At 46.2% G+C, this 121,896-nt stretch overlaps 2 protein-coding genes across 3 annotated transcripts in view; both read right to left on the reverse strand.

Moving 5' to 3' along the window:
* LOC132834829 (annexin A2-like) overlaps positions 1 to 8,457 on the reverse strand; it is a 51,738-nt gene extending 43,281 nt beyond the window's left edge. The window contains exons 1-2 of the mRNA XM_060853894.1: positions 8,350 to 8,457; positions 3,607 to 3,672 (exon numbers count right to left, since the gene is read on the reverse strand). Of these exons, the coding sequence (XP_060709877.1) occupies positions 3,607 to 3,654 (48 nt within the window). The 5' untranslated portion in view covers positions 3,655 to 3,672; positions 8,350 to 8,457. The remainder of the gene's footprint in view (positions 1 to 3,606; positions 3,673 to 8,349) is intronic.
* Positions 8,458 to 24,506: 16,049 nt separating this feature from the next.
* On the reverse strand, positions 24,507 to 119,560 carry ice2 (interactor of little elongator complex ELL subunit 2). Of its 2 annotated transcripts, XM_060853905.1 has the most exons (15): positions 119,523 to 119,560; positions 118,020 to 118,124; positions 112,212 to 112,488; positions 110,112 to 110,231; positions 103,005 to 103,139; positions 98,331 to 98,447; positions 95,504 to 95,663; positions 90,210 to 90,394; positions 81,536 to 82,445; positions 79,429 to 79,604; positions 69,974 to 70,103; positions 49,150 to 49,234; positions 39,648 to 39,698; positions 35,408 to 35,669; positions 24,507 to 25,398 (listed from the first exon to the last, which is right to left on the reverse strand). In XM_060853905.1, exons 1-15 carry the CDS (start codon positions 119,534 to 119,536, stop codon positions 25,267 to 25,269), a joined length of 2,859 nt encoding a protein of 952 aa, XP_060709888.1. In that variant the 5' UTR covers positions 119,537 to 119,560; the 3' UTR covers positions 24,507 to 25,266. The 2 variants fall into 2 exon arrangements, with proteins under 2 accessions (XP_060709888.1, XP_060709889.1); XM_060853906.1 differs by lacking the exon at positions 35,408 to 35,669.
* Between the last annotated feature and the right edge of the window lie 2,336 nt (positions 119,561 to 121,896).

The following is a 121,896-nucleotide window of genomic DNA, read 5'->3' on the forward strand; positions in this document are numbered from 1 at the left end:
GAGACCTAAGGGGCAACATTTTCACGCAGAGGGTGGTGCGCGAATGGAATGAACTGCCAGAGGAAGTGGTGGAGGCTGGTACAATTGCAACATTAAAGAGGCATTTGGATAGGTATATGAATAGGAAGGGTTTGGAGGGATATGGGCCGGGTACTGGCAGGTGGGACTAGATTGGGTTGTGATATCTGGTTGGCATGGATGGGTTGGACCAAAGGGTCTGTTTCCATGCTGTACATCTCAATGACTCTGTGAGATGGTGGTTTAAGAGGTTTTAGATGACCTCATGTATTGTGGAGTGCGCAACCAATCAAGATTGACCAACTGAGTCCAGAGGAATTCAAAATATTGGAATGAGAATGTCAGCAGATAATTGGAGACTGAAATAACTGCATAGAGGGCAATATCCCAAGACATGGCAGTATATATGGGCTCTGAGCAGACAGCTCACAGCCAGTCCCTAGACTGAGGAGACTCTCTGAACCTTCTGGTTTTTTTTTTGTTTTCTTTCTTTTTCTTTTTTCCTTTTGAAATGACTCCATTGAGGCTGGTCACCCAGTCACCCTTTATCTGCACATGGGAGGTCTTTCACACTGACCGGGCTCCCTCAGAGAATCTTCCGGTTATATCGGTCAGCCTGTGTTCCCTGGTCCTCATTCTAATCACTACAGAATCAGAAATCACACGACACCAAAAATGTCCACCAGGTTTATTTGAAATCGGTTTGCTTTCGGAGCGCTGCTCCTTCATCAGGTACACAGTGAGGTGAAGGAGCTGACCAAGAGCGGTCTAAGAGCTTGCGATTTCAAATGAACCTGCTGGACTATAACCTGGTGTTGTGTGATCTCTGACTTTGTCCCCATCCCAATCCAGCACTTACACCTCCACATCATCATCGCAGAGACCGAGGTGGGTGGTGACATGGAGATGGAAAGGCGAGTGAGTGTGTGTATGTGGGATTTGAGGCTCAAGTTGCGTCAAGCACGAAAACGAGGTCACAAATAATCGTTCCGTCTCAGGGAGCAGTCACGGACACTAATGAAGTTGGGTGTCTATGGGACGGAAGTCAATGGCTTCAGTTCACCTAGTACTGAGTTGGAGCACATTGCTGTTCATGCAGCACTGAAAGACAAACAGTTACAGAGGAACCTCGATTATCCGAAGGACATGGGCGCGGAGTATTTCACTCGGTTATTCGTATTCCGGATATTCGAATGATGGATAACATCATTTAGCCAAGCATCGGGATCTTGCCGGATAATCCGATGTTCAGATAATCGAATGCCAGTTAATCAAGGTTCCTCTGTAGTTTGGGAAATTTAGCAATGGGAGGAGTGACAAGAGTCAAGAGTGTGGTGCTGGAAAAGCACAGCAGGTCAGGCAGCATCCGAGGGGCAGGAGAGTCAACATTACAGGCATAAGCCCTTCATCAGGAGTGAGGCTGAACTGGGTGCCCAAGCCAGAACCAAAGTTGTGTTTTCGGGTGATGGGAAGGAAGGGCAAGCAGGTAGGTGAGAGATAAGACAGTGCAGATGGACAAAGTTCGATGTTAGAAGAGGGAAGAGTGAGGAATCAAAAGGAGAGGACATCGACGGTGTTTCTCCGCCTCTGATTAATGAGTTGGGAATGGAAGCCAGTGGGAGCAATCGGAGTCGGTCAAAGCTGGACCACAGTGAAGAGGTGCGAGAGAAAATGGTGGGCTCACCAGGTCAAAGGCTGAGGCAGGTGAGAGGAGAAAGTTTACCGTTCACCACCACCACCAGGATATCACCTGTGACTTCGATAAGGTACAGTAGCAGGCTGGGAAACATTGTTGGCACCCAGAGGTGGCACACGAGGAAGTGGAGGATGGAGATGGAGGGCTGGTTTGCAAGAATGAAGGAATCAAGAGTTGGACACAGTTAGGGATGCTAAGATGCTGGAAGTCAGAGTCAATCGATGTGAGGCTGGAAGAGCACAGCAGGTTAGACAGCATCCGAGGAGCTGCAAAGTCAACGTTTCAGGCCAAAACCCTTCATTAGGATGAATGAAACATTGACTTTCCTGCTCCTTGAATCAAGGGTTGGTGTTTTGTTTTGAGGAGAAGGGTGATGGAGCAGGTTTTCCAGATAAGTCTATTGTGATCCTTTCCTCTCCTGAGAAAGAGCAGCTAAAGTCATCCACTCCAAAAGGAATACTACTACAAGAATCGCACAGTGGCAGGAGGAACTGGGATAGATTTTGCTTCCGGGGTTTGAACCTGGGAATGGGGAATAGGGGCAAGGATCATGTAGACTGATGGAAGGCAATGCCATCACCACTCCTGGATCTCCTGGCCAGCTCTGGGGAAGCAGGTGCCAATGCTGTTCAAATTCCAGTGCCCAGGAGGCTCTGTGGACAACTGTAGGTGAGAAACGGGAGTCCAGAGAATTCCGTGTCAATGCATTGTTGCGTTTGAAGAGATTGAAGTCCCCATTGTCAGTCAGCTCAAGCCCTGTGAATGACTGAAATCATCGAATCCCTCCAATGTGGGAACATGCCCTTCCGCCCAACATGTCCGTACCGACACCTCCAAAGAGTAACCCACCCAGACCCATTCCCCTATATTTACCCCCAGATTAATGCTCCTAACCCATACATCTCTGCACACTATGGGCAATTCAGCACGGCCAATCCACCTAACCTGCCCATCACAATCACCTGATGAAGGAGCGTCGCTCCGAAAGCTAGTGCTTCCAATTAAACCTGTTGGACTATAACCTGGTGTTGTGTGATTTTTAACTTTGTACACCCCAGTCCAACACCGGCATCTCCAAATCACCTTTGGGACTGTGGGAAGAAACCAGAGCACCCAGAGGAAACCCGCACAGACACAGGGAGAATGTGCAAACTCTACACAGACAGTCACCCGAGGCTGGAATCGAACTGGGGTTGCTGGAGCTGTGAGGCAGCAGTGCTAACCACTGAGCCACCGTGCCACCCTGCCCCTGGGTGAATAACCTGGTCTTGTGTGATCCACCCCAGTCCAACCTCCACATTGTTTGGACAAGGCTCTGCTCACAGGCCATCAGTGGAAAGTGGTTTTCATGTAGATAGGTCAGGGCAGACTCAATGGACAGAAGGGCCACTTCTGTGCTGTATGGCCCGAAAGAAACTTTATTGTCGTGAAGCAACAGAAGTGTTTGCTACAGTCAGAGAAAGGCCATCAGCAGGATTTCAAATCCTATGTTCTGGGTGGCGGCATGGTGGCTCAGTGGTTAGCACTGCTGCCTCACAGCACCAAGGACCTGGGTTCAATTCCCATACACGTTCTCCCCGTGTCTGCGCGGGTTTCCTCCGGGTGCTCCAGTTTCCTCCCACAGTCCAAAGATGTGCAGGTTAGGGTGAATTGGCCATGCTAAACTGCCCATAGTGCTAGGTACATTAATCGGGGCAAATGTAGGGGAATGAGTCTGGGTAGGTTGCTCTTTGGAGGGTCAGTGTGGACTTGTTGGGCTGACGGGCCTGGTTCCACACTAATCTAATCCCAAAGTGCTGCCCCCTACAGACAGCTCCACTGTCCCAAAACCCTGACACTCACCCAGTAACCGGACCCACTCACACAGTTTGGGGATGCATTCAGCTACTCACCTCATCAGTGCCCAGGCACACTTGGGATAAGATTTCATGAATTTCCATTTTTGTCTTCGGAACAGTCTAGGATGGAGAAAGGATCAAAAGGTTAAGAGTTTTCAACATGGTTTCTCCTGCGATGAGGTGAATGCAACAGCATTGTGCACAAGGTCTGCAGCTTTATCTATTCCCCAGTCATCGGTGAATCACTGGCTTCCTCTCCCTCTCCACAGCTGGTAGGGCAGGATGAGAAATAGCTCACTCATTGCCAAACCTCTGCCTCATTCTGGAAAGAGTGAGTCACACTTGCAAACAGCGAGCCAGACTGGGAGATTTCCACCTCTTTGTGAAATGCCCAATAAACATTGTGTAGAGTGCGATGGCCTTTTAGAATCTGCAGGCTAAGGAAAGCTCTGAAACAATGGAAGTCACATTGCTCCAAAGTGAGTGACTCAAACCATTGCTGTGTGAACAGGCAGAGGAACAGATTAAGACTTGTGCTAGCACAAGCAATCTGCAAGCACTCCTTCATTACACAGACAGAGTGGAATGTGTCTGTGGGTGTGATTCTTCTAAAACCATAGCAACGTTAAAACTGAAAAGTTCAACTGTTACTGGCAAAGAGACTGCTGCCAGAACACACATGTCTTGGAACCAAACAGGAGACCGCAGGATGGGCCAAACTACATTTGAAGCCAAATCATAATCCTCCCACTAAAATCTAATCAAATATCTAAGGAATCGATGAATGGAGTGGGGCTAAGACCCCTCGATCTGAAATTGAGAACCAAATCAAACACAATTACGCTACTAATTCTGAGCTTTGAAGTGTCTGGAACTTGTACAAAATAATAAAAGAAGCTGGCTTTTGCTCTGAACGGCTTAGCCATCTCATTTACAATTTCCATTCTCTCCGAAATCCTGCCGCTATTAGTGGCCACGTTTGCACTTTCTTCAGGACCAGAACTAATCTTTCATCTGTCCGAACCCAGTTCTCACTCCAAAAACCTAACATTTCGCTGTAACCAAATGAAAATCAGGAGGGGCCTGGGTGGGGTGAATAGCCAAGGTCTTTTTTTCCAGGGTAGGGGAATCCAAAAATAAAAAGGGCATAGGTATAAAGTGAGAGGGGAAAAGACTTAAGAGGGACCTCAGGGGCAACGTTTTCACACAGAGGGTGGTACGTGTATGGAATGAGCTGCCAGAGGAAGTGGTGGAGGCTGGTACAATTGCAACATTTAAAAGGCATCTGGATGGGTATATGAATAGGAAGGGTTTGGAGGGATATGGGCCAGGTGCAGGCAAATGGGTTCAGGTCAGATTGGGATAACTGGTCAGCATGGACGAGTTGGACTGAAAGGTCTGTTTCTGTGCAGTGCAGCTCTGTGACTGAATGAAAGGTACAGACAGCTGAAACAGCAGCATTGTAGCCAGACGACATTCTCATTTTCTTTGTCACTTTTAACTGAGTGTTTGCCAAATACCAACCATTGCCAGCTCAAATCTGTTAAGTTTTACATTATGCAAGGGTCAGGCATGCTATTTAGAACTGGAATGTTTCTTGTAGACCAATCCAGAACACAGAGACAGAGGGACGAGACAGATTCCGGACTGTTCCGGAGAAGCCATTGAACTTTCTCTCTCCACACAAGGCCTGCTGAGTTTCTCCAGCACCTTCGGCTGGTTTTAGGTTCAAGGGGGGAAACAGGGAGCAAGTGGTTGTGAGTCTATGTTAGACACTGCTGGATCGGGAGACTGGAGCAGAGATCAAGGTGACCGTGGAGATCAAGTCGATGGGAAGGAAAAAAGACAATAATTGGTTAAACAATGGAAGCCGTGCAATCACACTGGGATCGCAGAATGTTCCAAAATGTGTAAGATGGAGGAACAGGGAGGGGGGAAACAAACACACACACACATACAGACACACACACACAGACAGAGACACACACACACACAGACACACATACACAGAGACACGCACACAGAGACAGAGACACACACACAGAGACAGACACACACACACACAGATACGCACATACACAGAGACACATACACACACACAGACACAGAGACACAGAGACACACACACACAGATACGCACACAGAGACACACACACACAGACAGACAGACAGACACACACACACACACAGAGACAGAGACACAGAGACACACACAGAAACAGAAACACACACAGAGACATACACACACACACACACACACACAGAGACAGAGACACACACACACGGAGCAGACACCTCCAGCTGGCCACTCTGATGGGAAGATTGGAATTAGGGTGGGGACAATCGTGTACATTAACCCGCCCAATCCCCAATATCTGTAGCACGGTCCCACCCAATCTCCTTCCTGACATTCCCGTTCCTAGCACCGCAAGTGTTTAATGCCAAGGTTTTACACTCAAACCCCATGGGGAGTCACAAAGGGTACAGATGTGGTCTGTGTTTTGAGTCCAGGCTGAACTGCGCAGAGGTCAAGGGTCAGCTTGGGAGCAGGACAGGCAAAGAAACAGGAGGGTGGGGGCACGGGGAACAGAACAGTGCCCCCAGTCTTCAGGATTTGGCCCCTCACTCCCCAAGATCAAAATGGCGTTTGCCAGCAGTTCTTATTTTTGGGATGAGGTGTAAACAGCTTGTTTTAAAAGTGTGAGACTATCATTCATCATTAAACATTCCCCTGTCTCAGCAGAGAATCCATTTCTTGCTGTAACATCCTCAGTCCCCACCCTTGCCTTAGCCACGCCGTTTCTGATATCCTCAGGCGTGACTCCTGACTCAGAAATTCCAGCACTCTCGTGAACTCTGGCTGTCTTCCTTAAACTCATGCAGAGCTCTCCCGCCCAATGTCTCTCTCGCTCTGATTCACCCGTCCCTTCCAGTCTCCAGAACTACAAATGGCTCCTGCAACTGTTTAAATTTAAAATCCCCACCCTCTGTAATGTCCTCCAAACTGACAGGCTACTCCACCCTGAAGTTAACGCTTCAGGGTGGAGTTTCCCTACATAGAAGGTGCTATTCAAATGCAAGTTGAGATTTCTTAGGCTGCCTCAAGATTCTCAGATTGACATTGTCTCTGAGGCAATGGTGTAGTTTTTCTGGCACTTTTACTCCAGCTCAGGGACACTGTAACCCTACTCCTGCCCCCACTCAGGGACATTGTAACCCCACTCAGGGACACTGTAACCCTACTCCTGCCCCCCACTCAGGGACACTGTAACCCCACTCCCCACATCCCCCACTCAGGAACATTGTAACCGCACTCAGGGACACTAACCCCACTCCCCCCATTCCCCCCCCCCCACTCAGAGACACTGTAATCTCACTCTCCCCTCTCCCCCACTCAGGGACATTGTAACCCCACTCCCCCCTGCTCAGGGGCACTGTAACCCCACTCTCCCCTCTCCCCCACTCAGGGACACTGTAACCCCACTCCCCCCACCACTCAGGGACACTGTAACCCCACTCTCCCCTCTCCCCCATTCAGGGACATTGTAACCCCACTCCCCCCTGCTCAGGGGCACTGTAACCCCACTCTCCCCTCTCCCCCACTCAGGGACACTGTAACCCCACTCCCCCCACCACTCAGGGACACTGTAACCCCACTCTCCCCTCTCCCCCATTCAGGGACATTGTAACCCCACTCCCCCCTGCTCAGGGGCACTGTAACCCCACTCTCCCCTCTCCCCCACTCAGGGACACTGTAACCCCACTCCCCCCACCACTCAGGGACACTGTAACCCCACTCTCCCCTCTCCCCCATTCAGGGACATTGTAACCCCACTCCCCCTCTCCCCTCCCCTCCCCCCCACACTAAGGGACACTGTAACCCCACTGCACCTCCCCCCCAACTCGGGGACACTGTAACCCCACTCAGGGACATTGTAACCCCACTCCCCCCACCCACACCCACTCGGGGACACTGTAACCCCACTTTCCCCACTCAGGGGCACTGTAACCCCACTCCCCCCACCCCCACCCACTCGGGGACACTGTAACCCCACTCCCCCCCCCCACCCCATTCGGGGACACTGTAACCCCACTCCCCCCACCCCCAGCCACTCGGGGACACTGTAACCCCACTCCCCACCCCCCCCCCCCCCACCCACTCGGGGACACTGTAACCCCACTCTCCCCACTCAGGGACACTGTAACCCCACTCTCCCCACTCAGAGACACTGTCACCCCACTCCCCCCCACCCCCCCCACTCAGGGACACTGTTACCCCACTCCACCCCCCACTCAGGGACTCTGTTACCCCACTCCCCCCCACCAACAGCTCACTGAGTGTTCTCAGTCAACCAATGCCCTTAGACCAACTGAGGAGCCTAGATGATAGTTGCCGTAATACAGTGAGCCACAGGCACGTCTCTGCTACAGCCCAGAAGCTCTTGATTAATTGAAGGTGTGGGACAATCTTACAGTCACTAACGCCCCAGATTTCTCACTTAGGTTCTGCAGTAGGGAACATTGTTAATCACTGGCACCAGGCCAGAGGGTGCAGCCTTCACAACATAACGTTAATCACATATTTTACATTTCAAGATCAAGCAGATAGTTTGCACATTTTTCACAACTTCTCAAACTGATCGGTAAAGTACAACTCTGAAAGTTTGATTTGTTTGCACACTTGACAATGGTCCCGACAAATCAATAAATGCTGCTTTTTCACCCCCACGTTTCATTGCATTGCTGCATAATTTGTCCTGGATTCTACTGTAACAAGAGAGAGAATGACAGACTTACCTGCCCGCTCAGTCACTGTACGGGGACTAACTTCACTGCAGCTCCAGGGTGTGGTTTTTAAACAGCAGCTGACTACAGCCACATCAACGCTCTGTTTCCCCACCCCTCCAACACCCAGCCTTACCCACAGCACCAAAACAGTTCCTTTTCCATCGAACTAATGATCCTGAAGAGGGCCTATACCCCAAACTCACACAATCCCTCCAGTAAAAGCTGCTTCAAAAGGTCCTTCCCAAAAACGACACAGAATCCCACTGATGTGCAGTAAAAAAGGATCAACTTGCAGCACCTCCAGATGGCAAATGATTCACATTCATCTTCTCCTGTCCCTCCCCCATTCTCTTAGATTTGTTGCTGAGCCCCTCACTGTTTCAATAGGTTTGACAGCGAGTTGCTCTGACTGATCCTGAGTTATTCTACATACCCACTGTTCAGTTATAAAACCACAAAAGTGTTGCTCATAGCTTGAACTTCAGGCAGGCTCAGGAAATGACAGTGAGGGTTCCCACTGTTCAACTGTGCAAAACAGCACTTCCATTTTCAGGATACGTTCAGTGACATCTGTTTAGCTAAAAAAAAGGAATTCATCCCATCACTCTGCAGCAGTCAGGAGAGCAACCTGGCGTCCTTAGCTCCACCGCAACTAAACGCCAACTAGTAACAGTTTTCAATCTATAAACTCGCTTTAACTGAGATTCAGAGGTTTATTGTGGGGCCTTGTTACAGGGATAAGTTAGTGTTTGAGGGGAGAGGCTACAGATGTTTAAACACAGCACAGGAGACAGTAATATGTCAAATTCTAAGAAATGTGATATTCATGAAATATTCCTTCAGACTTCCCTCAGTGATTTTTTTTTAAAATTTGTTTTTCTCAGTGTGTGCTGTGAGAATTACAGTTCTCCGGCACCAAAAGCAACTAATTACAGGGATACTGAGAATTCGCAACTCAGGCAGGAACACATCCCAGTGAGCGAGGCGAGTGGGAATACACTGTCAATGAGCGAGGGGAGTGGGATACACTGTCAGTGAGCGAGGGGAGTGGGATACAGTGTGTGTCAGCTGGGGGAGTGGGGATACACTGTGTCAGCTGGGGAGTGGGGATATACTGTGTGTGAGCTGGGGGAGTGGGGATACACTGTTGGTGAGCTGGGGGAGTGGGGATACACTGTGTGTGAGCTGGGGAAGTGGGGATACACTGTTGGTGAGCTGGGGGAGTAGGGATACACTGTCTGTGAGCGAGGGGGGTGGGATACACTGTGTGTGAGCTGGGGAGGGGGGATACACTGTGTGTGGCTGGGGGAGTGGGGATACACTGTGTGTGAGCGAGGCGAGTGGGATACACTGTTGGTGAGCTGGGGGAGTGGGGATACACTGTGTGTGAGCTGGGGGAGTGGGATTACACTGTGTGTCAGCTGGGGGAGCGGAATACACTGTGTGTGAGCTGGGGCAGTGGGGATACACTGTCCCTGAGCTGGAGGAGTGGGGATACACTCTGTGAGTGAGGGGACGGGGGGGACACTGTGAGCGAGGGGAGTGGGGAGACAGTGTCTGTGAGCGAGGGGAGTGGGGAGGCAGTGTCTGTGAGCGAGGGGAGTGGGGAGTCAGTGTCTGTGAGCTGGGGGAGTGGGGAGACAGTGTCTGTGAGCTGGGGGAGTGGGGGGACACTGTGAGTGAGGGGAGTGGGGAGACAGTGTCTGTGAGCTGGGGGAGTGGGGGGACACTGTGAGTGAGGGGAATGGGGGTACACTGTCTGTGAGCGAGGGGAGTGTGGAGACAGTGTCTGTGAGCGAGGGGAGTGGGGGGACACTGTGAGTGAGGGGTGTGCGGAGACAGTGTCTGTGAGCTGGGGGAGTGGGGGGACACTGTGAGTGAGGGGAGTGCGGAGACAGTGTCTGTGAGCTGGGGGAGTGGGGGGACACTGTGAGTGAGGGGAATGGGGGTACACTGTCTGTGAGCGAGGGGAGTGTGGAGACAGTGTCTGTGAGCGAGGGAAGTGGGGGGACACTGTGAGTGAGGGGAGTGCGGAGACAGTGTCTGTGAGCTGGGGGAGTGGGGGGACACTGTGAGTGAGGGGAGTGGGGGTACACTGTCTGTGAGCGAGGGGAGTGCATAGACAGTGTCTGTGAGCTGGGGGAGTGGGGGGACACTGTCTGTGAGCGAGGGGAGTGCGGAGACAGTGTCTGTGAGCCGGGGGAGTGGGGGGACACTATCTGTGAGCGAGGGGAGTGCGGAGACAGTGTCTGTGAGCTGGGGGAGTGGGGGGACACTGTGAGTGAGGGTACACTGTCTGTGAGCGAGGGGAGTGCAGAGACAGCGTCTGTGAGTGAGGGGAGTGGGGGGACACTGTCTGTGAGCGAGGGGAGTGGGGAGACACTGAGTGAGGGGAGTGGGGGGACACTGTCTGTGAGCGAGGGGAGTGGGGAGACACTGTGAGTGAGGGGAGTGGGGGGACACTGTAAAATGCCTGAATGGCTGTGTGACTGTGACAGGGTTCTCTGGGTGTGACTGAGATGAGCTGGCAATCTGTGCTGAACCGCAGAGCAAGACCAGAGCACTGAGAGCCTCAAATCTCTGGTTGGGTGCAAGAAAAAGGCAGTGCAAGTCTGGGTCGCTATGGCAATGCAGGTAGGCCCAGAGTGAGTGAGCATTATAAAAGCAGATGAACAGCCCAACGATACAGCCTGGTGCAGTCCCTGAACTGGGTGTGTGTCCCAGAGCACTCAGTCTCCTTGCTACAGCATTACAGTGAGAGTTTCCCATACAGCCTGAGGTGAGGCATTGAAGGGCAGAAACCGAACTGTGAATGGGTCAGGGATATGCCAAGAGGGTTGGTAAAAGCTGGCACACATCAGATTGCAATAGCGGTGGACGTGCCCGTGGAATGGGGCCCGAGACGTTGATGCCCAGTGTCCAACTTGGAGACCCTTCAGATCACAAGGCAAGGCCAGTAGCCGCTCTGACATGTGTGTGGAGAATTCTCACCATCTCACTTGCTCAGGATGGGGAGCTGCATGTATCTGAAGTGAGATGCGCGGTTAATAAAATTTTCAACAAGCCATAGTCTCCCTGATTATTCATTTAGCTTCAATGGATCAGTCTCCCACACTACAAACCCATACTCAAAACCTTCCACAGATCTCTCGGCCTTTCCTGGAAAGAATTAATCCTGACTCCCCCCCCCCCAAAAAGAACCATCAAACTGCATTGATATGAAACAGCAAAGTGACGTGGGGGCAGAAACCTCAAGCAGGAGAGAGATATCAGGGAGACGATTAAAGGTTTAGGAGAAATGTTGAATGTTTGGCCTAATATTCAAACCAAATTCCAGTGAACGTAGCACAACTGAAATATACCACTCAGGGAGTGAAGGGAAGTTAAGAAACCTGGTCAGCCAAATTTGGAAACGGAAGATTGGTCTTATCACTGCACTGCCCATCTATACACCCAGGTAATGTCCCGGGACACAGTTTCAAATCCTGCAACAGCAGATAGGGGAATTTGAATTCAATTAAAAACAAACTCTGGAATTAAGTGTGTATTAATGACCATGAATTGTTGGGGAAAAATCCATTTGGTTCACTAGCGTCCTTTCTGGAAGGAAACTTCCATTCTTAGCCTGGTCTGGCCAACAGTCTAGATTAGAGTGGTGCTGGAAAAGACACAGCAGGTCAGGCAGCATCCGAGGAGCAGGAGAATCAACGTTTCGGGCAAAAGCCCTTCATCGAGTGCAGCCTCCATGTGACTCCAGACTCACAGCAATGTGCTGAGTCTTCACTGCCCTTTGAGCAATAAATCCTGGCCTAGACAACGACACCAACATCCCATGAATGAGTAAAAACAAATGTTTAGGTCAATCTCGAAGGATCAATAGGAGGAGAGTTGCAACCTCATTAGGAAACTGGAAGCTAAGGGTAAAGTTTTGGAGGAGGTCAGTAAGGATAAGTGAGACTCTGAACGATACAATACAGGATGCCGTGTTGTGGACACGTTGCAATTTTCCCAATAAGGAGGTACTGGAATTATCATTACTGGGGGTGATAGGGTACAACAAAATGATTCATTTAGTTCAGTCACTAACTTCCCAGTGGTCAAATAAATCAACAACATAATTACTGACTAATCACAGCAATCAATCTTTATCGATGAGTCTACAACAGACCCAGATATGAGAGGTGGGAGACTTTCTGTAATGGACAATGTTAGTAACTAAAACCCCGATCAACCTGTCCTTCCCATGTATGTTAGGGAGCCAGTTTAATCTGCAGGAACAGTGTCACAGAGAGTCATAGAGATGTACAGCACGGAAACAGACCCTTCGGTCCAACTCGTCCATGATGACCAGATATCCTAACCTAACTTAGTCCCATTTGCCAGCACTTGGTCCCTCTAAACCCTTCCTATTCATATACCCATCCGGATATCTTTTAAATGTTGTAACTGTACTAGCCTCCACCACTTCCTCTGGCAGCTCATTCCATACATATACCACCCTCTATGTGAAAAAGTTGCACCTTAGGTCTCTTTTAAATTTTTCCCCTCTCAGCTGAAACCTGTGCCTCTAGTTCTGGACTCTCCCCACCCCTGGGAAAAGACCTTGTCTATTTACCCCATCCATGCCCCTCATGATTTTATAAACCACTAGAAGGTCACCCCTCAACCTCCGACAGTCCTCCAGGGAAAACAGCAGCACGGTGGCACAGTGACCCAGGGACCCGGGTTCAATTCCCACCTCAGGCGACTGACTGTGTGGAGTTTGCACATTCTCCCCGTGTCTGCGTGGGTTTCCTCCGGGTGCTCCGGTTTCCTCCCACAGTCCAAAGATGTGCAGGTTAGGTGAATTGGCCATGCTAAATTGCCTGTAGTGTTAGGTGAAGGGGTAAGTGTAGGGGAATGGGTCTGGGTGGGTGCTGTTCGGAGGGTCGGTGTGGACTTGTTGTGCCGAAGGGCCTGTTTCCACAGTGTTAAAAAAGACCAGCCTCTCCCTACAGCTCAAATCCTCCAACCCTGGCAACATCCTTTAATTTTTTTCTGAACCCTTTCAAGTTTCACAACATCGTTCCAATAGGAAGGAGACCAGAATTACACGCAATATTCCAAGAGTGGCCTAACCAATGTCCTGTCCAGCTGGAACATGACCTCCCAACCCCTATACTCAATACTCTGACCAATAGAAGAAAGCTTACCAAACACCTTCTGCATGAGGAATCATGTTGAACGCCTTACTGAAGTCCATATCGATTGCATCCACTGCTCTGCCCTCATCAATCCTCTTTGTTACTTCTTCAAAAAACTCAATCAAGTTTGTGAGACATGATTTCCCACGCACAAAGCCATGTTGACTATCCCTAATCAGTCCTTGCCTTTCCAAACACTTGTACATCCTGACTCTCAGGATTCCTTCAAAAACTTGCCTACCACTGACGTCAGGCTCACTGGTCTATAGTTCCCTGGCTTGTCCATACCACCCTTTTTAAACAGTGGCACCACGTTTGCCAACCTCCAGTCTTCCAGCACCTCACCTGTGACTATCGATGATACAAATATCTCAGCAAGAGGTCCTGCAATCACTTCCCTGGCTTCCTATAGAGTTCTAGGGTATACCTGATCAGGTCCTGGGGATTTATCCACCTTTATGCATTTTAAGAAATCCAGCACCACCTCACCTATAATATAGACATTTTCCAAGATGTCACCATCAAATTCCCCACATCCTATATCTTCCATGTCCTTCTCCACAGTAAACACTGATGCAAAATACTCGTTTATTGTCTCCCCCACCTCCTGCGGCTCCACACATAGGTCGCCTTGTTGATCTATTCCCTAGTTACTCTTTTGTCCTTAATGTATTTATAGAATTCCTTTGGACTCTCCTCAACCTCATTTGCCAAAGCTATCTCATGTTCCAAAGCTATCTCTGCCCTCCTGAGTTGTCTCTTAAGTATACTCCTACTGCCTTTATACTCGTCTAAGGATTCACTCGATCTCTCCTGTCTACACTGATAAATGCTTCCTTCCTTTTCTTAACTAAACCCTCAATTCCTACAGTCATCCAGCATTTCCTACAACTACCAGCCTTCCCTTTCACCCTGACAGGAATATACTGTCTCTGGACTTTCGTTATCTCATTTCTGAAGGCTTCCCATTTTCCAGCCGTCCCTTTACCTGCGAACATCTGCCCCCAATCAGCTTTCAAAAGTTCTTGCCTAATACCATCAAAATCAGCTTTCCTCTAATTTAGAAATTCAACTTTTAGATCTGGTCTATCCTTTTCCATCACTATTTAAAACTAGTAGAATTATGGGCACTGGCCCCAAAGTGCTCCCCCACTGACACCTTAGCCACTTGCCCTGCCTTATTTCCCAAGGGTAGGTCAAGTTTTGCACCTTTTCTAGTAGATACATCCACATCCACATTAACAAATATCTCTCCATCTAAACCCTTAACACTATGGCAGTCCCAATCAACGTTTGGAAAGTTAAAATCCCCTACCATAACTATCCTATTATTCTTACAGATAGCTGAGATCTCCTTACAAGTTTGTTTCTCAATTTCCCTCTTACTATTAGGGGGTCTATAATACAATCCCAACACGGTGATCATCCCTTTCTTATTTCTCAGTTCCACCCAAATAATGTCTCTGGATGTATTCCAAGAAATATCCTCCCTCAGCACAGCTGTAATGCTGTCCCTTATCAAAAACGTCACTCCCCCTCCTCTCTTGCCTCCCTTTCAATCCTTCCTAGAGCATTTGTATCCTGGAACATTAAGCTGCCAGTCCTGCCCATTCCTGAGCCACGTTTCAGTAATTACTACAATATCCCAGTCCCATGTTCCTAACCATGCCCTGAGTTCATCAGCCTTTCCTGTTAGGCCTCTTGCATTGAAGTAAATGCAGTTTAATTTATCAGTCCTACCTTGTTCTCTGCTTTGTCCCTGCCTGTCCTGACTGTTTGACTCATTTCTTTTCTCAACTGTATCAGTCTCAGATTGATGTCTTTCCTCACTATTTTCCTGGATCCCCCCTCCCCACCACCTTATTGGTTTAAATCCTCCCGAGCAGCTCTAGCAAATCTCCCTGCCAGTATATGAGTCCCCTTCCAATTTAGGTACAATCCGTCCTTCTTGTACAGATCACTTCCACCCCAGAAGCGATTCCATTGATCCAAAAATGTGAATCCTTCTCCCATACACCAGCTCCTCAGCCAAGCATTCATCTGCTCTATCCTCGTATTCCTGCCCTTACTAGCTCATAGCACTTGGAGCAATTCAGATATTACTATCCACGAGGACCTCCTTTTTAAAATTCCTGCGTATTTCTCTGTATTCTCCCTTCAGAGTCTCATCCTATTCCCTTCCTATGCTGTTGGTTCCAATGTGTAAAATGACCTCCTGCCCTCTCCCCTTTGAGAACGCTCTGCACCCTCTGAGATATCCTTGATCCTGGCAAAAGGGAGGCAACACACCATTCTGATTTCTCGCTGTCAGCCACAGAAGCGTCTGTTTGTGCGTCTGACTGGAGAATCCCCAATCACAATCGACCGATTGGAACGTGATGTACCCCTCGAAATGTTAGGGCCAGTCTAGGTAACAGAAATTTGGTTGTTTGTGCTATATTCCCCTTAAAGTCCATCACCCTCTACATTTTCCAAAACAGCATACTTGTTTGAGATGAGGATAGCCACAGGAGACTCAATAGACAATAGACAATTGGTGCAGGAGTAGGCCATTCAGCCCTTCGAGCCTGCACCGCCATTCAATATGATCATGGCTGATCATTCCTAATTAGTATCCTCTTCCTGCCTTATCTCCATAACCCTTGATTCCACTATCCTTGAGAGCTCTATCCAACTCTTTCTTAAATGAATCCAGAGACTGGGCCTCCACTGCCTTCTGGGGCAGAGCATTCCACACAGCCACCACTCTCTCCGGGTGAAGAAGTTTCTCCTCATTTCTGTCCTAAATGGTCTACACCGTATTTTTAAGCTGTGTCCTCTGGTTCGGCACTCACCCATCAGTGGAAACATGTTTCCTGCTGCCAGAGTGTCCAATCCTTTCATAATCTTATATGTCTCAATCAGATCCCCTCTCAGTCTTCTAAACTTAAGGGTATACAAGCCCAGTCGCTTCAGTCTTTCAGTGTAAGGTAATCCCGCCATTCCAGGAATTGACCTCGTGAACCTACGCTGCACTCCCTCAATAGCCAGAATGTCTTTCCTCAAATTTGGAGACAAGAACTGCACACAGTACTCCAAGTGTGGTCTCACCAGGGCCCTGTACAGCTGCAGAAGCACCTCTTTGCTTCTATACTCAATCCCTCTTGTTATGAAGATCAGCATGCTATTAGCCTTCTTCACTACCTGCTGTACCTGCATGCTTGCCTTCATTGACTGGTGTACAAGAACACCCAGATCTCTCTGTACTGCCCCTTTACCTAAATTGATTCCATTGAGGTAGTAATCCATTGAAGTAGACTCCTGCACTACCTGCCTCCCTTTCTTAGTTTTCCTGGTTATAACCCAGCAACCTGACTGTATCTGCGGCTTTTCTCCCTTCCTGTAACTGTCATCCATCACACCTCCTAGCTCCTGTAAATTCCTTCTTGCCTCTAACTGCTGCTCCAACCCATCCACGCAATCTGATAGGATTCACAACCAAAGACACTTCCTGCAGCCAAAATCATCAGTAACATGGAAACACTACCTAATCTCCCAGATCCAACAGGAGCACATCACTCGACTAAAGTATCGCAAGGTTAATCACACAGTGAATCACCTGAAAATATATTTTCAGAAAGAGAGATCAAATTTATACTTTGACCCTTAGGGAGGCTATTCAATCACAGAAATAGCGTTGCTGTGGATTGGTTTTGAATTTACCCACATGAAACATAAGCTATCTGCTCTGGTTCAACAATCTCTCAGCATGGTCAACATTATCCAGTCCTTCTAGAATAAATAGAAATGTCATATCACATCCAACATCGTATATTGCAGTAAAAACATGTTGAACATACCCCATTACTTCACCATCAGTGGCTCAGTGGTTAGCACTGCTGCCTCACAGTACCAGGGAGCTAGGTTCAATTCTACTCTTGGGCGACTGTCTGTGAGTTTGCAAATTCTCCCCGTGTCTGCATGGGCATCTGCCAGATGCTCTAGTTTCTTCCCACAGTCCAAAGATTAGATTCCCTACAGCATGAAAATAGGCCATTCAGCCCAACGAATCCACATTGGAGAGTAAACCACCCAGACCCATTCCCCTACCTTATATTTACTCCTCACTAATGCACCTAACACTACAGGCAACTTAGCGTGGCCAATTCACCTAACCGGCACAACTTTGGACTGTGGGAGGAAACCGGAGCACCCAGAGGAAACCCACACAGACACGGGGAGAATGTGCAAACTCCACACAGTCAGTCACCCGAGGCAGGAATTGAACCCAGGTCCCTGGCGCTGTGAGACAGCAGGGCTAACCACTGAGCCACCGTGCCACCCGGTTAGGTGCAGGTTAAGTGGATTGGCCATGGGAAATGCAGGACTACAGGGATAGGGTAGGGGGTGGGTCGCTCTTCAGAAGGGTGGTGTGGGCTCAATGGGTCAAATGGTCTGCATCCACACTGTAGGGCTTCTATGATTTAATCATCTGGTTGCTCTAATTTGTATTTGTATTCTTCCATTAACTCCACTATCCTCTCCGTAATGTGTTGACCTTAACTTTATTCAGTAGTTGAAGTTTGGTCACACCATTAATTTGCAGCAGATCATTGTGATTGTGACTCAGTATTGCCGTGTAATGTAGCCCAGAAACTCAGTTACTTCACTCACATTCACTGAACATACAAATTCGGAGGAGGCCATTCAACCCTTCTGGCTTGATCTTACCAGTTAATATATTCATGACTGATTTGATTACGGCTCCAATCTCACCCCTGACAGATTTTCGGTTGAGAGTGGAGGTTAAAAGTTAGTCAATGGCCTAAAAATATTTCTAAAATATATTCAATGGCCCGATCTCCAACACTCCCTCTGGGCAGAAATCCAAAGATTCGTGACTCTCAAAGAAAACAAATTCTTATCTCTGTCTTAAATAGGCAACCCCTTTAAATTTAAAGTCACCCTTGTTCCAGCCTTTTCCACACCGAGAAACATCATTTCAACATCCAGCCAATCAGTGTCCTCAGGATCAGCTGTTTCAGTAAGATCATTATTCCAACTGGTATCCACCTATCCAATCTTTCCTCACAAAATAATCCCCGTTCCCATCCCAGGAATCAGACAAGTGAAACTTTTTCAAACTGTTTGCGACATATTTATATCCTTCCTTAAACAGGGACACCAAAACGGTACAGAATACTCCACAGAGTTCGCTCAATTCACTCGCAGGATGTGAGTGTAGCTGGCTGTGCTATCATTTATTGCCCGTCCCTAATTGGCCCTTGAGAAGGTGGTGGTGAGCTGCTGCAGTCCCATTTAATGCAGCTAGAGACACAATGCCCTTAGGGATGGAATTCCAGGGATTTTTACCCAGCGACACTGAAGGAACGGTGACATATCCCCGGAGGGTGGCCCAGTGGCTCAGTGGCTAGCACTGCTGCCTCACAGCACCAGGGTCCCAGGTTCAATTCCAGCCTCGGGCAACTGTCTGTGTGGAGTTTGCACATTCTCCCTGTGTCTGCATGGGTTTCCTCCAGGTGCTCCGATTTCCTCCCACAGTCACAAAAATGTGCAGGTCAGTTGAATTGGCTATGCTAAATTGTCCATAGTGTTAGGCAAAGGGGTAAATGTAGGCGATCGGGTCTGGGTGGGTTGCTCTTCGGAGGGTCGGTGTGGACTAGTTGGGCCGAAGGGCCTGTTTCCACATTGTAAGTAATCTATCTACCTAAAAAAAAAGTCACAATGGGGCGAGTCTTGAAGGCGAACTTGCAGGTAGCAGTGTTCCCATGTATCTGCAGCCATTGTCTTTATAGATGGAAGTGGTTGTGGGCTCGGACGGTGCTGTCGAAGGACATTTGGTGAATTCCTGCAGTGCGTATTGTAGATGTGCCTGCTGGGGTTCACTTGGGGAGGGAGTGGATGGGGTGCCAATCAAGCAGGCTGCTTCGCCAAAGCTTTTTGAGTGTTGTTGGAGCTGCACTCATCCAGATAAGCGGGGCACGTTCCATCACACTCCTGACTTGTACCTTGTAGACCGTGGATAGGCTCCAAAGATGCAGGAGGCTATATCATCAACCTGCACAGCTTGAACAAAACACTCCGGCTTCTATGTTCCATTTGCCTAGCAATGAACACTCCAGCAGACACCTAAATGCCCTGTGCTGATAAGGGACTGATCCTTATTCTGAATGTTTGCCTCAAATACCTTAAGGAATGTCCCTAACTTCCAGGGCATCCTGTGGCAGACCAAACAGAATCTCCCCCACCCTCTTCCATTGAGCAAAAGATACAAGTGTTTAAAAACACGTATCAACAGATTCAAGAACAGCTTCTTTCCAAGTTATCAGATTTATGAACAGTCCCACTAATAAAATCTAAATTATGGTTCGGTCGATGCGAATACACGTAGTAGTATTGGCGAGTTCCTATATATATTGCCCTGTGGAAATGTGATGACATAACTTCAACAGAGACTTGACTCACGGGCAGGACAGGATGTCACATGTTCCACATATAAGGTGTTCAGTAAAGGTAAGAAGGTATTTGAGGCAAACATTCAGAATAAGTATCAGTCCCTTATCAGTAAAGGGGGAGAGACAGATGTATTGATTAAGGAGACCATTGCAACATTGCATGCTGCAGCTGTACAAGAGTCTGGTGCAGCCGCATTTGGAATATTATGTACAGTTCTGGTCACCGCATTATAGGAAGGATGTGGAAGCATTGGAAAGGGTTCAGAGGAGATTTACTCGGATATTGCCTGGTATGGAGAGAAGGTCTTACAAGGAAAGGCTGAGGGAACTGAGGCTGTTTTCATTAGAGAGAAGGTTGACTTAATTGAGACCTTTAAGATAATCAGAGGGTTAGATAGGATGGACAATGAGATCCTTTTCTCCTTCGTTGGCGATGGCTAGCATGAAGGGGACATAGCTTTAAACTGAGGGGTGATAGACATAGGATAGATATCAGAGGCAATTTCTTTACTCAGAGAGTAATAGGGGTGTGGAATGGCCTGCCTGCAACAGTAATGGACTCGCCAAGTTTAAGGGCATTTAAATGGTCATTGGATAAACATATGGACGGGAATGGAATAGTGTAAGATAGATGGGCTTCAGATTGGTTCCACAGGTCGGCCTAACATCGAGGGCCGAAGGGCCTGTACTGCGCTGTAATGTTATATGTCCTATTTCCTCTCCCATATTGATCTTTCTTTGTATCTTCTCTGTAGCTGTAACGCTATATTCTGCATTCTGTTCTATTACCCTGTGAAAGGAATGAATTGTCTGGACAGCAAGCAAAACAATGCTTGTCACTGCATCTCGATATGTGACAATAATAAATCAAATCTTGCCTTTTCCTCTGGTGTTTCTGTGAGTACGTTCACTGTGGTCACTCGTCATCATCACAATGCCCTCCACTTCGTGGTCACCAGCTCACCATACTTTCCCTGCACAGTCTCACAATAAACGTCTCCCTCATCTTATTTGGGTCATCCCGAGAAGAGACGCAATACAGGAAACAGTGTACACTTGTTCTCTCTCACACACTCTCTATAGAGAGGTGAACCAGCAGACAATGCAATATAGAATCATAGAGCTGGGGATCTTACAAATGCTGTAATTGTACCAGCCTCCACCACTTCCTCTGGCAGCGCATCCCATACACACGCACCACCCTTTGCATGAAAAAATTGTCCCTTTGGTCCCTCTTAAATCTTTCCCCTCTCCCCTTAAACCTATGCCTCTAGTTCTGGACTCCCCTGTAGCAGGGAGACCAGAATTGCACGCAGTATTCTAAAAGTGGCCTAATCAACGTCCTGTCCAGCCACAACATGACGTCCCAACTGCTATACTCAATGCACTGACCAATAAACGCAAGCACATGTTTAGCATGACTATATCATATTCCAACTATTCAATCTATTTTCAATCTAGACCTGATTTACATTGTTGTCTCACTATGGAAACAAGCTCATTTCAACACTTTCATTCTCAGGGGAAACAATCAGCACATTTATACATTTATCTGTCACCTGTTTACGCATTTCCCAAAGAAACTCAAAGTGAACTTTCTTGTATTCAAATTTGAAACTCAGCACCTTCGTGAACATTGTATCCTTTCTAAGTTCAGTCATTGTCCCTCTGATTGAGCTTCAGACCAGATGAAGATATTTAACAGTGGAGATCCCAAACAGAAACCTCCCACAAATCCCCAAGAGATCTGACATGAACCACTTTCCTCAGGCTGGCAATGTGCCAGTATTCTCTAGACTACGTTCTCTGTTGAACTGAACTTTCACGATAACATAGATATTTAAACACTGGAGAGGCTAAACGAAGACTGGCAAAAGGGGAATGGGGCTGTTTATGATGGGTTTGAATGGAGGGGAATGGGGGAGACTGTGTATGGGGGATGGAAGGAGTGTGTGGGTTCAGGAGGGTTGGGGTAAGGACATGGGATCAGAGTCTGTTTCAGGGTGTGGGATGGAGGGAGTGTGTAGGGGTATGGAATGGAGGGAATATGTCAGGGTGTGCGATGGGGAGGGAGTTTGTAAGGGTGTGCAATGGGGAGGAGTGTGTAAGGGTGTGAGATGGGGAGGAGTGTGTAAAGATGTGGGATTGGGGAAGTTGTGGCGGGGGTGGGGAGGGGAGGGGGAGAGAGGGAACCAATTTTGTGTGGGTGATCGGGGTGCTGGCTTAGTGAGGGCTGATCCAGAAGAGAGGAATGGGTTCTGGGTTAGTGTCAAGGATGAGGGAGGCTGGGTTAGTGCAGGAGAAATGGGAGGACTGCATTGGGACTGTACAGTGCTGGGTGTGATCAGAAAGGCCAGGGTTACAGGGAATGAGAGGAAAGGTCAGAATTAGGATAGAGGGGGCTAGGGGCTCAGCTGGGTTTCGGAGCACTGGGTCGAGGGAGGGCTGAGTCAGGGTGGGGATATGGAGCTCAGAGTGGAACAGTGAGGGGACCTGGGCTGGTGTGCTGGTTAGCACCGACCTGCTTACCCTCACCTTTCACCAAGACAGTCTTGGCCATCTCTCTGGTCCAGGAGTTAATTGATGTGTGAGCTTATTTACTTTCCAAAATGGTGATTTGCTCACCCGTGGCACCATCCTCAATTAAAGCATGACTGTTCTCGTCACAGTCACTCTTACCATCTGTTTTTATACATGGGATTTAGTCTTGAAATAACAATATTGTACAGCAACACTGATTCAAATGTTTTTGAAATTAAGTAAAACAAAAACACAACAACAGCATCAGGGATGGAATAGATATAGGTGTTTAAAACTCAGCTCCGAGTCAAGTAAAAACTCTAAGCCTTATAAGATCATGAGGGGTCTATACAAGGTGGATGGCAGATGTCCTTTCTGTGGGATGGGGGATTTCAAGTCCAGGGGATGTATTTTTAAGGCAAGATGAGAAAGATTTACAAAAGACAGGAGAGGCACTTTTTCTTTTTAAAAACAGTGTGGAATGAACCTGCACAGGCAATGGTGGGTGAGCGTACGGTTACATTTAAAAGACACTTGGATAAGTCCATGAATAGGAAATGGTTTGGAGGGATATGGGCCAAGCGCAGGTAGGTGGGACTAGTCGAGTTTAAGATTATGGCCAGTGTGGACTGTTTGGACGAAGGGTCTGTTTTTGTGCTGTATGATTTGAATGACTAAGAATCATAAAGCAGTAAGGGGAATTAGGACCATAAACCATACAGCCTGCTGTGCCATTTGATCAATTATACATTTTCACACCAATCTCACTAAAGCCAATGACACCATCTCACTGAAAGCCATGCCCTCACGTCTCTGGATACACTCCTCCATCATTTGTTATTATGGCCAAAACAGAGATTGCTGGAAAATTTCAGCAGGTCGGTCGGCATCTGCGAAGAGAAATCAGAGTTAATTTTTCAAAACTGTTCCGAGGAAGGGTCACTGGACCCGAAATTTTAACGCTGCTTTCGCTCACAGATGCTGAGTTTCTCCAGCAATTTCTGCTTTGTTTCAGATTCAGATTCAAATTCAGTGAGTTTGCAGATGTCACCAAAACTGATGGTGGACAGTGAAGGTTCTCTCAGAGTACAACGGGACCTTGATCAAATGGGCTGAAGAGTGACAGATAGAGTTTAATTTAAATAAATGCTGCATTTTGGAAAGGCAAATCAGGGCAGGACTTACACCCTTAACGGTAAGGTCGTGGGGAGTGTTGCTGAACAAAGAGACCTTGGAGTGCACGTTCACAGCTGAAAGTGGAGTGCCGGGTAGACAGGGTGATGATATGCTTTTCTTTACTGGTCAGAGCATTGAGTATAGTGATTGGGAGGTCATGTTGAGGCTGGACAGGACATTGGTTAGGCTACTTCTAGAATATTGCCTCCTATCGAAAGGATGTTGTTAAACTTGAAAGGGTGCAGAAAAAGATGTATAAGGATGTTGCCAGGGTTGGAAGGTTTGAGCTATAGGGAGAGGCTGAAAAGGCTGGGGTTACTTTCCCCGCAGCATCGAAGGCTGAGGGGTGACCTTATAGATGTTAATAAAAACATGAGGGGGACGGAGAGGGTGATTAGTCAAGGTATTTTCCCTAGGGGAGGAGAGTCCAAAACTAGAGGGCATGGGTTTACAGTGAGGGGAGGAAAGGTATAAAAGAGACCTAAGGGGGCAGCTTTTTCACACAGAGGGTGGTACGTGTATGGAATGAGCTACAGAGGAAGTGATGGAGGCTGGTACAATTACTGCATTTAAAAGGCATCTGGATGGGTATATGAATAGGAAGGAATTAGAGGGAAATGGGCCAGATGCTGGTAAATGGCACTAGATTAGTTTAGGATATCTGGTTAGCATGGACATGTTGGACCGACGGGCCTGTTTCCACACTGGACAACACTGATTTCAAGCATTCGCAGTCCTTTTGTGACTGAGGCCGTTTATTTGCATGTTGGGAGGTTTCACAAGTGCAGAAAAGCATTGGGTAACAGGGAATACAAAACCACAACACACTACGTTTTCCTGTACTGATGGATTTTATTAAAAAAAAAGTATATTAATACAAATGTAGAAGTATAACAAATGTGTTGAGAAGCCTTTGATTTGGAGAGTTGACATACTATGTACAGCTTACATGTCAGGCTGTGTAGTGACTTGAATGAGGCTTTTTGTTTCTGAAATGAGTCCAGAGGCTGCACCCTTAACGGCCAGCCAGTCAATGAGTCACTCTCCAAACTCTGTTCACTGTAACCACATTGCCAAAGAAAATCATCTTTCAGCTGAGCTGCATCTCGGGACAGTGAAGATTGAGTCTCATTTAAAACAGAAATAGCTGAACTTGCCGGGTGACCTCATTTTTAACTCGAGAAAACAGAATTGAATCTGTGCCCGTCCTTTCTAACCAGCCGGTCAGATTCACAGCGCTCGCTCCTGGCGATCGGTTAACCAGAGCAAGGCTACACTCTCGAGTCAATGCCTGGTCCTTGCAAGGATGGGGAGGAGAGGGGGGCTGTGGGCAAGGTGTTGGCTGCTGAAAGATTGGCCCTCTGACAATTCCTGCAGACCTGACCAGGCCCAGGAGAAGGCTGACCAGGCCTGGCAGTTGTGTCATGCTTTGAGAAACAGGAAGGGCTAAGGGCTGTCATCCCTCAGTGAGTTAGTGCCAACCCCAGCCCTGGCACCACCTTATGCCCCCTGCCAGGCCTCACTGGCACTTTACGCCCTGTGCCTTCATCTTCTTTTCTTTCCACCACTGTTTTCGGTTCGCTCTCCTCCCTTTATTCTTCTTTCTCTTTGGCGCCACCCCCCTCGGTTCCAGCGGGTTGAGCCGGTGGGGGATGGCTCCTCGTTTCCACGGCAACTGGCTTACTCTGAGCAGGAGCGTTTCTGTTTGCTTTGGCCACACCCATCTGGAAGTGAGAAACCGGATGGATTTTGATGTAAGTCATCGTCACAATGCCCGGTCCCCACAGATTATTACATTGTTTTAAAACAATCTGAGCCCAGTCTAACATCGGGAGAGTTGTTAATATTTATTCCAAGACAAATTTAACCACTTTCGAGCACCTGGAGATCAGAAATATATATTCAGGCCACGCATGAAAGTTCCCCGATGCAGCACCTGGGAAGGCCCTACATTTGCAGTCTGAGTTTAGGCAAGAACATCGTCTGAGACAAGACAGGGCAATATCAAAGGCTGTCTATTGCAGCCAAATCTTGTCAATGATGGAACTGCTGAAAGACAAGGGTTGAAGAGATGAGGGAGATAAATTTCACAACTAACTCGTTCTGTCAGTGCAATGTTATGGCAGCTAATAAACTCTTCTACCATTAGACTACAGGAGCAGGAGTAGGCCATTCAGCCCATCGGGTCTGCACTGCCACTCAATGAGATCCTGGCTAACCCTAGACTCCACTGCCCTGCTTTTTTACATGTAATCCTTGATTCCCTTCCAGATTAGAAATCTGTCACAGCCTCGAATATACAATCATGGATTCCCTACCATTGAGTCTGCACAATCATTCGAAACACAACAGCCCTCCAACTGATCTCCTTAACCCACAGTTCCCCTGGTTATCTCACCTAGCCTACACATCCCTGGACACTATGGGTAATTTAGCCAATCCACCCTAACCTGCACATCTTTGCACTGTGGGAGGAATCGAGAGCACCCAACAGACTGTTCTCCCTGGAGTGTTGGAGGCTGAAGGATGATCTTATGGAGGTTTATAAAATCATGAGGGGCATGGAGAGGGTGAATGGACAAGGTCTTTTCCCTAGGGTAGGGGAGTTCAGAACTAGAGGGCATTAGTTTAAGGTGAGAGGGGAAAGATTTAAAAGGGACCTAAGGGGCAACTTTTTTCACACAGAGGGTAATGTGTGAATGGCATGAGCTGCCAGAGAAGTGGTGGAGGCTGGTACAATTACAACACTTAAAAGGCATCTGGATGGGTATATGAATAGGTTTAGAGGGATATGGGCCAAATGCTGGCAAGTGGGACTAGATTAATTTAGGATATCTGGTCAGCATGGATGAGTTGCACTGAAAGGTCTGTTTCCGTACTGTATGTCTTTATAACTCTATTTGGCAGCCAACTCTGATCTCCCTACAGTTTCAGAGTTTACAATTCCAGTTAATAGCCAACTCAGCAGCTTTAATATCGTACAGCTTCCCAAGACGTTTCATTGAGGCATTACCTCAGAAAACTGACAGCAGATCACCTCAGGAAATATTTGAACAGGTGTCAGAAAGCTTGGTCAAAGAAGCAACTTCAAGACTGCAAAGTACAATAGGGGGGGGTGAGAGAGAATTTTGAATTGATGAACGCGACAAATATCTTGGATTTTAGTTGCTCCAACTCAATGTGGGATAGCCCTGAGTTGTCAGGGCAGAGCAACATGAACTGACTGAGAATGACACACCTGTGTCAAAGCATATAGCTGAAATAGAGCCCATATATTCATTGGAAAGGACAGTACAGAGTACTTTGAAACAGGAATCTTAAACGTGCAGGGAACACATTTAGAATGGCCGATGTTCACAGAAAAATGAGATAGTGGATGCACTGGTAGTCAGATTTTGAGATGTGGGAGAAATCCTGAGACAATTGGAATTTTTAAAAGATTTATTTATTTGAGATAAGTGTGTGGTGGTGGCTCGGCCCAGCATTTATTGCCTGTCCCTAGTTGCCCTTGAGAAGGTGAGGGTGAGCTGCCTTCTTGAATCACTGCACTTAAAGTACTGTGGGTTGACCCACAATGCCCTTAAGGTGGGAATTCCAGGATTTTGACCCAGTGACAGTAAAGGAATGGTGATATATTTCCCAGTCAGGATGGCGAGTGGCTCGGAGGGGAACCGGCAGGGGGTGGTGCTCCCATATACCTGCTGCCCTTGTCCTTCTAGATGGAAGTAATCATGGGTTTGAAAGGTGCTGTCTGAGGACCTTTGGTGTATGTCTGCAGTGCATCTTATAGATATTTGGGGGCGGCACAGTGGCTCAGTGGTTAACACTGCTGCCTCACAGCAAAAGGGACCTGGGTTCGATTCCAATCTTGGGCAGACTGTCTGTGTGGAGTTTGCAAATTCTCCCCGTGTCTGCGTGGGTTTCCTCCGGGTGCTCCGGTTTCCTCCCACAGTCCTAAGATGTGCAGGTTAGGGTGGATTGGCCATGCTAAATTGCCCATTGCGTTCAGGGATGTGTAGGTTAGGTGCATTAGTTAGGGGAAATGTAGGGTAATAGGGTAGGGTAATGGGTCTGAGCGGGTAACGCTTCGGAGGGTCGGTGTGGACTTGTTGGGCCGAAGGGCCTGTTTCCACACTGTAGGGATTCTCTGATTCTATTCTATTAGGCCACTATTGGAATATTGCCTGCAATTCTGGTCGCCTTCCTATTGGAAAGATGGTGTGAAACTTGAAAGTGCTCAGGAGAGATTTACAGGGATGTTGCCAGGGTTGGAGGGTTTGAGCTACAGGGAGAGGCTGAATAGGCTGGGGCTGTTTTCCCTGGAGCAACGGAGGGGTGACTTTATAGTGGTTTATAAAATCATGAGGGGCATGGATAAGCTAAATAGTCAAAATCTTTTACCTGGGGCTGGGGAATCCAGAACTAGAGGACATAGGTTTAGAGTGAGAGGGGAAAGATATAAAAGAGACCTATAGGGCCACTTTTTCACGCAGAGGGTGTTACGTGTATGGAATGAGCTGCCAGAGGATGTGGTGGAGGCTGGTACAATTGCAACATTTAAAAGGCATCTGGATGGGTATATGAATAGGAAGGGTTTGGAGGGAGGTAAAAACAATGATTGAAGATGCTGGAAACCAGATTCTGGATTAGTGGTGCTGGAAGAGCACAGCAGTTCAGGCAGCATCCAAAGTGCAGCGAAATCGACGTTTCGGGCAAAAGCCCTTCATCAGGAATCAGGTTTGGAGGGATACAGGTCAGGTGCTGACAGGTGGGAGTGGATTGAGTTGGGATATCTGGTCGGCATGGACATGTTGGACCGAAGGGCCTGCTTCTGAGCTGTACATCTCTATGCCTCTGACTCTATGATTCTAGCCCTTCTAGATGGAAGTGGTCATGGGTTTGGAAGGTGCTGTCTGAGGATCTTTGGTGGAAGAAACTGATCGAAAAAGGGAAGGAAACAGAAAAAACAGCTAATGACAGGTCAATTAGCTTAAAATCTGAAATTAGGCAAATGTTCAAAACTATTACAAAGAATGGAATCACAGAGCATTTCCAAATATATAGTATAATCAGGCTTTTGGCTTCAAGTTGGGTCTGAAAAATTAATTGGAAGGTAACTAGCAATATCGATAAGTGGCAAGTCAGTGGATGCAATATGTGAATTTTCAAAAGGTGTTTGATAAGGTACTTGTATAAAGGTACTTCATGAGATGGGAACCCACAATGTTGAGACAGTAAAATAGCAAGGAGAGGGGACTGGGCTAACAAATAGAAAAGAGAGTTGGGATAGGTGGAGTATTTACAGAATGGCAACCCATGATTAATGGAGTGCTACAGGATCTTGCTGAGACTACAATTATTTATGTCAATGATTGTGATGAAGGAAATGATTGTTCTGTTGCCAAGTTTGAAGATGACACCAAAATAGCTGAGAAGGCCAGTTCTGTGGATGACACAAAGAGATTACAAATGGACACCGATATATTAAGTCAGAGGGCAAAATCTCAGCAGGTGAAATATCACGTGGGAAAATGCGATGTTGTTAAGTTTGGCGGAGAGAGTAGAAAAGGCCATAAGAAACTGGAACAGAAGGAAGCTGTGTGGTGCCTCAAACCTACTTCACCATTCAATCGGATCATGGTTAATCCGATATTCCTCATGCCCATTTTCCCGCCCTTTGCCTGTAATCCTTCACTCCGCAACTAATCAAGAATCCATCTCAACCTCCAATGTAAATAAGGACTGTGCTCTGACAGCTCTCTGTGGGAAGGAGTTCCAAAGACCCCAATTGGAAGGAATTCCTCCTCACCTCAGTCTTAATTGGTGCCCCTTTATTCTGAGACTATGCCCTCTGCTCCTAGATTCACCCAAAAGGGGAAACCACCTCTTTACCCCATCAATCCCCTTAAGAATCCTATAGGTTTTGGATATAGGTTTGCTCGCTGAGCTGGAAGGTTCATTTCCAGATGTTTCGTCACTCTACTCGGTAACATCTTCAGTGGGTCTCAGGTGAAGCACTACTGCTGATTCTTGCTTTCTATTTGTACGTTTGGGTTTCTTTGGGCTGGTGATATCATTTCCTGTTCTTTTTCTCAGGGGATGGTACATATAAATAGAAAACAGGAATCAGCAGCAGTGCTTCACCTGGAGGCCCACTGAGGATGTTACCGAGTTGGGTGACGAAACGTCCGGAAATGAACCTTCCAGCTCAGCAAGCACACCTACATCCAGAACCTCAACCTGAGCTACAACGCTTCTCAAAACTTGCTAATCATATAGGTATTAATGAGATCACCTCTCATTTTCCTAAACTTCTTGAGTAGAGTCGCAACCTATTCAGCCTTTGCTTATCAGACAATCCCCCCATCCCCGGCATCATCCTCGTGAACCTTGTCCTGTCTCTAATGAAATAACATCTTGCCTTTAGATAACGGGAGCAGAACTGCTCATAGTAATCCAGATGTGGTCTCACCAGTAATTTATACAGTTCCCTACTCTTATACTCCAACCCCCTTGAAATAAGGGTCAACATTCCACTAGCCTTCCTGATTACCTGCTGTCCCTGTATGCTCGCTTTCTGCATCTCATGCACAAGTACCACAAGTCCTTTTATGTTATAGCTTTCTGTTTCACTCCATTCAAATAATATTTTGCTCTTACGCTCTCCCTTCTGAAAGGGACAACTTTGCATTTTCCCACATTATACTCCATTTGCCAATGTTTTACCTACCTACTTAATCATGAAGTTAAGCAATATATTATTTAAAAAATTGCAGAAAGCTACAGCACAGACGGGGTCTATATGCACAAATCATGAAAGCTGACATTCAATTCACCAGGTAAAAGGAAAAGCAAATGGCATGTTGGCCTTCGTTTCAAACAGAACTGCGTTTAGAAGCGGGGAGGTTTTGTTAAAACCATTCAAGGCACTAATCGGACCACACCTTGAATAAAGAGAATCTCACAGCGTGGAAGCAGGCCATTCAGCCCATCGAGTCTCAAGACTCTCTGAAAAGCATCTCACCCAGCCACACACAATCCTGGTAATTCTGCATTTCCCATGGCCAATCCACCTAACCTACATTTCCTGCATACTGTGGACAATTTAGCATGGCCAATCCACCTGACCCGCACATCTTTGGACTGTGGGAGGAAACTTGAGCACCTGGAGGACAGACACAGGAGAACATGCAAACTCCACACAGATAGTCACGCAAGGGTGGAAACTGTGAACAGTTTAGGGCCTCTTAACTATGCCAAGATCTCCTGGTATTGGAGGCAATCCAGAAAAGGCTGATCTTGGATACAAAGGTATTTTTCTTATGAGGGAGTAGGTTGGGCCTGTACTCAATGGAGCTTAGAAGAATGAGAGGTGACCTTATTGAAACATGCAAAATTGTTAGGGACTTTGATAGGGTAGACGCTGAGATTGTTTCCCCTGTGGGACAGTCTAGAGCCAGAGGGCATTATCCAGAGTAAAGGCTCACATATCTAAGACAGAGAAGAGAAGGATTTTATTTCTCTCTCTGAGGGTTCTGACACTCCGGAATTCTTTACCATAGACAGCTGTAGAGACCGAGTGTTGGGAGTGTATATTCAAGGTTGAGATAGAGAGATATTTAATCAGTAAAAGGGCTATGGGGAAAAGGCAGAAAAGTGGAGTTGAGGATCATCCACAATCTCACTGAATGGTAGACCACACTGGATGGGCCAAATGGCCTAGATCTGACTTATTTTAGATTGGGTATTAAGACCAGAAACCATGCTGAAAAAAAAATCAGACCCCATCCACAGGCATATTATATCCAGGTTCCAGTTGTCAATGGGGTTCGGTGACTGTAAAGACTGTAGAGATTTTTAAAGGCTCTGCAGATAATCAGAACATCCACTTTAATGGAACAACTGACTTCCACAATGCATTGTTGTGTGCGAATACTGGAATATGGCTGGATGGTAATGTGCAGTTAAGGGGATAGGATGGGAGATAGCAAGACGGATTATCCCAGTGTTGACTGCTTGTATTGAAAGGAACATGCCTGTGCTGGACCAGTAGACTCTACATGCTCCGAATGTGAAAGAGTTACCTCCAGTCCAGTCTATGTCACAGAGATTGATTAAGCAGTCTGTGCACACCAGAACAACAAATGATCTAATTAATCCCAAAGGCTTTGAAAATAATGAGAAATCAAGTCGCTGCAAACAGTTGGAACTACAATTATTTTGGCTCTCTTCATGGTATCAACTCTGACTCATAAAACTATCATCATGTGACTTTGAGAATGAATAATGCTATAACTAATGTTCTACCACAATGTAAAGTTTCTTTAGTTTACTAACTGGGTATCCAAAACAAAGACAGATAACAATGGGCAGTCAGAAAGGAGATAAAGGCAGGAGTTAGATACTTTGAACACCACAGTGTCTCATGCCTCGTACATACTTGAATAAATGAATTAGAGGTTGACACAGATATTTTGGCTCCTCATACCTGCCCTGTTATTTTGATCATGGTTAATATTATTGTGCTCTCAACCTTTGGCCTGTCTATTCCTCACATTGTTGACTGACAAAGAAGTCAAAGAGTCCATCCACCTCAGCCTTCACAGTCATCAATCGGCCTGCCTCTACTGCTCTCTGGGGGAAGAGAGTTCCACATACTGACAACAATCTGAAAGGAAAATGTTTTCTCATCAAGGTCTTGAATGGGAGACAATTTAACTTCAAGCTGACCCCACTAACTCCTGGACTCTTCCAAAATGTTGCATCTGCTCAGCATGCAGCCCGAGAAGCCCCATCACTATCTTTCCTATTCCAGTGAGATCACTTTTCGTTCTTTTTAAACTCCGAGTGATCCACAGGCCCAGCCTGCCCAACCTTTCCTCATGAGATACCATCAGGAATCAGTGCAGTCAACCTGCAGTCCTGTTCTCTTCAGCAACCTACACATCTTCATTCCTGATGAAGGGCTTTTGCCTGCATTGTTGACTCTCCCGCCCCTTGGATGCTGCCTGACCTGCTGTGCTTTTCCAGCACCAATCTAATCTCCAGCATCTGCGGTCCTCACTCTCGCCAAATATAGAAAAACTGTGTCACATATCACTCTCTTTGTAAAAACAAAAATCAGCATTCCAACTCTGTGACAGTGGAAGCCCTATATGGTTCATGGACTGACCTTGAGATAACGCTTTCACATTCGAAAGGCATAGAGTCTACTAGTCCAGTGCAGGCACGTTCCTTTCAATACAAGCAGTCCTACTCATTTGTTGACCTTCACATTAATTCTTTTTTGTGATTCATGTACTAGGACAGTATGGAGTTTGCACATTCGCCCTGTGTCTGTATGAGTTTCCTCCAGATGCTTTGGTTTCCTCCCACAGTCGAAAGATGTGCAGGTTAGGGTGGATTGGCCATGGGAAATTACCCATAGTGTCCATGGATGTGTAGGCTAGTTGAATTAGCCTTGGGTCTAGATTAGAGTGGTGCTGGAGAAGCACAGCAGGCCAGGCAGCATCTGAGGAGCAGGAAAATCGACGTTTCGGGCAAAAGCCCTTCATCAATATTAGCCATGGGGAATGCAGGGTTACTTGGATGGTGGGGTCTGGGTGGGATGCTCTTCAGAGGTGTGGGCTTGATGGGTCAAATGGCCCTTTTCCTCATTGCAGGGATTCTATGATAAGACAGTCACTCTGAACATGGTATCTTCCCTGATCTGCCTCCAATGCCAGTAGATCCTTAGGTAAAGGGACCCAAACTATTCAGGTCTAGCCTGGCGTAGTTTTACCAAAACATGTGCACTCTTTTTCCTTCGAACAAAGCTCTAGGGGGTCTGTCAGGCACCCCCTCAGAGCCCCCGGCACTACCGATACTTGGTGGTTCTGTGCATCATCAAATCAAACCTCTACACACCCAATGCCAACAGTCTTTTCATTTCCTGATTGGTCCACGATTGCCAACTTGCTCTCATGCCCTGAGCATCCTCCCTCAACCTGTCCACGTGCTCAACTCTGAACACTTCAGAAACCTGAGAGTCTCAGGATTCACTACATTTGCACGTGTTGTTCCCATGCCACAGATTTTGAAAGAGCTCAGACACTTCTCCACATAATGGTGGATAAGGGATTAGGATGGGTGGATGGGGTCAGGGTTTGCGATAGAGGAGACCCTGCAGCTACCAAACAAGGCATCAGTGACAGTACAATGCCAGGGCTGACTCACTGGACGACACACCAACTCATTGTCTGTCTGTGCTGAGTGGGAGCTAATGGCAGCCAGGTCTGTGACAGAGACAAAACTCAGCCAGAGTACTCAGTGTTGATCAGCTTTCAGGGAGGATTGCCAGAGCAGTGAGCCAGCAGCATTCTGTACCTCAGCTTCACTGTAATGGAGGGGGATTATCTCCATTCACCACAGTGAGGGGCGTCTCACCCAGTACCTGGGAGGCAGGGGGCCCTCTCACAGTCAGTGCGGCAAAGGGTTTTCTGTCTCAGCTTGGGGAGGGATGTGTCCAGATCGTAGTATCGGGCCAGAGGTGGAGGGACAGAGACCACCAGATTGCAGTCTCAAAGAAGACGTGTGTGCACTGTGCGCATATGTCGGGGGTATGCGCTGCATTTGCGGGTAGTGTGTGTGGGGGTAGTGTGTGTGTGTGGGGGTGGGGGTGGGGGTGGTGTTGCATGTGGGGTAGTGTGTGTGGGGGTGGTGGCGCGTGTGGGGGTGCGTGTATGGGGGTGGTGGTGCTTGTTGGGGTAGTGTGTGTGGGGGGGGTGGTGGTGCGTGTGGGGGTAGTGTGTGTGGGGGTGGGGGTGCGTGTGGGGGTAGTGCGTCTGGGGTGGGGGTGCATGTGGTGGTAGTGTGTGTGGAGGTGGTGCATGTGTGAGGTGGTGGGTGTGACAGGTTGTGAGTGCGGCCAGAGCAAAGGACAAGGGGGTTGTGCATGATGCTGAAAGGAGGACTGAGATGTAAAGAGGGGGGAAATGAAGATGTGTAAAGGAGAACATGGGTCCAGTCAGCTAAAAGCTGAGTCAATAAGTCATGGCTCTCACATACTGCCAGACTTGGTGAGGAACAGAATTATCCTGCTGAGAATCTGCACCAGAGATTGAGGACAACGCAAGTTACTAACCAGGACATTCACAAGCCCTGTATTTAACACACTTTTCTCTATGCCTGATCCCCCTATTAAGTAATGGTTTATTGCCTCACCAGTAGGAAATGCCCCATGGCATAAAGAACTTAGCTCTCAGACATTTGTACTGCTGTTTTGGTTGGGAAGTTGATAGTTTAGTGATAATATCACAAGATAATTAATCCAGACACCCAGGGAATGTCCTGGGGACCTGGGTTCAAATCCTGCCACAGCAGATGGTGGAATTTGAAATTAGTTTTAAAAAAGCAAAAATTTGAAATTAAGAATCTAATGATGAACATGAAACTATTGTCAATTGTCGAGGAAAACCCATCTGGTTCACCAATGTCCATTAGGGAAGAAAATCTGCCATCCTTACCAGGTCTGGCCTACATGTGACCCAGAGCAACTTGGCTGACTCTTAACAATCAGGGAATAAACACTAGCCTGGCCAGTGACGCCCACATCCATAAATGAATTAAAAAATTCTTGGGAGACTGACCCTCTAACGCTGTATTCAAAAAGGATAGTCGGAAAACATTTTTCTCCAAGATTTTACAACATTGGAACTCAGCCAGCACAGTGAAAAGGTCATTGAACAAACATACCTGCTGGTTCGGAGTCTCCTCCGAGGGCCTGGGAGGGAAGGTACAGGGAGCTCGGCCGTGGTGGATGTGATAAGGCAGTAACATATTGGGGTCCAGAGGTACCCAGGGCACTGAGAGAGTCGAAGGAGGTGGAGGGAGTGTGCTGTGGGCAGCATGGAGGTTGTAGGCTGCTCTAGTGTACTTCCCTCCTTGAGAGCTGCGATAGATAGTTATGGACGAGTCTCCCGAGGAGTGACTCAACAGGTATTTGCCCTCTGATAAACTAGAGTTTAAACAAAGAAAGTTATCAGCCACAATAGTATGATAAACTCAGGCAATCTCGTCCTCCAGTACAGGAAAACGTGTAGAATCTGTGTAAATTCATTGATTAGTCGCCAGGGTATAATGCATTACAGCACCGTCCACTCTTGCCTAGGCTGGGCTTACACTGAGAAGCAATGTGTAAAACCACAAAATTTCCTCTCGCTCCAAGTCCAAAACAAAGGGACGGGGAGAGAAAATAACAGTCTGCAGTGATTGGAAGGAGAACGAGTTCCAATCTAGCCCAATCAGGGAGCCCTGGCTGACAGATATAAACAGGAGTGTACCTGCACACAAACAACATGGGTGCTAGGAAAAAAAAGCACTACCGCAAAAAAAATTTAAAAAAAACAAACAGGAGTGTCACCGGCCACTCAGGTGATTCCTTTCTTCCTGGTGGTGGAAATTTGAATAAAGATGCGTGCACCTTGTGTCTCCCACCTGCACACACATACAACATGGGTGCTGGGGAAAATATAAGCACTACCACAGTTAGGCGCTAGTGTGGGGGGAAAATGAAACAACAGAGAGAAGAAAAGAAAAAAGAAAAAAAAAAGAGCAGGAGTGTCAGACCTCCTTTTGCGCCAGTGAGCTATCTCTGAGGGAGCTGGATCAGTGTCAAGGATTCGTCACATGTCAATAACGCGTGACTAAAAAGAAAAAAAGGAAAAATGAAAAAAAAAACGACTGTACCTGCACACACAGATGGGCGCTGGGGAAAAAATAAGCACTACCACAAAAAAAGTTAAAAAATAAACAAACATGAGTGTCACTGGCCACTCAGGTATCTCCTTTTTTCCTGGTGGTGGAAACTGAATAAAGATTCGTGCACCTTGTTCCCTCTCACTCTGTCTCACACCTACACACACACACACACACACACACACACACACAATATGGGTGCTGGGGAAAATATAAGCACTACTGCAGTTAGGCGCTAGTGTGGGGGTAGAAAATTTTAAAAATCAAATAGGAGTGTTACGCATTCCAAAATAAATAAATAAACAGGAGTGCATTGTTGTGTTAAAAAAAGAGAAAAAAAAACGAAAGGGGAAAAAATAAGAAAATAAATGAACAGGAGTGTCACTGGCTACTTCGTTGTTTGCTTTCTTCCTGGTACTGGAATATAATTAAAGATTTACGCATTTGTTGTTTCTCATTGTGTCTGACGCCTGCACACACACAACATGTGTGCTGGGGAAAAAAATAACCACTACTGCAGTTAGGCGGTAAGGTGGGGTAAAGGAAAAAAATAAATAGGTGTCTCAGACACTCTGTTCACTCTTAGCGCTGGGAAGGTAAAAGAGGAAAAAAAGGCTCAGTAGGAGTGTCAGGGGTCGTGCTCTCTCAAGGAGCCAGCTCAGAGCGAGCTGGGTCAGTGTCATACACTCTGAACGTATAAATAAAGGGTGACTTGGTGACGGGATACCAGACTTTGTGGAGTTATTTCAAGGTTGTGCAGGGGTCACATCTCGAAGCACTTCCCCAACAAAGTTGAAATTTGAGAACTCTCTCCCCCCAAATGTGACACAGGGGTTTGGAGGGGTTCTGCTGCTGTCATGGTATACAGCCAGAACTCTATTAGAGAATCCCTGCAGAACACCACTTACCCAAACTGCAGGAGCTAATTACTGCAAATGCTGGAATCCACTCTGAAAACAAATAAACTGCTGGAAATCACAGCAGGTCAGGCAGCATACATGGAGAGAGAGAGAGAGAGAGCGCGCACACGCGCAAGCTAATGTTTGGAGACGAGACAACTCTTCATCAGAGTCAAGATTAGAGTGGTGCTGGAAAAGCATAGCAGGTCAGGCATCATCCGAGGGGCAGGCTTCTGCCCGAAACGTCGATTTCCCTGCACCTCGCTGCTGCCTGACCTGCAGCGCTTTTCCAGCACCACTTTAATCTTGATTCTAATCGCCAGCATCCGCAGTACCCACTTCTGCCTTGTTGACTCTTCATGAGAGCTGATGTGAGGTGTGGAGGGAACAACATTTATGCAATAGTGTGGGGCGGTGGGGGGAGCGGGAAGGCTGCTGACAGTACAGATTAAGTTATCGGAATCTGAGAACGAACGTACTGTCTGGTACTTTAATGGCTTTCCTGTCCCTGCTTTAATTAACCTCCTTTGATTGTTGCTGGATAACTAGGAGCACTGTCATGGACAAGTGGATTCATATGGCTTACAGGGACTTGCACATCGAAGCATGGGGACTAAATTGTCTGAGTCTCAGGAGATCATACTGTGGTGGAATCTCTTCTTGGAATAGAGGACTGCATCCAGGTGGGGCTCCCCAGTAGCCGGTGTCAGAACCCCTGCTTTTCCTGACATGTACTGATGGCCTAGACTTGGTTGGCCAGGGCACAACTTTGGAATGGTGGAGGATGCAAATTTGGAAGCACTGTCAACTGGGAGGAAGACACAAAATGACATGGAAATGGTAAAAAAAAACGAATGCAGAGAAACACGATGTGACTCATTTTAGCTGATAAAACAAGGAGAAGCAATTGGAGATAAACGGATACAATTCTAAAGGGGGCACATGGACAGAGGGACCCAGGGATGCACATACAAATTAATGAAGGGGACAGCACAAGTTGAAAATGTAATGAATAAAGTATAGAAGACTTTATAAAGAAGACCACAGAGGTAAAATAAAGCACATAAAACTATAAAAGCATGATACCTGGACTTCAGGGATTGTGTTGTGAGGAGAGGTTGGACAAATTAGGCCTGTTTTCTCTAGAATATAAAAGGTTTAGGGGTGATCTGATCAAAATCTTTAAAATGTTAAAAGGAAAAGACAGGGGAGATAAAAGTAAACTGTTTCCACTGGTTTGGAATTCTAGAACGAGGCACACGGTCTGAGAATTATGGCCAGAGAGTTCAGGAAAGATGTCAGGGAACACCTCTGCACACAAAGGGTGGTGGATATCTGAAACACTCTTCCACTAAATGGCAAGTGATGCTGGGTCAGTTTGTTAATGTTAAGTCTGAGATAGCTAATATTTTGTTAAACAAAGATATTAAGGGGCCAAAGGCAGGAGTATGGAGTTGGGGCACAAATCAGCCATGATTGCTTAGAATGGCGGAGCAGGCTCAAGCCTGCTCCTGTGTTCCTATGAAACACTTGTTTAGCCATAACTGACATACTGCAGCCAGCCTTGGGCACCACAGTCTAGGCAGGATTTCAGAGGGTGATCTACGCACTTCAGTTACAAGGACAGAGAAGATGAGAGCCCTATATGGAGAAAAGATTAAGAAAAACTTTTAACTTCATTTGATTTAACTTCAAAATTAAGGGTGTGAAGAAACCAGTTAAGAAGAACTGTTTTCTTTGACAAAAGGAACTGGTGCTAGAAGAGACAGATTTAAGGTGATAGATAAATACAGGGATGGCCACCTGAGGAAAATCTTTACTTAGGCAACAAGGGTTTTAAGATGTGCAACATATTGTCAGATAGGGTCGGTTTTCAATGGAATTGGATAATTAACGGAAGGGTAAATATTTGTAGTGCCACAGGGAGGACGCGAGAATGGCACAGGGCAAGTTATTCTGGGAGAGAGCCAGCATAAAGCATAGAGGTTGAATGGCCTCTTTCTGTGCTGTAACCATTCTATGGTCATTTCCATAACGCATAACTTTAAACTGACCACTACCCATGATGAATGGGGCAAAACAAATGTCAGTGAGTATATGCCTGTCAATACGCTGCCAATGCAACGATTTCTCAAAATGATCAATGACCATTATATTGGTTAAAGTGTAGACAGAACAGCGTCCATCACTGTGTGGACATTTTGAGCATCAAAATACTTTCGGCAGCAAATAATACAGAAAAGGGAGCTTGAGGGATGAGCAATAGCTGTTGGCTTTATCCACAACAATGGTGTCTTGAAAAGCATTCTACAGCCACGGACGCACAGGCAGGTACTCACCTTGAAACCTTTCTCAGTACATTGTGCAGGATGTTTAATGAATTTAAAGGGCTGTGAATAAAAGGAGAAGAAATACCATTTAGACAAACGAAGACAGGACATTGGAAATCAAACGTGTTGTAGAGTCTAAAGCAGATGATGCTTCTGCCCAGACCGTCTCACCAGCTTCACGGGGCAGATATTCGGGGAAATAAAGCTAATCACACAACACATTGATACATAATGGTTGGCAAAGAAACACAGTCACACAACATGGACACCAACCCTTCAGTCCAACCAGTCCATGCTGACCACAATCCCAAACTAAACTAATCCCCACCTACCTGTGCTTGGCTCATATCCCTCCAAACATTTCTTATTCATGAACATATCCAAATGCCTTTTGAACATTGTAACTTTGCCCACGTCCACCACTTCTTCTAGAAATTCATTCCACACAAGAACCACTGTGTTAGAAAAAAAATTGCTGTGCCTCTTTTAAATCTTTCTCTTCTCACCTTAAATGGTATACCCCCTTGTTGTGAAATCCCCCCACCCTACAGAAAAAAAAACACCTGCCATTCACCTGATCTACTTGCCTCATGATTTTATAAACCTCTATAAAGTCACCCCCTCAACTTCCTACGCTCCAGTGAAATAAGTCCCAGCCTATCCAACCTTTCCTTATAACTCAAACCCTCCATCCCTGGCAACATCCTGGGAAATCGCGTCTGAACCAGCTCCAGCTTGCCAATGCCCTTCCTGTAACAGGGTGACCAGATCTCAACACAGTACTCCAGAAGAGGCCTCACCGACAACCTTTACAACCTCAACATGACGTCCCAACTCTGGGACTCTAAGGTCTGACCAATGAAGGTAAGCATGCTTAATGCGTCAACCACCCAATCGGGACGTGATGCTGTTTCAAAGAAGGATGTAGTTGAACCCCTAGGTCTCTGTGTTCTACAACACTACCCGAGGCCCTATTCTTTTGTATAAGTCCTGCTCTTGTTTGCTTTACCAAAATGCAACACCTCACATTTATCCAAATTAAACTCCATCTGCCACTCTTCAACCCACTGACCCAATAACCTTCCTCCCTGTCAATGAAGGAGCAGCCCTTCAAAAGCTTGTGATCAGAAATAAACCTGTTGCACTGCAACCTGGTGTCATGTGACTTCTGACTTTGTCCACCCCAGACCGACACTGACACCTCCACATCAAGGCTGATTTTGGTGTCATTCGCTAACTTGCTGACCATGTCTTCTATATTCTCATTGAAATGACAACAAAAGTGAACCCAGTACTGAGCCCTGTGGAACACACTGGTCAACAGGCCTCCAGTCCAAAAAGGAACCCTCCACCATCACTCTCTACCTCCTGTATCTCCAACTTTGTATCCAGTTGGCTCTGCTCACTTGTTTTACCCCATTCATCATGAACAGTGGTCAGCTTAAAGTTATTAAAGTGACCATAGAATAGAATCCTAGCGTAGCTACAGCCCAGAAAGAGGCCACTCAGCCTCTTTGCTTCATGCTGGCTCTCTGCCAGACTAACCTGCCCAGTCCCATACCCATGCCTTCCCTGCAGTGCTTCAAGTATTTAACCTTCTGATATTTATCCAATTCCATTGAAAAACAACCCAATCAGATAGCCTGTTCCAAATGTTAAACACTTGGTACAAAAGTTAAGATTTTCCACCAATCACAATTCCTGCTTTGACCTATCACCTTAAATCTGTGTCCTCTGACACCAGCTCCTTTTGCTAAAGAAAACAGCTCTCCAGAACTGGTTTGTCCAAATTCATGACTTTGAAACCCATGATTTACATTTTCCAGTTAACCTACCAGGCAGAACCTTGTCAAAGGCTTTACTAAAGTCCAAGCAAATAACACCTCATGCCCTCACCAATCTTCTTGGTTACTTCCTCAAATAACTCAATCCAGTTTGACAGACACAACTTCCCTTGCACAAAACCCTGCTGACTATCCCTAATCATTCATTGCCTCTCCAAATACAAAATAATCCTATTTACAGAATCACTTCCAACAACTTACCCATCACAGAAGTCAGACTCACACATCTATAGTTCCCAGGCTTCTCCTTATATCTCTCCTTGCACCCCTTCTTAAACAAAAGGCACATTAGTCACTCTCCAGTCATCAGGCACCTCACTCTTGGTTATAGATGACACAAACATTTCTGCAAAGGACCCCACAATTTCCTCTGCAAATTTACACAAACTCCTGCATCAGGTCCCTGAGATTTATCCATCTTTATGTCTTCTAAGACCTCTAGCACTTCCTCTTCTGTAAGGTGAACTGTTTTCAAAACATCAATATTTATCGCCTTGAGACCCCTTGCTTACACTTCTTCACAATAAAAAAAACCTGACAAAATATTCATGGAGTATCTCTCCCATCTCTGGAGGTTCAACACAAAGACAACCTGTTGGATCTTTCAGGGGCCCCTAATCTCTCTAGTTGCTTTCTTGGTCTGAATATACCTGTAGGACCTTTGGATTATCCTTAACCTCATTTGCCAAGGCTCATCAAATTGTGAAAATGCACGGTAGCATTTTGGGAGACTTTGAGAGTCTGTGTCAGTGGAGGTGCACATGCTTAACGCACCAATTAGTCTGTGACAGCAGGATTGCGCACATCTTTCTACCAAAGTGCACTGCCCTTGTTCTCATACTATGCTACACAGAACAGCATCTTCTGAAAAGCAAGACTTCTTTTACTAAGTCTTTTACCGTTGTTTCTGAAAGCAGTAGTCCTGTGCCATAAATCATTACCAGTACTCATTTTTATTGTTAACAGCAGCTGCCACAAAGGAATGCCTCAAGATCATTGTTAACACTGAGCCAGCAATAACCCTTGCAGGCTCAAAATATCAATACAGATAAGGCCAGAAAAGCAACTGTTCATCTCACACAGGTTTAAGACAGCCTCACGGGGTTGGTACCTCCACTGCTCAAACCTGCATCGCTCTGCACTTAATACGTTCTGACATCATCGTTACTTAGCTTTAAGTCATTTGACCCAGCCCAACAGGTTCCTTGTCCCACTGGCACTTTGAGTTGAAGTAGTGTTCAGTGTTTGCTTTCACCATTGTGCTTACTAGCTTGGCTAACTCTAACAAGGTCACATCGCTTCTAGGCATGCCGAGTTTTGTTCCTCTCTCTCCTGAGGAAGAGTCACTCTATCCGAAATCTCTCCAGAGATGCTACCAGACCGGCAGAGTTTTGCCAACAATTTCTGTCGCTGTGAGAAGGCTTTGTCCATTGACTGTGTGCGTCCCCCAATATTCTTAATTTAAAAATAAGTCTCAGGAAATTTTGCAGGAATCCTACGGAAGGGCTGTAGCTATAAACTACAGAGAGATACCTGCTGAGCTGTACCAACCCCAGGATCAGATTCAACAAAGTACACCCTTACCCTTGCCACCGCAGGTGGCTCAGCGTTGGCACTGCTGCCTCACAGCGCTAGAGACCTGGGTTTGATTCCATCCTCGGGCGACTATCTGTGTGGAGTCTGCACTTCCTCCCCATGTCTGTGTGGGTTTTCTCCGGGTGCTCTGGGTTCCTCCCACATGTGCAGGTAAGGTGGATGGGCCATACTAAATTTCCCATAGTGCAGACTAGGAGGATTAGCCATACGGAATGCAGGGTTACAGAATTGGGGTAGCGGAGTGGGTTTTTGGGTCAGTGCAGATTCAATGGGCTGAATGGCCTCTTTCCACGCTGTACAGCTTTTAGGATTTATATAGCAGCATGTTCCATAATCTTCTAGCGCTGTATGGCATGTGGCAAAATGATAGCCACCAGCAATACAATCAATTACTACCAATTGTGTGTAAAATGTCTCCAAGTGTTACCGATGACAAAGGCGTTCTTTTAGCAATGTGACTCGCTGGGCCATTTCAGAGTCTATGGTTTCCATTTACTAGCTCAGTGGCATTGTCATTACACTGCTGTGGTAACTACACTGAAGGAGGGATACAGTAGCACTGGTGAGACCACACAGGAGATTTACCAGGATGTTACCTGGGCTGGAGAGGTTCAGTTATGCAGAGAGATTGGACAGACTGGGGTTGTGTACCCAAGAGCAGAGGAGATCAAGAGCAGATGCGATTCAGATGTAGAAAATTATGAGGGACATGGATGGGTTAGACAGGAAGGAACATTTCCCCTTGATGGGGAGGGAGGCGATCAGTGAACCAGGGAGCATAGATTTAGAGAAGACTTGAGGAACAACTTTTTCACCTCGAGGGTGGTGGGAATCTGGAACTGACTGCCTGTAAGGGTGGGAGAGGCAGAAACCCTCATCACACTGAAATAGTAATTACTTGTGCACTTGCAATTCTAAGGCTATGGGCCAAATGCTGGAACATGGGATTAGAATAGGTGATTAGTTTCGACTGGTGCAGACTCGATGGGATGAAGGGCCTTTTCCTATGCTGTAGATCTCTGTGACTATGAAATGGCAATTAACGGGTCAACAAACACCTTCAGAGTTTCTCCTAGCTTCCTACATTGAAAAATAGGGGCAGAAGTAGCCCCCTCAAACCCACTCGAGATCACAGCCGATCATCTACCTCAGGGATTCCCAAAGTGGGGCCTCAGACCTGAAGTGGGGTTTTGACCTAAGGCCTTGGGCTCTCAATCTCAGATAACCATGGATCTCTGACTGAGCTCTAACAGCAGTGCTCCCTCTCTAACAGACTCCTGCTCTCATTGTCACACCTCAACACATTCAGTCTTCTCAATGATTGGTTGTGACAAATTGCAAACACGGGGTCACAGTCAGAAAAAGTTGAAGAGGCGCTGATCTTCCTTGAAGTAATTTTCTTTCGCTCTCCTCTCTTATACCCTTCATGCCATTAGTTACTGGAAATCTATTTACAGAATCCCTACAGTGTGGAAACAGGCTATTCGGCCCATTGAGTTGATCCCAATCCTCCGAACAGCATCTCACCCCGGCCCATCCCATCCCTGTAACCCTGCATTCCCCATGGCCAATCCACTAACCTGCACATCTTTGGACTGTGGGAGGAAACCCACACAGACACGGGGAGAATGTGCAAACTCCACACAGACAGTTGCCTGTGGATGGAATCGAACCCAGGTCCCGGGCAATGTGAGGCAGCAGTGCTATCCACTGAGCCACCTGTTAATCCCTGTTAATCTCCCTCCTGATCATTTTTATGACAGTATCTACCACACGCTGAGTAAGAGAATTCTCAAGATTTATGTCTCTCTGAAAAGCAATTCCTTCCACTTCAGTCCAAATTAGTTTGTGCTTTATTCTGAGACAATGTCCCTTGGTTCTAGACTCTACCCAGCTATGGGAAACTATAGTTGCATTTACCCCTTTGAATCCTTGAAAAATTTACCAGGTTTTTAATGAAACGGCTTCTCAATCTTCTTTACACAAGGACGGAGACTCCATTTTTTTCAATCTCACCTCAAGTTAAAGTCCAACCATTCCGGAAATCAGTCTAATTGAACCTTGATGATGAGTATACCTCTTCTTAGGTAAAGGAACCAAAACGGTACACAATACCCCAGGGGCAGCCTTACCTAGGTTTTATACAATCAGTGCTGAGGAAGGGTCACTGGACTTGAAACGCAACTCTGCTTTCTAGGATGATGACGTCAGTGTGTACGAGGGGGCATAACTACAAATTGAGGGGTGATAGATTTAAGACAGATGTCAGAGGGAGGTTCTTTACTCAGAGAGTGGTAAGGGTGTGGAATGCCCTACCTGCCAATGTAATCAACTCTGCCACATTAGGGAGATTTAAACAATCCTTGGATAAGCACATGGATTATTTTGGGAGAGTGTAGAGGGACGAGCTGAGAATAGTTCACAGGTTGGCGCAACATTGAGGGATGAAGGGCCTGTTCTGCGCTGTATTGTTCTATGTTCTCTCCGCAGATGCTCCCAAACCTGCTGTGCTTTTCCAGCACTTTCTGATTTTGTTTCTATAAAATTGAAGCAAGACTTTCGAGATTAGATTAGATTACAGTGTGGAAACAGGCCCTTTGGCCCAACAAGTCCATACCGACCCGCCGAAGCGCAACCCACCCATACCCTTACATTTACCCCTTGCCTAACACTACGGGCAATTTAGCATGGCCAATTCACCTGACCCGCACATCTTTGGACTGTGGGAGGAAACCGGAGCACCCGGAGGAAACCCACGCAGACACGGGGAGAACATGCAAACTCCACACAGTCAGTCGCCTGATTCGGGAATTGAACCCGGGTCTCTGGCGCTGTGAGGCAGCAGTGCTAACCACTGTGCCACCGTGCCGCCCACTTCTTTCCTCCTGTGTGGCTTTCCCATCAACTTTATACACTTCCGATCATTTAAATTCCAATAAGCAGTTCCCGACAATCAACTTCATTTGGTTGACTGGGAAATGTCAATGATCATTAGAAGATCATCGTAACCTCCTTTTGAGATCACTGCAGCATCCTCTTCCACTGTAGATATCTGTCATTCCAAAACGTTCACTTCTGCTGAATTTCACGGTTCCTTACCTTAAATTTCTCATTTTTATACAAATGAACTGTAAATTATTTTTTTGAATTTGAATCTCCAAAGACAAAAGTTCTGAATAAATTGAATTATGATGCAATGTATTCGCGACATTAGTTCAGAATACCTCATAAACACCTCAGAATAGAAATAAAGTCAATTTGAATCACAAAATGAGATTAGAGAACCTGAGGGCTTATACGAAATGAGGAGAAGACTCAAGTCAACTGAAAGAAATCCCTCCAAAACTGGGTTGAAGAGAAAGAACAAAATTTAAAATTCTCAACCTCCTATTGAAATTCCTTTATAGCTCTACCTCCCCACTATCGCTATAACCTCCTCTAGCCCTACAAACCTGTGAGATGTCAGGAGTTGAGGTGATGAGCTACTGGTATTGTCACTGGACTATTAATCCAGGTTCTGGATTAGTGGTGCTAGAAGAGCACAGCAGTTCAGGCAGCGTTTGAGGAGCAGTAAAATCGACGTTTCGGGCAAAAGCCCTTCATCAGAAATAAAGGCAGAGAGCCTGAAGCATGGAGAGATAAGCTAGGGGAGGGTGGGGGTGGGGAGAAAGTAGCATAGAGTCACGACATGGTTGAAGAGCTTCAGGGCAGAGGAAATGACCTGGGAGTTGCAGTGGGAGAAGTACTCCCTGAGATTCTTGTAGAGAGAGGAGGAAAACTTCTTCAAGGCAGGCATCCTTGCAAGAGGATTCGCAGTTGGGTTAAAATCAACGAGGTAAAAACAATGACTGCAGGTGCTGGAAACCAGATTCTGGATCAGTGGTGCTGGAAGAGCACAGCAGTTCAGGCAGCATCCGAAGAGCAGTAAAATCGATGTTTCAGGCAAAAGCCCTTCATCAGGAATAAAGGCAGAGAGCCTGACGCGTGGAGAGATAAGCTAGAGGAGGGTGGGGGGGGGCGGGGCAGGGAGAGAGAGAGAGAGAGAGAAAGAGAAAGTAGCATAGAGTACAATAGGACCTGGGAGTTGCAGTGGGAGAGGAAATCCAGGTAATTATCTAGGGACTTGGGTCCAAATCCTGCCATGTCAGATAGCGGAATTTGAAATCAGTTTAAAAAACATCTGGAATATACGTCATTCTGCTATTTGTTAATGCAAATTCACTGTAACACAGTTGATGATTGAAGACACTGTTTCCCAGTGCAGAACTTTTGAAATGTGTGTTGGTTGTAAAGCAGTTATAATTGGCAGTTGTTTCTGAAGCGTGATTTTTCTATAATGCGGGGTTGCACAAGAATACAACCATGGCTTTATAGAAGGACTGCTCCCATTGCCGATTGCCAGGGGAAGCCCATCTGGGTCACTAATGTTGTTTGGAAGCTGCCATCCTTTCCTGGTCTGGCCTACATGTGACTCCAGACCAACTGCAATGTGGTTAACTCTTAACTGCCCTTTGGGCAATTAGGGATGGACAATAAATACTGGCCTCATGAGTGAAAAAAAAATTAGAGATAGGAAGAGACAAGGCCCAAGGAGGAATTTAAGCACAAGTGAGAATTTTGAATCCAAGTCATTGGAGGATCAGGACTCAATGCAGGGTTAATAACCAAAACTCCATGTCAGCAGAGATGCCGAGGTTAAAACAGTTATGTCCAAGGGCCAGGTCAAACTGTGCTGACAGAAGGGGTGCAACATTGGTGTAGGGTGTGCAGGGAACAAAGATGACAACAACATTTCCTCCTTCTAATGTTTGGCTTAAGGAAACCTCAGGATATTTAAGACTGTTGTCAGATCAGCATTCTGACAGCAATGAGGCGGTAGAGAGTGGGTGTGGCGGGAGGATTTGAGGTAGAGGTTACTAAGTGTACAGAAACAGCATCTCAGCAAAAAACAGAATGACTGCTGGATCAGGATGAGCAGGGACTGAGGGTGGCAGCTGGGTACAAATGGGTTAGAAGCTGGTGGTCAGAGCGTCGCATACAAAGCCCTGGTAACCATTCTGGTGGGACAGAGGGTTTAATTATGAATTATGGAGAATGTTTCCTTTAATTATTTTGCATTTGTTTGAGTGCTGGAAGTTGGGGAGTTGTCTGACATTCAAAGTAGGAGATAGGTAGATAGACCATTTAATTTGATGGGGAAATCAAGAATAAGGGAATAAAATACACCACTAATTATGTGCCATCCAGGAGTGAAATGAAAAAGCATTTTTCTTTATTCATAGAATAAAGTGTGGAGGCTGGCCATTCGGCCCAAGTCCACACCGACTGTCCGAAAAGCATCCCGCCCTATGCTGTGACACTGCGTTTCCCACGGCTGATCCATCTAAACTGCACATTTTTGGACTGTGGGAGCAAACCGGAGCACCCGGAGGAAACCCACGCAGACTCGGGGAGAACGTGCAAACTCCACATAGACAGTCGCCCGAGGCTGGAATCGAACCTCGGTCCCTGGTACTGTGAGGCAGCAGGGCTAACCCCCGAGCCACCGTGCCACCTGAAGGTGAGTAGAAATCTGGAATTCTCTCTGGGGCAATAAAAGTTTTCAAGACTAAGACGAACAGTTTTTTGGGTTGACATTTGGTGTGAAGGGATAAACGTGGACACATCAAGTTGAGATGTAAGTCAGTCCTGATCCAGCTGATTAAGAAGCTGAGTGGGGTCCTCCTATTCCTAACTGGAATTGTAGACGTGGAAACAAGAATCATTTTCAGCTCAGTAATTGAGGACAGAATTCGAGGACAACAGTCTGCTCCAGCACATTAACAGCTGCAAAGAAACTGAAGAGAAGACCAAAACTTGCATTCACAGAGTCTTTAGCATTGCAAGTAAAAGCATCCTATACCACTAATCCAGTCAAAGTCAGGCTGGTGGGGTTAAGGCTGTGTTGGTGCAACGTGAGGGGCTGGAACCTGACGCGAGATATAGGGCGCTGTAGGAGAGACATGTATGGACGTGCAAGGCAACAACTAATGCATTAAAAAAAAACCTGAAACACCAGAAAAATCACTTACTTAAAGGATCCAAACTTTTCCGCCACGGAGATTGCTGGGAACTGGTCAATTAAAATCAATTTTGATGTGAAGATATCAATGTGACCTGTCAATGATAAAAAAAAAAGGTTGAAATTCTGAAAACCCAATAGTGACAGGATGTTAAATGTAACCCTTAGGTTTCACAGCGTTTTCTGGAATGGAATCTCTCTGTTCGGGTTCATGGAAACATGGTTTCTAAAAACAAAATAGGAGGCTGCACATTAACCAGAAAGCGAGATGAAGAGGATTTCAGGACGTCAAAGTGCTTGACAGCCAATGGATGTGGAAGGAAGGTAAAGGTGCCATAGTCCCGCCAGATCATAAGGCTAACTCTCTCATTAGAGTCACAGAGACATACACAACATGGAAACAGACCTTTCGGTCTGACCCGCCCATGCCAATCAGATATCCTAAATTAATCTCATTCCATTTGCCAGCATCCCAACAGAGGAACTGCTAAGTCAGTGAATATGTTCAAGGGTAAATTAGCTAGATTTGTGATCAAGAAGGGGGTCCATTGTTGATGAAGGGAACAGACAGGGGAATGAAGTTATTGCCACAATCATAGAGTCATACAGCACAGAAACAGACATTTCGGTCCATATCCTTCTAAACCCTTCCTATTCATACACCCATCCAGATGTCTTTAAAATGTTGCAATTGTACCAGCCTCCACCACTTCCTCTGGCAGCTCATTCAATACACGCACCACCGTCTGCGAGAAAAAGTTGACCCTGAGGTCACTTTTGTATCATTCTGCTCTCACCTTAAACCTGCAGATGACTAACGGTGGTTTAATCTAAGGGTTACCACATCTCAATGGAGGGGAGAGGTTGAAGGAGGAGTCCTTAACTTCATGTCATGTCATGAAGTCATTTAGAAGTGCAGTTACTGCTACTAAGGCAACTATGGCAACCAATTTGCGAGAACTCAATCAGGAGTGGCAGATGCAAATCACGGCAAACAGAATTCCGAAATATTTTCGTATATATACTTGCTTGAGAACAGTCAGGTCCACTTGATCGGGTGTTTAGTTAATCGCTGCACATAACGTGTAGTCCCACATGGAGCAACGCTAAGGCGTGTCGGTGTATGGGAATTTCACTGCACGTGAAGTGTAGCCCCACATGGAGAAACGCTAAGGTGTGTCGGTGCATGGGAATTTCACTGTGCGTGAAGTGTAGTCCCACGTGGAGCACCATTAAGGCGTGTCGGTGTATGGGAATTTCACTGTGCGTGAAGTGTAGTCCCACATGGAGCAACGCTAAGGCGTGTTGGTGCATGGGAATTTCACTGTGCGTGAAGTGTAGTCCCACATGGAGCACCACTAAGGCGTGTTGGTGTTTGGGAATTTCACTGCACGTCATGTGTAGTCCCACGTGGAGCACCACTAAGGCGTGTCGGTGTATGGGAATTTCACTGTGCGTGAAGTGTAGTCCCACATGGAGCAACGCTAAGGCGTGTCGGTGTATGGGAATTTCACTGTGCGTGAAGTGTAGTCCCACATGGAGCAACGCTAAGGCGTGTCGGTGTATGGGAATTTCACTGTGCGTGAAGTGTAGTCCCACATGGAGCACCACTAAGGCGTGTCGGTGTATGGGAATTTCACTGTGCGTGAAGTGTAGTCCCACATGGAGCAACGCTAAGGTGTGTCGGTGTATGGGAGAATCACTGCACGTCAAGTATAGTCCCACATGGAGCACCACTAAGGCGTGTCGGTGTATGGGAATTTCACTGCACGTGAAGTGTAGCCCCACATGGAGCAACGCTAAGGCGTGTCGGTGTATGGGAATTTCACTGTGCGTGAAGTGTAGTCCCACATGGAGCAACGCTAAGGCGTGTCGGTGTATGGGAATTTCATTGTGCGTGAAGTGTAGTCCCACATGGAGCAACGCTAAGGCGTGTTGGTGTATGGGAGAATCACTGCACGTCAAGTATAGTCCCACATGGAGCACCACTAAGGCGTGTCGGTGTATGGGAATTTCACTGCACGTGAAGTGTAGCCCCACATGGAGCAACGCTAAGGCGTGTTGGTGTATGGGAATTTCACTGTGCGTGAAGTGTAGTCCCACATGGAGCAACGCTAAGGCCTGTCGGTGTATGGGAATTTCACTGCACGTCAAGTATAGTCCCACATGGAGCAACGCTAAGGCGTGTTGGTGTACGGGAGATTCCCCTTTGGCTGCAGTCGCAAGTCAGGCATCGAGAAGTTGCATCTGTTTCGTGAAAAGTCTTCATTTGCAAAAAGTTTCAGATCATACACATTGGCCTATCGCAAAGCCAGGATCTGTCACAAGCTGGAGTGGTTGGAAGTTTAAAAATAAAATTAATAAAAAATTCTTTACATTCTTTGATATATTCAATAATAAGCCTGGTCCAATTTGAAGCTGACAATAGCAGCACAGAATCAGATAATCGCTACAGTGTGAAAGCAGGCTATTTGGTATATCAAGTCTACACTGACCCCCAAAAAGGGATTCCTGATCAAGGGCTCCAGCCAGAAATATCAATTGTCCTGCTCCTTAGATGCTGCCTGATCTGCTGTGCTTTTACAGTAACACACTCTCAACCCAAAAAGAGCATCCAACCCACACCTATCAAGTATTGGATAACCTTGCATTCTCCATGGCTAATCCACCTAACCTGCACATCCTCGGACACTATGGGTAATTCCCCATGGCCAATCCGCCGTAATCTGCACCCCTTCGGACTGTGGGAGGGACTTCACACAGTCAGTCACCAGAGGGTGGATTCAAACCCGGGTGCCTCCCTGACGTTGTGAGGCAGCTGTGCTAACCACTGAGCCACCATGCTGCCATCACAATAAAAGTAGGGATTAATCAGAGTTTCTGGTCCACTGTCTGAGAGTAATCTGATTTGAAAATAACTTACAAAAAGTCAGAACTAAAATTTGTCAGCTACATTAATGCAGAAAAATTTAGCATTCTTTGTAAGTTACAGAAACAAAAATCAATTATTACAAAGTGTTACTGTCCCTTAGTATCTTTACTTCCAAAAGTTTAAATTAATTTTTGGAACCTCTACAGAGGTTCGGAAAAGAGGGATAATTAGCTGAAATTCCCAACAGCTATTTCACCCCCAAAGGTTTGGCCAGTTTTGTGAGGGATGCTTGCTTGCTTGCAGTCTTTTAGTTTGCAATGAAAATCCAACCCTTCTCCTGGCATGCCCTTTGACCGTCCCCACTTCTACTCCCAACGCCTCAAACTGTGACTGATACCTGACTGGATCTGATGAAGGATATGATGAGTCATAACGTCATAGCTGGTGGTTGAAAATAATTCAGCTGATGACTCAAAGTGCATCGAGGTGCCCAATTCTCAGCTGATCATTTTCAAGTCCACCCCATAGCAAAGGGTGATATGAGCAGACAACACGAATTATTGCAAAGAATCAACCTTATCCCTACAAGAACACGGGTCCCTCCGGCCAACATTATCATGGATCTGCATCAGGTGGAGCACGGAGGACAAGGTCAAACAGGTTTTTATCCCGTCACTTGCCACACGCCCAGTTTGGAAGATCTATCCTTCAGACTTAGTCAGCTCAGTCAGTAATGACGCTGGGACCCCACTCAGTGAAGTTCTCTAAACAGACAGCAGCCTGTGCTCTCAGCATCCTTAAAGCTTCTTCAAAGTTGCGCTCAACATGGAGGAGTGTTGATTCATCACGGTGGCTCAGTGGTTAGCACTGCTGCCTCATAGCACCAGGGTCCCAAGTTCAAGCCTCGGGCGACTGTCTGTGTGGTGTTTGCACGTTCTCCCTGTGTCTGCGTGGGTTTCCTCCCACAGTCCAAAGATGTGCAGGTCAGGTGAATTGGCCATTCTAAATTGCCCGTAGTGTTAGGTACATTAGTCAGAGGGAAATGTGTCTGGGTGGGTTACTCTTCGGAGGGTTGGTGTGTGGACTAATTGGGCTGAAGGGCCTGTTTCCACACTGTAGGGAATCTAACCTAATCTAATCAGCACTGGGAGGGCAGTAGGTGGTGAGTAATAGGAAGTTTCCTCGCTAGTTGTTAGACCTTGATCACAAGACACGAGGGAGTATGGAGACAATGTTGAGCACTCCTGACTGGTTCCCATTGTGTGCCCCCACTGCGGGCAGGTCTATCCTGGCAGTGGGACACAATTCCCAATGGGTGGTGGAGTCGTCAGGTAATGATTTGCTGCCAAGTGGATTTGGTGTGTGTGACTGAGTCAGATTGTTGCTATTTTATGAGACACTTCTTCCAATTTCGGCATAAATCTCCACATGCTGAAATTAGGAGGACTTTGCAGGGTCAACTGAGCAAGCTGCGCCGATGTCATTTCTTCATACCCATGTGTCTTGTAGCACAGTGGTGCTTGTGTTTTGGGTTCCACTTTATCAGTCTTGCCCATGTTCTCTCTCTGCCTCTTGCATTTCCTTTTGCACTTTGTAGGGATTCTCTCCAATCAGCCAGGTTCTCACTCGCTTCATAGAATTTTACAGGACAGGAGGAGGCCATTTGACCCATGGTGTCTGCATTGGCTCCCGAAACAGCTACCCGGCTCGTCCCACTCTCCAGCCCTATCTCCATAGCCGGCTAAATTTATCACCTTCAAAAACATATTCAGCTCTATTCATACCTCCTACGGAATCCCCCTCCAACACTCTCCCAGACAGTACATTCCAAATCCTAACAACTGAGTGACGTTTCTCCTCATTCCAGTCCTAACTCTCGTGCTGACAGTCTTGACACTGTAAACACCCAAGTACTGATGTGCCAACTAGTGGAAACAGGATATCCTTCTTTACCCTGTCAAAATTATTCATAATTTTCGACACCTCAATAAGGTCACCTCTTAATCATCCCCGTTCCAAGGAAAATAAGGTCAATGCGACCCCCAATAAACCCACCCCTGCACTCCCAGCACCTTTCCCTGCCACCACAACGAGGTGTAAAACCTTCACTCACATCTCCCCCCTCACCTCCATCCAAGGCCCCAAAGGATCCTTCCACATCCAGAAGAGATTTTCTTGCACATCCAAACACCTCATCTACTGTGTCCGTTGCTCTTGATGTGGTCTCCTCTACATCAGGGAAAACGGGACGCCAACTTGCCAAACGTTTCAGGGACTATCTCTGGGACACGTACCGAACAACCCCACCGCCCCTGTGGCCAACCACTTCAACTCGCCCTCCCACTCCGCCAAGGACATGTAAATCCTGGGTCTCTTTCACTGCCAAATCCAAGCCACCTGACGCCTGGAGGAAGAACGCCTAATCTTTCAGCCTTGTGACCTTCCAACCACACAGCATCAACATCGACTTCATCAGTTTCCTTATCTTCCCTACGACCCCCCCCCCCACCTCATCCCAGATCGAACCTCCCAATTCTTGAACAGTCCGACTTGTCCATCTTCCTTCCCACCTATCCATTCCACCCTCCCCACCGATCACTAACACCCCTCCACGTGCATCCACCTATCGCCTTCCCACCCACCATCGTCCATCCACAACCCCAATGTCCTATTTATCTCTCAGCCCCCTTCTCCATCCCAAACCACGCTCCCACAAATTCCTGATGAAGGGTTTATGCCCAAAACATCGACTCACCTGCTCCACGGATGCGGCCTGATCTGCCATGCTTTTCCAGCACTTCACTTTTTGACTCCAAGGAAAATAAGCCCAATTTCTTGTGCCTGAAATCCTCCATTCCTGGTATCATTCTAGTAAATCTTCTCTGCACACTCTCCAGGACTTTAACATCCCTCCTTAAATAAAGGTGCCCAGAACTGAACACAATACTAAAAACATGATCTGACCAATGATTTGTAGTGGTATAGCATCACTTCCTTGCTTTTATACTCTCGGCCTTTATTTATCAACACTGGGATCTGAGAAGGCTTATTAACGCCTGTTTCAACTTGCTCAGCCGCCTTCAGAGAGTCATGCACGAGAATCACCAACCTGACCTGACGGACTCGATGCTCCCAGATTGTCAAACACTTTGTTCTTCTCCTATTAGTCTAAGATGACCTATTCACATTACACACCCCAGCTTATTCCCACTTCCTAATTCTGTATTATTCTCCCTCCTATCGTGTGATCTTTTAATTACTACTTTCCATTATTTCAGAACAATGAAGATTGTTTTAACTAGTCCAACTACTACTGATTAACTATTCATGTGGAAGTAATAGGTTATGTAAACTGAAGTATTGACCTGGATGACTCACCAGAGCAGCAGTCAAGTTGGATTCTGTTCTCCTCACATTTAGTTACTTGTGTTCATACTCAACTCCACATTTCGTACCAGGAAGCCCGGTTCCAGCACCTACAGAAATGTGGAGTGTACCTGACACCATCACATGCCCCGTACAGTGCAGGGTAGTTAGGGATAACCAAACCACATGCCTTTCTAAGGCAGTCAGTGGGCCACAGACGCTAGTTCTATCAAATAAGTGGAGCTGCAGGACAAAAGTCTTCAAACAAACATGAACAAAATGATGACTCTAGTTTTGTTTTTAAAAATGACTGCTTCCAAAAGTGGCAACAATGGTCTCAGGAAGTTAAATCAGTCAATGGGGTAAAAGGTGACAGTGGGAATAACAGCTTCCAGGTTAACGCAGTTCCTGAATTTTGCATTGCGTTGAATGTCAAGGCCAGATAACAGCCGTTGAATGATCTCCACGTGCATCTGTGAAGCCTAGATCTCACCTTGGAGAACTTGGTCTGCTGTCTCTGGGATCTCTCGCTCTCATCCTGGGAATGGCCGATTAAAATAAAAACCCGCCAATTTGGTAACAGATTAGCACCAGACCTTCACTGAGCGTTAGTATACTATCAGAGACACATCTTAGGTCATAGGACAGTTTCTTTTTGAGTTCCATTTCTTTCTCGAGTTCAAAAGTCTGTTATTATGTGAAAGGTTAGAAATGTAGCACAGGCTGTGGAAAGCACCACAGTGCCAGGTACCACGTAAGGAGAGTGTTTAGGGAATTGGGTGTGTTGGAACAAGTGGTGGGGGTAGGTGGGTGATGAAACTCTGTAGGGTTGGGCAAATGCAGTCTGGGGATGGGAGTGTCAGTTTAATGCTACATTAAAATCCCTACAATGTGGGAAAAGGCCCTTCGGCCCAACAAGTCCACATTGACACTCCAAAGAGTAACCCACCCAGACGCATTCCCCTACCCTACATTTTGCCCCTGACTAATACACCTAATCTACACATCCCTGGATACTGGGGGCAATTTAGCATGGCCAATCTACCCTGATCTGCACATCCTTTGGACTGTGGGAGGAATCCGGAGCACCCGGAGGAAAGTTACACAGACGCGGGGAGAACGTGCAACCTCCACACAGATAGTCGCCCGAGGCTGGAATCGAACCTGGGTCCCTGGCGCTGTGAGGCAGCAGTGCTAACCACAGAGCCACTAGGTTTTTAAAAACACACGAACAGAAATGGCTGGAGGTCTGGCAGCATCAATGCACAGAAAAAGAGTTAATGTTCTACGTTTCTGAATGTAAGTCAGTCCTAAAGAATGACCAATGAACCAGAGATGTTAACCCTGCTTTCTCTCCACAGATGCTGCTAGACCTGAGTTTCTCCAGCAATTTCTGTTTTCGTTTCTCATCTCCAGTTTTATTACATTGGTTTTTAAATGCCTAACTTTCATTGGATAATTACTAACTTAACGTACCCACCAAATTCTCCATCTTTAAATGAATTCTTTTAAAGGTTTCCAGACGCAGAAGCAGTTCCCCAGGCAACTCCCACAGAGTTCACAGGGATCCACATGTAACTCCAACTGCGCTTTTCCAATTACTCTCTGGGCCGTTGTTGCTAATTTCATCCTGTGTGGCTCAGTCAATTTTAGTTGATAGCATAATACAGAAAGCTTTCAATATTTCTGCCACCTGAATTTTCACAATAATCTGGTTCTGTGGTCCATTTGCAAATAGGACAAATATAACAGACCCGCGAGTCATTGACTGATTCAGAAGATCAGTTTTTTGGTAACTTGAATCAGATAACCAAAATAAAAATGATGATCCAACTTAGCTAAATTACCCATAATGTCCAGAGACGTGCAGGCTACGTGGCTTAGTCTTGGGAAATGCAGGGTTATAGACTGTGGAGGGTTCCCTTCAGGGGGTTGGTGTGTCTTAACAGGCTGAATGGCCTGCTTCCACACTGTAGCGATTCTAGGACGAAGAGTAGTTCTGCCAAGTAAAGTAAATTATTGGCAGAATGCCAAGGACTATATTAAAGCACATCGCTAGGCTCTGTTACCAATACTGAACTGATAAAAGTAATTGTTAAAAGTTTAGGACTTGCTTTAAGTTATTCTCTCAGAGACGTCAGCCACTCCCATACACTGTCTGAACTGTTCACATTTCTGGGCGTAGCCTCACTGCCGGGTGTCTCAGTATAAAATAATGTAGCAACATGTATTTAGAACTGGATATTCCTGTCTTCTGCACATTTCTTCAACTGCTCTGCAGAGGATTTGAGATGTGGCCAAGCATGAGCCTTTGTTCTGCGATGCTTTACTGAATACAAGCAGGGAAGTTATGAACAGATTCACTTGATACGAGGTGGTCCTCACACACATTCAGCAGACTGTGGCCATCTATTTTTGTTTGAATAAATCACTCTGAACCACGTTCTCACCACCCAGCCAAAAGCTTGCTGAAAACCCGATCTCAAAGCCCATCCAAACTGCCTGCAGTTTCACGTCTTAACAGACAGAGTTCAGCAAGGCATTAGATAGAACCACATGTCGTAGGAGCAGTTTCTGATGTTTGGTTTTAAATTCTGGTTTTGTAACCAAGATGGTGCCAGAGAATGGAGGCTTCGGACATTTTTCATTGTAATCATGTACCCTGAAACTCGTACACACGTGATAATAAAATCGAATTCTAAGTAAGCCCATCGAGCCTGCTCTGCCATTGAGGTAATGGCTGATCTGGTAATCTTCAACTGCACTTTCCCACCATTATTCCATAACCCTTCAGTTCTTCGTGAATACCGCAGCCTTGAGAATACTTAATGACCCAGCCTTGACAGGCCTTTGTCGTAAAGAATTCCACAAACACAATACCTTATAGAATTCCTACCATGTGGAAGCAGGCCATTCAGCCCATCGAGTCCACACCGACCCTCCGAAGAGAGTGCCACCTGGACCCAATCTCCTACTCTATTCTTGCACTTCCCATGTGCTAATCCATCTCGCTTACACATTCCTGAATACTACGGATGATTTAGCATGGCCAATCCACCCTAACCTGCACATTTTTGGGACCATGGGAGGAAACTCATGCAGACATGGGGAGAATGTGCAAACTCCACACAGACAGTCATCCGAGGGCGGAATCGAACCCGGGTCCCTGGTGCTGTGAGGCAGCAGTGCTAACCACTGAGCCACCCTGCCACCTTTAATCATCTTATTAGGCTAGCAATAATTAATTAATTAATTCCACGAGGTGTAGTGGGATTCGAACCACTGCTGTAACATGACAGCTAGGTTCCTCTGCAACCGCGTGTGGCAGAAACCTGTGTTATGGAAAACTGCGACAGAATATCATCAATAGAAAATTGCTACTCATTCAGCAGAACGTTTGCATTATCAAACAATGTCCACAATTTGTCGATTGCTTTCTAGCCAATTAGCACCGACGACTTGTACTCTACATTGAGAGTCCAAAGAGTTAATCACTTCACCACCCTCCCCACCGACAGAAGAAATTTCTCCACATCTGTGATGTAAACGTGTGACCTGAGATTGCAGTTTTGGTCCTAGCCTGTCCCACAAGGGGAAATGACCTTTCTGCATCTGTCCTATTAATTTCCTCTGAAACACACACGTTTCAATAAAGGTGTCACTTCTTCGGTCTGTATTCCAATGAGCACAGGCCCAATCTACACTACAGTCCCTCTATACCTGGTACCAGCCAAGTAAATCTTCCCTGCACTGCCAGAAAATAATACCTTCTCTTAGATAAGAGGCCCAAAACTGGTCACAGAGTTCCAGCTGTGGTTTGACTACTGCCTTGTACAGCTATAGCAAAACCTCAAAGTTTGTGCGAAGATTTGTAGCTCGGGTGCTTGTTGTAGTGGTTCTGTCCCTCTCTCACTGCACCCCCCAGGTCATCTCCTCTGCACAGAAGCTCTTCAGCCACGTTCCACCTATCCCACCTCCATCGCCCCTCCCCCTAGTCCCTCCTCCCTACCTTTTATCTCAGCCGGCTTGGCTCTCTCTCTCTTATTCCTGATGAAGGGCTTATGCTCGAAACGTCGAATTCTCTATTCCTGAGATGCTGCCTAACCTGCTGTGCTTTGACCAGCAACACATTTGCAGCTGTGATCTCCAGCATCTGCAGACCTCATTTTTTACTCGAAGATTTTAACCTACTGCGAATCCTCTTACAAGGATGCCTTCCTTGAAGAAGCTCTCTTCCTCCCTCTACAAGGATTTCAGTGAGTCCCTCTCTCACTGCACCCCCCAGGTCATCTCCTCTGCACAGAAGCTCTTCAGCCACGTTCCACCTATCCCACCTCCATCGCCCCTCCCCCTAGTCCCTCCTCCCTACCTTTTATCTCAGCCGGCTTGGCTCTCTCTCTCTTATTCCTGATGAAGGGCTTATGCTCGAAACGTCGAATTCTCTATTCCTGAGATGCTGCCTAACCTGCTGTGCTTTGACCAGCAACACATTTGCAGCTGTGATCTCCAGCATCTGCAGACCTCATTTTTTACTCGAAGATTTTAACCTACTGCGAATCCTCTTACAAGGATGCCTTCCTTGAAGAAGCTCTCTTCCTCCCTCTACAAGGATTTCAGTGAGTCCCTCTCTCACTGCACCCCCCAGGTCATCTCCTCTGCACAGAAGCTCTTCAGCCACGTTCCACCTATCCCACCTCCATCGCCCCTCCCCCGAGTCCCTCCTCCCTACCTTTTATCTCAGCCGGCTTGGCTCTCTCTCTCTTATTCCTGATGAAGGGCTTATGCTCGAAACGTCGAATTCTCTATTCCTGAGATGCTGCCTAACCTGCTGTGCTTTGACCAGCAACACATTTGCAGCTGTGATCTCCAGCATCTGCAGACCTCATTTTTTACTCGAAGATTTTAACCTACTGCGAATCCTCTTACAAGGATGCCTTCCTTGAAGAAGCTCTCTTCCTCCCTCTACAAGGATTTCAGTGAGTCCCTCTCTCACTGCACCCCCCAGGTCATCTCCTCTGCACAGAAGCTCTTCAGCCACGTTCCACCTATCCCACCTCCATCGCCCCTCCCCCTAGTCCCTCCTCCCTACCTTTTATCTCAGCCGGCTTGGCTCTCTCTCTCTTATTCCTGATGAAGGGCTTATGCTCGAAACGTCGAATTCTCTATTCCTGAGATGCTGCCTAACCTGCTGTGCTTTGACCAGCAACACATTTGCAGTAGTGGTTCTGTTCGCCGAGCTGGAAGTTTTTGCTGCAAACGTTTCGTCCCCTGGCTAGGAGACATCATCAGTGCTGTGGAGCCTCCTGCGAAGCGCTTCTTTGATGTTTCTTCCTGTATTTATAGTGGCCTGTCCTTGCCGCTTCCGGGTGTCAGTTTCAGCTGTCCGCTGTAGTGGTTGGTATATTGGGTCCAGGTCGATGTGTTTGTTGATGGAGTTTGTGGATGAATGCCATGCCTCTAGGAATTCCCTGGCTGTTCTCTGTCTGGCTTGCCCTATGATAGTAGTGTTTTCCCAGTCGAATTTATGTTGCTTGTTGTCTGCGTGTGTGGCTACTAGGGATAGCTGGTCGTGTCGTTTCGTGGCTAGTTGATGTTCATGTATGCGGATTGTTAGCTGTCTTTCTGTTTGTCCTATATAGTGTTTTGCATGGTATTTTGTAAACTACATTAGTTTTGCTTATGTTGGGTATCGGGTCCTTTGTTCTAGTGAGTTGTTGTCTGAGCGTGGCTGTTGGTTTGTGTGCCGTTATGAGTCCTAAGGGTCGCAGTAGTCTGGCTGTCAGTTCTGAAATGCTCCTGATGTATGGTAGTGTGGCTAGTCCTTTGGGTAGACTAGACCACGGAGCGAGGACATGCCACAACCAAAAGGACTAGCCATACTACCATACATCAAGAGCGTTTCAGAACTGACAGCCAGACTACTGCGACCCCTAGGACTCATAACGGCACACAAACCAACAGCCATGCTCAGACAACAACTTACTAGAACAAAGGAGCCAGTATCCAACATGAGCAAAACTAATGTAGTTTATAAAATACCATGCAAGGACTGCACAAAACACTATATAGGACAAACAGGAAGACAGCTAACAATCCGCATACATGAACATCAACTAGCCACAAAACGACATGACCAGCTATCCCTAGTAGCCACACACTCAGATAACAAGCAACATGAATTCGACTGGCAAAACACTACTATCATTGGGCAAGCCAGACAGAGAACAGCCAGGGAATTCCTAGAGGCATGGCATTCATCCACAAACTCCATCAGCAAACACATCGACCTGGACCCAATATACCAACCACTACAGCGGACAGCTGAAACTGACACCCGGAAGCGGCAAGGACAGACCACTATAAATGCCGGAAGAAACATCAAAGAAGCGCTTCGCAGGAGGCTCCACAGCACTGATGATGTCTCCTAGCCAGGGGACGAAACGTTTGCAACAAAAACTTCCAGCTCGGCGAACAGAACCACTACAATAGCAAAACCTCTCTCCTTTTCTGCTTTCAAGATATTACACTCATGTTGACACAACATTCACATGGAGGAACTTATTCTTGGCTAATTCCCTCCCTGTAACAATCAACAGAAGAGTGTGTATTTGGCAGAGCACACTTGTAAGGACAGGTATTCCTCGTTACTATGGGGGCCAACAAACAAAGTCTCCACAGAGTTCTCAGTGACTAGCAGTAACTAAAAGGACACATAACCTTACTCATCAGTTTTCCCCCTTGCTGAAGAATGCTCAGTTAGATTAGATTAGATTAGATTAGATTAGTTAGTTTCAAGTCCAGCAGGTTTAATTGGAAGCGTTAGCTTTCGGAGTGCCGCTCCTTCATCAGGTGGCTGTCCAGGTGGTTGTTCACCTGATGGAGGAGCGTCGCTCCGAAAGCTAGTGCTTCCAATTAAACCTGTTGGATTATAACCTGGCATTGTGTGATTTTTAACTTTGCCCACCCCAGGAGATTTGTGATATCCCCAAATCACAGCTAGTTTCTACTGCTCACCTTCATTGTTCTTTTTGGTAGGGAGTGTCATCAGGCATCAGAGAGAATCACAACGTGACACTTTCTGGAGTCAGAGACACCAATTTCGGAACAGGAGCCAATGCTGCTCACCCCTCGATCCTCCCTTCAGTAAACTGCTGACCCCCACTAAAATGGCCAGGATTAACTTTCATCTATAAAGGTCTCAGCTTTATCTCCATCTGACTCTCCACACTGCTCGTTGATTCGTGCTTCGGACCTTGTACAGAGCAGACATGCAAGAGGGCCGAGTTCAAATCCAGGAGGAGCCCTAATCCCTGGGGCAGCATGGGGGTTAGCACTGTCACCTCACAGCACCAAGACTCAGTGTGTGCGAAGTCTGCACATTCCCCCTGTGCCTGTGAGAGTTTCCTGTGTGTGCTCTGGCTTCCTAAAACAGTCTGGAGACGTGCAGGTTAAGGTTTGGGTACTACAGTGGCTCAGTGGTTAGCACTGCTGCCTCACAGCACCAGGGGCCCGGGTTCAATTCCAGCCTCGGGCGACTGTCTGTGTGGAGTTTGCACATTCTCCCCGTGTCTGCGTGGACGTCCTCTGGTTGCTCCAGTTTCCTCCCACAATCCAAAGTTGTGTAGGTCAGGTGAATTGGCCATGCTACATTGCCCATAGTATTTGGTGCATTAGTCAGAGGGAAATGGGTCATTCTTTGGAGGGTCGGTATGGACTTGTTGGACCAAATGGCCTGTTTCCACACTGTAGGGAATCTAATCTGAAGTTGATTGGCCATCGGAAATGCAAGGATAGGGAAGAGGCGTGGGTCTGGGTGGGATGCTTTTTCAAGAGTTGGTGTGGACTCGATGGGCCGAATGGCCAGCTTCTCCAGAGTAGGGATTCTATCTCGCTGCCCCTGAAACAACTCCATTATTAACAAGTCTTCTTTAGACTTTTGATTTCAGATCATTACTGTTTTCAAATCCCACTATCTGCAGTTGCAGGATTCAAACCTGGGTGCAGAACATTATCTGCATTATTAATCCAGCAATAACACCACTAGACCATCTCTTTGGAGTTTGAGCTCACAACCATTGACAATGATTAAAATGCACTCTTATTCAAACTGACAGGATCCTGGGGAGATTTGTCAGGGTGGACGGAAAAGCATGTCAGAGACAAAGTAACACAGTTTAAAAATATTTTAAAATTCTCCTAGAGAGCCTGTGTTGTCCGGAAAGCACTGGTGGCAGGGTTTGATTATTTTTAAGGGCAAAACGTTCTGAAGATCCTTGACTAACAAGGGAGTCAAAAAGGGGAAAGCAGATTTAACAACACAATCAGATTGACCATGAATTGCATCGAATGATGGAGCAGGTTGAAAGGGCTGAATGGCCTTAGGCTGTTTCATTCATACGTATAAGGTGTCACACGGCATGGAAACAGACTCTTCGGTCCAATTCGGCCGTGCCAACCATATTCCTAAACCAAACTAGTCCCACCTGGCTGCACAGAGCTCATATCCCTCCAAACATTTCCTTACTCACGTACCTATCCAAAGGGCTTTTAAACATTGTGACTGTACGAGCATCCATCACTTGCTCTGGAAGCTCATTTCACACATGAGCAACTGTGTAGAAAAATCACCTGTGTTTTCTTTTAAATCTTTCTCCTCTCAACTCAAAAACATGCCCCCGCCCCCCCCAGCCTTGAATGCCCCCACCCTAGGGAAAAGACACCTGCCATCACCTTATCTATACCCCCTCATGATTTCTAGGAGAAAGTGAGGACTGCAGATGCTGGAGATCAGAGCTGAAATGTGTTGCTGGAAAAGCGCAGCAGGTCAGGCAGCATCCGAGGAACAGGAGAGTCGACGTTTCGGGCATGAGATTCCTGAAGAAGGGCTCATGCCCGAAACGTCGATTCTCCTGCTCCTTGGATGCTGCCTGACCGGCTGCGCTTTTCCAGCAACACATTTTCAACTCACGATTTCATCCCCGCCTTATGACCACCTCTCAATCCAATACGCTCCAGTGACAAATGTCCCAGCCTATCCAGCCTCTCCTTATAATTCAAACCCTCCATTCGTACCACCATCCTGGTAAATCTCGTCTGAACTGTCTCCAGTTTAATAATATCCTTCCTATAACAGGGTGACTAGAACAGCATTCACATCTCCAGAACAGGCCTCACCAATGTCCTTTATAACCTCGACATGATGTCCCAACTCCGATACTCAAAGGTCTGAGCAATGACGGCAAGTGTGCTAAACGCCATTTTAACCACCCTGTCTACATATGTATAGGGATTGTCTTTTGTTATTAGTTTTGGCTTTTTCCCATAAGTGAAAGCATTTTCTCAGTCAAACCCTTTATTATTTTTAAGGCCTCTATTATGGCAGTCCCTCAGTCTCCTGAGAAACCGTATCCTTATCAGCCTTTCATGCCTTTCCTGGGAGACTATAGTTTCTCCAATCTGGAATCATCTTCAAACTTGGTGGCACATTCTCCAATGCTTCTGCATCGTCTTCATGGCACAGAGACCTGAACCCCACACAGTATTCTTGAACCTCACACAGTATTCCCGTACAGTGTTCCTGAAGCCCGCACAGTATTCCTGAACCCCACACAGTATTCCTGAACCATACACAGTATTCCCATTGTATTCCTGAAACCCCAACAGTATTCCTAAACCCCACACAGTATTCCCACACTATATTTCTGAACCTCACACAGTATTCCCGCACAGTACTCCTGAACCACACAGTGTTCCTGAACCCTACACAATATTCCCACACTATATTGCTGAACCTCAGAGTATTCCCACAATATTCCTGAACCCCCAACAGTATTCCTGAACCTCACAGTATTTCCACAGTATTCCTGAACCCACAGTATTCCTGAGCCTCACAGTATTCCTGAACCCCACACAGTATTCCCACACTATATTGCTGAACCTCACACAGTATTCCCGCACAGTACTCCTGAACCACACAGTGTTCCTGAACCCTACACAATATTCCCACACTATACTGCTGAACCTCAGAGTATTCCCACAATATTCCTGAACCCCCAACAGTATTCCTGAACCCCACACAGTATTTCCACAGTATTCCTGAACGCCACAGTATTCCTGAGCCCCACAGTATTCCCACACAGTATTCCTGAACCCCACACAGTATTCCTGAACCCCACACAGTATGCTGGAACCCCACACAGTATTCCTGAACCCCGCAGTATTCCCTCAGTATTCCTGAACCTTTCACAGTGTTCCCACACAGTATTCCTGAACCCCACACAGTATACCCATAGTATTCCTGAACCCCACACAGTATTTCCATACAGTATTCCCGAACCCCACAAAGTATTCCCGAACCCCACACAGTGTTTCCACACAGCATTCCTGAACCCACACAGTATTCCTGAACCCACACAGCATTCCAAATGAGTTCTAATTAAGGCTGAAGGCAGCTAGACATGCCACTTACTCATAACAATAATTGGCATCTGTTCACTCAACAGCTGTCTTCCAGCTTTGCTTTCTCTCCTCAAAGCCCAGGGCACCAAAGTGCAGTTCAGCGGACTGGGATTTTCTGTTTTTTACACCGTCCAGCACACTATTTTCCACTCTTCATTTGCAAAGGGCGTGAATTCATTGACACACGAGCAGAGAAGAAGAAAAATCCAGACGGGAAGTTGAGAGAATGATGGACTGAAGCACAGCAATATCAGTCACATGTTAGTTGTAGTGTTAAGGTACACCGGAGTAGGGCACTTTAAATTAGCACTTAAGGCTCATATAAGGGTCCTCTTCTGGCATTCCGATAGTGTCCCCGCCTCTGAAATGGTAGGTCTGGGTTCAAGTCCCATCTCTGAAGTAGATGTGTAGTAACAACTCTGAAAAAGTTGATTTGAAAGGCTCCACTAAAAAATAAAAATTAAAGCACGCACAAAGGTCTCTCCTGCGGTGCAGTGGTAGTGTCCCTATGCCTGGGTTGGGAGGCCCAGGTTGAAGTCCCATGTGCTCTACAGCTCTGAACAGTTTGATTAGGAAATATTTTTAAAGAACATATAGGTTACAGTCAAAATGGCTCGGTTGGAAGAGCATTAGAGTGAAACTCTAACTGGCCTTGGATCAACCCCCTGTCTCACCTCTGAGCCTGGAAGCCTGGTTTCAAGTCCCACCCGCTCCAGAGATGTGTGATAACATCTTCGAATAGGTTCATTTGGAAACTATCTTAAAGCACACTATTAAGGGCTCCTGTGGCACAGTGGTAGTATGACTACCTCTGGACCAGTAACCCTGGGTTCAAGTTCTACCTGTTCCAGAGGAGGTGTGTCATAACATCCCTGAACAGGATGATTAGGAAATATCTTAAAACCCACCTAAACAGAGGTGTGTTGGGACTCTGGATTGCAGCAGATAGGAAGCAGACACACACAAGGCTACTGTCTGCGAATGAGCTCACAATTAATTAAAGTAGACATCCAGGTGTACACTTCACTGACTAGGGATAGAGATAACAAAGAAGGCATAATGTTGATCATTATCACTTTCTATTTCTACCTGAAATAAATTTATCAAATAGAGTCACAGTGATACACAGCACTAGAACAGACCCTTCGGTCCAACTTGCCCATGCTAACCTGACGTCCTAACCTAATCCAGTCCTATTTGCCAGCACTTGGCCCATATCCCTCGGAACCCTTCCTATTCATATACCCATCCAGATGCCTTTTAAATGTTGTAATTGTACCAGCCTCCACCACTACCTCTGGCATCACTACCCTCTGTGTGAAAACGTTGCCCCTTAGGTCCCTTTTATATATTTCCCTTCTCACCCTCAATCTATGCCCTCCAGTTTTGGACCCTCCCCACCCCAGGGAGAAGACCTTGTCTATTTAGTCTATCCATGCCCCTCATGATTTTATAAACCTCTATAAGGTCACCCCTCAGCCTCTAATGTTCCAGGGAAAACAGCCCCAGCCTGTTCAGCCTCTCCCGATAGCTCAAACCCTCCAAACCTGGAAACATCTTTGTAAATCTTTTCTGAAACATTTTAAGTTTCTCAACATCCTTCTTGTTGCAGGGAGACCAAAAGTGAATGCAGTATTCCAAAAGTGGCCTAACTAATGCCCTGTAGCGTTACAACATGACATCTTTAAAAAATGTTGAACAAACACAGACAGTTGCATTAAAATTGCTCTCTGAACTGCTATGCTGTAGTGGAGTGCTTAAGACTAGAGAGAAAAATCAAAACTGGATCTAAGACTGAATCAGGAAGCTAACAGCACCCTCTGCTGACAAGTGGAGTTTTTACAGCTTGCCTCACATTGTCCAAAATCTGCAGAGATTGCCTTGAGGCAAACTACTTGCTCCTCGGGTGGGTCTTACTGTGTTTGAACTTAATTCATTTCTGAGACTGAAAACGTTCATTGAATCAGAGCAGAAATTCCCGTGCTCTGGGTGAATTTTTTATTTAAAACAGGTCAAAGCTGATTCGTGCTTCTTAGGAAAACATACGTTGCTATTTAAAAGTAAAATTAAGTAGAAATTTTGGGGTGGCCTCAGTGGCTAGCACTGCTGCCTAACAGCACCAGGGACCCTGGTTCAATTCCAGCCTCTATGTGGAGTTTGCACATTCTCCCCGTGTCTGCGTGGGTTTGCTCCGGTTTCCTCCCACAGTCCAAACATGTGCAGGTCAGGTGAATTGGCCATGCTAAATTGCCCCATAGTGTCCAGGGATGTGTTGGCTAGGTGCATTAGTCAGGGGTAAATGTAGAGTCACAGCGTAGGGGAATGGGTCTGGGTGGGTGGCTCTTCGGAGGGTCAGTGTGGACTTGCTGGGCCGAAGGGCCTGTTTCCTCACTGTAGAGATTCTATGAAAGCAGAAATTGCTGGAGAAACTTAGGAAGTCTGGCTGTATCAGTGGAGAGAAAGCAGAATTAACATTTTGGGTCCAGTGACCTTCATGAAATTTCTCCAGTCATTCCCGTTTTTGTTTCAGATTTCCAACATCTGCAGTTCTTTGGGTTTGTTAAGTGCAAGTAATATTTTCTTCCCTTCCGGCTTTGGACTGGGAGATTCTTAAAACGTCTATAGGATGTATAAGGTGGAGAAAGCCAGCTAAGAATGACCTCTTTCCTTCTTTTTAAAGATGTTTAATAGTCACTTAGGCAAGGAAAGGTCTTGAACGGGAAGGTGGGTCTAGTCTAGTTTGGGATTCTGTTCGGCATGGGCTGAGGGGTCTGTTTCTGTGCTGTATGACTCTCTGTATTATCAATTTTTTAAAAATTGCTCAGTAGATCAACTAAGACAATCATAAGCTGGAGAAAAAGGATTGAAGCAATTTTCAGATTAACCTGCAATTGGGAATAAATGGTTAGTTACACTGCCTCTTCTCCAGGTTTCGAGCCAGTGGTCTAGCCTCACACTTAGGAGCTGCACTGTAGGGTTAGCAGAAGACCGCTCTGTGTCATTCAGATTTTTACTTGCATTTATATAGTGCCTTTTACAACCTCCAGCCATCCCAATGCGCTTCACAGCCTTTGGAGCATCTGAAGCGTGACACTGTGGAACGTGGCAGCTCACGGGTGCACAGAAAGCGTTCACAAATACCAATGTTGATGGAGAGATACTGCTGCCCAGGAGGAGAGTTGACACCCAGAGAGCACGGGTTTGAAGCAAACAGCAAAATCAACACAGACGGAAGAACCTGCACACGCAGGGGGTCAGGATCTGGAATGGAGAAAGGGAGGACTGCAGATCAGAGTTGAGAGTGTGGTGCTGGAAAAGCACAGCCGGTCAGGCAGCATCCGAGGAGCAGGACAGTCGACGTTTCGGGCGAGAGTTCTTCATCAGGTTGCCCGAGACTATGGTAGAGGCATCACATTTCCAAAGGGGATGGGATCATTATCTGAAAGTGTAAAATTAATTGCAGGGCTGAGGGGAAGTGGAGAACAAGACGAGTGTTCTCAGTGAAAGCCCATCTGATGTCTGGCCTTCTGAATCAATGAATCCAACAAAGTTGAAAAACATTACCGAAACTCTCCAAGAATGGCTAGGAGCTCATTTGATTGCTCTTCAAGTTGGCGAGCTTAGTCAGCAGGACAGCTGCTGCAGAGTGATACCAACAGCACAGGTTCAATTCCCACACCTTCTCAACAACACCCCTCCTCACCCAATCTCAACGATCGCTCAGCAGTGAAATGAGATCTTTCACAGTAAGTCAACAGGCTGAATCTTAGAATCATATCAAAGAAACTGCACCTCCAACAGTGTCCATGGAGCATTAGCCTGAATAATGTGCTTAACTCATGGCAAATGACATGAAACCCATAATGCTGTGACTCAGAAGCAAGAGTTACTTTAGCGTTAAGCTCAAATTATATTAAAGACATAATTCCTATTCTGTCTCACGGAATGCGAAACAAAAACAGTCGCGTTGTTGATAGATACAATGCTGGTTGGTAGAAGTGACCTTCCCTTCACCGTACAATGGGGAGGGGAATTCACTTGCTCACACAGCAGATTCACACTGTAACCATGTCGCTCGATGGATCACGTTAAAAACAGAGACACACAAGTGCACACTTATTGGCTCAGGAGAACTCACCAATATAAAACCAGGCATTTGAATTGAGTAAACTCTCAGTCCATAACCGACATATTTCACTGTCAGTGAAGGCTTCAATTCCGTAGGCCAGCTGATATTCCAGTTTAGGAAACAAACAAATAGGGACGTGCTGTTAAAATACAAACAGAATTTGCATGTCAGCTTGTGATCGAAAAGATATATCTTGTGTGTCTTCTTTAGGTTCAAAGACAATGGAAGTTGGTTAATACCATAGTTCAATGTACCACCAATTTGCTTATAGCACAGGAATCTCATGGTTCCAAAGAGAGGTAAACCTTTATTTAAGTCCTCTTTTGCTTTTGAAAAGTGGAGAAAGTTGGTGTTTCTTTATTATCACAGGACACTGAGTCATAGGGCATGGAGGTGCTCTAACATGGTCCAGGTCTAACGCAGTTTTTCTTACGGAACCTCAATATCTGCATGACAAGGGACTTACACTGTACTTTATTTTTAATGTAGGGACCAAACCCATTGAGTCACCAACAGGTTACACCTTCTAATGGGACATACGGATGGAATACTTGCAAACCAACAAAACATTCAGTGTAAAGTCTTGTTGTATACACAAACAGTTTTCTGCTCATACTCCAGCAGCCTTTCCAGTTAAACTCCCCTCACCACAAGGGAAAGGGTGGGGAAGTATGTGTAGCATCAAACGCCACATGGAGGGAGTAAGCTTCTCACTTCGGGAAATCACCCCAGACCCCTTACTGTCACTTTCCTTTCTCACCCACTGTGTAAATGTCCCCAACAAGCCCCATCAGACACTCCCCAAGGGGTTATGCACCCCTTCAAACTCCTCCCAGAGGAATGATCAAACCCCCAGCCCCTCGTCCAGGCCCTTGCATTGTTAAAGTGAATCCCCCCACCTTAACCCAATAAGCAATCTCTCCAAGGGAACTCATCCTCCCTCAGCACAGCCCTCAAACACCCAGGCCTGCAGGGTGATCACCCTCTCTCACTCTAATAATAATAAATCCCTTCCAGGGAACATTTAAAATCCCACCTCACGTCTGCTTTGTAAACATGTCTTAAGTGATTGTACTGTACGTGGTTGTTAATCAAGACCGTTCCTGTCCCGCAGACACGCTGTTATAGAACAGAGAAAGGAACCTAAATGACGACATGCAAAGTACACATCAATTCAGATTGACAGAAAGTAGCAAAACATTTGGTGGTCTGCTCCAAACCGTCACTAAGACGGAAGCAATTATGACCCTGGTCATACATTGAGTTGCTCAAAGGGAAAACACTCAGCAACACCAACTCATTATATGTATCTGTCAAATTAATAAAATCTCATATTAATTTGGAAATAGCCGATACTGGTCGGGTGAAGAAAGAAAGAAAGCATTAATTCTTATTCGTTTAGTGTAAATGTAAGGAAATCAATTTCATCAATTTACAGGGAGGTGAAGGAGTTCAGAAGTCAGAGAAGCTGTTGGTGATGGAGCATTGCACTGGCAGCCTGACACCTCCTGAGACAACGGTTTACACCGAGTTGTTTAACTCTGTGCTAAGCAGCATCTGCTGTGATTCAGGAGCCCCCCACTCTGGGTATGGCAACTTCAGTCTGATTTGTTGCAGAGGAAGATACTGACCAAGAGGTGCAGGATTCACTGGGCAGTTTCCTCTCAGCCCTCTTGACCAGTCAGAGAGTCATGCAGCATGGAAACAGACCCTTCGGTCCAACCAGTCCGTGCTGACCATAACCCCAAACTAAACTAGTTCCACCCACCTGCGCTTGGCCCACAGCCCTCCAAACATTTCCGATCCATGAACTTATCCAAATGCCTTTTAAACATTATGAATGTATCCACATCCACCACTCCCTCTGCAAATTCATTCCACACACAAACCACTCTGTGTAAAAAAGTTGTCTCTCATGTCTTTTTCAAAATCTTCCTCCTCTCATCTTAAGTCTTGAGATTCCCCATTCTAGGGAAAAGACACTTGACATTCACCTTACCCATACCACTCATGATTTTATAAGGTCACCTTTCAACTGCCTACACCCCAGGGAAATAAGTCTCAGCGTATCCAGCTTCTCCTAACTCAAACCTTCCATTCCCAGCAGCAAGCTGGTAAATCACTTTTGAACCCTCTCCAGTTTAATAATATCTTTCCTGTAACAGGGTGACCTGAACTGGACACAGTGCTCCAGAAGAGGTTTCCCCAATGTCCTGTACAACCTCAACATGACGCCCCAATGGTCGAGCTTTCAGTTTCTGAGAGTCTTTCCAACACCCTTGCAAACAGTCACGCTCCCAGCCCAGCAGGTAATGAGCCAGTACTTTGGACAGATGGTGGCTGTATCCCGTGGACGGGGCTGAGCCAGTGCTGGTCAATGGCTGCATGCTGATGGAATGAGCACACTCCAGAAACCCAAGCTGGTACCAGGTGATGCTGCGGAGACATCTGAGACAGCAAAAAGGTGAAGCCTGTTCAGACTTTTCTCCTGCCTAGATTACGTGATCCAAGTCTCACCAGGATAAAGGATCACACCAAGGACACAGGCTTGTTTGCCTTGCAGTTGGGTGCTCTTGTACAGCTTAATGTTGGTCCATTCTCTCTTCCTCAACTCGGATGTAAGATCTGGAAATTTTGTAATGCGTAGATACAAGTGACAAGTTCCTGGTGATTGTCAAACCTACACATGTGAAGCTACCAGAAATCTCCAGTGTCATAATACCAATGACAGTGGCAGCATGGACTAAAGCATTGATCACATGATACTAATGTTCAAATCAAACTCCTTACAGTGGTGGAAGAATCTGTCCATTTCCTGCTGCATTCAGCATTGAGTACAAGTGCAGCAGCATTAGCATAGAGGAATTCGGTGTCTTGGATCCTGGACGAGCAAGGCTGACCAACTCTCCATCAGCTCTGGTTAGTAAGTTCTCTCTTTCTGTTGATGAACTGCAGCACCAGCAGCAAAGAGACAAATATGCCAAAGTGTGTCAGCACCGGAACACCCAAACCTTGGATCTTCAAGTAGATCCCAAAGAGTTCCAACGTTGGCCCATTATTGGATGACCATCACAGTATCAGCGAAAGAGAAGATCTCATCTTCAGGAAGTCAATGGTTTTCCCACCAGCTTAAATGGACTGAACCTGCTCATGTGGTCAATTGTCTTGGTGAGATCAATGAAGGCATCGTGTCGTGGTCTCTGTTATTCAGCCCTCTCTCTTGCTGTGAAGGTGACTGTAAAGATGAAATCAGATGATCTTCCTGTTCTGAAACCATACTGGGATTTGAGAAAGATGTATTGAGCCAGGATCTGCAGTCGCTGACAAGGGCAAATACTTTTCTAAGGTTTCTTAGCAGGGAAATAGTTGATAATCATTTTTGCAGTCACTTCTGATAGATTTTCTTCTTGTATAGGGACACAATTCTTGCGTCACACATACCCTGGGGCAGTGCCTCTTCTCTCCAGCAGGGACATATGTTTGTGCAGGTGCTGCAGGATTGTCAGTTGTAGGGGGCTGAGGTGTTCAGGTGGTACAGAGTGGCAGCCAGTGTTTTGCCCACAATGGGCAAGTCAGTAGCTTTGCAAAGCACTTCCATTATGGGTTCAACGTGCAGCTCTCTCAGGACAGGGAAACTTTGCAAGGTGTCCAGGATTTCTTCAAATGACTCTTCAGGAGTACAATGCACGGCAATGCTCCCACTCATCTCAGCAACTGCATACTGTACTCTGCAATGACATCCCTCTCTGTATCTCCATTGGAACCGCTTTTTGTTTTCAAAAATGTTACAAGTTGATTGAGCAAAGTGGGAGAAACTGAGTAATAATTTCTAGTTATGTCACTTCTGGTGAATTGTGTTGGGGGGAGCAGCACGGTGGCTCAGTGGTTAGCACTGCTGCCTCACTGTGCCAGGGACCCCAGGTTCCATTCCAGCCTCAGGCAACTGTCCGTGCGGAGTTTGCACATTCTCCCAGTATCTGCATGGATTTCCTCTGGTTTCCTCCCACAGTCCAAAGATGTGCCGGTTAGGTGGGTTGGCCATGGGAAATTGTCCACTGTGTCCAGGGGTGTGCAGTTTAGGTGTATTAGTCAGGGGAAAATATGTGACAACAGGGTAGTGGAATGTGACTGGGTGGGTTACTCTTCGGAGGGTCAATGTGGACTTGTTGGGCCGAAGGGCCTGTTTCTACACTACAGGGAATCTATTCTATTCTTTAGTAAGTTTTAGTTGCTCGAGTTTCTTTTGAAAACATTTAAAATGTAACACCTTCTATGAACCAGTACGATCAGGCAGACTTTTTAAAATGTAACCTAAAAAACAAATTTGTTCCACGATAAATCTTCTTCAAAGGTGATCACTTGGTACAATTTTATCAATGAAGCCTGACAGAAAATCCAAGTGTCCTCTTGCCTGTGAGTACTAAAATAAATATGCAATGAACCATTTTTGTAGTTATACCGGGGCACCCATACTCAGCTTCTTTGAATGAAACGGAAATAAAAAGCTTTTGCAACGCGTCCTTGTGACAAAAGTCAGCATCCCGAAAGGCAGACAAAAGAGCAGCAGTGATTAACCCGAGCTGGGAGGTCAGCCAGTTTATTCCTCACACTAGCACAAGGAAGTGCAAGGACTTTGACTTGCGTTGGATGCAAGCTGTGCTTAAAATTCCATTATCCTTTGCACTGGCTTTAGTGATTTTGGTCAAAACCAGCCTGACCCACTGTTCCACTGCCAGCGGGGCTGCTGACAGATTTAAGATCACTGGCAAAAAGAAGCCGAGACAAATAATTGGAATCATACAGCATGGAAACAGACCATTCAGTCCAAACTGACCAAGTCCCATGTGTCAGCACTTGGCCCATATACTTCTAAACCCTTTCTATTCACGTACCCATCCAGATGCCTTTTAAATGCTGTAAGTGTATCAGCCTCCACCACTTCCTCTGGCAGCTCATTCCAGACACACACCACCCTCTGCATGAAAAAAAACCACTCCACGGATCCCTTTTAATCCTTTCCCCCCTCACCTTAAACCTATACCCTGTAGTTTTGGACTCGCACCGCCCCAGGGAAAAGGACCTTGGCAAGAGATTCTCTCATTTCATCCCTCTCACCCTCAGCAAGTTGAGATGCAAAATGCTCTGGTGGGCTGCACGGTGGCACAGTGGTTAGCACTGCTGCCTCACAGCGCCGAGGCCCGGGTTCAATTCCTGACTCAGGCGACTGACTGTGGAGTTTGCACGTTCTCCCCGTGTCTGCGTGGGTTTCCTCCGGGTGCTCCAGTTTCCTCCCACAGTCCAAAGGTGTGCAGGTCAGGTGAATTGGCCATGCTAAATTGCCCGTAGTGTTAGGTAAGGGGTAAATGTAGGGGTATGGGTGGGTTGCGCTTCGGTGGGTCGGTGTGGACTTGTTGGGCCGAAGGGCCTGTTTCCACACTGTAAATCTAATCTAATCTGAACAGGCAAGGGAATCGGATTCAATACTAACGTTCAAAACAACAATGATTAAGGAAAGGAAAAATCTACAATGCTGTGGGGAAATAGTGGAAGGACGTGGAATGAATTGGATACCTCATTCAGAAAGCCAGAATGGCTGAATGACCTCATACTGTGCAGTGTAGCCAACAAGCACTGCATGGCCCCGTTAGATTTCACTGCTTGCAAATCGACATTCAAAATTTGTAAAAAAAAAAGATTTCTCGTCCGGCCCTTGCTTCAAAGATCTCTGTTTGCAAAGCCAGAATAAATGCTGTCCTACGCAGTGGAAACATTCATTAATTCTCTGCAATTTTCACTCTTGGGTAAATTAGAGCAGCGCGTGAAGCTGTGAACCCTGTTAAAATTATTCCGTGGAACTGATTTATAGCTTCCTCCTTCCCGAATGGAACCCTCTTTCTTTATAAACAGGAAGCAGAAAGCCTGCAGAGACAATGCTGCTGGTGGATAAACTACCAGACCACAGACAAAGAAAAAAGTGTTAACGGATAGCTGCAATTTATCAGCTGCAATTGCAGCCATTCCTTTAAGCTTTACTGAAAAACCAAGCAGCCCAGGCAGCTCTCTCGGAGTGGTGGTTTAAAAAGAACTGCAAGCAGGTTTGACCCAATTGCGTTTGCTGAAATCACAAACTGTTCACAGATTGACCGATATGCCAGGGTGGGGAGAATTTCTCCAAGCTGTTGCGGGTGGGCGGAGCTGGGGCTGCATTAATGGGACATTTGATTCCGACCAACACTTAATTATTGCTCCCAACATTTTAATTACCGCGGAACACTCAAGCTAATCTGTACGGAATAAAATGAATATACAGTCATCTCCCTGGCAGGCCTGGGGAACTGTGGGGGAACATGTGCCTGTTATATGAATCTGCGGGTTGCATGAGACTTGCAAATGGTGGCTCGGAGAACTCCATTCGAGAGGAACACGCATTTTATAAATGAGTGGCCATGGCCGCTATCTGGCCAGGTCTTTCTCTCTTTATCGACAAGCTAAGTTTTGAATTAGCTTTAAGCAAAGCCACTGATGCAATGCTTATCAGTAAAGTCTCAGTTACATGGATCCCAAACATCCGGAATTCTCATGCTTGGGATCTGGATAATATGGACTGGATCATACCAGGAGTCAAATATGACTGAATTCATAGAATACTGAAAATGCTTTATCTTCTATCTCAACACACACTCAAATAAAATGTGACAACAATCTGTATGTGATGATGCTGTGGTTTGAAGGGGTTATTTTGTCCTGTATTTTTTTCAAAAAGAGAGGTTGTAAGGTGGAGATGCTGAGCAGTAACTAGAGTAAACAGCTTGCGAGGCCTTGGGGTTTTTTGTTTTGGAACAGGTGGAACTATCGAAGCAGCCTGGATGGGCATTGCCAGCACTTAGAGACCAGAATTTCTAGTTTTTTTTTAGAAAGTTTTTAGGTTTAGCTTGGAACATTTGCTGTTGTGGGCTTGAAGAAATAGAAGCTATAGTTTCCCTCCTCTCAATTACAGCCAAAAGCTGGGGGTTTCCTTCCTAGGCTGCTAGGTGGAACGTGAGACAAAATCTGGTCTTCTGAATTTGCCTTTTTTGCCAAAGGGTGTGTTTAAGGGATGTTACTCTATTGAAACAGGTTAATTAGTGATAGTTACTGTATCTATTATACTGTTACATTTTCCATTAGAGCTGTTACGCTAAGTTCCTCTTTCTTTTATGAAATTTTAACTAGTGTTTAAATAAATTGTGCTTAGCTTAACATTGAATAGTTTGACCAGTCACGTGGCATTTAGAACACAGTACTTTACAGGGGTGGCTCTGTGGTTAGCACTGCTGCCTCACAGCGCCAGGGACCCAAGTTCGATTCCTGCCTCGGGTGACTGTCTGTGTGGAGTTTGCACATTCTCCCCGTGTCTGCGTGGGTTTGCTCCGGTTTCCTCCCATGAGCCAAAGGTGTGCAGGTCAGGTGAATTGGTCATGCTAAATTGCCCATAGTCAGGGATGAATATTGGGGGGGGGGGGGGGGTGGGGGGGGTCACTCTTCAGAGGGTCGGTGTGGACTTGTTGGGCCTGTTTCCATACCGTAGAGAATCTAATCTAATGTAGTGGTGTGCTTTAAAATATGAACAAGTTAGGGTCAAGGCTATCTTAAAATATTTTGAAGGGGCTTGGTCAGGTCTACAACACAGGTGAGACTGTATTAAAGTAAATGGCCATAAGTTTGGTCGAAGATGTAGATTCTATAAAGCAGCTTAGGGGAGGCATAAGGAAGAGAAGACAGAGCTTTAGGGAGAGAACATCAAGAGCTCATAACCTAGGCAGCTGAAGATACAGCTGTCTATGGAGCAGCAAATAAAACTGAGGAACAGAAATTGAAAAGGCACAGAAATATCTGAAGATTTTGGGGCTGGAGGAGATGACAGATCAGGAGGGGGCGAGGCCATAAAGGGAATTGGAAAAAGAAGAGTGACAATTTCAAAAAACGAGGGAGTCAGTGTAGGACTGTGGGACACAAAGTGCAAAGACCACATCTTTATATTTCCATTCATTTTTGGATTGTGGATAAGTGAGAAAATGGCTCTGCTTTAAATCAAGGAAAGTATGGAAGATTTAAAAGAAGTTTTAAAAGAAGTGACGGAACCTCATTGAAAGTTGTGTTTACAGTGTCGAAGCCTTAGGGGAGGATTGTTGGACCTTTAAGATGTGAGATCAGGGCAGTTTTGCCCAGATGCAGTTTGTTGATTAGATTAGATTAGACTTACAGTGTGGAAACAGGCCCTTCGGCCCAACAAGTCCACACCGACCCGCCGAAGCGCAACCCACCCATACCCCTACATTTACCCCTTACCTAACACTACGGGCAATTTAGCATGGCCAATTCACCTGACCCTCACATCTTTGGACTGTGGGAGGAAACCGGAGCACCCAGAGGAAACCCACGCAGACACAGGGAGAACGTAGATTAGACTTACAGTGTGGAAACAGGCCTTTGGCCCAACAAGTCCACACCGACCCGCCGAAGCGCAACCCACCCATACCCCTACACTTACCCCTTACCTAACACTAAGTTGACTGAGTTTTTTTCAAATGAGGACCAGTTGTGTGGGTCAGGAGTGGACAGCACTGAGAACAACTCTCCGTTCAGCTCCTGGGCAGTTGGACGTATAGGAGCAGAAAGCCTCCAGACTCTTAAAACATTCAACCTCTCTCCCTCCCCTTGTCTAGAAATAGCAGAGAATTGAACGATAAACTTTACTACTCGTGCTCACAATTACCCTATAAGGAGCTGCCTCTTAACCAATGACTGAGAGACTGAACCAATTAGTGTGCCAACTGCCCTACTCCTTCAAGGGAAGAACGGTAGGGATTTGGGATGAAGTCGACTGGAAGATGCAAAAGGACACCTCATTAAATCTTGGGGAATGGAGCTTTAGAATGGAGTTTTTCTCCACCGTATCAGCTAGGTTTTTTTGGTTTATCTGCGTCTGCTTGTACCTGTGATTGGGGGTTTAAGAGGACAAGAATTTAAATGAGAGAGATAGAAGTTGATAATTCACATGTTTACCTGTGATTAGAACAGATTTGAAAAATGCGTTGCTGGAAAAGCACAGCAGGTCAGGCAGCATCAAAGGAACAGGAGAATCGACGTTTCGGGCATAAGCCCTTCTTCAGGAACAGATTTATCAGTAATAAACGGTTTCTTATTTAGTACAGTAACCTGTTCATTGTGTCCTATTAACCAGAGTTCATCAGACAGGCTTGAGTAGTTAGGTTCATTTGTTAACTTTGTGACTGTCATAGCAGTGGTGGGGCTAGAGTGTCGGTGCATTTTCCCAAGTGGTTTGTGACAATGTTGGAATGGCTTTGGTGCAAGTTAAGACATGGACAGCAGAGTTTTGAATGAACCCAAGAATGTATACAGGTGGGACACTCCGTTATAAAGTGCATACATAAACCCTGAGAAAGCAACGTTGAAGCATTCACCTTCTTCACCGCCCCTTTGTTTGAGCGAGGTCTGATCTGCGATTTGTGAACGTGACCACGGACGAGTAACAGGATATCGGACAACCTGAAGAGTTTGTAGGTGACGTTCCCAAATGGTGGAGCTGTGTAATCTAACTCATTTTCACTGCAGTTCAGGAGCTCTTCTGAGAGGAGACCTGAACAGGGAACAAATCAGAGCAGGTTCACAAAATGCAATCACTTCTATGCTCTCAGTAATTTTTCGGATATAATTAGGCAATAATCAGACAGCCCCAGGTTAGAAGCTCGAACTTAATCGACAGAAAAGACTTGAGAATAAATCGTCATTCATAGCAAATCAACACTGCCTTCACCATTCTGTTCTTCACTCTCTCTGTGAGCGTGTGGAATCACTCAGTTGTTGCAGACAATGGTTAATTCCTGACCCCTGCCAATACTGTGTTTTTTTCCTTTCCCTCTTTGACGGGATGTGGATATCAGCAGCAAGGCCAGCGTTATTGCACATCCCTAACTGCCCTTGAACAGAACGGCTTGCTTGCCCTTTCTGAGGGGTCAGTTACAAATCAACCGCGCACCAGTGGGGATGCAGCCGGTGGAGGCCTGGCTGGTGAGGGGTGGGGGGCAGATGATCTTTCCTGATGCTCACTGCTGAACTTGATGGTACTTTACACCAGTGACAGTTCTAAAAATGTATACATTGGATTAGATTCCCTACAGTGTGGAAACAGGCCCTTCGGCCCAACAAGCCCACACCGACCCTCTGAAGAGCAACCCACCCAGACCCATTCCCCTACACCTAACACCATGGGCAATTTAGCATGGCCAATTCACCTGGCCTGCACATCTTTGGACTGTGGGAGGAAACCGCAGACACGGGGAGAATGTGCAAACTCCACACAGACAGTCACCAGAGGCTGGAATCGAACCTGGAACCCTGGTGCTGTGAGGCAGCAGTGCTAACCACTGAGCCACCATGCCACCCCGTATATATCGCTTTATATTCTAGATTCGTTAAGTAAATTTAAATTCCACCAACTCAGAATCCCTACAGTGCAGTCTGAAGCCATTTGGCCCATTGAGTCCACACTAGCCATCCAACCAGCATCCCTCCTAGCCCCTCCCCAATCCATGTAATCTTGCATTTCCCATGGCTAACCCACCAACCTTGTACATCCTTGACCACTATGGGGCACTTTAGCATGGCCAATCCACCTGACCTGCACATCTTTGGATTGTGGGAGGAAACTGGAGCACCCAGAGGAACCCAAGCAGACGCGGGGAGAATGTGCAAACTCTACACAGACAGTCACCAGAGGGTGAAATCAAACCTGGATCCCCAGAGCTGTGAGGCAGCAGTGCTAACCACTGAGCCACCGTGCCACCCTACTGTGGTAGGATTTGAATTTCATATTACTGGTCAATGGACAAAGCCACCTTGACACTCTCTCCCGACCCTCTTGAAACTGGCAGCCTGAATGTACAGGAAAGTGCCTCAATCTTTCCTCACCTTGCTTCTGCTTGGAACCACCCTAATCAGCACATCTTTGGACTGTGGAGGGAACCGGAGCACCAGGAGGAAACCCACGCAGACACAGGGAGAATGTGCAAACTCCACACAGCCTGTTGCCCGAGGTGGAATTGAACCCACTCCTTGGCAGTGAGGCAGCAGTGCTAACCACTGAGCCACCGTACTGCCACATTAATCCTTTTGGATCCATTATCTTGTACAACATTCAATCCTACCCCCCCCATCATTCCTAACCATATCCACTCTTCTCCAACAACACTTCAGGCCCCTAAGCAAATCTAAAACAGTACGGCTGGGTTAGAGCTGGCTACCACAACGTATCATAGAAACATACAGAGTATTTCAACATATAAAATTATCCCATACCCTGTACCCTCACTTCACCACCAATTACTTGACACCGATTGTACACGGTTGCTGCTTTTCCTGTTCTGGGACAGCAGCATTATTACGAATCTCTGTAAACGGCAGATTAGTATCATTGGGAAGGAAGAATTACACCCCAATGTTACATTATCTGTAACACTTTACTATAAAGTCCCAGAAACAGATTAACATGGAGGACATTGCTGTTCTTACTTGGCCTGGTGTTCTGGGCTGCTGTATACCAGGAGCTGGCAACATTCCCGAAGGTTCCGGAATTTTTCAAGGCTGTCGGATTCCTGTCAAACGGTATCTGGCGATGAGCTGGGTTCGGTTCTTGGGTTACTTTCGGCTGATCCACCTGACGTTTGGGACCCGGCTTGAGCAGTTCACACTGCATCTTCATAATCTGCCCGACCGGGTCAAGCTCCTTAGAGAGGGGTTTGGACGCCTTCCTTTTCCTCCTGGGGGTGGTGGCTTTCAGTGTTTGCTTACTGACTGGCTCGGGGGATGGCGATCGAGGGGTGTCTGGAATGACGTCTTTGGGATTCTGACAGCCGAGCTTCTCCGGGACGGATTTGGAGGGACTTTGAACAGCCTTCACGTGGCTTTCCGCAAAGCCCGTGTCAATGATCAGTCGCTCACAATCGGAATCACTGTCGGCAAGGCTTTCTGACGCCAGTCCCTTAGCGAAGGCCACCTCCTCTGACTCTGTGCCGGGTAACGTGCCTTCTTCACATTCCTTCTCATGCTCAGGGTCCGATTTCATTGGGCTCTTCTGCTGGTCTGATTTGCACCTCTCCTCACAGTCAGTCATCTCATCCGTGGCCGAGTCCCTGTCACAACTGCGTTTGGACACCCTGAAGTCGAGTCGTTTCTGCTGCATTATCTTTTTGGTGATCTCCAGGGGATCTGAATTCCTGGTGCTTGTCTCCTTCTTACCGCCCTCAGGAGAATACTGAGGCGTACTGCTCCCCGAGGCACGTTTCATCGCGCCCGCACACTTTGTGCTAGCCACACTTGAGACGATCGACGCAAATGTCTCCAGTTCACTGAAGTCAGCAGCAAGATCAAAGTCTCTGCTTTCACATGTGCTGATATTTCTCTGGTCACAGGAAGGAAGGTCCTAGATTTTAACAGGAGGAAAACAGACACCATTACTGGGAATGATTTATACAGTCGGAAGAAACACTGGCCTCACAATAAGTGCCTCAGACAATGCTTTTACTTGCAAAGATATCGCTCAGTTATTTCAATTCTACTGGTGCACATCACTGTGTCACTTGGAGGAGGGGAGCTCCCCCCAGTGTCATGTCCAATACATAATCCTTTAATCAATACCACTGAAGCAGTTTAACTACTTGCTGACCGAACATGCTAGAGTTCACGGAGTTAAAAGTCACACAACACCAGGTTATAGGCCAACAGGTTTAATTGGAAGCACATTAGCTTTCAGAGCGCTGCTCCTTCATCAGGTTGCATGTGGAGGACACAATTGTAAGACCAAGTAGAGTTCATGGAGTCAGGCAGTGTGGAAACAGACCCTTCAGTCAAACATAAGCCCAAACTAAACTAGCCCCACATCCCTCCAAGATTAGATTAGATTAGATTCCCTACAGTGTGGAAACAGGCCCTTCGGCCCAACCAGTCCACACCGACCCTCCGAAGAGTAACCCACCCAGACCCATTTCCCTCTGACTGACGGACCTAACACTACGGGCAATTTAGCATTGTCAATTCACCCTGACCTGCACATCTTGGTGACTGTGGGAGGAAACCGGAGCACCCGGAGGAAAACCACGCAGACACGGGGAGAATGTGCAAACTCCACACAGACAGTTGCCTGAGGCGGGATTTGAACCTGGGACCCTGGTGCTGTGAGGCAGCAGTGCTAGCCACTGAGACACCGTGACATCCTCTTACTAATGTACTTATCCCACTGTCTTTTAAAAGTTATAACTGTACCCACATCCACCACTTCCTCTGTAAGTTCATTCCACAAACTGCCCTCTGTGTAAAAAAAAACTCCCCATGTTTTTTTTAAATCTTTCTTCTCCCACCTTAAAAACATGTCCCCCGGTTTTGAAATTCCCCTTCCTGGGTAAGAGATATCAGCTATTCACTTTACCTATATATCCATCATGACTTTATAAACATCTATAAAGTTCCTATAGCTAGAAAAGGCTGGAATGCCAGAATTGTTAGAGCACAGGAGGCAGACATTTGGTCCATTGTGTTTTCCCTGGTTCTCCATATGAGCATTATAGCGTAGTGCCCTGAGCCAGCCTTTTCACTGTAACCTGTGCATGCTATTTAATGAGATGCAATCTAACGGCTTGTTGAATGTCTCAGTTAAACCACTTTCTCCACACTTCCAGGCAGTATACACCAGACCTGCACCACTTGCCGTTGTGAAAAAGTATTTTCACAGGTCACGTTTGCTTCTTTTGCAAATTACAAATCTGCATCCTCTTTGACCCTTTTATTGTTTCTCCTTATCTAACTTATTCAGACGCTGTTATGATTCTGCAAATTTTTATTCCACCTCCTTGTCACCTCCACCCAAGGAGCAGTCCTTTCTTGGCAAAATCTGTCCTTATCCCTGGAGCCATTCTTGGAAAGCCCTTCTGCACACTCTCCAATGAGTACACAGCCTTCCTAAAGCGAGGCACACAGTACTCCAGCTGAGGTCAACCCACATCTGATACAAGGTGATCTCATGGAGAAGTGGTGATGCTGTGACTTTAAGAGGTGTATTTTTGAGAGAGAAATTGAACGAGAGACAACAAGCAGTCTGTGCTAACATAAGCAGCTTGTGAGGCTTTGGGTTTTTTTTATATAAGTTAAAACAATAGAAGCAACCTGGATGGGTGTCACATACCAGGATTTCAAACTTTTTCTTTTAGCTTTTAGATTCAGCAGAAGCTGCTGGAATCTTGATGAAGTAGAAGTTACTTTCCCTCCCACCTCAGTTACAGCTGGAAGCTGCGGTTTCTCTTCCTATTGCAGGCACATGAGAGAGAAAATCTGTTCTCTGAATTTGCCTTTCTGACGAGAGGTGTGTTTATGGGCTGTTACTACATTGGAACAGTTAACTAGTAATAGTTACTCAGTCATTATTTGGTTAAGTTTTCCAATAGAGTTGTTATCTTAAGTTCTTCTTTCTTTTGTTGCATTTTAACTGTTGTGTTTGAATAAATTGTGTTTTGCTTAATGCCAAGTAATTTGACCAATCGAATTGCATCTGGAACACATTACAGTACACTTGCCTTTGAAATAGAACAGGTTAGGATCGAAGCTACCTTCTTAATATATTTTGAGCGGGTCTGGTCTGCTCTGGTCCATAATAGAGGCCATTTAAGATTATGAGAAGATTTGATTATGTTGAGGTGCAGAAGCTTAGTCAGTATACAGAAAGTCCGAACCTAGAGGCTTTTTTTGTAATTAATTCACCTATGGGATGCTGCTTATAGACCTTTCACATTAGACAAAGAAGCTTTCTCACATCCAGTGATATACGAGACAAGCAAAGCACATGTTTACATGTGTTGCCTGAGCCACTTTTCCTGCAACAGGTTTTGTCATGCCTGATGAAGGGCCTTTGCCTGAAATGTCAATTTTCTTTCTCCACAGATACTGCCTGACCTGCTATGCTTTTCCAGCACCACTCTAATCTTGAGCCTGTTGTCAAAGGCTGTATAGGATCCCTCTACATCAAACATGACCAGCTCCTTAAACCACCACCCCCCCAGCTGTTTGGTGAGTTAGGATTGTACCTTCTGTGGCCATCATACCCTGGAGTTTACACTGAGGCACACAAAATAGGAGCCAAAGTAAATCATTCTGCTGCTCGAGTCTGTTGCAATAAGACCACAGCAGCCGTGATTGTGTTTTGATTTGATTTTCTTCGATAACCTTTGATTTCCTTCCCTAACAAGAGTCTACCGACCTTTGTCTTAAAAATACTTAACGACCCCTCCTCCACTGCCATCAGAGGAAGACAGTTCTAAAGTCACAAAACCCTCAGAATAAACTGGGCTACACCTAATGTTAAACACTATCCCTTACTTCGAAGTCAAACCCTAAATATCAAGAGGGAACCCCTTACCACGTCCACCACTCAGGATTTTATAAACTTCAACCGAGTCATCCTTTGCTCTTCTAAACCATGTTCAATCTGTCCCACCTTCCCTCATAAGACAACTTACTCAAACCAACTAACTATCTATCTAGTGCACCCCTTCCAAACTGCCGGACACTACTCACACTTCCACAACCGATGCTGGAGATCACAGTGGGTCAGGCAGCATCTATGGAGAGACAGCAAGCTACTGTTTCGAGTCTAGATGACACTTTATCAGAGCTGAAGTGAAGTGCGGAGGGGGTAACATTTATGCAAATGTGGGGGGGGGGGGGGGGTAGGGGGAGTGTGGAGACTGGGAGAGAAAGGAACGCTGATTGTGCAGAATAAGTGATCCGAATGCGAGAATGGCAGAACAATGGTGTGTCTACCTGTGTTCAGGAAAGAACGCAGAGTCGAGCAGGTCAGGCAGCATCCGAGCAGCAGGAGAATCAACATTTCGGGCAGGAGGCTTTCATCAGGAACCCTGATGAAGGGCTTATGTCCCAAACATTGGTTCTCTGGCTCCTCGGATGCCTGACCTGCTGTGCTTTTCCAGCATGACTCTAATCTTGACTGTTCTACTCCCTTGCTCTTTCTGTCAGCCCTGGCTCCTTTTAAGTATTGATTTAGTTCCCCTAAAAGTTTATTCGTAAGCATCCATTGTTCTGTAATTTATTGTAGTTGTTTGCTGATAGTACCACCATTAATTGTGGTTAGAAGTGCAAGTGAAGTGTATTCATAGTTTCCAGCACCACACTCCTGACTCTGACCCTCAGCATCTGCAGTCCTCACTTTCTCCTGGAAAGACGACAGTCCAGCTGGGGTGGGGAGAGGGGAGAGAAGGTGACACAGAACGTAACAAGCAAAGCAAAAAGAAAGGGAAGGAATGGGTTCACAATTTGAAGCTACTGAACTCATTACTGAGCTCAGAAGGCTGTCAAGTGCCCGATTTGAAGAGTTGTCTGAAATGGCAGAAGATGATCCTTTGAATGCGAAGGCAGGTGGGATGAAATGTGAGAACAAGGGGGACCTGATCACACTGAACGATGGGAAGGATCAAGGGTGGACACATGGGTGAAAGGTTGGATTGGGTTCAGGTTCTTGTCAACCATTGTGGGTATGAAACCATGCTTACTGAAGAAGGAAGTCATGCCAGCAGCCATTACCCACTGTAATCTTGTGTATTCTGTTTAGATTCCAGCATCTGCAGTAATTTGCTCCTTTCCCCATACATTTGCTGGCCATCCCAAATATTCCCTCAACAGCATAAATTGAGAGTCAACTTCTTGAATACAACTGAGTGGCTTGCAGTGCCATTTCAGAGGGCAGTTAAAAGTCAAGCCCATTGTTGCAAGTTCTTGTCACACGTGGGCCCGAACAGATAAGGATTTCCCTCTCTAAAGGGCACGAGTGAACTTCTCCCAGGCTGGAGAGGAGGAGCATAGGATGGACTTGGGTTTTGATGGATCAAAGCGAACAACCCAATCTATGGACTTGCTATTGCGACAGGGTAGGGCTTAAACACCGATGGTAATGACCTATTTTTCTAAATGAAAATTAGGTAACAATCAAAAATAAATTGTGAATAAAACTGTTCTAATTGAAATTCATCCTTTGTATTTTTTTAGATAATTGCTCCAAAACAGCCAGAAAGCTGGTTATGCTATGATGGTTAGATTTGTATTCATGGAATATGGCAACCAGTATTTACTTCTCATTCCTGATGTCCTGGAAAAAGATAGCGGTGAGCTGCCTTCTTGAATACACAATGGAGTGATCTGTTTGGCTATTCCAAAAGGATATTGCCGTAGTTTCGGAGGCACAGACAGGTAAAGATAGCAGACTTCCGTCTTCAAGGACAGCAACGAAATACAAAGTTTGCATAACAATCCAGTCGTAGAATTCCTACGAGATGGAAGCAAGCCATTCAGCCCACTGAATCTGCACCGACTCTCTGAAGAGTATCTCACCCAGACTCAGCCCTATCCCTGTAATCCTGCACCTCCCATGGCTAACCCACTTAGCCTGCACATTTCTGGACACTGTGGGCAATTTAGTATGGCCAATCCACCCTAACCTGCACATCTCTGGACTGAGAGGGGAAACCAGAGCATCCAGAGGAAACCCACACAGACACGGGGAGAACGTGCAAACTCCACAGACAGTCTTCCAAGGATGACATCAAACCCAAGTCCCTAATGCTGAGGGGCAGTAGTCATAACCACCACGTACCCTTATTCCAAAAGATTGACATATTTGGTCCCATATTGTGAGATTCCCACATCCCAGAGGAGGGAATCCCGGATATTATGGGCTGAGGGAAATGGCTGGGCAGTAGATCAAATAGAAGTTTTGATTTGGGAGAATGTTTGAGGTCTTCTCATTAAAAAAAAATCTGAAAACAGCACTTAAAATAGATGTTTAAAATCAGTTTGTGGAAACATTGCAAACAGTTAAGGGTAAATAATAGTTGACAGAAATATTCTCAACCATCCTGAATGCTGTGACTGACTTACACACTTGTTTCCAAGAGATTTGCAAATGCCTGAAACACAACTGATAAGAACATAAGAAACAAGAGTAGACCATTTGGCCCATTGAGACTGCTCCACCATTCAATAGTCAGGACTGATCTTGGGTTTCAACCCGATTTTCCCACCTGCTCTCCACTTCCCTTGATCCTGACAGACAACATTCCACTGAAGCAGTTTAGAGTAAGGCAACATTCCATTGTCGTGCTGGGAGGTTCAGGACATTGACTGGTATTCGCTTCGCCTTGGACGTCCACGGTGCAGAAAACAATATTGCAGAGGATGTTGCTGAATAACCAAAATCCGATCCACCACAGTCAGACAAAGGTACAGCATGGAAAGAGACCCTTCGGTCCATGCTGACCAGATATCCTAAATTAATCTAGTCCCATTTGCCAGCATTTGGTCCATATCCCTCCAAATCTTCTCTTTTCATATACCCATCCAGATGCCTTTTAAATGCTGTAATTGTACCAGCCTCCACCACTTCCTCTGGCAGCTCATTCCATACATGCACTACGGTCCGCGTGAAAATGTCAGTTCCCTTTTAAATCTTTCCCCTCTCACCTTCACCCTATGCCCTTTAGTTTTAGACTCCCCTACCTTGGCTATTTGCCCTATACACACCTCTCATGATTCTATAAGGTCACCCCTCAGTCTCCGAAGCTCCAGGGAAAAAAATGCCCCAGACTATTCAGCCTCTCCCTATAGCTCAAACCCTCCAACATCCTTGTCAAGCTTTCTCGCATCTTTTCAAGTTTAATTACATCTTTCCTATAGCAGGGAGACCAGAATTGCACGCAATATTCCAAGCAGTGGTCTAACAATGTCCTGTACAGCTGCATCATGACATCCCAACTCCTATAATAAAAGCACTGACCAATAAAGGCAAGCACACCAAATGCCTGCTTCACCACACCCCACTATCACCCCCCTCCATCTGCAACTCCACTTTCAAGGAACTATGAACCTCCATCTCTATATCATTTTGTTCAGCAACACTCCCCTCTCCAGCCCCACCCTCGGGGCTCCCAGCCATTTTCCTGATGAAGGACTTTTGCCCGAAACGTCGATTTTCCTGCTCCTCGGATGCTGCCTGATTTGCTGTGCTTTTCCAGCACCACTCTGAGCAACACTCTCCCGGGCCCTACCATTATTCTTAAAGGAATTCAACGATGGAGCATTCACAACTCTCTGAGATGGCAAATTCCAAAGATTCGCAACCTATTGAATAACAACTATTAATACACTTCACTTGCACTTCCAATCACAATTAATGGTGGTACTATCAGCAAACAATTACAAGACATTTCAACACGTGTTCTGTAGTTATTAGTGTCTCAATTGCACCTTTTGGAACAATGGATGTTCACTAGTAAATGTTTTATGGAACTGAATCAATACTTAAAGGGAGCCAGGGCTGACAGATAGAGCAAGGGACTAGAAAAGTTAAGATTAGAGTCATGCTGGAAAAGCACAGCAGGTCAGGCCGCATCTGAGAAGCAGGAAAATCGACATTTTGGGCTAAAGCCTTTCATCAGGAATGAGGCTGGGAGCCTCGGGGGGTGCAGAGATAAATGGGAAGGGGTGGGGTAGGGGGTTAGGTAGCTGAGAGTGCAATAGGTGCACAGAGGTGGGGGTGAAAGGAATAGGTCAGAGGCAGGTGGAGCAGATAGGTTGGAAGGAAGATTGACAGGTGGGACAGGTCATGAAGACGTTGCTAAGCTGGTAGGTTGGAACTGGGGTAAGGTAGTGGGGAGGGTAAATGAGGAAACTGGTGAAGTCCATATTAATGCCCTGGAGTTGAAGGGTGCCGAGGCGGAAGATGAGGCGTTCTTCCTCCAGGCATTGGGTGGTGAGGGAGCAGCGGTGGCGGAGGCCCAGGACCTGCATGTCCTCGGCAGATTGGGAGTTGAAATGTTTGACCACGGGGCGGTGGGGTTGATTGGTGCGGTGCCCCAGAGAGGTTCTCTGAAGCACTCTGCAAGTAGGAGTCCAGTCTCCCCAATGTAGAGGGAGTACAGGAGTTAACTTGGGTGCTATGGGTGGAATGGTCCCTTCCTGTGCTGAAGAACCAATTGCATGATTGTCCTGTAATTTGCTGAAGTACAATGGCATAGTGCATCCACCATGTGTTTAGAGGTAGAGAGTTTATAACATAGACAGACCACGTCTAACTATTTCTATTTCCACGTGACAAGAGTTTGAAATGGAGGGTTCGATTACAAAATCTTACTTTTTCCTCAAAGATGTCATGTCTTTCAGGTTTGTCCAATGTCATGCTTGACACAGCTACATAATATCTTTTAGTCATCAACAGATCCAGAGGGGCTTCATAAAACAGTTGGTTCTTCTCTCTCACCGTGAGGGTTTTCTTTACAAGTGGTGAGTCAATGAAGACAGCTTTCACCAACGCACCTCCTTTGAAAAGAAAAACGAGTGTTTGCATCTGTCTGCTTACAGTCATTAAACACCAAAAGAAAAGACAATACACAGGGCTGGAGGCTGGAGCAAAGCAAGACAGTCTGGGTGCCCAGAATGGAGTGGCTGAGGGCTGGGGCAGAACAGGGACAGCTTTTGGACTGGGGACCAGTGTGGGCGATCAGGGGCTTGTGATGCCGGTCAGACCACGTATGGAAGCCCCCTACATTGATCTACGGCAGACCCTTTACTGTATATACTCGAGTACTAGTCACTCAATCTCATGTAAAGACTGACCCCCTATTTTTGGCCAAAATAAGTAGGAATTTCCCATATATCTCGTGTAAAAGTTGACCCTCGTTCTTCGCAGATGACAGATCAATGTTTATGAGTGAGTTTGCTGGCTGTTACGCCTCAATCCACCTTTGTAGTCTACCGGTTGTTCTGCTCCGCTCCAGGTCTTCCAGTCCGCTGGGTGTTGTGTGCCACCTCAGGTTTTCAGAATTACCATAATTCGTTTTCTTGTCTTTACTCGTTTATGGAGATCTGTTGGGCTTCTGCTAATGATGCGGTATGCATTTTGACAGGCAGGAATTTCAGCCCCTCACAAATAGTACCCATGTCATAGTCGACCCCATAAATTTAAGATTAGATTAGATTCCCTACAGTATGGAAACAGGCCCATCAGCCCAACAAGTCCACACTAACTCTCTGAGGACTAACCCACCCAGACCCATTCTCCTATTCTATATTTACCCCTGACTAATGCACCTAACACTATGGGCAATTTAGCATGGCCAATTTACTTGACCTGCACATCTTTGGACTGTGGGAAGAAACCCATGCAGACACAGGGAGAATGTGCAAACTCCACACAGACAGTCGCCCAAGGCTGGAATCAAACCTGGGTCCCTGGCACTGTGAGGCAGCAGCACAAAGCATTGAGCTGCCTAAACTTAACCCTAAATAGTAGTCAAAAAATTTTGACTGTTACACAAGTATATACGGTAACTTCATTTGTTATTTTTCTAACTTTTGCTATGAATAACTGTAAAGAAATGTAACCTTTTCTTCTTTGTTTCTTTATTTTGTATCTAAAATTTGTACCCAGGGACTATGAACCTAAAATGGCAGCATGTGGGGTGCCATTGTAAACTTGTCACTGTACTCCTGTACTTGAATTCAGAGGAACCTCGATTATCTGGTATTCAATTCACTGGATATCAGATTATCCGGCAAGATTGCAAGGTCCCGACGCTCGGCTAAACTATGCTATCCAGCATTCGATTATCCGGAATTTGTTTAACCAAACGGAATACTCCCCCTGCCTGTCTCCTCTGGATGATCGAGGCTCCTCCGTACACATGACAACACACCCAATTCTGTTTCTAATAATTTGCGTCGTGCATCAAGGGTTCAAACTCAGATCTGAAATAAACATCTTCAGCCAACATCAAATCCGTCATTACCAAAAAATCAACAACATGACAGAATAGCACATCAAAACACGGCCTGTTCTGAAATGGGATAGGCTTTAAAAAAAGCTAAGAGTGCAAAAGGAGGGTGTAATGGACAGCCGATAGGGCTGGCTAAGCTGTTATTACACTTTATGCCTATTATTTCAAGAACTTAAAGTTTCAGCAATGCAAAGGGAACCCGTCCAGCACCACCCATTGGCCAAAACACAATATTCCCAACCTGTGAACATTTCCCACTGTACATCTTGCTGTGTTCAGGCCCATTGCTGACACAGCATTTCTGCACCAGAGATTATCAAATTAATAAAATAGTGCTAATGAACCTTAAAGGTAGAAAATATGACCAAAATAAACATTATTTAAATGGAGAATAACTGCAGAATGTTGTAGCAGAGTGTGATCTGGGAGTCCTTATTCATGAAAGCCAAAGTGAACACGTGGTTATAATAAGCAGTAAGGAAAGCAAGTGGAATGTTGGTCTTCATTGCAACAGGAATGGAGTGTGAAAGCTGCATGGAAATAGACCCTTTGGTCCAACTTGTCCTTGCTGACCAAGTTTCCCATACTAAACTTGTACTATTTGCCTGCATTTGGACAAGGTCCCTCTAAACCTTTCGTGTACCTGTCCATATGTCTTTTTAATATTGTAACTATAATGCATCTACCAACTCCTCTGGCAGTTCATTCCATACGCAAACTGCAGGGTGTTTGAAAAGGTTGCCCCTCAGGTACCTTCTAAATCTTTATCCTCTCATCCGAGGTGTGAACTCTTCCTTGGAAAAGACCTCTGCTATTCACCTTATCTATGGCCCTCATGATTTTATGAGCTTTTCTCAACCTCCTACACCGCAGGGATAAAGCTCCCGGCTTATCCAGCTTCTCCTTATAACTCTAACCCTAGAGGCCTGGTGACTGACTAGTCATTCTTTTCTGTACCCTCTCCAATTTAATAACATCTTTCCTATAGCAGGTGACCAGAACCGTACTCCAAAAGTGGCCTCACCAACATCCTATACAACCACAATATCATGTTCCAATTCCTAAACTCAATGGTCTTTACCACCCTGTGATGCAACTTGCAATGAATTATTGCTTAACTACACCAAAACAACCAATTTTCCTTTTTAATTTAAACTTGCAATACATGCAAGTTCTTCAAATTTCCTTATATGATCATGGAATACGGGTGTCGCTGGCTGTGCCAGCATTAATTGCCAATCCCCAATTGCCCTTGAGAAATTGATGGTGAGGTGTATTCTTGAAAGAAGGTGGTCCAATTTTTGGTTGGGGTGGGTGGATACACACACAGGGTGTTGTCCAGAAGGGAATGACAGGATGTTTACCCAATGAGAGCGAAAGAAAGAAAATACAGTTCTGATTCAGGATGTTGCATGGCTTGTAGGAGAACTTGCATGTGCTGGTACTTCCATGCATTTGCAGTTCTTGTCAGAGTCATACAGTATGGAAACAGATCCTCCTGTCCAACCAGTCGATACCGAACTTAATCCCAAACTAAACCAGCCTGTCCTGCCTGTTCCTGGCCCATACCCCTCCAAACCTTTCCGATTCACATAATCATCCAAATGTCTTTTAAACATTGTAATTGTGCCCATCTCCACCACTTCCTCAGGAAGTTCATTCCACATGCAAACCGTGTGAAAAATTTTCCCCTTGTGTCTTTTTTAAATCTCTCTCTCTCCTCTCACCTTAAAAATGTGCCCCCTTGTCTTGAAACTCCCCATCCCAGAGAAAAGACAATACCACTAACTCTATCTATACTCCTCATTATTTTATAATCTTCTCTTTTAAGGTCGCCTCTCAACCTCCTACGCTCAAACCTTCCATACTTGGCGACATCCTGATAAAGCTCTTCTGAACCCTCTCCAGCTTAATATTATCCTTCCGAAAACAGGGATAGGACCAGACCTGGACACAGTATTCCAGAAGAGACCTCATCAATATCTTGTGCAACCTCAACATGACTTCCCAATGCCTAAACTCAAATGACTGAGCAATGAAGATAAGTGCGCCAAACACCTTTTTATACGGCCTGTCTATATGTGATGCAAACTTCAAAGAATTATGTACCTGCACTCCAATGTCCCTCTATTCTACAACACTTACGATAGTAGAGATTATGGATTTGAAAAGTACTGTTGGTGGAGTCTTAGCAAGTTGGTGCAATGTATTTCATCCTGTGTACACCGTGAATTGGGTGGGAACGTTGACGGTGGTGGATGTGGTGCCAATCAAGCGGGTTGCTTTGTCCTGAATGGTGACATGCCTCTTGCCTGGAGCTACACCCGTCCAGGGCAAGTGAAGAGTACTACTTCACACTCGTGACTGAGTCTTGTAGGTAGTGAAAAGGCTTTAGCAACTCAGGAACGGGAGGTCGAAAGGTGACTGAGGGAAGCTGGAAAACATGGGAGGGAGGGAGTGTGAAAAGTGTGGCGGGAGAGAAAGGACAAGGGAGGCTGCTCAGCTGGTTGGGAAGGTGAGATGGAAGCTATCAAGTGGACACAGCAGTTTTAAACCAGTCAAAGGAATATTGCACTCAGTAGGAGACAAGAAACCAAAATCCCACAGGGAATGAATTCTTGGCAAATGACTTTGAAATCTCAAGCTTGAAGGTTATGTACATTCAGGAGCTGCTAGAATTGGTTATTATTGTAATAAAAGCATCATTTGTTAAAGTTAAATCTGAGATTGAAATCGGACATGGAGTAAAAGAGGTCAGTAATAGCCTAGTTAAATTCCTCTAGCTTCGTGTATATGTAGTGCAGAAGTATTTTCATCAATTTGTTTAGAAGAGCTATCATGCATCTCTTGAATGTGTAGAAACTTGAACCCAGGTCTCCTGGTTCAGGGGGAGGGACACTACCGCTGCATCACAAAAAGGTGTTAGCTTCAACCACCCAGCCTGCAGATCATGTAGTTGCAGGTGCAGCTTTTTGTATGGATGTTGTCAGTTATTTTGTAAAAACCTTTTGTTGCTAGTGCATGTGTGTTGTCCTGTGATCATTTTTAAAACAAAAATCAGTCCCTTGGAAGTTAATATTCTCCTTGGTGTATTGTGGCTTTCAGTTTAATGGTTGTTGAGGATGTTGCTGAATTCTTCTAATTCTGCTTCAGTCCGAGTCTACGTACTTTGTATGTAAGCACAAATACTGAAGGTATGGTTACTATTTGACCACGTTGACAAGTAAAGCGGTTAGTTGAGGATATAAAAGGAGCCCCTGAAAACCACAAGGTAGAATTATAAAATCCCTCTAGTGTGGAAGCAGGTCATTCAGCCCATCGAGTCCACACCGACCCTCTGAAGTACATCCCACTCAGACCTACACCCCAATCCTATCCCTATAACCCTGCATTTCCCATGCAAGTCCCTGGATACTACGGGCAATTTAACATGGTCAATCCGCCTAACCTGTGGATGGTGGAAGGAAACGGGAGAATCCGGGGGAAAATCACACAGACACAGGGAGAGTGTGCAAACTCCACACAGACAGTTCACCTCACCAGTAACTAATGATCCGGTATGTTAACCAACCCGACCTGTTAAAAAAGGACGAAGAACAAAGTAACAATTCCATAATTGGAATGCAATTGGGAAACATTATAAGAGGCATACCTTTGCCAGAGACAGTTTTCACATGCACTGGAATTTCCCAGGGTTCTGTATAGTTTGGTGCACAATTATTCAACAACGTGAACAACGCCTGGCTGGTGAGAGACACCTTCGCTCCATATTTCACGCTCAACCTCTCTGCATTCTCATCATTGCTAATTTCCTGCAACACGCCATAACAAACAAATATTTCACACGTTGGAATAACTTGAATTCATATAGCACCTTTACAGTTAATAAAGGCACTTCACAACAGCAATACTGAACAATATTTGGTACTGCCACATAAAAAAACGCTACGACAGGAAACAGGAAGAACTTGGACAGAGAGGTGGAATCTAAGGAGTACCTTGAAAGAGGAAGGACATGGAGAGGCAGTTATGGAGGGAACTCCAGAACTCTCAGCCCCAGTTACTGAAGGGGAGCCACTAATGGAAGGTGGTGGAAATCACGGATCCACCAGGTGAGCAGAAATTGAGAGATTGTGGAGGAACAGGAATAATTGTCACGGATTTTAAAGCATCAATAATAACGTATTAGGGTAGGGGAATGGGTCTGGGTGGGATACTCTTCGGAGGGTCAGTGTGGACTTGTCAGGCCGAATGGCCTGTTTCCACACTGTAGGGATTCTACAATTATAATAAGCAATGCAGACAAACTTGATGCAATTTTCATACCACGTTAAAAATGAACAGTGAGCTCTTATTATATTTTAGCTAATAATTGTTTGTAACAAGTAACAACGTGATTTTCTATACAATCAAATCAGGGCTGAGAATCTGTCCAAACCCCATCCACGAACCCTTGTTACCATGTAGCATATTTTCGTGCACACACTTCCCATTCTAGTTTCCTACTTGGCAGAGAATTTCACTCTAACCCCTGCAACACTCAGTACTTGGAGACTCCAGCCTAAACTACCCAACAAAAAACTCCTGTGCTTCAATCAACCCCAATCTGAAGCCAGTTCTCCTACTTAGCCCCAAGAAATTCAACATTCAAACATGCAGAATGGATTACTTTAAAATGAATGATTCTTATTTCATGGGCTGGGGGCGTCACTGGCGAGAACAATCATTGTTGCCCATCCCTAACTGCCCTTGAATGGATTGGCTTGCTGGGTCATTTCAGGGGGCAGTTTAGAGACTACCGCATTGCTGTGGGTTTGGAGTCACAGAGAATCATGGAGAGACGTACAACACGGAAACAGACCCTTTGGTCCAATTCATCCATGCTGACCAGATATCAATAGACAATAGATGCAGGAGTGGGCCATTCTGCCCTTTGAGCCTGCAACACCATTCAATATGATCATGGCTGATCATCCTTAATCAGTATCCTGTTCCTGCCTTATCTCCATAACCCTTGATTCTACAGTCCTTGAGAGCTCTATCCAACTCTTTCTTAAATGAATCCAGAGACTGGGCCTCCACTGCCCTCTGGGGCAGAGCATTCCACACAGCCACCACTCTCTGGGTGAAGAAGTTTCTCCTCATTTCTGTCCTAAATGGTCTACCATGTATTTTTAAGCTGTGTCCTCTGGTTCGGCACTCACCCGTCAGTGGAAACATGTTTTCTGCCTCCAGAGTGTCCAATCCTTTCATAATCTTATATGTCTCAATCAGATCCCCTCTCAGTCTTCTAAACTCAAGGGTATACAAGTCCAGTCGTTCCAGTCTTTCAGTGTAAGGTAGTCCCGCCATTCCAGGAATTGACCTTGTGAACGTACGCTGCACTCCCTCAATAGCCAGAAAGTCTTTCCTCAAATTTGGAGACCAGAACTGCATATAGTACTCCAGGTGTGGTCTCACCAGGGCCCTGTACAACTGCAGAAGAACCTCTTTGCTTCTATACTCAATCCCTCTTGTTATGAAGGCCAGCATGCTATTAGCCTTCTTCGCTACCAGCTGTACCTGCACGCTTGCCTTCATTGACTGATGTACAAGAACACCCAGATCTCTCTGTACTGCCCCTTTACGTAAATTGATTCCATTTAGGTAGTCATCTGCCTTCCTGTTCTTGCCAAAGTGAATAACCATACATTTATCCACATTAAACTGCATCTGCCATGCATCTGACCACTCACCTAACCTGTCCAGATCTCCTAAAATCCTCATCACATTTCACCCTGCCACCCAGCTTAGTATCATCAGCAAATTTGCTAATGTTATTGCTAATACCATCTTCTATATCATTAACATATATTATGAAAAAGCTGCAGTTCCAGTACTGATCCTACATACATCTAGTCCCATTTGCCAGCATTTGGCCCATATCCTTCTAAACCCTTCCTATTCCTATACCCACCCAGGTGCCTTTAAAATGTCGTAATTAAACCAGCCTCCACTTACTCTGATCTATCACTTACTCTGATATAAGTGTCAACCAGACGGAATAAAAATGACGGGTTTCTTTCCCTAAAGAAAATGTGTACATGGCATGGGTTTCTATGACAAATCAAAGATAGTTTCACGATCAAAATAACTGAAAACTAGCCAAATATTAGAGACTTTATTAAGTGACCTGAAATTTCACAGGCTGCCATGATGTGATTAAAACCCACGTCCCAGTACACAAGCCCAGGCGAATACAAAACAGCTCCAATGGCGTTACTACTGTGCCACTGTGTCCCATTCAAGTTCACCTTGAGTCAACAAACCCAGTTTCAACAGAAGGTGAAATCTCTTCTCAAGTCCCTGTGCAATACCCTAGAGATCAATAAGTCTTTAAAGGACATTGAAAAAATACTTAGCCGATTCTGAGAATTTGCTCGCTAGCTGCTAAGTATTATTATTATTAAAAGCACATTCACCACGTCGAAGGAACTTACAGCTTGACAAGCAGCTACCCGCTTTGAGGGAGGACTAAACGCAGTGATCGTTTTATAATCTGTTGACAACTGGTTTAAGGTAACGTGAGTCGGTACTCGCAGAAATGAAGCCTTTCCCTGGAGAGAGAGAACACAAGACAGATGCACGGTCAGCAATCACCTTTCATTAATAAAGGGTAACAAAAACATTTACTGAAAAAAAACCCCACAAGACCTTCATACTAATTTCCACGCAAAGTAGACAAACAGAAGCAGAGTAGACCATTTGGCCCCTTGAGCCTGTCCTGCCATTCAATCAGATAATTAGATTCCCTAGTTGGGAAACAGGCCATTCAGCCCAACAAGTCCACACCAATCCTCCGAAGAGTAACCCACCCAGACCCATTTCCCTTTGATTAATGCACCTAATACTATAGCAATTTAGCACGGCCAATTCACAATCTTTGGATTGTGGGAGGAAACCGGAGCACCCAGAGGAAACCCACGCAGACACGCAGAGAATGTGCAAACTCCACACAGACAGTTGCCCGAGGCTGGAATCGAACCCGGGTCCCTAGTGCTGTGAGGCAGCAGTACTAACCGCTGAGCCACTGTGCCACCCCATAATGGGTGATCTATTCGTGCTTTGAATTTCACTCACTAACCCTCAATCCCCTCTCTAACAAAAAAATGAAAATCTGTCCACCTCTGTCTTAAAACTACTCAATGGCTCTAAGTTCCAAAGTCCAACAATCTTCGGAGAGCAACGAACTCGCCGCAATTCAGTCCTGAAGGGACAACCCTGAAGTTTACAAACAGCGCCCCTTACACCTTGACTGATCCACAAGAAGAACCATCACTTTCATTCTCACCTGGTCAAGCCTATTCAGGATTTCAGACACATTGAACAATATGTAAAACAATTCTTTCTGAAAGTACACTGCCACAAGGTTTTCACTTGTCGCATTGCTGCTGCTAGGCCCGCACACCACTTGTAGAAATTGGGAGCATTATCCTGCAAATAAATCCACTGGTGACAGAACTGCCATATTCTGAAACACTGTAGTCTTTGCTCAACATCCTGATCATAAAATCACAGAATAATACAGCATAAGATCACAAGATTTAGGAGCAGAATTAGGCCATTTGGCCAATTCAGTCTGTTCTGCCTTTCAATCATGGCTGATGTTACGTTGCTCAACCCCATTCTCCTGTAACCTCTGATTCCCCTACCAATCAAGAAGCTGTCTTAAATACATTCAATGACCTAGCCCACAGCCCTCTGTGGCAATGAGTTCCTCAGATTATCACCCTTAGGCTGAAGAAATTCTTCCTCATCTCAGTTCTAAAGGGTCCCTCCTCCCAGTGGAAACATGTTCTCCTCAACCACTCAGTCCAGGCCTCTCAGTATTCGGTACGTTTCAATGAGCTCACCCCTCATCCTTCTAAACTCCATCAAATACAGACCCAGAGTCCTTAACTGTTCCTCATAATGACAAGGCTCTCGTCCCCAGGATCATTGTTGAGGACCTCCTCTGGACCCTCTCCAAGGCCAGCACATCTTTCATTCGATATGGTGTCCAGAACAGCTCACAATATTCCAAAGATAGTTTGACCAGCCTCAGCAGTACATTTCTGCTTTTGCATTCGTACCCAAAATGGTCACTAACCTTACATTTTCCTTCAGAACGCCTACTTAGCCTACATGTTAACTTTAAGAGAATCCTGAACTAGGACTCCCAAGTCCCTTTGTGTTCCAGAGTTCTGAAGTCTTTCCTCATTTAGAAAATAGTCTAAACCTCTCTTCTTCCCAAAGCACATAGCCTCACACTTTCCCAAACCGTATTCCATCTGCCCTTTCTTTGCCCACTCTCATAGCTTCTCCTAGTCTTTCTGCAGTCTCCTCACCTCCTCCACACTACCTTTGTCATCTGCAAATTTAGCAACAATGTCCTCCGTTCAAGATCTTTAATGTATAGCGTGAATAATTGTGATCCCGACACTGACCCCTGCCAAACTCCACTACTGATTTATTGCCATCCTGAAAAACACCCCTTTATCCCCTCTCTCTGCTTTCTGACAGTTAGCCATCTCTATCCGTGCCAGTACCTTGCCCCAGACACCATGGACTCATCTTATTGAGCAGCCTCCTGCGCGGCACCTTGTCAAACATCTTACGAACATGCAAACAGATCACATCTACTGGTCCTTCTTTGTTGAACTTGCTTATTACCTCCTCAAAAAATTTTAGCAGATGCATCAGGCATGATCTCTCCTTGACAAAGCTGTGCTGACTCAGCCTTATTTTACCATACTCTTCCAAGTACTTCTCAATCTCACCTTTCATAATGATGGACTCTCAAACCATACCAACGATTGAAGTCAGGCTAACCAGCCTATAGTTTCCCTGCTTCTGCACCCCTCCCTTCTTAACCAGACTTGTTACATTAGCCATTTTCCTATCCTCTGGGACCCTCTCTGACACCAGCGATTCCTGAAAGATTGCAGAGGTGTTGGTGACAATCTCTTCAGCCATCTCCTTCAGAACTCTGGGTGTAACCTATATGGTGATTTATCCACCTGCAGGCCTTGAAGCTTCCCCAGCACCACACTTACCTCTGCTCCCAGACTCTGCTGATATCCTGGTATGCTGCTGCTGCCTTCCAGTGTGAAATCTGATGTAAAGTACCTATTCAATTCCTCTGTCATCTCTTTGTTTCCCATTCCTTCTTTACTAGCCTCATTTTCCAGTGTCCAATGTTCACCTGTGTCTCTCTTATCTTTTAGATAGCTTAAAAATAAAAGCTCTTCTAGTCTTCATTTACATTACTAACTAGTTTACTGTCATATTCCATTTTCTGTCCCCTTACAACTTTTCTTAGTTATCTTCTGCTGGTTTTCAAAAGACTCCCAATGCTCTCGTTTCCCATTCACCTTCACCACATTGTGTACTTTTTCTTTTGTTTTTATGCTGTCCCGGACTTCCCTGGTCAGTCTGTTTCCATGCTGTATGACTCCATCACTAAAATCATGTTTCCTCATGATCGCCATCACCAGTGTCGATCACCATCTCTTTTTCGATGCATTGGCTTTTCATCAATACAACATTCTTTAACATACGCGTTAAACTCAAGCCAATTCATAAACCATTAAAAACAGTCCTCCAGCTGACCTTACGCAATCAGACTGCTGCTCTCTCAACATCCCTCCCATATGTCGATGGATTTAAAAACAAGAGAATGGTCATCAGGTTTCTCATCTCTGGCTCTTTTTGGAAACTTTACTTTATTCTTTCTAGGGCTGTGGGTGTGTCTGGCTGGGATTGTATATATTGACCATCCCTAGTTGCCCAGAGGACTGTTAAGTGTCAACCACATTGCTGTGGGTCTGGAGTCACACGTCGGCCAGACCAGGTGAGGATGGCAGTTTCCTTCCCTGAAGAACATTACTGAACTAGATGGGCTTTTCCAACAATTGACGATGGTTTCTTATGGTCGCCATTAGATTCCCAGTTTCATTTTTTTTCATTGAATTCAAATTCTACCATCCACCATGACAGGATTTGAACCCAGGTCCCTAGAAACGTACCAGGATCTCTGGATTAATCGTCTAGTGATAATGCCATTGGCTACTGCCTCCTCATGATTAAAGTTCATTGGCTCCACCATCTGCTGTCTCAACTCTTCTTACAGGGTGGTTACCCAGTTAAATTCCCCGTACCATTCCTTCACTCCAACTGCACTGTTCAATCCCTTCATAATTTTAAGATGGCTGGAGGAAGGTTCAGGGATAGGTCAGAGGTAGGTTCTTCACACAGAGTGGTGGGTGTGAGGAATGCACTGCCAGCGGTGGGAGTAGAGTCAGATACATTAGGGACATTTAAGCGACTCTTAGACAGGCACGTGGATGATAGTAAAATGAAAGGAATGTCGGTTAGTTTGATTTTAGAGTAGGACAAAAGGTTGGCACAATTTTGAGGACCGAAGGGCCTGTACTGTTGATCTGAGATAAATACCGCCCATTGAATTGCCTGCAAAAACTATTTAAAGACCTTCTCTCAAGGGGAAAGTGGAGACTACATGGGAGAATGTCTGAGGAGAACACTGAAAACCATGTCCACAGGCAGGCACTGACGATCAAAATATTGTATGGGGTTGATTGTCCCTAATCAACCTTTTCAGAGATGTTATTACACGCCTCTGGAGTAGGTGAGACTTGAACCAGAACCTCACGGGCTCCAACAATACCACTGCACCAAGAACCCCGATGGGATTGACTACAATTCTATTTAAATGAACGCGCTTGCTCCTCAATGCCACACACACATGGCCAACAAGCTTTAACCCAATCTCCAGATTCTTTAGGCATGTAGGGATGGTTCATAACCACTTTGATCCTGAGGACAAGTAAAGACTGAAGTCACGACCCTGGCACTCAGGGGCAGGAATTATTTTGAGGAGAGGCTTCATTAGGAAACGGGATCAGGTCAACTCAGGGTTGGTTGAGGATCGGGCGCGGGATGGTTTGTCTTGCTTTCTCTCGCCCTGTGCTGCAATCCCTCCGAAAGGTAGGACATTATTGAAGAGTTCGTTTCTGACCCGTCCTTCAAGCCCTCAGCGCCGGGACGGACAAGGGAAGCTGCAATAAACATGAACAAAGCATCAAGCACGATGAGACATTCAGGTCATGGCTTACTAGGCACAGGAGCTTCTTTTCCAGTTGGAGAGCCAGGTCTGGGATGAATTTACCTCCCATAATGCTGATCATTTCGGAGACAGTGTAAAGTTCAGGATAATTTTTTACGAGTTCATTCTTTGCCATGATAACCTCCTGCAAATAAAGTACAATTTTAGGTATGTGCTCTGCAAATCCCAACAGACCACGGAACACCATGAAGCTGGTTTGGCTTTCACATGTACCCACACGCCTGCATAAAACTTCAGGGCAGCACAGTGGCTCAGTGGTTAGCACTGCTACCTCACAGTGCCAGGGACCCAGGTTCAATTCTAGCTTCAGGTGACTGGGTGTGTGGAGTTTGCACGTTCTCGATCTGGGTTTCCTCCAGTTTCGCCCCACAGTCCAAAGACGTGCAGACTAGGTGGAGTGGCCATGGGAAATGCAGGGTTACAGGGATGGTGGGGGTGGGTCTGCGCAAGATGCTCTTTGGAGAGTCAATGTAGACTAGATGGAGCAAATGGCCTGTTTTTACACTGCAGGGATTCGATTACACTGTTCTGCATTCAAGCATAATCTCCTGACAACCACGGATTCTGAAGTGACCACATTTATCTGAAGTACCTGCAACAAGCCCTGTGACCTGTGCTTTCAATGTTAAGGTGCCACTACTCTGCCCCTCCCACAACATTAGGACTACCTACCTCTGTAAATGGGGGATGCTGATAACAAGGACATTACTGTTAAATCTTTATAACACAAGTTAAAGCTCAACTGGGGAATGATGTTCAAATGTTGGATGCCAAACATTAGGAATGACAAAGGAAGGAGTGCAGACGAAATTTACTAGAATAATATCAAAAATGAGAGAATTCAGTGATGTGGAGACACAAGGGAAATTTGGGATTGCTTCCTCGAACACACTAAGTAATAGGGATTAAATCTCTGAGAAAGTCTGATACAGCAATAACTTCTTCCTCTTCAAAAAAGCATCCATTTTTAGCTTAGAATCAACCGACTAGGAGAAAGTGAGGATTGCAGGTGCTGGAGACCAGAGTCGAGAATGTGTTGCTGGAAAAGCGCAGCAGGTCCTGTAGCATCCGAGGAGCAGGAGAATCGACGCTGCGGACAAAAGCCCTTCATCAGGAATGCCCGAAACATCGACTCTCCTGCTCCTCAGATGCTGCCTGACCTGCTGTGCTTTTTCAGCACCACCCTCTCCAGCTTAAAATAAACAACAATTAACCGGAGGGTACGTTTCTAAGGCAAGAGGAGGAAAGTTGAAAGGAGATGTGAGGGACAAGTTTTTGTTTTAAACACAGTGACAGGTAAGGTGGAACGTGCTGCCAGAGGTGGTGGTGGAGGCAGATAGGGGGCATTTAAGGGGCTTTTAGATAATCACATGAATACGCAAAGAATGGAGGGGTATGGACCACGGGCAGGCATAAGGGACAAGTTGAACGTGCCGTCATGTTCGGTACAACATCGTGGGCTGAAGGGCCTGCTCCTACGCTGTACTGTTCCATGTTCGAAGTGAAACAGTGCGAGAAGCAAGTAAGGTGATAGTTGCCCCACACATAAGGGTGTTTAGATCTGGAACAGATGTCCTGAAAAGATGGAGGAGTCAGTTTCTATAGCAACTGAACACACACTCAAGGATTAATTTGTAGGGCTATGGGTAGAAGGTAAGGATGTGGAGCCAAGTGGCTTCCTTTTGTTCAATAACCTCACGTGGTGCCACTGGTGTTTGTTTAATAGTCCACACCAAGCTAGGCACCAACACTTTAGGGTGAGTTTTAAATCCAAAAACAACTGGGCTGGGATCGCTAAGCTGTTAAAAATGTTTACATTTCAAAGCCAATCACAATCTTCAATCCTCACCTCAGAAACAGAACAGGGAATGAGAAACTGTTGGGCCACCAAATCTATCCAAGGCTAAGTTAGATTGGTTTCTGATCAACAAGGGAGCCCATGATTAACGAAGGTGACAGACAGGAGAATTAAGTTACTGCCACAATCTACGAGTCATACAGCACAGAAACAGACCCTTCGGTCCAACTCGTCTGTACCAGCCAGACATCCCAATCCGACCATGTCCCATTTGCCAGCATTTGGCCCATATCCCTCCAAACCCTTCCTATTCATTCGGGCGGCACGGTGGCATAGTGGTTAGCACTGCTGCCTCACAGCGCCAGGGACCTGGGTTCAATTCCCGCCTCAGGCGACTGACTGTGTGGAGTTTGCACATTCTCCCCGTGTCTGCGTGGGTTTCCTCCGGGTGCTCCGGTTTCCTCCCACAGTCCAAAGATGTGCGGGTAAGGTGAATTGGCCATGCTAAATTGCCCGTAGTGTTAGGTAAGAGCTATATGTAGGGGTATAGGTGGGTTGCGCTTCGGCGGGTCAGAGTGGACTTGTTGGGCCGAAGGGCCTGTTTCCACACTGTAAGTAATCTAATACCCATCCAGATGCCTTTTAAATGTTGTAATTGTACCAGCTCCCACCACTTCCTCTGGCAGCTTCTTCCATACATGTCACACTCTATGAGAAAACATTCCCCTCAAACCTATGCCCTCTAGTGTTGGACTCCCCTACCCTGGGAAAAAAAAACCTTGGCTATTTACCCTATCCATGGCCCCCATGATTTTATAAACCTCGAAAAGGTCACCCCTTAGTCTCCAGGGAAATAGCCCCAGCCTATTCAGCCTCTCCCGATGCCACAATCCATAGTTGTACAGCACAGGAACAGAATCTCCTGCAGAGTCATCGTCTTGGTTTTCCCTGAGAAAGCCGGTCTGAATCGTGAAGTGTATTTGTAATCTGAGAGATGTCAGAAGTTCCTCGGGATTGTTGGGGCAGAGCAAATGTTTGAAGAAGATATCAGAAGAATTCCCAAATCCCACTCAACAGGAATTGTGTGGGCACTGGGTGAAGGTTTACTGGAGCTTGAGATAAGCATGGTTAAATAGCCAGTGGCCACTCTATGTACCCAGTTACCTTTTGGTGATCTGTAGCGAGGAAACCTTACCCAGTGAGAGCTATGACCTTGACGGCACAAAATCAGAATGGTCCAGATTTAAGGTAGTTAGATAATATTAAAGGAACCCAGTTCTATGATCTCCCCCACGTTGAACAGGAGCATCAATCCACTGCTTTGTGATGGATTACTTACATTGAAAGAATGAGGAAAACTCAGTCCTTGGCAATCTCATATAAAGTGAACGAATTGATTAAATCTGTTGGAAACGGTTACAGGTGAACTTTGCATTCATGCTGGAAGAAATTCCAAGCCTCTGATTCTGCCATTAGTTGATTGTGAATCTTTTCTGCACCCTTTCAAGTTCCAAAACTAGAGGGCATAGGTTCAAGGTGAGAGGGGAAAGATTTAAAAGGGACCTAAGGGGCAACTTTTTCACACAGAGGGTGGTGAGTGTATGAAATGAGCTGCCAGAGGAAGTGGTGGAGGCTAGTACAATGACAACATTTAAAAGGCATCTGGATGGGTATATGAATAGGAAGGGTTTAGGGGGATATGGGCCAAGTGCTGGCAAATGGGGCTAGATTAATTTAGGATATTTGATCAGCATGGACGCGTTGTTTGAAGGGTCTGTTTCTGTGCTGTACATCTCTATGACTCTAAGTTTAACAACATTCTTCCCATAGACGGTGACCAGAAATGTATGCAGTTTTCTGAAAGTGGTTCTGTATAGCTGCAACATGACGTCCCAGCTCCTATACTCAATGGTCTAACCAATGAAGGCAAGCGTACCAATGCCTTCCTCACCACTCTGTCTACCTGCAACTCCACTTTCAAGGAACTATGCAGCTGCACCTCTCAGACATGAGCAGGACTCAGGACATAAACAAGAACAAGGTTTTTCTAGTCTATGCCTAAGCAGGAGGGAGAGTACAATAAAACCAAAAGGCCCATTTTATATTGAGTTAGTTCTGTTTGGGGAACTCCAGCCCAGCATCACATCCTGTATTCTGTGGGACACCCTGGCTTCTCCTGCAATGACTATGTGTAGGAGGTAAAAGTGAGGTCTGCAGATGCTGGAGGTCAGAGCTGAAAATGTGTTGCTGGAAAAGCGCAGCAGGTCAGGCAGCATCCAAGGAGCAGGAAAATCGACGTTTCGGGCATAAGCACTTTCCTGAAGAGGGGCTTATGCCCGAAACGTCGATTCTCCTGCTCCTTGGATGCTACCTGACCCGCTGCGCTTTTCCAGCAACACATTTTCAGCTATGTGTAGGAGGTACCTCTGCCTGGGACAGCTTTAGCTCCAGGTTTTAGAGACTCAGCTTTAGCCTGAGGCTAACAGCATCATGGATCATACATTTCAGGATGTGGGCACCCTACAACATCAGGAGATGAAAACTGAAAGGGAGAGGGTGACCACAAGAGAAAAGGAGAGAATGCACCCTCATGTGCATCTCCAATACCCATTCTGGTCATCTCATGGGGTCTCACTTGCAATTAATTTCCGAGGCTTGGAAACTGGTGAAAGTGGCCGAATCCAGGAGGAGGAGGAGGAGGAGGAACTGTAATGATTAAATAGTTACAAAGAAATCCAATGGGGTAATGAGAAGGTATTTGATTAGATTAGATTCCCTACAGTGTGGAAACAGGCCCTTCGGCCCAACAAGTCCAAACCGAGCCTCCCGAAGAGTAACTCGCCCAGACCCATTTCCCTCCGACTAATGCACCTAACAGTATGGGCAATTTAGCACAGCCAATTCACCTGACCAGCACATTTTTGGACTGTGGGAGGAAACCGGAGCACCCGGAGGAAACCCAGGCAGACACGGGGAGAACGTGCAAACTCCACACAGACAGTCGCCTGAGGTGGGAATCGAACCTGGGACCCTGGCGCTGTGAGGCAGCAGTGCTAACCACTGTGCCACTGTTTACACAGTGACTGGAATCTAATCCTCCCAACCAGAAGAGGCAAAACCCTTTCAAAAGGAAACTCAATGAATTCAGTCAAACAACTAGATAGCTACTGATTAGAATTTGTTGACATCAATGAAACAAATACCAGAATCAGAGGCTTAGAATTTCTTCCAGAAATCAGAACCAGCATGACTGGAAGGTTCACCTGTAACCGTTTCCAACAGATTTCATCAATTCATTCACTTTATATTAGATTGCCAAAGACTGATGCAGTTTTCCTCATTCTTTCAATGTAAGTAATCCATCACAAAGCAGTGGATTAGTGCTTCTATTCAAAGTGGGGGAAATCATAGAACTGGGTTCCTTTAATATTGTCTTAGTACCTTCAATCTGGACCATTCTGATTTTGTGCCGTCAAGGTCATAGCTCTCACTGGGTAAGGTTTCCTCGCTACAGATCACCAAAAGGTAACTGGGTACATAGAGTGGCCACTGGCTATTTAACCATGCTTATCTCAAGCTCCAGTAAACCTTCACCCAGTGCCCACACGATTCCTGTTGAGTGGGATTTGGGAATTCTTCTGATATCTTCTTCAAACATTTGCTCTGCCCCAACAATCCTGAGGAACTTCTGACATCTCTCAGATTACAAATACACTTCACAGTTCAGACCGGCTTTCTCAGGGAAAACCAGGACGATGACTCTGCAGGAGATTCTGTTCCTGTGCTGTACAACTCTGTATAGGCTAGGTCAGACCAGTTGAGGATGGGCAGAATTCCTTCTCCTAAAACACTAGGGAAAAGGAATCGTTTCACGGTCACCGTTACACAGAGTCATACAGTACAGAGGAGAAAGTGAGGACTGCAGATGCTGGAGATCAGAGCTGAAAATGTTTTGCTGGAAAAGCGCAACAGGTCAGGCAGCATCCAAGGAGCAGGAGATTCGACGTTTCGGGCATAAGCCCTTCTTCAGGAATCTTCAGGATTCCTGAAGAAGGGCTTATGTCCGAAACGTCGAATCTCCTGCTCCTTGGATGCTGCCTGACCTGCTGCACTTTTCTAGCAACACCTTTTCAGCTCATACAGTACAGAAACAAACTCATCGATCTAACTCACCCATCCTGACCAGGTTACCCAAACTAAACTAGTCCCATTTGCCTGCGCTTGGCCCATCTCCCTCTAAATATTTCCTATTCATATACCTATCCAAATGTCTTTTAAATGTTGTAACTGTACCTGTAGCTCCCTCTTCTGCTGGACGTTCATTCCCTATGGATCCAATACATTTCTGGACCTGCCCACAGCTGGAATAATGTGATCATTCACAACTCTGCTGCACGTGTCTCCACCTAGTCCCCATCGCCCTGGTCTTCACTGACAGACTTTGGCTCCTGGGCAAGTACAGCCTCAAATTTAGATTTAACATCCTTGTTATAAACTCCCTCTGTGGCCTTGTCCATCCTTATCTCGGTCACATACGATCACACTATCCTCTGAAGGGTGTGGGCTTCTACGATAAGCTTCCAACAGATCTGAAATTCCAGTAGCTACCATGGGAGGATTTAAACCCCAAAGTAGGAGAAAAAGCAAATATAGCTCCATTCGGGAGCAGGTTTGGATAGTTCAATATGTGACGATGCTGTAGCTTGAAGAGGTTAAATGTCCTGGTTATTTTTTAACAAGAGGCCACGAGCTGCCTGGTTAAGACCACCTGAGTAAACAGCTTGGGAGGCCGTGGGGCTTTTGTTTAGAATGGTCCATCTCTCTAAGATTAGGATTTGTAGATTCAAGTTTTTCAGTAGCATCAGAAAATATTAAGGTCTCAACAGAGTTGGGAGTTTCAGTGGAAGTCTCCTGGCTGCTACTCTCTCTGAATTTTCTCTTGATGGTTTTTCCTCCTGGGATTGGAGAACTGCATGCGAGAATCTATGTCTGAACTTGCCTTTTGTGTGTTTACTGTATTTGAACAGTTAATTAGTAATAGGTACTGTCTCTATTATTATGTTAAGTTTTCCAACAGAGTTAAGGTATTCTGAATTGCTATTCCTTCAGCTGGATTTTTAACTACAGTATTTAAATAAGTTGTCTTTTGCTTAACATCGAGAAGTTTGATCAGTCACATCGCATCTGAAACAGGCACTGTACATTTAAAATAAGAAAAAGTTAGAATCTAGGTGACCTTCTTATTATATTTTGAGGGGGTCTGGTCTGGTACATAATGAATGACTCGGAGATTATTACCTCAGCGTAATGGAGAGCATCAGGACAGATGATATTGTAATCGTCAGCGCATACTCTCGCCACATTCTGCAGATATTTCATAAATTCCGGCAGTTCATTCCATATAATATTCTTCAGCTCCTGCAACAGATGACCACATAATTACAACATTAAATATTCTCAGCTGGAGGCAAACCAAATGATGTGAGAGGGAAACTAGATTGGAAACATCGTCAACAGTGGTGGTGAAGACGAGCAGATAAGCCTGTTGAAAATACTGACAAAGAAATAGGACATCAGTGGGAAAGTACACAATCAGTGCAGGCACGGTCTATTTGACCCAACTGGTCTACATTGGTACTTAGGGTCCACATTAGCCTCCGTCCACCCTAAGGTAACGCAAATACATAACAAATTCATCAACTATGTTCAAAACAGAGAGTCAAAGATCATGACAGCACAAAGTGAGAGGGGAAAAGTAAGCATCAAGGGTGGTACAAAAGGACTGGATTGGATGAAGCAGCCAAGCAAGCACATGGTAACGACATATAAGATGGGGAAAGGAGAAGGGATTACCCTCTTTGTCTGGCAAAGGAGGACAGCAAAACAGTTTGAATGGCAAGAGACTGGGAAATGCTAGTGTTCAGAGGGACTAGGGTGTCCACACGAAGTTAACATGCAACTACGGTCAGTAATTACGAAATGGCACATTAGCTTTTATTACAAAGAGTTTGGAATATAAGTGTGAAGATTACAATTATACAGAGCTTTGGTGATCACCTCTCCTAAGTCTTGAATGAGGTATCACTGGACTGCTTTTTGGGATGAGGGGATACTCCTGCGAGGACAGACTGAGTAGAACAGTGCTACCATTTCTGGAATTTATACAAACAACAGGTCATCGCATTAAAATATTGTAAATTATTAAGGGGCTTGACAGGGTAGGATGTTTCCCTGGCTAGGGAGTCTGAAATAGTCGTGGTCTCCAAATAAGGGGTCAGTCATTTTGGATTGAGAGCAGAAGGAAGTTCACTCAGAGGCTGCGTACCTCAGAAGGCTGTACCTCAGCCATCCAGTGTGCTCAAGACAGAGTCAAGAATGTCTTATAGTGTGGGAAAGTGGAGCACAGATTGAAGATCAGGGACAATCTCAAAGCAGTACAAGTTTGAAGGGTTAAATGGCCAACTCCTGCTTTGAGAAAAACAAGCCACTGTCTTTGTACGTATCATTACTAATTAAATGTGGAGGAGCCGGTGTTGGACTCGGCTGGACAAAATCAGAAGTCACACAACACCAGGTTTATTTGAAATCACTGCTCCTTGCTCAGGCGATGTGGCCGTGGCCTGGTGAAGGAGCAGCACACCCAGAGATTGTGATTTCAAATGAACCTGTTGGACTCTAACCTGGTTGTGGGTGATTTTATAATTAAAGGGGGAGGCAAACAAACAAAACAATCAAAAGGAAACAAAATGGAGCAGAAATGATCACCGGAAATTGTGGATCTGAGTACGATATGTTGCAAGTTGCCAAATGAAAGATGCGATGCTGCTCTTACAAGCTGGTGCTGAGCTCCAGTATGGAGGGAGAATGGAACAGAATACGGCACTGACAGCACAGTAGTTCCATATGAAGCATTACAATTCCAGTTAGATTAGATTCCCTACAGTGCTGAAACCCTTCGGCCCACACTGACCCTCCAAAGAGCAACCCACCCAGATCCATTCCCCTACTCCTCTAATGAACCTATCGCTACAGGCAATTTAGCATGGCCAATTCACCTGAATTGCACATCTTTGGACTGTGGGTGGAAACTGGAGCACCCGGAGGAAACCCACACAGACACGGGGAGAATGTGCAAACCCCACACAGACAGTCGCCCGAGGTTGGAATTGAACCTGGGTCCCTGGGGCTGCGAGGCAACAGTGCTAACCACTGAGCCACCCTGTTACTTATGGATACTTTTTTTTAAGAAGGTTTGGAAAGGAAAGTGTGTGGAAAACAACATGATAAAACCCAATGGCTGATGGGCTCCAGACAGCTGAGAATAAAGCCAACACGCAGAATTTATAATATCCAAAACCAGACGGCTTAACATTCACAAGTGCAGTTCAGCTCACTCACAGAATATTGTGCGAGATGGGTCATCATTTTTCTCGATATCCGCCCACTCCTTTGCACGTTCTTGTATTTTTCCATTAACTGCACATAAGTTCGTTGGTCCTTCTCACAGAGGGAGGAGAAGCGGGGGTAGGGCACCCGGGGTTCGGGGAGCGGAAATGATATCACTGAAGGTTTGGTGGGTTGACTGGCTGGAGTCGAGGGTTCAGGCTGGACGTTCGGCTTCGCAGGCTGCGGCGTTTCTGGTGGGTCGGGAGGCGCGGTATCTTCCTCTCTTTGCCTGGCAGCAATGTCGAAACAAACGCAACGGTCAGATGTGAATCAAAGCGAGCTGACCGTGTAACACAAGCCAGAGGGTGGACCATTATAGAGGTGATACCTACCCACGTGCAGCACAACAACTGACTATTCAGCCCCAATAAGCCCTGTTGGCACTTGGTCTCAACATGAGCCTCCTCCCTCTCTATTTTATGACTCCCCTAAAGTATAGAGCACAGAAACAAACCCTTCGGTCCCATCAGTCCAGGCTAACCCCAAATTAAATCAGTCCCACTTGCCTGCGCCTGGCCCATATCCCTCCAAACCTTTCCTATTCATGGGCTTATCAAAATGTCTTTTAAACATTGTAACTGTACTAGTATCCACCACTTCCTCAGGAAGTTCATCCACACACAAACCACTCTTTAAAAAAAAGCCCCCATTTCTTTTTTTAAATCTTTCTCCTCTCACCTTAAAAATACACTCGCTTGTCTTGAAATCCCCGGCTTGGGAAAAGACACCTGATATTCATCTTATCTCTTCCAAAGACTCTCAACCCACTCAGAAAAAAAAAATTCCTCCTCAACTCAGTCTTCAATTGGTGCCTCTTTATTCTGAGACTATGCGCATTGGTCCTAGACTCCCCAAAGAGGGGAAACATCCCCGCAGCATTTACCCGGTCAAGTCCCTGGAGATTTCTATATTTTCCAATGAGATCACCAGCCATTCTTCCAAACTGCAGGGAGTAGAGTCCCCAACCTGTTTAACCTAAGACAATCCTTCCATACCAGGAATCATCCGAGGGGACCTTCTCTGAACTGCCTCCAAATGAAACGCTATCTTTCCTTATTAATGGGGATCAAAACCGCTCACACCAGCACCGTATACATTTGCAGTCAGATTTTCCTACGTTCAGAGTCTTCTGGCAGCATCAGCCTGCATATTGTGTTCATATCTCTGCATTGGGCTCCAATTCCCAATAGCTCTCCACCCCCCCCCCCCCCCCCCCCAAGGCTCCCAGCCTCATTCCTGACGGAGGACTCTGGCCCAAAATGTCGATTCTCCTGCTCCTTGGATGCTGCCTGACCTGCTGTGCTTTTCAGCAACACTCTCCCAACTCTGATCTCCAGCATCTGTCTCCTAGTTCAAATCCACAAATGATTCAGAGTTGAGAGTGCTGACCGACGGCTGACACTTCTCCTTCTAATAATTAAATTGAGTCTCAGTAAACACAAAGCTGCGTGAGCCCCCAAATGCAGCACTCCTGATGATTCCTGCTTTCTATTTATATGTTTACCCAAAGAAGCCCAAACATATAAATAAACCACAACAACAAGCACCCGAGCTACAAATCTTCTCACAAACTTTGAACACCTACGGGCGAGAGACTCTAAGACAAGCCAGGAAATGGGAATCCTGTGCCAACCGCCTAAGCGCCACATACGAACAACTCCGGCTCCTGCATGAATGCCGAAAGAATCAAATCCTTCCACCATGTGTCAGATACAGTCAACAACCCACAAGCCAGGGACACAGCCAGACAGAACGGATTCAGGATGATCCAGGTAATGATTACAGACGCACACAACAGACTTCACAAATACAGACAAGAAATTGCGCACCAAAAATCGTTAATTTCAAAAATCACCTATCAGGAATGGACTTGGACCATAGGACAGGCCGTCACCATAGGACAGAACAGGACCACACACCGCAAAAAAAATGGCACTAAAAGAAAAAATGGCCGAACTAACACACAATAGAGAGGACACCACAACACACGCCTGGGTTAGAAACCTGTCCCACAGACAGCTCACAGACATGGAAAGAACAATACTGGCCAAGGGACTCAACTACAACCACAGGGACGCCAAGACAGCAGACTTCCTAGCAGCACTAGAATGCACACTCAGGAACAATGGACTGACAGAAGAGACGCAACAAACAGTGAGACAAAGTATCGTACCCCTGATAACAAGGAAAAGACAAACACACAACCTCAACACCAAGGAGAGGGAGACGCTAAAATCACTAAGAAACGATAAGACCATAATCATACTACCAGCAGATAAAGGCAGAATGACGGTCATCCTGGACAAAGCAGATCACATCCAAAAAGCACAACTACTTGCAGATACCAACACCTACCAAAAGAGGGAGTTTGACCCCACCCCACAGCTCACCAATAGGATAAATAACACACTGCGGAACCTACAAAAAAACGGACAGATAACCAGGTTTGCCCTACAGAGAATGAAACCTGAAAGCAATAACACCCCCAGATTCTATGGATGACCTAAAGTGCACAAACCAGACATCCCACTCAGACCCATAGTATCACTACCAGGGACACCATCACACAAACTGGCTACAGAACTACAGCAGAAACTGAAACACCTGATCAGCGAATCCAGACACTCTATACAGTCAACACAGGAATTCTTGGACATCATCAGAAATATACACATAGACAAGGAAGAAACCATGGTCTCATTCGATGTAACGGCACTGTTCACCTCAATCGACAAAACCCTAGCCAGAGAAACAATACCCAACCTGCTGGACATACAGAACAGACAACAAGACAGGGAACCTATCAACAAAGACTGAAACGCAAACTACTGGACCTGTGCCTCACAACACACTTCACATTCAACAACCAAATATACGAACAAATCAACAGCACACCCATGGGCTCAGAGCAGAAGCGGTAATGCAAAGGTTAGAACAAACAGTCTTACCGCAAATTCAACCCAAACTCTGGGTCAAATATGTGGATGACACCTTTGTAATCATTAAAAAGACAGAAATAGAGAACACACACCGGATCATCAATGCCACACTCACAGGAATCCGATTCACTAGAGAGGAAGAAAAGGACAACCAACTCCCATTCCTAGATGTGATGGTACAGAGAACACCTAATGGAGGATTCACCACAAAGGTATACAGGAAGGCCACACACACAGATCAAGTCCTGAACTACGAAAGCAACCACCCCAACACACACAAAAGAAGTTGCATCAAGACAATGTTCAAAAGGGCCACAACACACTGCACTACACCAGAACTGCAAAAAGAAAAAGAAGAAGAACACCTATACAATGTATTCGCCAAAAGTGGATACCCCCGCAATTCCATCAACAGATGCCTAAGGGAAAGACAACGGAACGAGGACATGCCACAACCCAAAGGACCAGCCACATTACCATACATCAAGAGCATTTCCGAACTGACAGCCAGACTACTGCGACCACTAGGACTCATAACAGCACACAAACCAACAGCCACTCTCAGACAACAACTCACCAGAACGAAGGACCCGATACCCAGCAGGAGCAAAACCAATGTAGTGTACAAAATCCCATGCAAGGACTGCACAACACACTACATAGGACAAACAGGAAGACAGCTAATGATCCGTATCCATGAACACCAACTAGCCACGAAATGACATGACCAGCTCTCCTTAGTAGCCACACATGCGGATGACAAGCAACATGAGTTCGACTGGGACAACACTATTATTATAGGACAAGTCAAACAGAGAACAGCCAGGGAATTCCTAGAAGCATGGCACTCATCCACAGACTCAATCAATAAGCACATCGACCTGTACCCAATATACCGACCACTGCAGCGGACAGCTGGAACTGACAACCGGAAGTGGAAGAGACAAACCACTATAAATGTCGGAGGAAACATGACAGAAGCGCTTCACAGGAGGCTCCCAAGCACTGAGGATGTCACCTAGGCAGGGGACAAAACGTCTGCAACACAAATTCCCAGCTCGGCGAACAGAACCACAACACTGAGCTACGAATCTTCTCAAAACCCGATATGTCCCTTAGTTTGAATTCTCCTACCTTTGGGAAAAGGCCTTTGTTGTTCACTTTATCTATGCCCCTTATGATTTTGTAAGTTCTGTAAGGTCACCCTTGAACCTCCGAGGCTCCAATGAAATGTCCCAGCCTGTGACCAAAAACTGCAAATGATATTCCAGAAGAGGCCTCACCAACATCCTGCACGACCTCAACCTGAGATCCCAACTCCCACAATCTGAGCAATGAAGGCAAGTGTACTAAACCCTTCGTCACCACTCTATCTACAACCATGCAAATTCTAAAGAACCCTTCAGTCTGTTTCACAACTCTACCCAAGGCCCTGTCAGTCATTGCAGAAGTCCTGCCTTTGTCACATTTACCCAAATTAAACTCCATCTGCCACTTCTCAACCCATATACCCAAATATTCACGATCATTGACAGCCTTTAGTGGTAGGAAATGTCACAGGTTCAACCTGCTCCGAGTAAAGACGTTTCTCCCTACGGCATGGCTAAACCACCCAGACTGCACATCCCTGGACCCAGTGGGCATTCTGCAAGGTCAATCCACCAAAATTACACATCTTTGGATTGTGGGAGTAAACCAGAGCACCCGGAGGAAACCCACACAGACATAGGGAGAATGTGCAAACTCCACACAGTCAGACAGTCAGCTGAGGCTGGAGTCGAACCTGGGTCCGTGGCACTGTGAGGCAGCAGCGTTAACCATGGTGCCACCCATTATTTGCTGATTCAAATAATAAGGCCAATTAGTCTGTCATCCACTCCAGCTCAAATAGGTACAGAAAGAGATACATGAAAGGAAGATTGTGTTTGGCGTAACTTTGATTAAACTGCCTTTGCCATTAACACCTCTGTTTATTAAAAAAACTAGCAATCTCAGATTTAAAGCTAACAATTGATCCAGCGTTGATTGTCATTTGCAGAGGAACATTCCAACCCAAAACACATTAGCAATTAGAATTGCTCTTTTACTTTGTTCTTGAAAGGTTTTGCTCTGAAGTTAGACAAGGTCCCTCTTGCTACCAGCAGAAATGCAACAGGGAGACTGTAATATCTTTAAAAAAATTGACCAAATCACACCTGAACCTTTTACATTGCAGGGAACACAACCCTAATTTGTGGAATCTTTATTTGAAATTCAAGTCTGGGCATCGATCTAGTAAATGTACACTATGTTCCTCCTCAGTGAAGATTTCCACCCTTAAGTGTGATGCCCAAACTGCTCAAGTGTTCCCCAAGTGTCGCCCATCCAGGATTTTGTAAGTTTTACAGGTAGATTCCTAACAGATCTGTTCAGAACAGCTGGGACTTGAACACAGGCCTCTTAGTCCAGAGGTAGAGACACCACCACAGTGCTCCAAGACACCTTATAAACCAGGCTTTTGTATAGCTGAAACATCAATACCTGGCTGTATTCCACTCCTCTAGTTATTAAAGCTGGCATCTCATTCATCTTCTGGATCATTTTGTGTACCTGTTCCTAATGCTTTAACAATCTTACTCTTGGATCTCTTAAGATTACCACTGGTTCTAGTTTTTCACCACTCAAAACGAGTCCTCTCCTATCCAATTTAGAATCAAAGTCAGCAGCAACCTCAGATTTACCACATGTCCATTCACTTTACAGTTACAATGAGGGGATCTAAATGGCAGTGTGTTGCAGCTGAGTGATTACACAAGGAAGGCAGTGTTAAACATTCCAGCACCTGCTCACTAAAGCCCATAACTCGCTGAGGGTTGGGGCCATGGAGTAGCGACTGTAAGTCTCATGGGTAAAGAATTCCTGAAGCCCATTCCTGGCCTCAACATCCCTGAGTAAACAAACAAAAGGGAAAGGCAGAGTTAGAAGACCAGAACTTATAAAAAATTTTCCCAATTCGCAACCAGTGTGCGACTGTTTCATCCATATCCACTCTTCCATCCCCACTGCCATTACGCCCCCAAATCCTCTCTCACGAGCACCCACCCACTTCCCACTCTCCAAATTCCTGCCACCGCAGCCCCAACACCCATCCTCCTCCCCTACTCCACTCATCCCCTCCCAATCTCACCCCCCCGCATTCTCCCCCTCAACCCCCACATGCTCCATCCCTCCCAATCTCACCCCACCGTGCTGCTCCCCTCCCCCCCAACCGCTCCACCCCTCCCCCCACACGCTCCTCCCTCCACCTCCCCTCCCCCCACCCGCTCCTCCCTTACCCTCACCTCCCACACGCTCCTCCCCTCCCCCCACACGCTCATCCCCTCCCCCCACACGCTCATCCCCTCCCCACTCCCACCAACATGCTCATCCCCTCCCCTCCCCCCACACACACATGCTCCTCCCCCTCACCCCCCACACACTCCTCCCCTCCCCACTCCCACCCACACGCTCCTCCCCTCCCCTCCCCCCCACACACTCCTCCCCTCCCCTCCCCCCCACACACACATGCTCCTCCCCTCCCCACTCCCACCAACATGCTCATCCCCTCCCCTCCCCCCCACACACACATGCTCCTCCCCCTCACCCCCCACACACTCCTCCCCTCCCCACTCCACCCCACACGCTCCTCTCCTCCCCACACGCTCTTCCCCTACCCCTCAACCCTCCCACACATTCCTCCCCTCCCCCTCACATATTCCTCACCCCCCACACGCTCCTCCCCTCCCCTACCCCTCCACACAACCTCCCCTCCCCCTCAACCCCCACATTCCTCCCCTCCCCCTCACACGCTCCTCCCCTCCCCTACCCCTCCACACAACCTCCCCTCCCCCTCAACCCCCACATTCCTCCCCTCCCCCTCACACGCTCCTCCCCTCACCCTCACCCTCACCCCCCACACGCTCCCCCCTCTGTTTACACAGCAAGATTCCACCGACGTGAACAAAGAGCCGAGCCGCAGGGATTAACTCCGGGTTCACCCACCACCCACCGCCCTCTCCCTCTCCCCCTCTCTCCCTCTCCCTCTCCCTCTCCCTCTCCCTCTCTCCCTCTCCCTCTCCCTCTCCCTCTCCCTCTCTCCCTCTCCCTCTCCCTCTCCCTCTCCCTCTCCCTCCCCCTCCCCCTCTCTCCCTCTCCCTCCCCCCCTCTCTCCCTCTCCCTCCCCCCCCTCTCTCCCTCTCCCTCCCCCCCCTCTCTCCCTCTCCCTCCCCCCCTCTCTCCCTCTCCCTCCCCCCCTCTCTCCCTCTCCCTCTCTCTCTCTCTCTCTCTCTCCCTCTCTCTCTCTCACCAGGACAGCGCCATCTTCCAGTCCGCGCTCTAACCCCTTCCCCCGGCTCCCAGGGCCCGCGGAGAAACGTTCCGCCCGAGAGGGAGGAAGGAAACCCCACATTCAATAATAATTACAACAAAGATGACATTGTTAACACAACCAGCACTGAACCCTGTAAAACGCCGGGCCACAATACCCAGGAACCTGCCTGAGGCCCCAGTCCCCCACAACACTCATCTTTGAGGATTCCAGTTCAATAATTTAATTTGATTGAGAGGAGGTAGTGGCTGACCCCTCACTGAAACCCTCTTGTTCTGTTGATCTGGGATGAAACAACAAGTTTGAAAATGATAAATGTCAAAGTTTCAATATCTGCAAACATTTAAAATAGTGAATCCACAACAAACACCACACACAATAAAGCACTGAACCACAATCTGTCTCCCTTCTTGATCAGGGACATCATTGGAGCAAATTACTGCAGATTTGATTCGATTTACTGCTGTCGCGTGTACCTAAGTACAGTGCAAAGTTTTGTTTTGCGAGCTCTACAGGCAGGTCATAGCAAAAAAGGACATGCAAATCATAGGGTGCTTAGACAGAGCGAGGCGTGCAAGGTTATAGCTGCACAGGCGGTGTACAAAGCAAGATCAACATTAGGTTTCAGGTTGGAGAGGTCCATTCAGCAGACAACATAACAGCAGACAAAAAGCTGTTCTGGAACCTATTGGCACATGCGCTCAAGCTTCTGTATCGTCTGCCTGATGGAAGAGGTTGGAAGAGAGCAAAACCGGGGTGTGATGGGTCTTTGATGATATTGGCAGCCTTTCCAAGGCAGCGAGCTGTGTAAATGGAGTCTACGTATGGGAGGTTGGCTTCCGTGATGGTCTGGGCTATGCACACCACCTTCTTTAGTTTCTTACGGACCTGGGCACAGCAGTTGTCATATCAGACCATTATGCACCTGGATGGAATGCTATGATGCATTTGTAGAAGTTGGTGAGGGTCTTTATGGACGTGCCAAATTTCCTCAGCTGTCTGAGGAAGAAGAGGCGTTGTTGTGCTTTCTTGACCGTTGCATCTACATGAGACGTCCAGGATAGATTGTTAGTTATCACTTCGAAGAACTTGACGTTCTCGACCCTCTCCGCCTTGGCTCCGTTGATCTCGATGGGGTAGTGACCTCCTCCTTTCCTCCTGAAGATAATGATCAGTTCTTTTGCTAACATTGAGAGGGAGATTGTTATCATTGCACAACAACACCAAGCCCTCTATCTCCATCCTGTTATTCTGACTCATCACTGTTTGATAACCGTATTACCATGGTAGTGTCATCAGTAAACTTGTAGATGGTGCTTGTATGGAATTTCGCTACAGTCGTGAGTGTACTGGGAGTCTAGGAGGGGACTCAGAGCACATCCTTGGGGGGGCTCCAATGTTGAGGGTTATTGCAGAGGAGGTGCTGTTGGCTATCTTCACTGATCGCAGTTTGTGGGTCAGGGAGCTGAGGATCAAATTGCAGAGGGCAGTGCCAAGACCTAGGTCTCAGAGTTTTGTAATTAGTCTGGTAGGGATTATGGTGTTGAAGGCAGAGCTTAGTTGCTGAATGGGAGCCTGATGCCTAGATGTTCCAGAGATGAGTGTAGGGCAAGGGAAATAGTGCCCGCTGTGGACCTGCGTCTCTCTGGCAGACGGGGAGACAGGAGTTGATGTGGGTCGTGACCAGCCTCTTGAAGCATTTCATGACTCCGGAGGTTAGAGTCACTGGGCAGAAGTCATTAAGGCACATTGCATGTGTTTTCTTTGGTACTGGTCTTCTTGAAGCAGCTATGACATTGGATTGTAGCATGGAATCTGTATCAAAGACAAAAAATGCTAGAAATCACAGCAGGTCAGGCAGCATCTGTGAAGAGAGAACAAACTAATGTTTTGAGTCCAAGCTTTGGGGAGGAGTCATCAAGACTCAAAATGTTAGCTTGCTCTCTCTCTCTCTCTCTGTGGATGCTGCCTGATCCACTGTGATCTCCAGCACCTTGTGTTTGCATCACATTGGCGGTTTTCCAAATTGCTGGAATGCTTTGAGAATCAAGTGAAGACTGGAATTAGATTGACATCCCTTGTGATAGAAACCATTACAAGGCCTTTCCTCCCTTTAGCACCTTGCTTATCTCTTAATTTTGGGATGTTTATAATGTCCTCTACAGTGAAGACAGATGCAAAACACTGGTTTAAATTGTCTGCCATTTCCCTGTTTACTGTTGTCAATTGTCCAGTTGTGTCCATCAGGTCAACGCTCACTTAAGCAACTCTCTTTTCATATATCTGTAGAAGCTATCTCGGTTTGTTTTTATAATACTTGCCAATTTATTTTCTGAATTATTTTTTCTCCCGC

Source organism: Hemiscyllium ocellatum, chromosome 42, assembly GCF_020745735.1.
Source record: "Hemiscyllium ocellatum isolate sHemOce1 chromosome 42, sHemOce1.pat.X.cur, whole genome shotgun sequence".
Lineage (NCBI taxonomy): Eukaryota > Metazoa > Chordata > Chondrichthyes > Orectolobiformes > Hemiscylliidae > Hemiscyllium > Hemiscyllium ocellatum.

Excerpts from the sequence above, each read along its gene's own strand:
- ice2 (XM_060853905.1), bottom strand. Across the intron at positions 110,232-112,211 it reads CCCATCTCGCACAATATTCT|GAGCTGAAGAATATTATATG; the intron begins GTGAGTGAGCTG and ends CATCTGTTGCAG. Across the intron at positions 35,670-39,647 it reads GTACTGAGAAAGGTTTCAAG|TTTATCAGAGGGCAAATACC; the intron begins GTGAGTACCTGC and ends TTTAAACTCTAG.